The 144179-nt window shown below is 49.0% G+C and overlaps 1 protein-coding gene across 1 annotated transcript; it reads right to left on the bottom strand.

Annotated features, from left to right (window-relative positions):
• Positions 1–4627: 4627 nt before the first annotated feature.
• Positions 4628–80329, bottom strand: LOC146863123 (vimentin-like). Its single transcript, XM_085643345.1, has 3 exons — positions 79814–80329; positions 45482–46147; positions 4628–4908 (listed from the first exon to the last, which is right to left on the bottom strand). Exons 1-3 carry the CDS (start codon positions 80307–80309, stop codon positions 4823–4825), a joined length of 1248 nt encoding a protein of 415 aa, XP_085499471.1. The 5' UTR covers positions 80310–80329; the 3' UTR covers positions 4628–4822.
• Between the last annotated feature and the right edge of the window lie 63850 nt (positions 80330–144179).

Below are 144179 nucleotides of genomic sequence, written 5' to 3' on the forward strand. Positions count from 1 at the left end.
CTCTTGCTCCTCTTACTTCCTTCAGATCTCGCCCCTCTGCCCCTTGGTTTTCCCCTCTGCTGCGTGAGGAAAAGAGCAAGTGTAAGCAGCTGGAACGCAAATGGAGACTAAACTATGATCCTTTAGCCAAATCGGCTTACAAATCTGCCCTAAATCAATTCCACAAACTTAAACGCTCTTCAATGAGAGCTTACTTTTCCAATCTTATTCAACAGGCGCAGAATTCCTCTAAAACCCTTTTCTCCATTGTGAAAGACTTCGTAAACCCCCCTGCTTCAAAATCCCTCTGTACCCCCACTCAAGATCTCTGCAATGGATTGTCTGATTTCTTTCAAGAGAAGATAGTTAAACTTTCTTCCTCCTTTGCAGCGACGACTCCTGACCACCCTGAAGATCGCTCTTGCCCCCTCTCTTGTTCTTTCAATTCTTTTTGCGAGCTAACTCCAGACCCTGCGTTAGTCTTGCTACACAACGTCAAGTCTGGTTCCCCCTTGGATCCAGTCCCGGCCAAAGTTATGAGCATTCTCGCCCCCATTCTAGTGAACCCGTTTCTTTCCATCTGGAATGCCTCTTTGTCGCGTGGCCAATTCCCCTCAGTTTGGAAACAGGCCAGGCTTGTCCCCATACTGAAAAAACCCGGTGCCGACCCTTTACTCTTTAGCAACTATCGACCTATTTCGCTTCTGCCTAAACCTGCCAAGATTCTTGAGAAGGTGGTACAGAAACAGTTGGCACTGTACCTTGAGTCAAACCAGCTACTACACGATTCCCAGTCCGGCTTTAGAACCGGCTACAGCACTGAGACAGCGCTGCTTGAAGTCTCAGAAATCATCAGGGAATCAGTGGATAGGGGCGAGGAGGCCATGTTGGTCCTCCTCGACCTATCCGCTGCTTTTGATACTGTTTCCCATAAAATACTTACTACCCGCTTACAACAGCTAGGGGTTGGTGGGACAGTGCTGGCCTGGATCACTTCTTTCTTGTCTACTCGTTCTCAAAGAGTTACGATGCACCCTTTTGAATCCGAGGACAAACCCCTCTTGTGCGGAGTGCCCCAGGGCTCTGCTTTGAGCCCTCTACTGTTTAATGCTTATGTGGCTCCTCTGGCCAAGGTAGTTGAGTCCTGGGGTGTCAAGGTGGTCTCCTATGCTGACGATACTCAGCTTATTTTTTCCTTTCGAGACCATTCTGACTCCCTTTTTTCCAACTTTAGAAACTGCCTTGGCAACATTTGCACCTGGATGTCAGCCAATCATCTTGCCCTTAACACCGACAAAACGGAGGTTCTTTTTTTCAGCAAGAAATCCCCCCTCCCTGCAACCCTTTGGTGGCCTACCATCTTGAATCCTCCTCCCACCCCCGTTCAGGCAGCTCGTAACCTTGGCTTCACTTTTGACAATTCTTTGTCTGGAAGTGTACAAGTCAACAAAGTGGTAGGGGCCTGTTTCTCCAAATTACGTATGATCAGGAAAATCTTCCCCTTCCTCCCTCAATCTTCACGCAAAACTGTGGTCCAGGCTCTTATCACCACCCATCTAGACTATGCTAACAGTCTATATGCAGGTGCCCCTCTATACCTTATCGACCGCCTGCAAATAGTTCAAAACGTGGCAGCCCGGCTCATTGGTAATATCCCTGCCCGTACTTCAGTCAGAGCCTATCGAGAAGAGCTTCACTGGCTTCCCATTTCACGTCGCATCGATTTCAAAATCCTGACTCTGACATTTCGGGCTATTCATGGAATTGGCCCGCTTTATCTGAGAAAGCGTCTCAAAATCTCTGTTTCAGTTAGGCATCTAAGATCCAACAACCTTCGTCTTCTGATGGTATCAAGATTCAAACTTTCTCGGAGTGGCGGCAGATCTTTCACCGTCACTGCCGCCAAGCTCTGGAACAGCCTCCCCCTTGATCTCAGGTTTTGCGAATCTGAGCCAGCCTTTCGACGCAAACTCAAGACCTGGTTGTTCACTAAGCGTTAGGGCCTGGCATTGTCAGACTCTCGCATTCTCCTAGTCCCTCTGTGGGATATGACTCTGGTTACTCTTTATGGGGACAATTATGTAATCTTAGCGCCGGGACACCTCCGCCGGAGGTAGCTGTGCGCTTTACAAGCTTCAAAAATAAATAAATAAATAAATATATACAGAGCCAGCTTCCTACAGTAGTGAAATCCCCATTTGAAGTAATCTGTTTTTGTTCCTCAATAGAGATAAAATTACAGCTACTGCTCCTGGACTAAAATCATCTGTAATTACAGCCTTGAAGCTCTGGAGGAGGGGGCTCTAAGTGCTGAGTTATGTGTGAACACCCGTCACACAGAGCGAGTAAAAGGCACCGACAGACTCCTTTGTCTACAGAATGTTGATTTCCTGGGTGGAAAACGAAGAGTAGCTTTTTCAAGCCTTGCAGAGGATATTTGTTACAAAAACCTCCGACAGCCCCTAGTACCCCTGAAAATGGTCTTCAAAAAGGGGTCATCATTCCGTACCAGATCCCTCTGCAAGAGTCAGCCACCAAATCATAATCCTGGCTACGAAAGTGCTTGTGTTGAGGGATTCTACAAACTAAATGTAAAACAGTAGAAAGAGACATATGGACTTGCCCGGCGTACTTGCTCCCTGAGACATATGGGGCTGTAATGTGGTTTGCTAATTCATCTGAACTTAAGAACTGGCGTCATTGGTTACTATTCGTTGACTATTAGATTTTGGCCCACAATGAGCACACTGGGTATGTAAATAGTGTAAGATAGGCAAAAATAATCCTTTACGAAAAGTGTCAGAAAGTCCTCTCCGAAGTCCATGATGGAAAGTGAAGCTCTTGGCGTTGAAAACCGTGCTAGGAAGAGAGAGTTCAGGGACCATATATGAAAAGCACTTTACTTTAAATTGAATAGGCAATAATTCAATTCTTGTCAGTGGTATGGATTTACCATTCATCAGTCTGTACCACGCCGCTAGCACCTCCATAGCAGTGTCTGGACAATGAGTTTGCTATAAGTTGCCAAACATTTTGATTAATTTGTTGTACTCCAGGGATACACATTTAAAAGACAATGTGAGAGTTCAGACTACAAAGGTTTTGTTGTGAAGGGGGAGGGGCTTGCATTTAGCAAACTACCTTAATGAATCCTATTGTTTAAAAGACGGATCCCAAATCTTGCAGTCTGTCCAGAATGTGTTTAGGACTCAGCTTCTAGGGTGGAAAAATAGCCTGTGGTGGGTTCCACCCGCCATATTACGAGTACGGCGGTGGGACCGTTAAAGGACTGCTGCTACCGTCGGGATCCTTGATCCCGGGCTGGTCTTGCAGTGGTCTGAAGCCATAACATGTTGGCGGTGCACCTGCTGCATTGCCAAGCATATTATGAGTTTCCTCACTGCCCTCCTTTTCATAGCAGTAAACCTGCAATGAAAAGGGTGGCTGTGAGGTCACTAAGGGGGCCCTACAGAGCCCACTGGTGCTTCGGTGCACAGGAGGTACATGCAGTGGGGGCCCATGATGTGCCCCCCTGTCTTTCTGCACACCTAGTTTCTGCAGACCATGCCATGCTGGAACGAGCTGTGGCAGTCCCACGGTGCTGCCTTTTTAAGGTTCTCTTATGAGACTTTGAAAGGCAGCACTGTGGGCAAGCCGCTGCAGGACCGCATGCCCTGATTACAAATTGTAAACCCGTGGGCTGTTGGCGGTGGACTTTGGAGGTGTGGAGTGGGGCGGTGGCATACCTCCCCGCTCCCACACTGCCAAACTCCTAATCAGGCCCTAAGTCACTGAGATTGCGCAGCTCATCCTTGGTTCCACCTTGTTACAGTCTGTCTTTACTCAGCTTGATTCTAAACACCAGGCTGAGTCAGCAACACAGAGCATCACAGCTCTTGTACCCATCACCCCACAGTGCATCACCAATCAGTATCTTCACTGATAACGTTGTGAGCACTAATAGGATGACTTTCTATTTTGAGCAGCCTATCACGGGGAGGCAATGTATCCGCCCTCAAGCTGATCACTATTTAGTGTGTTTCAATGACCTTCTGACAAATTGGGTGCAGAGCAGCTGGTATTGGTAGTTTGTGAATCACATTTTACCCCAGGGCAGTGAGAGTGCAGGGGCCTGTATTCACATACACACGTGTATGCCTTCCATCTTCTTTGATGGGTGTTTTATCCAGTTTCTCCCTCCCTCCCGGAAGTTACTAAATGTCATAGATCTAATTCTCTGTTCCCGTACTGTTTGGAGCGAAGCGTCACGCGTGCCATTGAACTGGTTGAGTGGTGAAATGGTGCCCTCTTTGCTGGTACATATACCTTTAGCCTCCTTTCCACTACCCTGGCAGGCCATACCTGCAAGCTACATCACTGTCTCATCACGAAGGGGTATGCACAAGTCGGACTGTCCGCAGAAGGCTATGGTTCGGCTGTGCTGAAACACCCTCCAGAATGGACTCTTACTCCTAAGACAACAGGCCTGGCATTTCCCAGGTTGTCCCCAAAATATGCGGGTATAATGAAATAAGCAAAACATCAAATTAAAAGGTACACAAATATTAACAAAAACACTCAGGATGTGGTGCCAACATTTCAGAGTTTCCATTAACTATTTACTGTTTGATAAACAGCAGAATGATGGAATGTTTCTACTTCCATAACATGCTTTATTAAATATTAGAGTCAGCAGCATAACATGGTAAATGTGCAATGTTGTTGAAGCTAGGAAAAAGACAGTCTACTCAAACAAATACATGGCATAGCTATTTTGAATTGTTATTGTGATTTGGGTCAGGCTTCACTGGGCTGAGCAGTCAGTGGGCAGTGACTGGGAACTTCAGGCAATCACTGTCAGAGCTGTGTGCGTTTCCACATGATGGACGACAGAAGTAGTCACTTCTTCGGTCTGGACGTCACCACGAGCTTGCAAAACAAAATAAACCAAGTGAAACAAAATCCACAAAAGGGCACAGTTTTACATTATTTCCTTGCAGTACTCGGATATCGTGTTTCAAGACAGTAGAATTCCTGACCAATAGGACATTGATGTGATACTGTATGTTTGTAATATTGATCCTTTATAGCACTTTTATCTTCATGGTCAATTTATTAAAGGATATCAAAAGAATAAAGAAAAGTAACTTTGTTTTAGTTTAGCGCTACAGCAAATCAACACTCATAAGATCTTAATTTAGCCACATTCCCGATTAATTTACTCATGCACACAAGACTACTACAGGCATTACATTTAGCCAATCGGTTGTATCTGTGCATATGATTGATTTTTCTTCAACTTCTTACTTGAAATGTTTTATTAGCCACAGTTTGAGGTCCACCTGATATACACATATATCCGTCCAATGAAGCCAGCTGTGATGCCTATAGTATTTGCCGATACCATCACAACTCTTGACTTGCAGCTGAACGCTGATCTTGACTGGCAGCACCCACTCCACTCGCTCCAATCTTTGCTGAATGAAAGCTCCCTCTGATTCCTTCTTCAATCTGCTCCAATAGGAATAGCCCATTGATGTGTCAATAGCTCTGCCATATTTAATTAATATATTTAGCTGTAACTGCCATTGTTCTGGCTAGTGTTCTGGTTGAATGTCCGTAGTAAATTATTTGATACACCTTCCATTGCACAACTTTGGAAATACTTACGGTTAAATCTCTTAAATATTACTGTTCTGCCCCAATGAAGTATAGAGCCCATAAACTACGAAAGTTTCCCTGAGGTACTTTCAAAGAATGTCAGATCAGTGCTTGTATTCTGATTTTTAAGATGGATAATGCCGCTCTTTCCTTTCCACAGTTCTCTGTGAGTACCGTGCCTGTGGTCATGGTTGTTTTAATAGACTGTAGTCTTCTGATATGCAGTGGATCACGGGTTTCTGATTTTCTAGAAACACATGGTTTAATATTTACTATTGGTGATGACCGCTAGTGCACAAGATCTCTTAAGGCGCTATCAAATCTTCGTACCGGCTTCATAAATGCTACCTCTGATGGACTTCATGTGCACTTTCTATAATTAACTATCCTTGGCTAAAGCAAACCACCCTGTCACTGCCCGGGTGTATTCCATAAATACTAAGATATGAAAAGGTAGATGCAGTGCTGTTTGCACCATGTATATCAATCATCCCAGTTTCTTGTCTGCTGCAGTACCGTGTGCTTAAATTAGTTTCCGGCTCTACCTTTGCTCATACTTTGTGGTAACTACCCTGGGACAACCAGGCGAACGAATAAGGAATACCCCATCATTTACATAGTCTTTGCATCGAGCTGGACTCTTACATTTCCAGGAACATTGTACTTCATTATGTTGTCTGCTCTGCAGGCACTCTTACATGGAAAATAATGTTTTTGCCACTGAAGAAAAGTCATTAATATATTATAAAAGGATCTACCTGGTGGTTTTTTTTTTAAACCTAATAAGTCTATCCTGGCCCTGTCTGAATTGTAAGTCCATACATCTGACTTCAGGTAGCTGCCATGCCAAGGCATTGGAAACAAAATGTACCAAAGAGTGGGTACAGTTGTGATCCCTTTGTATTTTAGACTCCATTACCATTACATTGGGTATGCATTTAATAAAGGTATGTTATTCCAGCAGATAAGACATTTTTTGTGGAAAGCAGCTGGTGTGAACGTGTGCCATGCCTGAGTGGAGAAGGGAGTAGAGAAAATGTAGATGGCAGCTGTGAGATCGTGTTCAACAGCCACTCCTAGTAGCCATAATGTTTTATTGTAGTGTAAGCTGTAGATCTGTGTGTCATTTGCAAGGAGCTGCACTTACCTTCCAGCCCAGCGCACTACTTTTGTAAAACAAGTAGTAAATAATAGGGTAGTGTATGGATCCTGATTGCACACCATTGGCTCTCCCACTCCTCTATTTAATAGTTCCTTTCTCAAAACATTTATCTTTTCTAACGAGGCTCACCACACTAGAACCTACACAGTTACTAGTTGGATTGGCTGTGAGTCTTGTTTGTCAAGCTGTGCCTAAAAGCACTGCTGATGACATTCAAGTCAAAGTTAAAGAAGTTCATTGCATTCGGCAAAAACATCCGTCTGTGATCGTGTGTATACAAAGTTGTCGCGTAATTAACTAACCTTTTCTCATTATTAAGGTGATCACCTAACTCAATGTCATTACTAACACAATTTCCAGTTTTGTGTTAGTAGGTCTGTGAGCCTTATACATTCAGGGTGATGGTTTGGTTTGCTTCCATTCAACAAATTGATTTTTTTGTACTAGAAAGTCTGTCCATGATGACATGAGGTGAGGTGGCCACCCTACTCACTACCTAAGTCAGACTAGCGGACCTATGGTTGCTAGCCTGCCCCATGCTTCTACCTTTGTACGCTAGAACATCTGCTCATCTCCAGTGGGTGGTTACGCAAGTTAATAAGAAAAATTGTTAATGCTGCTACTAATAACTCTTGTTCTCGGAGTCTACACAAAGCCCATTGTCATAACCAGCTTTAGCTTTGTCATACAACAGTGGTTGTGAAGATATCAAAAGAACCTTTCTGGCTCCTTTCCATACGTTTCTTCTTTTACCTTTAGTGTTTCCCTTTAAACCATTAAAGCTCCCTTACCTGAGTTACCAACTGTTCCCTCCAGCCTGTGACTGGATCTACACCCAGGTCCCGCTGAGGAACACCGTTCAGCCACACTGGCTCTTCACCAACACCACTGTTAAGTGTTGTGGTCTGGTAACGTGGATCTACTCCTCCCAGTGCAATGTGCTGTAGCGCCCTGAGATGACTGCTCATTGTTTCGCTCACTGCCTGAGGTGTTGCTGTCCGGCTGCTTAATTGTATTAATGAGTTTAAAAAGGCCAAAGTGCATGTGATCAAGCACGTTGGTCTACACTAGTGTTAGTAATAAATAGTCCCCTTGCGCCCTCTCAGGTCACTGGGATGGTTGGGAACTCTGAGTCTATTCAACTGATCCACATCCTTCACACAATGGGAGAAGGACACAAACGTATAGCATGGCTTTCCAGGGCCCTGGTCCCCCATTGCCAAACTCCCCTGCTTACGCTGAGAGAGTCCTGGGAGGAAGAAATCAATAGGGTGCTTCACATCAGAGAGTGGGCAAGGGCTCTTAAATACCCCTAAAAGATTTCTCAAAATGCCCAGTTTAAATGTATCCAATTATATGTCCAACTTAGAGCTTATCTTTTCCCCCAAATGTCTACACGCAAATTTGCCTGTGGCCACTGATAGAAGCTCCAGATGCAACTCGCTGATAGTGGATGTCAAACATATGATTTGGGGCTGTTTCTGTTGATGTTCGTACTGGAGGGAAGTGTCGGAAGAAATGGCGTAAATAACTCAATTGCCATGTGTGGAGTCGTGGGATGTAGCAGCATTGAGTATTTAGAAACTCTCAAAAAAACTGTAGATGGGCACTCAATTTTATGATCTAGCTCTGATCAATGCAAAAAATGCACTATTATAACGGATTGGCCAAGTCCCCAACTTTACCCTGTGGCTTGGCATTGTCCCCTCACAATCCAGGCTAGATCCGAATCTGTGGCACTCTGCAGGGTGAAGGCTAAGGTCATGCGACAGTGTCCAATTGCTCCCGTTTGGGATGACCTTCTCACTGCATTTGTGGTGAACCAGCCCAAAGGTGCCTTGTACCCATAACCCTGCCCTTACACCAAGGGAGTATACTCCTCCCCTATGCGGAGGTACCCTCCTCCGCATCACCTTAGCCCTGTGTCTCCAGGGTGTCATCAGTTTCGGCAAGGTAAACTCCTCATTACCCGTACAATGTTACACAAAACGTTTGGGAATCTCCTCTAAATTCTTTTTGGGTTTCGCACCTCACATACCCCTTATTTTACCTTGCCAACAGGTTCACACTCCCAGTTCCCCAGGAACGTACACAATAATGTAGGTAACTGTGTATGCCAGGCGCTCCCTACCCTTCCCTGCCCTGAAGTACCCTTCCCAGTTCATCACAGTGTTTTCTCTTTTAGGTATCCAATTCTCCATTACCTGAGGGTTACTTTTCCTACCAATTCAATCTACCATGATCTATGGTTCTTGTCATTACAACCATGTTGTATATCTGTTTTATTGCATAACACCAATAAAAACATTTACAAAAAGAAAATACAAATGCCTGTATGTGCCTTGACAAGTACTGTTACATTTTTTTTTAATCAATTGCTGTTTTGTTTTTGTACCTGCTTGACGCCCACTAAAGCCTTAGCCTTGTTGCACATCTGGACACAATTAGCATGAGTTCTTGTCTTTTTTTTCCATGTTGTACAATACACATTTTAACTGAACCCTACTCATGAGAGTAGCCTTGTTCTGATGTTGGCACATTGAAGCTAGGATTTCAGAAAGGACTTATTGCACTGGTCCCTACTCATTAGTGTCTATCTCTTTTAATTGTATTACATGCTCTTGCTTCCATTCACTTGCATTGAGAAAAAGTGCATACATGTAGCACCAAAATTTATTGATTTAGTATTACCTGCTCCAGAAGATTGAGGGTGAATCTCTGCTCCATTGAATAAGCAATTGTGCTGTTTATTCTGAATGCTTCCTGGCTATTTTTGCATTAAAGACATGTTAGACTTTTATGTGTTGGCGCAAGAGGTCGTGTTCACTTGGACAATCTTTGTGGATCAGGGAAAGCCATTATACAGCTTTTTTCCAATCTGTTTGTAAATTCAAAGGCCTGGCTGCTTTTTTGATTCTCTTGTTGTTTCCTAATTACACATCCTCTTTATCCAGTAACTCCATCACAAACCATTCCTGTGGGCCTTCATACTGCCAAATATAAGATAGCCCTGTATGCCTTAGTAATCTGGGTTTCAAAACCTTACAAAAAACACTTTCCAAGTGTGTAACAGTCAAATTGTAACAAAAAATCTTGGCTGGAGTAAAAGATCCTAGCGCTGATAATATATTTAAATTACACCTCATGATTTAATACACTTAGTTGCATTTACATCATCACAACTATCACTGTTGATTACTGTGGTGTACATATGAAGTCCGGGTTAGGTACAGAAAACAAGTAAATGATGTCTTCAAATTTGAATTCTTTGTTGTAAAGAGAGCATTATCGCTTTGCCCTTCTTGGCTCTGGACAAGCCTACAATAGTGCAGAATTTACTCTGTCATGTGTGGTTGATGTAAGACATTGCACGTCTGACGTCCACTATATGTAGCCTCGCCTCTTCTTTGGTGGTTTGAGGAGTCGGGAAGTAAGACAGATAGATAAATACAAAAAAAAAGGCCAAGTGTGAAGAATGTTTATCCGGGTAGAAAACCATGAATGGTAGTCAGACTGAGAAGCCTGAAATTCACCGATTTTAAGGGCCAAAGTTATTGCCACTAATAAGACAGTTTTCATTAGCTTGAAAGTGGATGCCAAAATGAAAATTAACTCTACATTCTAATTCCACTGAGGAATAATAAATGGAGTGGATGGAAACAAGTAAAACAAAACGTTTAAGAAAATGTCACACCAGTGGTGACTTAAACATAAAAGGCTGGTTAGGGAGACACATTAAGGAGGACATGGCAGCTAAATACATTTTATACTATAGGCACTATTTGATCCTGCTAGACAAGGGACAGTTCTAAGTGTAGAACATCAGAAAAGCATGACTGAAATGGTTTCAGACCTCCTGACTTACCACTGAACAAACTGATTCCAGTGACCCCCCCCTCCCCCCCCCCCCATAAATGGATTTGGGGTGAGTTTCCTGGCACTCAAGATGGTGTCAATAACCTCCGGAGGCAACCAGGACTCTAGTTGACCCCACATAATCTCCACAAATTCAACTGCAGTGTTAGGGATTACGATGAAGGACCTGGCCACCCTGCTGCGATAGCAGTTCCACTCTATGCTGGAGAAGTAGAGTGCCTAGTTCCTCGCCAATCTAAGGCACTAAGATTCAGCTGTGCTTGATCCGCCTTCTGTAGGTCTAGACAGAAGGGGACTCAGAGAGCATGTATTCAGCAGGCCCTGTGACCAATCCCCAGAGAAATCTTTGAGATGGAAGTGTATGGCATAAAAATAAGGACATTCCCTGTACTGCATCAGGGCAAAATGACCTATTCCTGGACACTGCAAATTGGAAAAGATTTCTGTCTCTGAGATATTATTCGCATTAATGGACCGACAAGTAAAGATGACTCTAGCTTCTGCTCTCCTATAAAGGATGGCTGCAAGGTGTTCTACTACCAGGAAAATGTACTGTTGTTGGTCCCACCTCCACATAAAAATTGCCACCTAACAGATAGTCCTTTATCCTGTACTGCCCTGTCTGTTGATGTAAAGAACAACGGTGGTGTTGTCTGACAGAACTTAAATGGCACTCCTCGAGATGGTAGGGAGACAAGTATTCATGGCAAGACAGATTTATGTGATGGGGTTTCTCTGACATGGACCATAGGACCCGCACCATGCTGTCATCCTGAACACTCCAGCTTAGCGAGGAGGCATCTGTCCCTAGGTTGCAACTGCAAAGTACTGAGGAACAATCAACGGACAGAGATCGGAGGGACACACATATATTAGTGGAGATCTTGGAGGTCAGAATCAAACATCTACTCTCAAGTCAAGAGCCCCTCCGATGATGGATCTATTACCCCTTTGGGTACCCCTGAAGGAGTCTCATTCACCAATTGCCATGCAGCACCAGCTGAATCGATGAGGCCATCAAGCCTAATAGGCGGAGGACTTGCAGAGTCGAGATCCGAGTCTGAGCTAAATACATTGGAATCATATTCCGAATATTGTCAATTCTATGAGGAAAAAGAAAGGCTTTTATTTGGTCTTGTCTAATACCCCTCTTAAAAGACAGACGTAAGGGTGTGGATAGAGACTTGTTATGGTATGCTAACGATGTTCCATAACCACTGTTGGAGACGCTGCCTTCACCAGCCAGTCGTCCAAGTCAATACATTGACACGTGACCTCAACAGTAAAGTTGCCATCTTGGCCAACATCGTGGTGAAATCTTGCAGTGAAGCGGTCAGCCCAAATGGTAGATTTATGATCTGATAGGTGAAACCCCACGGTAAACCTCATATATCACCTGTGAGTGGATAGGATCGGCAGGTGAAAGTAAGCGTCCTTGAGGTATAAGGACAATAGGCAATTCCCCGTGTGGAGAGCCAAAAGAACTTGGTTCAGGGACAGTAAGTTGATCGTGCACTGCAGAATGAAATGGTTCAAGAAGTGAAGGTCCAGAATGGGTCTCTGGCCTCCATACTTCTTAGGGACCAAGAAGCAAAGGCATTAAAATAGAATGCCCCTTTGCTCCATGTTTCTTTTTTTTATAAATATCTTTATTACATTTTATCTTTTATTATACAGTTGTAACACAGTATCGCATATATTAAGCTTACAGTAAAAGAAATGCTGCCATGGGCCTATGCACATAAGGTCGGGTGTTCCCTCCAAATAATTGTAACAAAACTTACATATGCAGCGCACATAGCGGTATACATGTATTAGGTACCATTAAGTTCGAACTGCATACGCATACTGTTGTCTCTATTGACATATCAATGTGTGTTTCCCGTGTATGCACCATTTAATCGGAAGTTGTCAGTGCGCAGATATATCAGGTGTCGGAGAGATACTCACTGCATTCCTAGCACCTTCTGAGACACAGATCGCATTTCCTCATGTGCAATATGTGCGTATACTAGTAAGTAATGCTGGATATGAACTTTATTTTTTATTGGATTTTTGATTTGCAAAAATATGAACTTCAACTAAAAGAAGAGAGGGGGGAAGAAAGCACGGAGAAAAGAAAAAAATAATAAGAGAAGAGAGATATCAAATACCAGATGGAGTATGAGATTGCTAGGCGAGTGGCCATCCAAGTTAAGCTGCGGCTAAACTGGATTATTTGTAATGAGTGCGGACTGCATTTTCTGTTCTAATCACAGTCGTGTAGATGCCAAGACAGCTTATAACTAAATATGTACCTACGGAATGTCACCAAGGCCTGCGTGGTTGTGTTCCAGCTCGGCAGCTACGATAGAGATCAGCGCTGTACATGGCATAATGTACTCATCGACTGAAACTTCAAGTAACATCACCTGCCTGCTGTACTGGAGGTGTATGCGGTATAACATGAGGATGTGTAAGGGCTTTGAGAATATTCTCCCAGGTTTGTGCTATGGGGTAGTTCTGCAACCCCGCCATTTCTTCCCTGTGAAGGACGGTGCTCTCCGCCTGCGCCCACACCTCTAGGGATTTCTTCCTACTGAGTGCCTTGGGGGGATCCTTGTGCTTCCATCGTTTAGTAATTAGCCGTTTCGCAGTTATAAGGCCGAGGTCGCGAAATCTAGAGCTTACCTTGTTAGCTTTATTGTGAGTATAAAATCCCAGTATACAAACCTCCCGCATGTTGGGTATCCGAGTGTTTATTATAGCGCGCCAGTAGGGCAGTAGTAGGGGACAGGACCACAACATATGTAAGAAGTCGGCATCTGTATGCCGACATCTCGGACAATCAGAAGTGGTGATGTTGAAATATTTGTTTATTTTGTCCGGTTAGAGGTAAGCTCTGTGCAATATGTACGTTTGTATAAGTTTAAACCGTGAGTTGCGTGGTATGTGCGTGGCACTAGCTAAGACACGTTCCCACTCCTTATCTGTCCAGGGTCTACCTCTGTCCACAGTCCAGCATGTTTGGAGACTCTGCAGTGGTTTCAATACGTGTGTGAGTAAGGCCTGCACCAGCCAGTGGACTATATGTGACCCCTCGCCCATGACATGTAGGTATTGCAACAGCTGGTGTGTTGGCGGCTCAGCTGTCCGATCTCCCCATGGTAGCGTCAACATCCGTACAATAGCTGCATGTAGGAGGAACTGTCCCGCCGGAATACCACTATCTGCTGCCAAAGTCGCAAAGGGCACAAGAGTGCCATCTACATAGCCCCTTTGCTCCATGATGCCAACTCTATGGCTTCTTTGTTCAGCAGGGCAAGGACTTTTGCCAAAAAAATGAAGGCATGTGAAGAAAACACAGGCTGATGGTAGGAGGGTGGTCGGGAGAAGAGGACAGTAAGGAAATGGTGCAGACATTGCAGATTAAATGAATGATCAGTGAACCATTTTGATGATCTTCCAAGTTGGTGGAGAAATGGGAGAGACTTCCCCACCACCAGTAATTGGTGGCATGAAGAGGTGTCGGGGTATAGAGGTTTCGAAGCAGCAGAGCCAGTGGAAGATGGCAGAGACATGGGATTCTGCCGTTGGTGGTGATGTAATATCAATAAAATTTCACAGCGATAAACATTTGAACAATTCAATACAAATCATTTGAATGAGGTCTAATCAATGAGCTTCTAATGAATTTTATGCTCACTCATGAAACAGTAGCTTCATTATCAAATGATGAGTTACACTATTAATTAAATAAACAGTATTATGGGGTAACCGTGCTCAGTGCAGGATGTGATTATGCGGTACAAAAAAAATACAATACAAACTTTGGGGCATTTTTACAATGAAATGTTAGAGCACGGACCTGTGCCAAAATTGGCAGCACAGGGTGGAGCCAGGCCGGCGGCCAAGATGGCCGCCCGGGCTCCCGGCTCCGTCGACCCTCTCCCCTTGCTACTGGATCTAGCTGTCGGGGCAGCTCTGCTGACACTTTCCTGGATGTCGGAGAAGGACCTGTCCCACCGAGAGTTACTCCGGAGGCTCTCCGAGCTTCAGGGACGGAGATATGCTTCCCGGTCGGTGTGGCCTACGCGGGTCCCGGAGCCGGGACCTCACGTGATACTGTAGCCGGCTGTGAGTGGAACAACAACGGCTGGGAAAAAACGGTCACCTGCGGGGGCGCTCGAACCCACCCTGACCAACAACCTAGCGTCTGTTGCTGAGTGCCGTCCCCTCATGCCGGACGGGCCCCCCCCCCCCCCCACCCGAATGCTGCCTTGCTAAATGTGGACGTGTGACGCAGCTCTTTGTCTCTCTGCTGGAGATTGGTACGACCCGCTTGCTGCTGTCTGTATCCCGCGATTCGGCTGATCGGGGCCGATTGCTGCATGGCGATTTGGAGTCGTTCGGACGCACGGGGTGGCGCAGATGAGACCTTCCGGGGGGCAGTTTGAGATGGCTATCACAACGTGTGCAACCGGGGAGACGTCCGGATGGCACAAATGATGGCGGCTCTGGTGTGAACTCCGGTGGCATTTATGCTGTGCGCCCCATTTGGTAGTGATACCCTCATGGAACCCTGCCCACCCGAGGCGATGGCGATGCGCATTTCAAAAGGAGTGCGGAGTTCGGAAGCCCCTTCCCGTGTTTTGGCAGCACAGCGTGTGGGTTTGGTTCGCGTGGCGATTAGACCCCGGCATAAGTGGAAGTATGAGAGAGCCTGATGCGGTATTTTCACCGTGTGCCTTTGTCCAGTGACTCCCTCTACAATCTGTGGTATGGCCCGGATGGGTGTCTTTACGGGACCCTACACGTTGCTGATGAGTGGACGTTGGTGCGTGGGGTCTCCTCGATCGTTACAAAGGGCATCGTCGGAATGGAACTTGGTCCATGGACACATGGAGTGTTCGGGGATTCCATCGGATGTGAGGCTTGTGGGGACTCCTTTATTGCCCTCTCCCTTGTGGCTGACATCGTCGCGCAACCTAGATAAATTGAACTGCCTACTCTTCCTGAACCGGTCTATGTCTTGCTGCGTGGGAGGCGGTCGTGGGCTGTGAACGGCTGTGAAATGTGTCGTGTCCTGGTGTATTGCAAGAACTCCTACTCTTCTTTGGATATCCTTGTCTATTGTACTCTTGGTGTTTTGTTGGCTACGCTTTGTGCGGACTGGGACACGTTTCTGATAAAGGCCGGGTGGGGCTGGGTTACAAAATGGTGATTGTTTCCCTCAGATGCTGAAAGGGGGGTGACTGGGTGGGCTGGCGGGGCAACTACTGTTCTGATTCGATTGGTTCCTCGGATATTTTGCAACAGCGCTGATATACTTGTAAGCTACGCGGGTGGGCCGGGAGCCTGTACTGGGGGACCCCCCAATATGTCTTTTTCTTTTATATTTCCTCCTTTTATATTTCCCCTTTCTTCTATATTTCGGGTTCCGTACACCGGGCGACAGGCACGCTGTTAAGGGGGAGGCCGTAGCCATTGGCAGAGGTGCAGGGTGGGGGGTTAGGGGAGAGGTACTATTGCTCTTTCCTTTTATGTTCCTAGGGCCTCTTTCTTATTCTTTGTGTCTCTTGGCTTTTTTTTTTTCATTTCTCCTCTTTTTTACTTCTTTTGGGAATTGTTTAACAGGTTCCTCTCTATACGTCCTGGTGGTACAGATTACAGGGGTAGATGTTTCTATAACGTTTTTATGTTGCAGCGGGCATAAATCTGTATTGGTGGGCGAATTGTATAGCTCATTGTTTACCCTGCTTAAGGTGCGTCAACGCCAACGTCCTGCCTGCAGTAGTCCTGCCTGTGAATATCCTGAGCTATGGTAACCCCTTGCTTTTGTATTATTGGATTGTGTGGCATCAGATCCTGTTCCTTCCTAAAATTCTAAAAGAAACCTCTTTCATCCTGGTGCCGATATGGTACCGATAATATCCTGAGTTACGACGGGGCATTTGGGAGGCGGGTTGTTGCACTCTTATGGCTTGATTGATTTGCTTTGACCGACTCTGTACTACTGGCCGGCTGTGATGGTTTCAGGCCCGGGTTTGTAACTGCTTTATGTACCAATAAAGGTTTACCAAAAATAAAAAAAATAAAAAAATTGGCAGCACAGCGCTCTGACATTTCTAGAACGCGCCGTATTTACAACTATACAGTGCACCCCTTTGTTTTCGCTTGCGCAAAAATTAGCTGCCTAGGACGAACTCAGACACCCTTGCACCATAGTACATGGGTGCCTGCTTCCTCCACATTAACAATCCATAATGGTGATTTGTTACTTTTATGTGTGCTGCAGAATGGAGCACGCATAGAAGTAGCAAATGGTCATTACTTAATGATTGTTTATGTGCAGGATCTTCCTGCACATAAACAATCATTAAGATGTTTTGCTCTTTCTATGTGTGCCGCAGAATGCAGCACACACAAAAAAAAAAGCAAAAAGGAGGAGAAATAAAAGTATTTCTCCTTGTTTTGCCATTCTATCGCCTGCTCTTGCATGGCATTAGTTTTTGGTGCTGCCTCACATGCACAGATCCTTATAAATCTGGGGCAACTTCAAACAGCAATGGGTGTTGTGGTGGAACGCTCACATCATCACCCTTTCACACTAAGTGATACCTGTAATGGGCCGTATTTACAAGGTGGCGTTAAGCCACAAAAGTGGCCTAACAACGCTTTGTAAATATGGAGAAGTGCATAGCACCACCTGAACCTCACTAAAAGTGACGGTCTGGTGGCGCCATGCCCTTGTAAATATACCCCTTTGTGTGCCCACATGTATATCCAAAAAGGAATCTGTGTTAGCCTGCACTGAATATAGAGTATCAATTAAAAGTAAGCAGAGTAACACATTTCAGGTCTAAGTAGCTGGAGTGGTCGACAGGATTTCAACCTTTACTGGAAGGACATCATTAGGACTACTGGGATTTGAAACAAAAACACAGGGGCAGATTTATGAGCCCCTTGCGCCACTTTTGCATCACTTTTAACATGGGAAAAGTGACGCAAAAGTGGCGCAAGGGGCTCATAAATCTGCCCCACAGTGTTTAAGGAATTGAAGTATGACACAAACACAGTGGCAATGAATTATAAGGTAGAATATGGGTCGGCCAATCCTAAACAAAAAAATGAATTTTAATCACCACTCGTGCATTTTTGTTTTAGTTGTATTTCTGCTACGTAGTAGGGACAATGGTGGTAACTGAATCAAGCTAACAAAAATGAGAAAAGGAGTAGGTAAATTGCGCCAGGTGCGAACTAAAACAGTTTGTTGAAAATGAAAGGCGGCAAGCTGAAAATCTCTGTCCGCTATGGAAGGCAGGAAGTGAAAGACCACTGTTAGACTACTGTTTGTGGTGATGGTGTCCCATTGATCCACCTCTGCCTCAAAAGAACCAATACATTTGTTGGTATGTTTAGATCAGCTTTACAGGGTCCAAGGGTGTTTTGGTAAAAGGTAGCAGATGTTCTAAATCTGCAGAGGAAGGCTGAAAGATTTGTGTCTAAATTTCATATTTGGCCTCAATTTTGGGCAAGTTTAAATCTAACGCTTCCTCTGTTTTTCATACAACTGAAGTGAATGAAGATACTTTTTCTGAAGTAGGTTCAGAGGTGTAGTGGGTATCCTTCCAAGATGTATCCAGATCACATTCATCTTGTAAGTCTTGAAAAGACTTGTGTTGTAAGAGTGTAGAAAGTTGTCAACCTCTGAGTCGTCATCCTCTGTGAAGCATTAATCTTTATTGGGCATAAGAGCATCAGAGTTGGATCTATCAGCGCCTCGCAGAAACCCAAATATCCAGGCACCAGTCAGCCTACAAACACTTGCACTAATCTACTGGAGATGCAATATTCATGTACCTTGCAGACTTTTACTTGAGCTCTATGGTATAAGATAGGATGGATGTTCCACACTGCACTGATGTCGTCTGACTGCCTGTATACACCTGTCATCATGTATTAATTAAACTGTACAACAATGTACCATGAAAAGTAAAACTCCCAATAAAGAAATTTAAACAAAAAAAAAGAGCATCAGAGTTGGATCTGAAAAGTTCCTTCCTACGTTTTTTTAATAGACTTAGACCCTAGAGATGGGTTTTCCCAATTGTGCCCATCAAAAGTAGATCATAACTTTTTCTTTGTGCACTTGGATATTACCTTGTAACTTCAAGGTTTTGGAGGCTGTGCAAATTTGACTCCAATGGTGGTGCAGGTACATGCATCTTAGGCAGTACCAAACACATGGGGTTGATGCCTTGGAAGGTATTAGCTGTGTCAGAAGCATCATCAAGCCGGAGTCTGTTGACGCACAGAGTTGGGTGGCATCATGGTTGCAGGTCCTGGAATTGGCAAAGCCACTGGAATGGTCCTACCCTTGAGGAGTGACCCAGAGGATAATAGGGCCACCATAAAAAATAATAAAAGCATGGTCTGATGCAAGGACTTGATCGACCAATGGAGTCAGGAATTCCATATTTTATTCAATGTCCGATTTGGCTCGGACGATGAGTAAGGGAGCCCAAACAGTCCAGGGAAAGGGACTCTTTCTTCAAGGAAGAACAGGATATCTCCTCTTGTGGTGCTTTATTGTCCTTTTCATGTGAAGATTTCTTGTTAGATTGCTCCTTTCTGGGAGGCTAACCAGAAGGGCATCACTGTGATGAATTCCTGCGAGTTATGGCCAAAAATATATTGGTCTCCCACCCTCTGAAGGCTCATTAATGCAAGCAGGTACAGGCCGAAAGCCTGTTTTGTGATTATAGACGCCATATACAGATGCTGTGTGGATCTGCAAGGACATCTTTTTAAGGCATCTGCATCAGGGTTTAAACTCTGAAACTTGAATAGTTGCTGCTGAAAACTGAGGAAGTTTAGAGGTGAAGCATGGAGAAGCACTCGGACCCGTGTTTATGAGGTATGGAAAAACATGGAGTGACTCCTTTGTACCAGTCGATGTCTCCAAAGTTGTCATAGCCTGGATAGGTGGAGGCCCGCTTGGTACCCCCTGGCGGCACTGGAGATCTATTGCTGGGTACAAAGTTTTCAGATCTAGTCTGGCGCCTGGAAGGTAATCATATGGTGAGGAATATAAAGGAATGAGTATTCATCAGAATGCATATGCTATTGATCTGACAGGTCAATAATCAAAATCTACTTTAAGCCGGACATGACAAAGGGCTTTAGTTAGAGTTTGGTGGGTCATCCACCAAAAAGCAGCAGCTGTCTTGTCCACCCTATTTAGAACCTCGATGCACTTTAAATAGGGCAGATCGGTTATCTGCTACTGTTGGATGGCTATCCCAGATCCACCAAACTAAAAAGTAAGGTCCATTATCTCCACAAATGTTTGCACACTGTTAATACACAGAAGATGAGTTCCTATGTAATTTTCACTGTCCTGAAACACAGTGCACTTGGTGGATAGAGTGGTATGTTGTTTCTGTCATTTCTGATGGACAGACGCATATCCTAAAAAGAAATGCAGGTGGGACATTCTTACTCAGTAAAGTCTGATAACAAAATGTATTAGCAGTTTTTACTGAAAAACAGACACACGTTCCCTTTTTTCACATTTTACTTGCTTTCTCCACCCACTTTAGGAACATTGGTTTTACATACAGGTCCTCTTAATTAACCGTTGATAATCAATACTAGTAATTGCATAGAATTTATTTACTAGCTATTGAGTTCATTATTTTCTCTATTCACTGTGACTAATACTTATGTGGCCATGGAAGTCCAACCTTATTATCTTGAGAAGGTCACAAAAAAGAATTTTAAATTGGTTGGGCCTATTGCAAATAAATATAATAAAAGGAAGGTATGGCTTTGCTTTAGGACATGCTGGTCCTTTCAGTAGCCTTCGATACCGTCGCCAATTAGATGCTTCTGTGCATTTTATTGAAGAGTGAGACAAATACCATTAATTGGTTCAATTTCAAGAAACTTTAAATGGCGTCAATTTATTTTGCCTGCACTTTGGGCGACCAGTTAAATTGGGATTTATTTTCTGTCACCTTTTTTGAAGTTATAAAGTGCTTAGGTGACAATGTAGCTGCTTGCGATTTGAATGCTTGGTTAGGTATCACTGACAGAATATTGTGTCTACAAATATCAGGATCCAGAAATATTGTGTCAAAAATATAGTTGTCATAAATATTGTGATCCTATACTTATAATGTAACTTACAAAAATATTGTCCAAAACAGACACAAATATTGTTTTTTAAGTAAATATTGTCTTAAAAGTAGTGTATTTTAAACATTTCACTCGTTAAATGTAATAATTTAAAGTATATTGACTTAAATCATGTATGCTATAGTTTTAATTAAATTCATATATAATTATTTAAAAGTAAACTAACAATTTTTATAATATTCACGTTTGCTGCAGTAACAGTAATATATATATATATATATATATATATATATATATATATCGACCATCATATTTGAAGGATTCCACTGACTTCTTAAGGAAAATAGATGGTATATCCTGGAGAGCAGAATACATCATGGTCACATTCGATGAAGTATCACTATATACATTGATTAATCATGAAAATGTGATGTTTGCAGTCATTACCTTTTAAGGGACAGATCAATTGAACTTTTAGAAAAGACTCAGATGATCCTGGAAAGGTTACAGTACTGTCTTACACATAACGTATTCACATTTGATGGCAAAATCTGACTACAGCAACACGGAACAGGCATGGGTACCTCCTTCGTCCCCATCTATGAAAATTTATTCATGGCATGGTGGGAAAAGCAGGTAGCTTGGACAGAAGAAAACGAGCCATATATGAGGAATGTTGTACACTGGACTTGTTTGTTGACAACCTCTTCATTCTCTGAGAGGGTAAGGAGTGCGAGTTGGAGGGATTTATATCGAGATTGAACACCTATAATCTTAAAATCAGGTTTACAACAACACATAGTAGGCAACATAGTGAGTTCAATCAATCGGGTATTTATGAAGCGCGCTACTCAGGGTCTCAAGGCGCTGGGGGGGTGCAGCTCCGGTTCAGTCGAAGAGCCAGGCCTTGAGGTTCTTCCTGAAGGTGTGCAGGGTGGGGGAGCGTCTGATGTTGACAGGGAGCTTGTTCCAGGCTTTGACTGCAACGCAGGAGAAAGCTCTTCTGCCTGCTCTGGTCCTGCGGATGCGAGGGGTCTCTGCGAGGGCGAGGTCTGCAGAGCTGAGGTTCCTCTTGGGTACGTGGAAGGAGACTCTCTGGTTGAGTTATTTGGGTCCAATGTTGTGGAGGGATTTGTAGGTGTGGGTGAGCAGTTTGAAGGTTACTCTCCTCTCGACGGTGAGCCAGTGGAGGTCACGTAGGTGTTGGGTCATGTGTTCGTGCCGTGGTGTTCTGAGGGCGAGTCTGGCTGCGGTGTTCTGGATGGTTTGGAGCTTGTGAAGGAGAGTTCTGTTGATTCCGGCATAGAGGGCGTTCCAGTCTGCTGGTTATGAGAGTGTGGGTGATGTTTTTTCTGCATTCGGGGGTTATCCATTTGAAGGTCTTGCAGAGGATCCGAAGGCAGTTGTAGCTGGTGGAGGAGATGGAGTTGATCTGGCGGATCATGGTGAGGGAGGAGTCGAGGATGATGCCGAGGTTCCGTGCATGGTCTGTCGGGGTGGGCGGACTGCGGAGGGCCACCAGGTGTTGTCCCAGGTGGAGGTAGAGGGTGCGAGGATGAGGACCTCGTCTTCTCCAAGTTGAGCTTCCGGCAGCTGCTTTTCATCCAGGCAGCGACGTCCCTCATTCCTTCCTGGAAACAGAGTCTGGTGTCTTCAGGGTTCTTCGTGAGGGAGAGGATGAGCTGGAAGTCGTCTGTGTATGATACTATGCTGAGCCCGTGCTGTCTGATGATGGCGGCGAGGGGGGCCATGTAGATGTTGAAGAGCGTGGGGCTGAGCTATGATCCTTGGGGTACTCCGCAGTTGATCTCTGTGGGTTCGGAGAGGTATGGAGGGTGTCTGATCCTTTGGGCTCTGCCGGAGAGGAAGGATCAGATCCAGGAGAAGGCGGTTCCTCTTATCCCAGTGCCATGTAGTCTGGCTGCGAGAGAGTGCGATGTGAGACGGTGTCGAAGGCTGCGGAGAGGTCTAGTAGGATGAGGGCTGCGGTGTGTCCCTGGTCGAGTAGCATGCGGATGTCATCGGTGGCAGCGAGGAGGGTGGTCTCGGTGCTGTGGTTGCTGCGGAATCCAGACTGGGAGGCGTCTAGGATGGAGTTCTCTTCAATGAAGGCGGCCAGCTGAGTGTTTACGAGTCTTTCGGTGACTTTGGCGGCAAAGGGGAGGAGAGAGATGGGCTGGTAGTTTTACAGGTCTGTCAGGTCGGCCGCGGGCTTCTTGAGGAGGGGTTTGACCTCCGCCCGCTTCCAGCCATCTGGGAAGATGCCGGATTCAAAAGAGGTGTGGATGGTATGTACTGGTTTGGGTGCGATGGCGGCGGCAGCCCTGTGGTAGATGTGCGGTGGGCAGGGGTCAGTGGGGGCTCCTGAGTGGGCGTTCTTCATGGTCGTGGTGGTGTGTTCGACGGTGGCAGGATTTCAGGTTGTGATGGTCGGTTCTATGTCAGTGGTGATGGCGGGGGGTGGTGTCCAGCGCCTGTTCGCTGAAGTTGTCGTAGAGGGCTTTGATTTTCAGATGGAAGTAGGAGCTGATCTGGTTGCAGAGATTCTGGGATGGTGTGGCGTCCGTGGCTTCGCTGGGGGGTTGGGTGAATTGCTGTATGACTTTGAAGAGTTCTTTTGCGTTGGTTGCATTGGTGTGGATTTTGTTCTTGATGAAAGTCCGCTTGGAGTCTCTTATGCGCTGGTGGTATTCCTTCAGGGCGCTACGGTAGCTGTTCAGGTCTTCTGTGATTTTCCGGTTTTGCCAGGTTTTCTCGAGGCGTCTGCAGGAGCCTCTGGTTTCTTGGAGTTCGGTGGTGAACCAGGTGGTTTTCAGGGGGCGTTATTTGCCAGAGTGGCAGAGGGGTGCGTGCTTGTCGGCGCAGCTGGAGAATCAGCGGTGAAGTTACTTGGCTGCAGAGTTGGCGTCTGTCTTGGCGCAAAGTGGGCCTAGGAGGAGGGTGGTGTTAAGGGGCTCCTCTGTGATCTTGCTCCAGTTCCTTCGTGGTGGGCACGGGGGGGGGGGTTTGGTCCGGTGGTGGTGTTGGAGGTGAAGTGTACGCAGTGGTGGTCAGTCCAGAGGGGCTGTGAGGTGTGGCTGTAATGGATGTTTCTCCCTCCTGCGAAGATGGGGGTCGAGGGTGTGTCCTGCTCTGTGCATGGGGGTGGTGACGAGCTGCTTCAGTCCGAGGTTGGAGTGGTTGTCGAGGAGGGTGATGGAGTCGGGGTCGCTGCAGTTGTGGAGGTGGAAGTTAAGGTTTCCGAGAAGGATGTAGTTCGTAGAGGTGATGGCGTGGGGTGCGGCGAGGTCGGCAATGGTGGTTGCGGGCTGGGTGCAAGGTCCGGGGGGTCTGTAGGCGAGGGTGCCGTGTAGCGTCGTTCTGGGGTTGGTCTGGATCTGGAAGTGGAGGTGTTCTGTGTTGGAGTGGGGGGTCGTTCATGTTGGAGGTGGAGAGTCGAAGGCAGGTCTTGTGTGCGATTGCGAGTCCTCCTGGGTGTTGGGGGCGGTCCCTTCTCTGGATCTTGTATCCGTCGGGGATGGCGGCGGCAATGTCTGGGCCGGAGGTGGCGTTTGTCCAGGTTTCAGTGACGAAGGCGACACCGGGCAAGAGCGCGTCGAGCAGGTCCCAGATCTCTACAGCGTGTCTGTGTAGGGAGCGTACGTTGAGGAGGATGCATGTCAGGGCTTCGGTGGTGCGGGTATCCAGAGAGTCTTTGGCGGTCATGGGGACGCTGATGATGGTGAGGGATTGTCGGCAGTGTCTGCAGGAGAACTGTCCTTGGGTTGAGTTTGGTGTGGCTCTTTGGCTGTCGAATCGGATCGAGAATTGGATGCCTCTCATGATCCACACCACAGTGATGACAGCTCCCTGTCAGTTTGTCCCGTCAGTGAAGACACTGGAATACCTCCGGATGTCACGCCTCGAACAGCACATGAACTGTTCTAGGACAACGTCCCTGTCACAAATCACACACAGCACTGTAGTGCTCTGCACACCTCTTGTGCCCTAAAGTGAACTGCCCAGCCGATCCTAGCCGGCTATTCATTGTAGCATTCTATGGGCACCCATGCATCGCTCCCTTTGCTCTAACTGTGCATATGGTACATAATCTCGTGAGCACATCACAGCAACATATGGAGGCCGGTAGCGCAAGCACACACAGTACACTCCCAACACTCCCTGGCCGAACCAGACGTTTTGTTGTAGTGGGACGTTCTCCCCACGGTTTAGGCAGAAGCATGTTGTCCCTCTGCTCTAACACAGTTTGCCCATGTTATACTCCCCCCCCCCCCCTTTTCTCTTCACATTCCTCTCCCTCTCTCGTTTTCTCCTCGCAACCTCTGCATTAAGTATTTCCACAGATCGCTGTCCATGTCCACGCAGTACACATTCTAGCAGGCGTGAACTCACCTGCTCCCCCTGATCGCCACCTTGGCCCCTTTCAGACACGGGTCATGCATACACTCATGCTCATCTCCGTGAATAATGACGTCCATTAACATCCTCTCTTGGAATGTGAGAGTGATGCACACTCCCTCGAGTTGCTACGACACATACGCCTATCTGCAGGATGTGCGAAATCTGCCATTCGATCGCAGATGTCCTTCTGGCGGAGCCTGCCTCTGACAGTTATGGGTCATATTGCCCTGCTGAAGATGGTGGTGCTGCACAGGCTTTTATACTCCTTTGCGAACTTACCGATCTATATCCGCCCCCCGGTGTTCCGCTCCCTTGAGAGTTTGATGTGTGAATTCATTTGGAACAGTTCTCGCTGCTGAGTTGCGCTGTCCAAACTGTATCTAATGGTGGATCGGGGAGGCCTCACAGTATCCCACATAGAACACTACTATCTGGCAGCGCAACTCCAGTAGGTGGCTATATGGGTAAGCGGGCAATACACAGAAGACACGGCCACGCTCTATCAGGCCTGGTTGAGCTCGTCCATTCTCCGCCTATTCCACCCAGGGAGATGGTACAAAAATCCAGAGCAGCCGATGCTAGCGGTGGCCCATTAGTGCTTTAAGCTCGCTATATTCCTCACTAGGGTTTGCCTGCCCTGCCCCTTCTGGGCACACCGAGAGGCCGGAACTGCGTCATGAGTGCTGATCTTACCCTTGGGGAACAGGGGGACTGCAAACACTTGGTGACCTTTAGAGAGACGGACAGCTGTCACCATTTATGGCGCTGACAACAGATGACAGGCTCCCTCTGAAACAGTTTCTGCTTCATGCCTCACTGATCGCGGAGCTAAGGGCGCAATGGGGCGACATATTGCGGGAACCAGCAATGAACCACACTATCCAATACATTCACACCATGGGCATGGAGAGGTGCCTTATTAAGTGGTTTGCTGGCTCACTGAGCACACACACAGCACACCGACTGACTTCACTCAGGAGTCGCTGGGATGTTGCCTTTCCGCACCCCAGCATTGACAAGGAGTGGGAGAACGTCCTGCAGGGGCCGGTTCACATACCTAGAAATGTTATGTTCCACCTCATACAGCTCTACATAATTCACTGGGCATATCTTACACCGGAAAACATAAACAGATTTTTTCGCCACACGGACTCCCAATGTCCCCGCTGTCATCTGGTGAATGCTGATCTGATTCACATGCTGTGCGATTGTGCTGGTTTTGGCTGCCTACTGGCGAGCGGTCACCACCCATCTCTCAGACTGCACTGAACGCACAGTGGCAAACACTTGGGAGACTTGCAACCTAGGCATCTACCATAGACCCAAACAATGCAAGGCGTCATCGTGCTTCATAGATCTAGGCCTAATTCCTGCAAGCAGCTGGTCATCAGGTGGTGGAAAAACCCAGAGCCTCCATCCTGGGAGGCGTGGCACCGCTCCTTTACAAACTGGGCGCGGGCAGAGTGTAGTGCTGAGGCAAGAAGATGCTCTGGGCCTGCACAAAATCCCACTGGCATCTGCCTGGGATGTCATGCTTATGGACTCTCAAAAACCTCAATAACATCAAAGGGAGGGAGAGGGAAGGTATCACTCTTGCACCCCCTGGTAAACTATTCATAAACAACGAAAGAGTGACTAAGAAAAAGGAAAAAGGACAACAGCGTGGGCAAAACCAAACGGATGTGGTAGAAGAACCCTCACTCACCAACCTAGTTGGTGACCTGCTTCATCATCGGGTTCCCACCAAGGAGGCCAAGTGCCTCCTCGGTGTGCTGTTACGCCTGAGTTACAGCGGAGCTGGTTTTTGAGGGATAGGTGAATGTGAATTTAAAAGGTATATGGTTTTAACCGACCACAATTTTAATCAAGGCAAACCATTCACTATTAAAATCAATTGTGACGGACTAGAACTAGGTAGGTTATGATAACCAAAGAACGTCCGTTTTAAATTAGTGAAGAGGGGATGGTCGACATGTTTCTGCTTTAATTGCCAATTATGCTAAGCATTATTCAGGACCAAGGGAATTCCACGGCGGTATGCGCACGCTAAGGCGCACCCTAACCTGTGGAATAGGAACGGTAAAACTCACGGTTCTACCGAGAAGCCTCCTTGTTATTCCAGGGCTACTAAATCCTGTAAGGAAAAAAGACAAACAAGACACACATAAACATCTACATGTAATCTGCTCATTACTTTTTGTATTTAGTGTGAACACTCAATTTGGTAATCCCGTGCTGTGGAGCGGGAGTGGGTGTGTTTAGCAATTAGGCCACTGCTGCTCTGAAGGCGTCTAATTGGTGCCCTAGTGTAGTATAACAAGGGTACCCCTAATTTAGTTTCCTATCTCAGGGTTTAAAGCAAATATTCGTGAAACGATAAATAGGAAACTTATACAAAATCAGTAGACTCGTATACAAACACAATATAATAAATAAACACAAATATATCTGATGTTATCTTATTGACCAATTATGACCCCAAAGAAACTAAGTTGTTTCTATCCATTTATTATTTATTTATACCTCTATACATTTGTTTATAAGCATGTGTACCATCAATCATTTCATTTTTTCAATATTGTTTTTTGATATAAACAATTATTGTTGTGGGTACTATATCATTGCATATCTGGGCAACTAATTACATATTAATACATATACACACAAAAAGAAAAAATTATTGTTAAACATGGCTATTAAATCTACATGCGTTTCGGCGTTCAGCCTTCTTCAGGTAGCCATAGTTTCTTAACTCCTATGACATAATAAGAAAGAATAACAATAAGCTTAATATGTTTGTATACAATAGGTCACTCGAGTGCACAATATATCAAAAAAAGAAAAACTTAACTAATCCATATATACATTATATACACATTATTTACACATTAAAAACAATCTATCTCCAATAGTATAGCTCAATGCATGACACTTCTGCAATCATCAACAGTTAAGTCCAATACGCACTTCATCGGTCCTATGAGTGTTACAAAGGTCCAAGGGACATCTATTAGGTGTGTTCGACAGCCTAATGCCTCTCATGTCATGGGGTTCAATAAGGTTGAAACCCTTTGATCATAGTCACATTTTTAATAACTAGATTAATGTAACTTAAAAAACGTATATCTATTAGTGGGCATGTCCTAACAGTGACTTGAAAGGTGAAAGGATCTGAAACATGTCCTAAAGGATTAGTAGGTAACGTTTATATAGTGTGAAGGATAAAGAGTTTAAGGAATAAAACAATATCTCGACATCTCTGTTCTCAAATCAGTATTCTTTGTTAACTGGGTATGTTATATTGCAACGAGAGACCATTTGGCATCCTACCTTTTCATAATGGATCATATAGCGCCGGTACGGACTTTTATCGTTAGATTAAGGCTGTTAAACGTAGTTTATTCGCTTCATGTGGAAGGGCTACAGACTCTCGTAATGTATCTATAATAGATAGGTGACCTTTCAAGTCACCGTTAGGACATGCCCACTAATAGATATACGTTTTTTAAGTTACATTAATCTAGTTATTAAAAATGTGACTATGATCAAAGGGTTTCAACCTTATTGAACCCCATGACATGAGAGGCATTAGGCTGTCGAACACACCTAATAGATGTCCCTAGGACCTTTGTAACACTCATAGGACCGATGAAGTGCGTATTGGACTTAACTGTTGATGATTTCAGAAGTGTCATGCATTGAGCTATACTATTGGAGATAGATTGTTTTTAATGTGTAAATAATGTGTATATAATGTATATATGGATTAGTTAAGTTTTTCTTTTTTTGATATATTGTGCACTCGAGTGACCTATTGTATACAAACATATTAAGCTTATTGTTATTCTTTCTTATTATGTCATAGGAGTTAAGAAACTATGGCTACCTGAAGAAGGCTGAACGCCGAAACGCACGTAGATTTAATAGCCATGTTTAACAATAATTTTTTTTTTGTGTGTATATGTATTAATATGTAATTAGTTGACCAGATATGCAATGATATAGTACCCACAACAATAATTGTTTATATCAAAAAACAATATTGAAAAAATGAAATGATTGATGGTACACATGCTTATAAACAAATGTATAGAGGTATAAATAAATAATAAATGGATAGAAACAACTTAGTTTCTTTGGGGTCATAATTGGTCAATAAGATAACATCAGATATATTTGTGTTTATTTATTATATTGTGTTTGTATACGAGTCTACTGATTTTGTATAACTTTCCTATTTATCGTTTCACGTCTAATTGGTGCCCTACAGAACTGTTCCAAGCATGAAAGGTAATGCAGTGAACTTGGGCATAAGTGAGGAACCTTCATCAAGATTCCACATTCAGAAAACTGACATCATTGGCAGAATTTGTGCCTAGGTAGCGGCTGGTGGCCATTGTGTCTTATTGTAATAGCTGACTCGTGATAGTGTTATGCATGCTCACAAACGCCCGTAATGATTTTGCCAGGCGCCATTATTCAAGTGCATTCATAACTGAGGTGGGTAAATAAAACTATATATACAAGTGAGATATATAGGAAACAGTAGCATGGAAAATAATTAAAAATAATTAAAATGGTCCGCTTACTCGTATGCAATGAACGGCATACTTCATGGGTCCGCGAGGGGGGTAGTGAGCTATAGTATCTGTAAAATGGGTAATAAGCAAAGGGATTTGATTAATCTTCCTTAGTAAAGCGATTCACTCCCTAAAGAGAGGGAACCTGTCGCCCAAAGTTGTGGAACTGCACTTACTTCCATGCTCGCACACTCCCGCCGTCAGCCTATCTCAGTCCAACACGGCCCGAATGTTGATGTGAGCTACGCGAACCAGGAAGTAAGTAATCACTGAAGCTGATCACGTGATGGTGATGACGTGCGTATGACGTCTGTAGGCTTGGACGCGGGGGGCGTGTGCCGCCAGCGTGCCGCAAATACGGTGAACTTTATTGTGCCCCGTAGTGACTGACAAACGAAGCAACGGGAGGTTACTAAGGTTACCAGTGACGCGTAAAGACTATAGCCGTGACTCGTGCAGACGAAAAAATTTTAATCTCACCTACCTTGTTGATTAGATACCCAAAATGAGGCAAGTAGGGGAATAGTGCGGTGGCAAGACGTTAACCAAAGGGAACCAAACGTGAGGCCATCAGATGATTTTTTCTTCAGACGGTTTGGGGCAAGCGAGGCAATTACTACAGAACACAGGCAGAACCTCCATATTATCAATTGTGAGGATCTCTCAAGAGGTGGAGTGAGTAAACTGGGACCAGTTAATATGTAATAGGATCACTCCACACAATCTCGTGCTACTAGGACTTCAGAATTTATCAGAGACTAGAGAGACTAGAAAGGCAGTGAATTTAGAGGCTCACTAGAGACTAAAAAGGCAGGGAACTCGGAGACCCATTAGGTAAAAAATGTTGTTTGTCAAAGATTTCAATGGTCAATGGACACAGGAAATTATACGGTAGATTTCTCAGCGTTTAAGTACAGTGCTCCATGGGATATTGTCATTTAATCCTTGTTGGTGTGTAGACAAACGATAAATCCACCGTTGCTCCTTCTCAAAAAGTGACTGTTGTGTGTTTAGACCTGGGTTGAGTTTTTCTATCACTGTCCATCGCAAGTCATTGGCAGTGTGGTTGGAGAGTAGGAAGTGTTCGGTGAGTTTGGTACTCAGCTTGCGACACCGGATGGTGCTGCGATGTTCGCAGATACGTTGTTTAATTTTTCTCCCTGTCATGCCAACATATCTCAATCCACATGGACAGGTTATCAAGTAAACTACATCGGTGGAGTTACAGTTAGTGTGGATTTTTTGTGACCAAAGCCTTCCTGGCTCAAGAGATAGATGTTTGGTGGCAGTGGTTAGATGGCAAACACTGCCTGTTCCACAGGGGTACAGCTCCCTCATCTCAGAAACACATACAGCACCTGTCGCAACCGGGGCTGACCCTACATGGACATCAATAACTAACAACCCTAGCCAGGCCGACCGTCTGTACCCCGACACCCAACCTTCAGTCACTCAACACTACGTGCACTCCTCATGAGGGCGGGATGTTGGCCACCAGGGTTCTAGGAGGGGGCACAAACTGCTACCAAATCTCTAGGAATGCAGATTGATACTCTTGTACAATTCAACTTCCCCTGTTAACCTTCCCCCCTATCCATATGCACAACTGCGTTACTTTGAGGCCATTAATGGGCATAGTCCTACCCGGACATCACACGCGCGGTCCCTTTTAAATGGGCCCTCAATATCATTACCTTATTACTTCCCATCGCAGCACACTGGTAAATATGCACCCTTTATCTTCTGATCAGCTGTCGAGTTTGCATTGTAGCTCATGTTATGAACACAGATTGTATTTGCATGTGTTGTACCCTCGGTTTATCCCACAAAATATAAATAAAAAATAAATCTAGTTACGGAACTGGGTAAATGAACAGTGTATGACATAAATGGGAGGAACTAATTTGGAGGGTGTGAAAAACATCAACCCCCTCACTCCAAACACCTAGAGGAGAGGTTTCGATTCTTGTGGGATTTTATAAAAAATTCCCTTTTATCAAATGTATTTATCGAGCACATAGCACTTTATCCTTGGAGTAGTGCACTAAAACAGAAATGTTATATGTGCAATAGATAGACTCAGGAAAGGCACCTGGCACTTTATTTTGTGGATTAGCACAAATAGGTAAAATGTGCAATAACGCACCAAACGCTTTAACTGGGAATTAGTGCATTAAAATAATAAAATAGTTATAGTATGCAATAGATAAAATAGGGAAAAGCACCTAGCACATTATTTGTAGATTAGCAAAATAGAAGAGATAAGTTGAAAATGCACAATAGAAGAACTAAGGAAGAATACCCTAGCACTTTATCTGTTACCCAGTGCAATAGAACACAACAATTTAGGAACCCAACTAAAGTAAAAAACAAGTATGACTACAAAATATGATCGGAATGAATTAGCCTCTCCTTCTGCCCAAGTGATTAAATACATTGTTAAGGATCCCCCTTGTGAAACAAAGCACAACATTGTCTCTGACCCACTCCATCCCCAAACCTAGTACAACAGGAGTAACCTTCAGTTATTCTCTTAAACAACACAGAGGTGACACCCTTGTATGTTTGTGTTTTCATGAGGTGTTTAACAACCTTGCTTTTTTTGCTGCCGTAGCCGCTGGAGGAAGGGAGCTGCAGCGTGGAGTGATATATATCTATCAATTACCTACTGGCGGTCTCCAGTAGGTAGCTATAGTTAGGACCATGTTTCCATAGGAAAAGCGATTTTTGACTTGCCTATATCTCTGTCGCCATTTGACGAATATTCACAATCAGTGGCGTAGCAAGGGACGGGAGGTGGGAGGCAGTCCACAAATGCAGGAATTATCTGCAACATTCCCCCCACTCTTCATCACAGCCACGGGGCGTGAATGGAGAGACCACCATGGGCGGCAAAGTGCCTAGCTACGCCACTGTTCACAATATGTTTTTTTTTTTTTAAAGTGCCCCAGTGAATCTTGTTCTGTGTGGAACGTTTTGGGGTGATCGGTGAAGTGGGGGCCAAAGAAAAGGAGGGGGGGTTAAAAAAAGTGCATTTCCCATATTAATTCCCATAGGACCTTCAGTCAAGCCTGCAGCTTGAAGCACTGGACAGAATAACACCAAAATTGGCAGAAAGGTATATTTGGTTGGGCGTGGCCTGGCTTTCGGCAAGATGGCCGCACAGTAGTGTTGCTCTGCCGGCCGCCGAATTAATCCTTTCATAATCCTGCTCCTACCGGGCCGTCTATCGCTCTTGCCTGCGGAGAGGTGCTTGTTGACACTGAGGGCGATCTGGCGGTGTGTCTATCGGCGGCGGAGCTCCTTTCGGAAGTGGTGAATGACAGGCGGCGCACCCCGGCTGGAATCGTAATGGCGGCCGCGATGTTGAGGCCGTGAGGGATCCTGTGTACCCCTAGCCGCTGCCGCGGTGTCGGCGGCGGAGATTGAGTGGGCCTAGAGAGCTGCGAGGACTTCGGCGGCTGAATATTAAGGTGCGTTCTTGACTGCATGAGAGGGCGAGCGAAATTCAGTGAACGGCGAGCGTGGGCGGACGTCGGGACGGGGGTGGCGCCCTACACTACGCAAGTGGCCGGTGTTGGCCTTGGTCGCGGAGGCTGAGCTCCGCTTGCTGCGGGGCTCCCTGCGCCTGCTGGAGACTGCTGTGGCTCGAGTGTTATCTCAACGTGAGATCGGATAAAGAAGCTCCCCATTCAAGGAAGTGCCCCTCTGCTGTGTGATATATAGCCTCAATTCTGCATGTGAGAGGGGCCTGTTACACAAGGTGAAGATGCGTGCCTAGTGAGACTGGATACCGACGGAGCCTTGGTCTGTGAGGATAACGTGTTGGGAGCGATCATAATTGCATCTATTGACCCTTCCTGATTACTACCTGGGCCCTGTTGCCGTTGCGACTGGGGGACTGGCGGGGACGGCTTAGGACCAAGTGATCGCGGTGATACGGTCACTGTATTGAACTGTACTACAGCGAAGAGGAGCACAAGACGCCACATTCCTCCTGCTACAGGGCACTGGAAATAGGGGGCATAAGGACACAGTTGTTTGCCCTCGGATTGCGGGAGCATCCTTATTCTGTGAAGAGTGTCATCATTGTGCAGATTTAGCACACAAAATAATCCAGCATCTACCTTACAGATCGGGGCCCTTATCTTGTGTGGTACACGTACAACTCCTTCTACACCCGTCACGAAACTCTTGGCTGTCATCCAGGCAAAGAATGAGGACATTGAAGCACGCTCTCGGTGCAACAACGTGCACATTTTGGGCCTGCCGCAGTCGACCAATGTTGGGCGCCTGGAAGACTATGTGGAAACTCTTTTGCGGGATATCTGTGGTGCTGACAACCTTTCGGCAATGTTTGCCGTGGAACGCACACATAGATCCCTAGCGGCACGCCCACCACCTGGCGCCCCCCCCAAGACCAATCATCACTAGATTATTGAATTTTAAAGACCGAGACACCGTGTTGCGTATCACCCGCCAGAAGGGCACAATCCCCTACCAGGGAAATGTGTTATCATTTTATCCGAATTTCAGGGCTACAGTACAGGCGGCACGTAAGGAGTTTCAGGGAGTTAAGAAACTGCTCATGAAGGACCAAGTTCCATATGCCGTGCTTTATCCGGCGTGGCTGCGCATAGGCGAGACTGACAACGGAATGATTTTCACGAATCCGACGAAGGCAATTGAATACACAAGATCCCTCTGCCATCAGACATTGCCGACTGAGTAGTAAGGGGTCCTGGGCTCTGTTTGTTGTTTCCGAGTGCACATGTTTATATATTAGTGTACTATGTTGTATAACAGAGTTGAATTGCATGACTGCTTTAAGGCATGTGCGGAATGTAATGGTGCCACACTCTGCATTCAGGGGGGAGAACTCTAGGTTTGCTGTTTTATATTGAGTTTATGTCTTATCGTGCTTCACTGTTGGGTAAGAGTGGGTTATTCTCTTTGTCATTCACAGAGCTAGTTGTGCTCCATATCTCTGAAGGGCTACGCCTCATGTGCCTCCTGCTATAGACGCGGAATCCGTCATGCCCTCGCCCACAGATTCGGCAAGATGGCTAATGAGTAGGAGACCATTATGTCTCATCGGCGACCCCCTCCCTTCTTGATCTGCGAGTGGACTTTGCCGCTACGTCCCCCAATGGGTATACCCCACTCCATGCATTGCATCACTTTGTTTCTGTTGGGATTGTTTATAATGGAGGGAATAGTCTTTGGCAAATTGAGGTTGCTAAAGTGGGTGGGGGGGGGGAAGGGTTTTTTTCTTTCAAGTCGTAAATGTGGTCTCTATCGCTATTTGTGCATCCTATCTGTAATCCAACATTCGGGGAAGCGGTTAGCCTTCCTGTATAGATAATAGGGGAAATGTATAAATGCATATCTTGGAATATTCATGGTTTGAACACCCCAAAAAAGGTCCGACAAGTGTTAACACATAAAGATAGACACGCTGTGCAGATCGCTTTTTTTACAGGAGACACACCTGAGAAAACAAGCAGAAGTCAGGATAGCACATAGATGGGCATCTTTCCGATTGGCCTCCTCGTACTCTACCTATTCCAGAGGCTTACTTATCCTCATTAAAAGGGAATACCATTTCAGCCTATACATACCTGTACAGATACTGAGGGTCGGTGGGCCATGGTACAAGGCAAGCTGGGAATGGCATTAGTGACATTAGTAAACATGTATGGTCCTGTGGTGGATGATCCGACACCTTTTCTGCAAATGTTCAATGTTTTGCGTGCATGGCATGAATCTGCGGTCCTGTGGGGAGGCGACCTAAATACCCATCTTAATCCACAAGTGGACAAGTCCAACCCTTCAGGTGCACGCACAATTAAGGTTGCCCAGTGTATCAGGGATGCCATGGTGGAAATGGGTTTGATTGACGTTTGGCGTCTGCGAAATGAGGGGACACTGGAGGTTACACATATCACCCCTGCGTTTAATAGTTGGTCTCGACTAAACTATTGGCTGCTGAACGAAGAAGCTAATGGGTGGGTAGAAGGGGTGCATACGATCCCGCGTACATTATCTGATCACAACCCCGTTGTCCTTACCATCTGCATTCCCATAAATCCTCATCGCCCTTTCACGTGGCGGTTTCGGGCGGAGGCCTTACTTGATACGATATATAACGAAGCCATCAGAACAGCTATTGCACAATACTTTGACTTGAATGTGGGTTCAGTGGACAGTCAGGCCATATTATGGGAGGCATTTAAAGTGACAATACGGGGGGCGTGCATAGGTACCACAGCGGGGATCCTAAAGGACATTAGAGGTCAACTGTCCAAAACGGAACAGGCTCTGGAGGTGCTCGAGAGACAATATCTGCATTCGCCATCTTCAGACACACTGGCGCACATTCATGATTTACTAGCGGAATACAACGAACTAGCCGATACTGAGGCGAGGTATGTAATTAAAAGGCGTGTGGCCCGAGCTTATGGTGAAGGGGGGAGACCGGGTAGAAATCTAGCCGAAAAGTTGCATTCTAGGACTGACAATCCCTTAATTGACCACATTATTGACACTCACGGAACGGCGCACTACACTCCACACGCCATAGTGGGTCAATTTCAGCAGTTTTACTCCTCTATGTATACCACATGAGGCGGGATGGATGATGAAGCTATGGATGAATACCTAGCAGATACGGCCTGGGCGTGGCTTTCGGATGCCCACAGAGAATATTTGAGCCAGCACATAGATGAAACTGACATTAGGGAGGCTATTCTTTCTCTCCCTAATAATAAGACCACCGGGCCCGACGGTATAACGGCGGAGTTCTACAAGGCTTACGCAGACCTCCTTGTACCCCACTTATTGGAGATGTACGCGGAGGCCCATGAGGCTGGGATACTTCCTCCTTCCTTACACCAGGCCTTGATCATCACTCTCCTTACAAAAGACAAATCGCCTACACGTTGTGACTCTTATCGCCCCCTTTTGTTGATAAACCTGGACACCAAAATCCTGACGAGGATTCTGGCTACAAAAATTCCAGCTTCTAATGCCTCTTCTATTTCTCCCAGAACGGTCCACCTCCCATAATCTGCGCACTATTTTTGCTATGTTCCACGTTCTTAACCATGACTTATCGGCTACTGTGGTCATGTTGGATGCCGCTAAAGCATTTGACTCCATAGAGTGGAAGTATATGTTCCACATATTGCACAGAATGGGATTTCCTTTTATTTTGAAACACTGGATACAGGTTTTATATACTGATGCCTCAGCGAGGGTACGCGTGGGTGGACGCACATCAGAACCCTTTAGTATAGAACACTGTACCAGACAGGGTTGTCCTTGGTCCCCCCTCCTTTTTGCCCTTGTTTTGGAACCTTTGGCTTGTAAAATCCGGCAATGTCACAGAGCCGCTGCTCTTAATTTTAATCACCGTCCGGTCGGGATCTCCATGTACGCAGACGATATGGTCCTGTTTGTCCGCGATCCCCAGATTCATTTGTCTCTGATTATCCGGGAATATATTACATTTGGTCTATTCTCTGGGCTTCAGATTAACTGGGAAAAATCGGTTATTATTCCGCTAACGTTGATTACGTCTCCCCCAGTTAGAATACCCATTGATATGGTCTGCGGATCCAGTTAAATACCTGGGCGTATGGGTGCACCGCGAACCTGATATTGTGATCAAAGAGAACTATGGCCAAGCGTATAATACCTTGGTGCAACAAGTGGATAAGTGGTCCCATCTTCCATTGTCCCTGGCGGATCGCATTGTAGCTTATTATTGGTTTAGGTACCATGACTATATTCCACACGTGGCTGTGGAGGACAGGGATGCTAACCCTTTATCTTTGATGAGTGTCATCACATATACTCATAGGCAGACGCCCAGGGTGGAGATCAACACAATTGACACCACTATTGCGGCCTGCCAGGCGATTGGCAAGCACGCACACAAACTACCTTTATATGCTCCTGCGTTACCTCTCGCTGGGCACGCTGCTTTATCGGTCACTCAGGAAAGTGGGCCCATAACCGCAGTGAAGGAGGCTGGCATCACACACATGAGCGATCTTTACCCAGGGGGTAGTTATGTTGCGGATGAGGACCTCAATTACATCCAATATCCCACTCCGCTCTTTCAGTACACCTGCTATCGACTGAAGCGCGCGGTAAGAGATCATTATGTTGATTTCCCCCGCTGAGCCGGACACACTTAATTCGCTACAGTTATTACTAGTAGCCCCAACCAAGAAAAAACTAATTACTAAGCTATACAAGGCAGTGCAGGATGAAACGGTCCATGGGCTAGATAAAAGCTTGGAGCGATGGAATACTCTAGTGACTCCCCCGATTAATTCAAAAGAGTGGGAACAGATTTGCATGCTAACGGGTCGCCTTACTCCGAATGGTAATTTGCGAATTATTCTTTTTAAATTCATTCATCAAATGTACCATACTCCTGTTAAGCTACATAAAATGGGTCTTAGGGACTCTGATCATTGTCGACGATGTGGTCGCGTCAGTGCTGATTTCCTCCATCTAGCATGGCAATGTGCCCCTGTGTTCCACTACTTGGAGAATGTTACCACACGTATACATACTATGACAGGTCAAGTGTTGCAATGCACGCCTCTGGAATGCCTTCTTGGGTATGTCCCTCACCTGAGGGCTGTCATGGGTAGGTTTGTGCGAGTGGCCCTCTTGCTTGCCAAGAGGCGAGTTCTGTTCACATGGGAGAGTAAACTGGCTCCGAAAATTGATGACTGGGTTAAGGATTTGGTGTACTGCCGTGAGCAGTTGGACCTATATGCTGAGGAGCTGCCAACGACATCTAGACCCAAGGACATTTGGGCTCCGTTGAGAGAGTATTTGCTAACTCAGACAGATAATGATTCTGTGTGATATTGTATGATAAACTATGCTAGATGTGCTTCCGTATCACCTGAAATGTTCAACATCGCAGCAAGAACAGGACAATTCAGATGCACATGTGACATCTTCTGATCACTGAAATGTACCTCGTATTGCTTTTTGTTTTTTTTGTTTTTTTTCCTCTCTTATATTGATGTTTTCCCTTGCATTGCTTTTTGGTATGTCTATATGCTGTAAATGGATGCAAAAACTTTAATTAAAAAAAAAAAAAAGGTAGATTTGGTTCCGCAGATCACGCTTTCAGTTATTTGGTGTAAATCCGTTCAGTAGTTATTGAGAAATTTAAGAAAATCGAGATAGTGATATCTGTGGTCGCGGCTAATTCATGACGATTTGGTGGTTAATCATGAAAGCGCGTGCCAACAGAAATGCTGTGATTGGCTGGCCGCACCCTGAGCAGAAAGTGGCAGCCACCATTTTAGAAAATTGGGCCCAGTCCCAGGGCTGAAAGTTCACCACAAAAGTAGCATAAGGGCTTAGGGTAGGAGTATCGCTGACCCCATGTTTGACATATAGGGGTGTTAATGAAACAAGCTCTGTGTTGAAAGTGGGTTTTTATTTTGAACAGGCTATATTTGCGAATTTGTTATTGTCAGCACCCCCTCCCCGTGAAACATTGCTACGAATTCGCAAATATGCGTGGACAAGAAAAAATACATGCTCAGATACTCCCACACTCAGTCACAGACCCACTCATGTTCTCCTGCACTCACTTAGAAACCCATACTGACACTCATGCACTCACTCAGAGACCCACTCACAGACTCGCACACCGAGTTACATGCTCTCTTTGAAATGTATGCACTCAATCACAGACTGATTCACACACTTATGGAGGCAGTTTTAAACCCACTCAGAGACTCTGACACTCAAGCAGCCACTTATAGACTCACTCAGACACTCATGCTTCTACTGACAGACTCACACGGAGACTGATGTACCCAGTCACACACCCATTCAGATTCATGCACCCACTTACAGACCCACTCAGAGACACATGTATCCACTCACAAACCCACTCAGAGACTTATGCACCCACTCACAGACCCACTCAGAGATTCAGGCACCCTCTCACATGCCCACACAGATGTATGCACCTAGTCACAAGCCCACAAACAATAAAAAAAAATGTAAAGAAAAAAATATGGGAAAACAAAAAAATATCTCTACTTTAAAAAACACACCCCTATTTTGAAAACGTATTGTTAGGAATTAAAAAAAACATAGAAATTCACTGAGAAAAAAAGGTTACAGGGATGTTAGTTAGGCAATACCGTTAAAAAAACCTTAGAAATCCTCTGAAAAAACAAGGTTATAGGGATGTTATAGTTAGGTGATAGAATTTAAAAACCCTAATACATTCACTGGAAAAAACAAAGGTTACAGAGATTTTATAGTTATGCTCAGATTTCACTCGTAGAAAACAATTGAAATTCAGCAGTTATAGTTCCGGAGCTTACTATAACTTGCGCCCCTGCAATGTACTGCCATGATCTCACATATTACATCACTCATATGGGTGAGTGAGTGGCTGTATGGGTGAGTGAGTGGATGTGTGAGTGACTATATGGGTGAGTGAGTATTGGACACCAACTCTCTATAACTCTCTATAATAGCCAATCGGCACCAGATCAAATTAATATACTCTCCTCAATTGCCGCATAGGGAGGACAGAGCTATGATGAACACCTTAACTAAGCTGGACATAAAGCATATGGGCGACTTGTTCCTTGAAGGGACCGTTAAAACATGGGAACAGGTTTCAGCTCCGGTGGACGGGGTTACGGTGCTAGATGCTTTTCATTATTACAGATTTCGTAATGGCCTGCGCGTGCTGTTTGGATCAGACATGAATGAACCCGAAGGGATGCCGTCACTGACGTACCTATTACACACATAGTCTCCGCAGCATGATATAACAATTTTGTATTCACTCTTTAAAGGCCAGGGTGAGCACACCAAACTAAAATTTCAGTTAGACTGGGAGGAGGAACTGGGTACGGACATCATGGTGGCACAGTGGACTTGGTGTTTCAATCACATTAAATCAATCTAATTGAATGGCAGACATAGACTGTAACAGTTTAAATATATTCATAGAACATATTACACTCCGGCGAGGTTGCACAGATATGGACTGAAGGAGAATGACAGATGTATGAGATGCTTTGCTGCAAATGCACACTTTACACACTTAGCGTAGGAATGCCTGGGAACACGTACCTTCTGGAGTGAGGTGTTCCAGGTCTTATCTAAAATGTTGGATTGTGAGTTAACGGAAACACCATTAGTTGCTCTGCTGGGGTTTGACAAACAGATTCCAAAAGGTGTGCGCAAGCTGGCAGCCATTGGTTTACTATTGGCCAAGCGGAGGGTGGCCATGAGATGGATGAGGGGCCCCTTGCCAACCATAGTGGAGTGGAATAAGGATTTAGCATATTGCTCCACCCAATCTGAAAACTATAATGCACTGATGCCAGTACGATGTGCACCTAAAGAAAGATGGGGTCCGTATCGACAGTACCTGTTGGACATAGCTGTTGCTGATGATTCTCAGAAAGAGCATGATCGTACCGGGGTAGGGTGAGCGATACACTGTGGAAGGGCATCTATGGTAGTCCAGCTGTTACTGTCATGGGGTAATGCTTCACCACTGTGTGATTGTGCGTAGTATCCAGGGAGGAAGACAACCTTAATGGGCACGAACCTGATGTATTGCAGTATTCATGTGTTTATTGACGTGTAAATATTGGCAAATAACTTCAACACTCATTGTTCATATGACATCAACCCCATGGTATGTACTCAGTTCTAATTGCTGAAATGTCTGTTCTAAGGTTTGTTTGTCTGCTTATTGTGAAAAAATGAGAAATAAAGTTTTTTTTTAAACTATGGGGCCGATTATGATGCTGAAGGAAACGGCTAAGACCCTCGGTCGGAGCTGTTCCAACGGCATCGTAATCTCCTGTTTGGATTAATATCCGACTGGCCAATTTTGATGAAGTCAGTCCGAAATTAATCCAAACAGGATTTCCAAATGGCTTACAACGGGCTCAAGAGAGCCCGTCTGCCATTCAGAAAGGGGCCTGTAATCACATGGGCGGCTCTTTCCGCTTGAGGGATTACAATGGCAGATTCCCACAGCCTTTCTGTGCCGGCCTTTCCAACACAGAAAGGCTGTGGGAATCCGACTTTGGGGGCTCCCAGCAGGGCCCCCATGGGTGCAATGTCTCTGGATGGTGGCCTAGGGCCACCTGTGGTGCCTCGTGTACATACATATATATATATATCCATCCAAGTGCCCAGGTGACAACGTCTCACACAGAAAGGTTTTTTCCCTCTTTTATTGTAGGTTACAGTAACACGCGGCTCCTTCCAACATACAGCGCCAAACGTGTTTCGGACGTACACTCGTCCTTGTTCACTGGCAGTTCGTCAAAGATACAGCAGCCGTTTGGGAACTATAAAATGATTCTGCCCAGCCCCGCCTCAGTGGGCGTGTGCAATGTTGCCTGCTGGTCTCTGTAGTTCCCATAATCATACCACAGTGGGTGCTGGTGTGTGTTTGAACAAATAAAAAAAAGTCTCTACCCCAGTGGGTTGCGGCAGTGGGAAGCCCCATGAGCTGCCAATACCTGGACCTGTAATCGTGGCCTCTCTGTCCTCTCGGTACCATATTTACAGTGCCGCAGGGCCGCTTTGAGCAGCGGGGCGTCGTCGCAGTTAGGCGTCCCGCTACACATCCAACATGAAGTCTCCAGGTGACAACACCTCACACAGAAAGATTTGTTCCCTCTTTTATTGTAGGTTACAGCAACATGCGGCTCCTTCCTTCCATCACATACAGTTCCAAACGCGTTTCGGACATACACTCGTCCTTGTTCACTGGCAGTTCGACAAAGGACAATATCTAGCTATGTACTTTGGTGTGGGTGGAATTAAAGATTAATGGCAGAAACAATCATGTGATTGTATTCTGCTGTCGCATTCTCTACTGGATATTTGAGACTGCATGGAGTAATATTTAAGAACTCAGGGAGCTTGACAGGGTAGAAAAAAGCACAAGCTGCAGAATTTTTTGGGAAGAACCTTTTGACAAATTTGTCTCATATGTTTAATTGTTAATGGTGCACCCGGACCAATGCGGATTTGTCCCGGGCAGGAATACCTCGCAGAACATACGCCGTCTTTTTCACATCCAGGATCAGATCGGTGACCGCTTTCCCAGAGCGGCGTGCCTGGTCTTGGACCTTGAAAAGGCTTTCGACACCCTAACATGGCAGTACCTGTTCCCGGTTCTCCGACGGGCTGGCCTTGGTCCCAAGCTCATAGCTTACACCCACCTTCTATATACTAAACTCACTTCCCGAATCCGCATTGGACGCCGTGTCTCCCCGGAGTTCGCGATACATAGGGGTACGGGACAGGGCTGCCCCCTCTCACCCCTGTTATTCGCGCTGGCCGTTGAACCTTTACCTATCTGTCTCCGCCGGGAGGGACAGGACTGGGGCATCTCGCTTGCAGATACCACACACTGTGTATCACTATATGCCGATGACCTTCTCCTCTGTATACGGGACATCGCAGCGGATCTCACTCCACTTGGAACAGCCTTGACCGAATTCGCCGACGCCTCGGGCCTGAAGGTGAACTGGGATAAATCTGTGGTGTACCCCCTACATCCGAACGCTACCCCTCAGGAGGTCTGGATTGGTGACCAGAAAATCAGCTGGACCGCGGAGGCCCCTCGCTATCTGGGGATTCGCCTATCTCATTCACCCACCGACATCTTCGAGGGTAACCATCGTAGGGCACTCGCCAGTATACGATCCATCATCGGGTTTTGGCGGAATCTCCCGCTGGCCCCGATTGGTCGAGTGGCCCTTGCGAAAATGATTCTGGTTCCACGACTACTTTATTATTTTACCAACCTTCCAGTAATCCCGCCCCGTTCCTTCTTTAAAGATTTGGACACACTTCTTGGCTCCCTGATATGGGGCAAAGGACGACACAGAATCGCACTAGCAAAATTAGAACTACCCACAACACAGGGGGACCTTGGAGCCCCATCATTCGAGGCCTATTTCTTGGCGGCGCAGCTTCAATGGCTCTCCTATTGGACGGCTGATAGTTACACGTCCGAAACATACACAGTCGCAGGCCGGGTAGCGACGCCGGAACTGTGCCACTTGCTTATACCAGGATCCTGCCCCACGGGGACCTGCCCCCTCCAGGTGGAAGTAGCCCGGAAATGTATCCAGCGCATACACCGCATGACACCAGACCGACCCCCGTATTCACCGCTGCTTCCACTGGTGGGCTGGCCCAAAAACACCCAATTCTTTACTCCTGCCATGCTCCGGGAATGGACATCCAGGGATGTCACCGAAGCAGAAATACTATTCGAAGAGGGACAACTTAGGCCATTCCAACTACTTATTGACGACTATGATCTCCCCCCCAGGGCAGTTTCTGTGGCACCGTCAACTCCTCAGCCACTACCGACCGTACTATGATCTTACACTAGGGGAGCCCCCCACACACCCAGTCCTCCACACGATCTTACGAATGGGAATGGGCCGCCACCTCACCACATGGCTGTATAAATCAATCAGGGAGTTGACACCTCCATTACTAGAACCCCTTCGGACTCTCTGGGAGGGGGAGGTGGGACGGGCATTCCATGATAATGAGTGGGAAAGGGCACTCGAATTCCCCAAAAAAGTGTCTAGGAATGCCCGTTTCAAGAATATACAATTTTACATTCTGCATAGGGCCTACTTGACACCAGCACGCCTGCAGCGTTTTTACCCTGATACAACTTTCCTTTGCCCCCGCTGTCAGGTGCAAGGCGCAGATTTCCACCATATGTGTTGGGCCTGTCCGGATATCCAGACTTACTGGTCAGCTATCCACACGACCCTCCGCGACCTTACCGGACACCCCCATCTGGCCACATGGGAGTGTTGCGCGCTGGGAATAATTGGCCGGAGGAAACGTCACAAAGTGCCCATACGTTTCGTCTCCTTAGCGCACCTACTGGCTAAACGCTGCATAGCTATGCATTGGCACTCCCCTACAGGCCCCCCGATTGCAGCATGGGAGGGGGCGGTGCTCAAATGGGCTGCAGCTGAGGAGGATGCCCTGCGGGAGGAGGAAGCAAAAGGCATACGTAAAACCCCAATATTCCTGGAATGGGCGCTTATGCTACACCAATTCAAACAGTCTCAGTCCCAGGATGACTCGAGCACGAGTGCGACAACCCCTAACGTCACACAGCCGTCTGCGGTGCAAGCCCACACAGATGGCGCCCCCTCCTGACAATTCACACCTATCCGAGGACGGCTGGGCTCCCGCCCCCACCACCCCGATCCATTCACCTATACCACACGTCCGCCTGCACACCCATATTCTCGGCAGGGGGATGCAACTGTGCCGTTACTTAGTTACCTGAGGGGCCATATGTACCCTAGTCTGGCTGTACCATCTAATATTCCATGATGACCCCTAGTTTGATTTCCCCCCCGGTTTGTTCTTTACTTGGCAAACACCTGTTATAGTGCATACAGCATATACATGAAGTTGGAGTAATCGTAAATGTCTATAATGATACTAGCCGATTGGACATACATGTCTCATGTTAATGCGGTCAAATACCAATATGTAACAACTGTAATAATAAATGCCAATAAAAAGAATAAAAAATAAAAAAAATGTTTAATTGTTAATCCAGATTATGGTGCAGTATTGTCGTGTGAATATTAGTCTATTTGGGACTTACCAGCACTTTGTGAAGAAAGGCCAAGCCTTTGTTCCTCTCCCTCCAGAAGCTTCCTGTAGACTGCGATCTCAGCATCTAGTTTCAGCTTGATGTTTAACAGGTCTTGGTAGTCCTGCAAGTATCTAGACAGATCAGATTTGGTCTCCAGGAGCTGGCATTCTAGTTGGGCAATGATTTCTTGAAGACCAGATACTTTCTCTAGGTGGTTTGCCTCCATGTCTTGAAGCTGACTCTCCAATGCTTCGTTTCGAGCCCTCAAGGCACTGAGTTGGTTTTCAAGCTCTGTAATCTGGGATGAGTACTTACTTATCTCTTCCTTCATGCTGTTTAGCTGGACATCATGTTTGGACACCTGCCCTTTTAAAGTGTCAAATTTGGTTTTGTACCACACTTCTGCTTCTTGGATGTTCTTGGCAGCCACTTTTTCCATCTGAATTCTGACATCACGGAGCGCTGCAGCGAGATCAGGCCGGGTACTCTCCAGTTCTACTGTCACCTTTGAGTCCTCGATCTGCCTCATTAGGTCAGCTACCTCTTCGTCGTGGAGTTTCTTGAGGAATTCTATTTCATCTACCAATTGCTCCACCTTCCGCTCCAAATCTAGCTTCTGAATGGTAGCGTTGTCTACATCCTGCCGGAACTCCCTCAGGATCCTCTCTGCTTCCTCTGAAAATATTAAACAAAACATATTTATTATGTACAAAGACAATGGATTCATTTTTTAGATCTTTAATCTGCTCTACCAAGCACAATTTGTTTTACAGAGAGACCATTGTTGTACTTGTGAATGGAGAATACCTCATCCTGTCCTCTTACAGCTCGCACTGAGCAATAACTTGTCTAACAGTGAATCATAAGAGAAAGCTACATTATCAGCACTTTATTACCAGGTGTTTCCTAACATTTGTATTTAACAACGAGACGGTAAGATAGCGATAGAGTTCAGTACTTACAGATTGAAATCCTGGCCAAATTAATTTGAAATTAAAAGACACATTTACTAAACTTTCACGCAACGCAGGGCAGCAAGCAAAGTTGCTGCACTGCGTCTCTATGAAAAGGAGAGAGCTGAAATGCTCCATATTTACAACGATATGGAGCATTTCTGCTCTCTCTTTGCGCTGGTGCTCTTTGTGCAGGCTTGCACCAGCACAGGCTCTCTTGCACCACAGTGCAAAGGTGCCTGCGTTACAGGCAGGATTGTGTTGTGCGGGAAGGTATATCTTCCTGCACAAAAACAATCCTTAGAGGTATTTTCCTTTTCCTATGTTTGCTGCACAATGCAGCACATGTGGAAAGGGGAAATACAGCTGAGAAAAAATATATTTCTTGTTGTTACAACTTACTCGGGAAGGCGTAGCATTTTCACATATTCCCAGGTTTAGAAATCTTTGTAAATCTGGGAATGCACCACAATCCATGGGTGGATGCATGGGAACTCCCATGCTCCACCCATAGAATGCCTCCCAAGTTGAAATGTAATGTAACACAGTGTAAGCAAAAGCCTTGCGTTACATTTCTTTACAAAGCCAACACAAGGCCATGCAAATCAGGCCTTCCTTGGCTTTGTAAATATTACTGAAGCCTTTGCGTTGCCTTGCATGACGTAAGGACAACGCAAAGGCTTCATAAATATGGGCCTCCATCTTTAGGGAGGATGATAAAATGAGAACTGTTGGGTAATGTACGGGTTATCTACATCAGGAAACTATGATAATTTGTGGTACAATAATGTGCGGTATCAGGTAGGGTTGGGCAAAATTAGCACCTGCAGGTCACCTCCTAACTTAGACATTGTAGGCAGAAAGAGATTCCAGGATAATGGCTGATTCACACTGAGATTCGCTTCTATGTTCTGTGGTGAAAAAGTAAAATTTGGCTTAGTTGTAATCTCAGGCAATACATAAGAATACATTTATTATTTTACTTACTTTTCAGCAGAAAGAATGTCACTTTTTTAATGGATAACCCGTGATATTTAATTGTTTATATATGGTCAGCCATGACGGACATCGCTTAACCTTGTTTTTGACCATATATTTGACCACAGCAACACTCTAGGCTATCTAGATATAATTAGGTATTTGTTCTCACAATGGAATACAGTTACACTGGCCCAATGCTCTGTCACACAGACAAATCAATTCATTTAGGGGGAATAATTGAATTTAAAAAAACATTTTTTTACTTTGTGCGCACCCCACCTTTATGACCTTTCTCTCAAAACATATATGACTACAACATGGGCAACTGTGACAGACAGTGGAAAGGACCAGTACAACTTGTTTTATTAGCCTTTTATTTCAGTGAAGGGACATGCATTAGAAATAAATATGCTTTCATGTTTTTTTATTGAATTGTTTCAACACGGCTAACCCAATTTGCAAATACAATAGAAAATATGAATTGATAGAGCAAAGTTAAAACCACATAAGGATTATAGTAAAGGGCAATGAAAAAAAACATTGGCAAAGCCAATAGGTCTCGCCTCTGCACGACTTATTGACTTTGCCAATGTGTTTTAGCCATGGAGAGTGGCTGCTGTCCAGCATGGCTAAAAGTTAGTGGCACAGAGGAGAGTGGCATGGAGTGCCGTAGAGTGGAACGGCGAAGAGTGGAGTAAAGTGTCGTAGAGTGTAGAGGCATAGAGTGGAGTCACGTAGAGTGGTGTACAGTAGAGTGACTGAGTACAGTGGATTGGTGTAGAGTGCATTGGTGTAGAGTGTTGCAGAGTATAGTGGCATAGAGTGCAGCGGCCAAGAATTTAACAGCGTACAATCCAGCATCATAGAATGCAGTGGCATAGATTAGAGTGTTGCATAGCAGAGTGCAGTGGCGTAAACTGAAGTCCACAGATATAGGCGATGTGGCCCAGGTATTAGTTTGGGTGAGGTATTCGGACCAATCACTTCATCCCAAAGGAGAGCTCCTGTGCCTTCTACCACTGAAAGGGCACACAAGATGAAAAGATATACTGGACAGCATGTGCAACTACTCTGAAACACATCAAATACCATTAAACACTCTTGTCAGCATCTCAACAGATGGGGCTCTTGCCATTGTGGCCCATGACAGAGGCTTTGTATCTCTGCTTAAAAAGAAGCTCACCGGACAGACTGTGATAGACCACCACTGCATTATTCACCAAGAAGTATTGTGTGCAAAATTAAAGCACAGAGAACTGAATAATGTCCTAAAAGTTGCAGTGAAATTTGTTCATTTTATTCTTGCAAAAGCACTTAATCATAGACTTTTTAAAGCAATGCTGCAGGATTCCGAAGCTGAAAATACAGACCTCTTGATGCACACTGATGTGCGATGGCTAAGCAAAGGGAAAGCTCTGGAGTGGTTCATTGCATTGCTTCCTGAAATTGAACTCTTAGTAAACAAGAGGTCAATCATTTTCAGAACTAACTAATGCGAAATAGCTTATCATGCTCCATTTTCTTTCAGACACACACTTTTTTTTTAAAACTTTTTTTTTCCAGTTTGTAGCATATCCAAATAATACATGCATGGCAGTTCACTGTCAGTTACAGCATCGTTGAAGCAGGAATAAAGACAATGTATTTGAGCATCGCAATATTGACATGTCTACTGTAGCTGGTGTGAAAGCTTCAGCAGTTCAGTAAAATCACAGTCCCGTAGGCCCCCCTTCGCCTCCCATTGCATTCGCCCCCCGGCAACCGCAGGATCCCCATAATAGTAGAAGCAACAAACATAAAAGGCCAGACATTCGAGAGGTTTCATGCATGGCAAGGAACATGGGTGTATGTATCTAATATAAAGAGAATTAAATCCGTTACCCCACACCCTCTGGGACTATGCTCAAGTTGAGAGTTAGAGGCCTGCCGTAAAGCTTCCACATAGGATCGGTAGGGGCCCCATATATATTTTTAGGGCGGGAAGAGCTAGGCACTATGCAGGCGTAGACCTCGCTGTTAGTATTACAGTAGGTCATGCTGCGCAGCCAGCCCTGTAAAGTGGGTGCGGACATGCGTCCCCAATGAACTGCAATTTCTTTTTTGCCAGTAACAGACCTAGGGATGCAAAGCGTCTAACCCCTTTGGGGAAATTAACCGTGTAGCCCAGAAAAGCCACTTCCGGAGTTGGGATATGGGGCAATTTAATCATGTTTCCTAGGGTGCGGTGTATCTTTTACCAGTAGGCCTGTAGCTTAGGTCATGTCCATATGAGATGTGCAAAATCTGCATGTGGGCCACGCTTTTCTGGCAGTTATGTGGTCTGGACGGATCTAGTCTGTGTGCTTTGGCAGGAGTAAAGTAAATTCGGCGTGAGAACTTGAAATGAAGAAGTTTATGCCTGCTGTTGAGAGAGACTTCCTTCGTTACTGTACAAAACATTGCCCACTGCTCATCTGTAATGGGGCGGCTTAAGTTGATTTCCCAGTACTTACAGACCTTGTCGTCGTCTACCAGCCTCATATTAGCACATGCTTTATACAGTTTAGTAATTAGATGAGCACCATTCACACTCTCAATTATCAACGTAAGAGGAGTGAACGAAGGGGGGCCTGGCTAAGCGAGCCACGATGGCGGATCGGCTTTGCTGAGGCTCCGCGTCTGGGCGCCTCTCGGCAGTTACATGGAGTGTCCCACCGGGTGCTGATCGATGCGGGGGGCATCGGAGGGTGGCTGCATTACAGCGGGGAGACAGTGGACGCCTGGGCGCACCCCTAGCCCTCCGGACGGGAATTGGCCCGACTGCTGCCGCCAGCGCCGCATCTTAAGCCGTAAGATGGCGGCGGAGCTCTTCCGTACGATGCGAGGGATGCCGTGAGGGGAGACGGGGAAGCTGACAACGCGTCTCGCCCTGATCGCGCCGGCACTCGGGGAGTGTGAGCAGGGAGCGGACTCCCGGATAGCGACGTGGAGAGCATCGGAGAGCGGAGGGGCTTTGCTGGCCCGAGCGCACCCGCCATCTTGAGTCCACTGAGACCCGGAGTCGGACCCTTGGGCGGCCCCCGTGCACCTAAGGTACTCCATGTGACTGGCGCTGGAGGGAGCTAAGGGGGTGCTGGGCTTTGTTGCGGACGGCAGGACCTGGAGGCATTCAACCGACCCGACCAGCGATTGCCTGACCCTAAAATGGCCGCCCACGGGACATCGCATCCCTCTCCATGCAGCCGGTGAGGCCTAGCTCCTTGTGCCTACCGAAGTGACGGCCTTCTGGGTGCAACCCGTGGGAGCTGCTGTGCCCTTGCCAGACCTGCTGACCGCCTACCCGCTACGAGTTGCCGAGGGACATTGATGGCCTCGCCTCGACAGTAGACCCTGAGAAAGACTGGGGCTTGCACGGGGGCCACGAGGACGGTGCATACGCTCCCCCCCCTTGACCTTGAGGCGGCCGCGGAGGATACCCCGTGGCGTCCGTCGCCGGTGGAGACCCCGTGAGGGGTGGATTGGTGCTGGGAGCACCCTGAGTGTGGCGCCTGGTGGCTGGTGTGGACGATTCCGGTGCTTGGTCCACGGGGGGACCTTGGTGGGCCGGCTCGGACGGCGGCTTCCCTGGGCGGCTTCACCCGTGAGACAACGCGGCCGCGCCTTCCGACCTTCTGTGGATTCCTTGCGTCGCTGAGGCTCCTGCGACCCGGCGGACACTACCGACTCGTCCAGACCGCGTGGACTCACGATGGGGAAGTCAAAACCCGCGCAGCATCAAGTGATCCCGGAGACGGCCCCGGAGAACATGCGCCGGACCTCGACGTGGTCCCCCAACACGGTGGCCTCCACGGACTTATCGATCTCGGACGAGCTGGATAAGGTCCTCGCCGCCATTGAACTATCCCGTCTGTCTATGGAAGAACGCCTTGGTACCCTGGCGACGGATGTAAATCTCCTCCGCGATGACCACCGGAAATTGGCGGACCGGGTGCGTACAGAGGAGCAGACACTTGCGGAAATACAGCCCATACTAAAAGAGCAACAGCAGACGCTCCAGGGGGTCCTTACTCGTCTAGCTGCGGTGGAAGAACATGCGCAGGATTTGGAGGGCCGCTCGAGACGCTGCAACATCCGGGTACTGGGGCTGCCGGAGGGAGTCGAAGGTGCCGACCCCATTGCACATATGGACAAGTGGCTGAAGTCGTTTACCCCGCCTGCAGACCGCACACCATTCTTCTCCATAGAACGGGCTCACCGAGTGCCGGCCCGAAAGCCCCCGCCCGGCACGTCTCCTCGACCATTTCTCGCCAAGTTCCTGCACTTCCGGGATAGAGATGCGGTGCTTCGGGCGGCGCGACTGGCCGCACCGTTGCGAGTGGACAACAGCCACATCATGATCTTCCCGGACTATGCTCGAGCGGTGCAACAACAGAGATCTTCCTTCCTGGACGTAAAGCGGAGGCTGCGGGACAATAAGATCCAATACGCGTTGCTCTTCCCGCCTCAAGATTATCTATAAATAGGCTGTCCGGTTTTAGGTTTAAACCTATAATAACCGATAAAACCCCACTGAAAGAGAAATAGCCCTCACCAGTGAAAACATAGAAACACTGAAAAAACACCTGCACAATCACAAATTAATTGCCATTCAAAGAAAGGAAAAAGAGAGTAAAAGAGTTCTTTTTTTCCGTCCTGAAGGGGCCAATACAATGTAACTTTGTTGTACATGCTAGCAGTAAGAAAGTCTGGGCTAACATTATTCTGCTTGAGTTCTGTTGTTTAGGGATGCCCCTATAATATTGTTTCTTCTTCCTTTTGTTTTTTTCAGTTTTGTGGTCTTTGGTCTAAAGATGCAGGGTTTAGAAGCATGTTTTAGGTCGTATTTAATTATTTTATAAACTGTATAGAATCAGGAAATATCAAAATCATATTTGATATTTTGGCTGCGTTCGATTCTTTCACTGATAGGTAAAATGGCTGGTTTCATAAGAATCTTTCCTAATATGTGTCATCATATTTACCCAAAGAGAATGGGTAAAAACCCTTAATACATCAGCCCACAGTTTCTAGTGAGTCAGTATTGATAGTAGGCGAATTCCCAACACCTCAGGCTTTAAAAAATTCAATGCAAGGTATAGTGACAAGTATATGTGAAAAGAGTGCTATCACCAAGCATCTGGGATAGAGGTTAAAACATGACACCAGACTTTTGGAAATCATGGAACGCAGTATCACTTGGAATGTTCTGCAAAAAAGGTTCTTTCCAAGTTCAACAAAGATTAGAGTGATATTGTTTGTATTTGCAGTGATTCATCTACGTATATGAAAACGTTGTGTGATGACCTGTCAAAATTGATTCTTGAGCGGAAGTGCTTCCCTGTAAGAAATCCTTGCCACTTGCTAGATGGTATGCTGAAAGCATCTTTACAATCTTCGGAGTTAATGAGGAAGGCTATTGACTTTTTAGTCCATTCTGTTGCAATGTTTTCCCATGCACAGGAACTAAAACACAAATATTTATCATTTCGTGCTTTGTGTGGCATCAAAGAAAGAGTCATCCCAACTGTGTCCCTTAGCTGATGGTTCTCAGTCCAAAGGGTTATGAAAGCTATATTATCTATGTGGCAACCGTTTACAGAATATTTGCTGAGTGATGATGCCAAAGACAAGAAATGTGAGGATCTTTGGTCACATATTAATAGTGATTTAAAAAAAGTACACTCTACTGCATTCTTAGATTTTTAAAGGAAAACATAACTGCTGAAGTGGACATAATAAAAAAACAAGCGTCTCAAAACACCCTTGGCTGACAAGTGTTCAGTATATTTGGTGTAGATGTGAAACACCTTTAGTGACTTTGTCACTACAACATGTTCCATGTTAGAGTCCTTGCGGCTTGGTAAGCAAAGCAGGGGTGAAGAGCAATTCAGGAACTTTTATTTTACAATGTATGAGAAATGGCTTGCAATGATGTATAGAAATGTCCCTTCACCACCAATGGCATTTGAAGTCAATGAAACCTCACTGTGGTACTCTGTTCTAGATCCCTTCCGTAAAGGGGAATTTCCTCCGTAGTTTCAAAAGTGCTGCTTCATTTTTGACCGCTTCAATAACTCTGAGGGCATAAGCGCCCAGATTTGCGTAAATGTTGCAGAACCTGCCCTGGGAATCGCAATTTTCAAGTGAACCAGTATTGCATAGAAAGCTATGTCAGTATCCAGAGTTACCAAATTGAATACTGGCTGTTATGGCGTTGCCCAGCTTCAGTGCCAATGTTGAGGGTCTTTTCACAGAAGTTTACATGGGAAGGAAAGAGTAAGTGTATATAACCAAAGACTCACTGAAGAAGTATTGTATAGTGTACTACAATAAGTTTAATTTGCAAAAATCTATTTGGACCTCATATACACTATGCTAATACTGTCTATATACCATGCACTATCAGTGCTGAAAGCAAGCAATAATAAAAGCAAAACGTTCCATAAACACCGAAAAAACACTGTTTCAGTAGTTTTTTATGGCGCGAAAATGTGTAACCACTGATAACCACTGTTTTTTTAAGGTATTGAAAACACTGAAAAAAACCACCAGAATTTACCAAAAATAGAAACCGAAAACAGGAAAGCCTATCTATAAAGGATCCTCCCTCTTCTTCGCATCCGCGGAGGCCGCACAAGACTGGGCAGATCAACACTGCTCGCGGGCGTACGATCCTTGTTCCCTAGAGGAGCTCCCCTCTCAAAACTTTACACGCCCGGAAGCGGCCCAAGAAGCTCCGTAACATCGAGTCCCGACCAACTCGGGGTGCCCACGACTCGCCGGATCTCGAACAGATTATGCGAGAAAGACGGGAAGCTCTACAAGCGGTGATCGACCTGCGCACCACACAACCTTCAGACTCTATAGATCGACCTCCGCACCTGTTCTCCTCCAAAGGCGAAAACGACAGCGACAGCACCGTCTCGGGGGTGGACCAGGCGGCACCCCCCCAACCCACTCCGCAGACTGCAGATGGACTATTGGATGCGCCGCCCTCTCCTCCTCTCACCTGAGGCAACTCAGGCACACGGACTCTTGGTATCCTTAACTGTGATGCGCACCCAGCACCCATGATATGGCACCCGTAGGGACAGTCACTCTGCTCCAGATCCTACTACATGCCCACTCAGCGTGCGGCCTCGCACTAGCACATCGTCACCCCCTATCATATAAAGCAGTTCTCCCCCCTTTAGTGTTACTGAAGGTAGTTTGGACACATCGTTACCCGCACGATGAGTCCTGAGTATTGGGACAGTTTCCCGCATCCCCACACGTTGTTCACACCCCGGTTTGCATATGTCCCACTTCCCCATGGAGTTTCACACCACAGCACATCCGTTTTCCAGGCTTCCAGTCCGCCTGCCCCCTTCCAACGCAGCACGTCCCTGAGGGCCCACTATTCGATTTCTCTAAGGGGCACCACACCCCGTCCCCACACAGAACCGACCATCTATGGCACAACTGACAACTAGCGCAGACATTAATATACTCACACTTAACACACGTGGTCTACATACCCCACGTAAGCGCTACGCGATATACGCCTATGCGAAACGACAGAAGGCATCTATCCTCTGCTTACAAGAAACCCACCTTAATGCAACCGAAGTCGGCAAACTACGAGTAAAATGGTGCGGACTCATCTGCGCCACGACCTACTCCTCGTTTGCCAGAGGGGCACTGATATGGATTCGCCCGGGAACCCCTTTTCGGGAACTAAGACGGGTGGTGGACGACGAAGGCAGATACGTCCTACTAGAGGGTCTCTTAGACGGGAGGGCTGTCCTCTTAGGCAGTATATACGCCCCAAATGTCGACCAGGATAAATTCTGGGACCGACTCACAATCTCTTTGGCTCAATTCACACAGGTGCCCTGGCTATTAGGAGGGGACTACAACTGTATCCTGGACCCGGTGCTGGATCGCTCACACCCTCCACTCCCACACTCCCCCACCTATAGACAAATAGACCGCTTTAAAGCGTGGGCCGCACACTGGTCCCTCACGGACGCATGGAGGCTGCACCATCCCCAGACCCGCATTTACTCTTTCCACTCCATTCCTCATAATTTACGAGTTCGGCTTGACCGATTCTTATGCACTGCAGCGCTTCTCCCGCAAATATGTCACTCGGATTATCTGGGTAGAGTCGTTTCCGACCATGATGCGCACCTTCTCGGCCTCCAATGGCGACCCCCGCGCCCCCCTGTTCCTACGTGGCGGCTGTCACGGGAGTGTCTCACGGACCAGACCTTTACACATGACCACCAACGTAGCATCCAAGACTACTTTACGCATAATGCGGGGACCGCGTCGTCAACCCTGGTCGAGTGGGATGGTTTCAAGGTAGTGGCCAGGGGAGAATGCATTCGGTACAGAACCGGGGTGCGACACACCCTGGAGCAAGCCCTAGAGAAGGCGGAGCAGCAACTGGCTACGGCCACTAAGGCCGCAGATCAATCAGTGGCGACAGTAGCTCAGGTCGCCCACGCCAAATCGGAGTACCAGGTGGCGTGCGTGGACTTGCGTCGTCACAATTTTCGGGCATACGCAAACGGAATGCATCGGGACCGTGATAAGTCGGGCACACTCCTGGCATGGCTTGCTAAGCAAGATACCGAAATCCGGCCTATTACTGCAATCATAAATCCCCAGGGTACCCTGGTGCAATCTCAGGATGAGATCCTCCAGGCGTTCTATCACCATTACTCGGCAGTCTACACTGCTCCCACGTCTCTCGACCCCAGGGCCATCGACCACTTCCTCGACCCTCTTCCCCTTCCCCGAATTGCCGCTGTAGACCGGAAGGGGTTGGACGCAAAGATAAAAACAACTGAGATTACAAGTACGGTACGAGCACTGGCCCGCGGCAAGGCCCCTGGCCTTGACGGGCTCCCACTTGAATATTACGCCACTTTTGCCCCACAGTTGACCTCTCGTCTATCAGCAGTATTGGACTCGGCGCTTAGACTCGGCGAACTGCCCGGCTCTATGAGAGCGTCGGTGATCGTGACGTTTCCGAAACCCGACCGAGACCCTCAACTCCTCGCCTCCTACCGGCCCATCACGCTGCTCACAGCTGACTGTAAAATCCTGGGAAACATTTTGGCGGACAGATACTCTCAAATCATATGCCCGTTAGTACACCCGGACCAATGCGGTTTCGTTCCAGGGAGGAATACCTCTCATAATATTCGGCGCCTCTTTCACATTCAGGATCAGATTGGGGATCGTTTTCCGCACGCGGCGTGTCTGATCTTGGACATTGAAAAGGCGTTCGACACCCTAACGTGGCAATTCCTCTTTGCAGTCCTGGGGCGGGCGGGTCTCGGCCCCACGCTCATAGCCTATACTCGCCTACTCTACACCAATCTTACGTCTCGGATCTGCCTCGGTCGCTATATCTCCCCGGAATTTGCGATACACAGGGGCACGCGACAGGGGTGCCCCTCTCGCCCCTCTTATTCGCACTCGCGGTAGAACCCTTGGCCATCCGGCTCCGTGGGGATGGGCGGGCCTGGGGTATTCCACTGGCGGACGTCACACACTGTGTATCTATGTATGCGGACGATCTTCTCATATATATACACGGGATGTGACGGCGGATCTCACCACCGTTGAGACTGCCCTGGCGGAGTTTGCGGAGGGTGAACTGGGACAAATCAATGGTCTATCCCCTCCACCCGGACGCCCCCTCTCGGGAGGTCTGGATCGGTGACCGGAAACTGCACTGGGCGACAGAGGGTCCCCGATACCTCGGGATCAGATTATATCATTCCCCACTCGACATTTTTGAAGGGAACCATCGGAGAGCACTAGCAGGGATACGATCCTCCATTGGGTTCTGGCAGAGTTTACCGTTGGCCCCGATTGGCCGGGTAGCCCTGGCAAAGATGATACTGGTCCCGCAGCTTTTGTACTACTTCACCAATCTCCCAGTGATTCCCCCCCGCTCCTTCTTCAAAGATTTAGATACGCTCCTCAGCTCTCTAATATGGGGGCAGGGACGGCACAGAATCGCGCTGGCCAAGCTAAGACTGCCCACGACGCAAGGGGGGCTTGGGGCGCCCTCATTCGAAGCCTACTTCCTGGCGTCGCAGCTCCAATGTCTCTCATATTGGACGGCGGAGCGATGCCTGCTTGAGACATGCACTGTCACGGGACGTGTGCCCCTGCCCGAGTTGCGTCGCCTGCTTCTGCCGGGTTCTCGTCCCACGCGAACCTACCCCCTGCAGGTGGACATTGCCCGGAAATGTGTGCAACGTATCCACCGCATGGCACCGCGCTGCCCTCCATACACGCCATACACGCCATTACTACCGCTGGTCGGCTGGCCCAGAAATGACGGATTTTTCACACCCGCCATGCTTCGGGAGTGGACGGCGAGGGACATTGTCGAAGCGGAAATGCTATTTGACGAGGGACAGCTCAGGCCATACCGACAGCTCTTGGAGGAATACGATCTGCCCCCAGGCCAGTTCCTGCTTCACCGTCAACTCCTCAGCCACTTTCGACCATATTCTGACCTCACGCAAGGGGAGCCTCCCACACACCCAGTCCTTCACACACTCTTACAACTGGGACGGGGTCGACACCTTATTACATGGTTGAATAAATCAATTGGGGACCTAACACCCCCACTGCTGGTGCCTCTCCGAGCCCTATGGGAGGAGGAGACGGGACGACCATTTCACGACAGCGAATGGGACAGAGCGATAGAATTCCCCAAAAAAGTATCCAGGAATGCCCGCTTTAAAAATATACAGTTCCACATTCTCCATAGGGCCTATTTGACGCCAGCGCGCCTTCAACGTTTTTATCCCGACACTACATTTCTATGCCCTCGTTGTCAGGCGCAGGATGCTGCCTTCTTTCACATGTTCTGGACCTGTCCGGGCATTCAGCACTATTGGACTTCGATCCACTCAACACTCAGGGATCTCACTGGGCTGACCCATTTGACTACCTGGGAGGGATGCGCACTGGGTATCCTGGGGCGGAGAAAGCGACACAAGGTGTCGATGCGCTTCGTCTTCCTGGCCCACCTATTGGCCAAACGCTGTATAGCAATGCACTGGCGAACCCCTACTGGTCCTCCACTTGCAGCTTGGGTGGGGGCTGTTCTTAAATGGGCTGCTGCGGAGGAGGACGCAATACGAGAGGAGGAGGCCAAAGGTACCCGTAAAACCCCAATCTCTTTAGAATGGGCGCTCCTACTACACCAATTCAGACAATCTCAGACGCCAACTGCACTGGTAGCCGACAGGAATACCCCCGACGCCGCACCGCCTTACGCGGTCCGGGTCTCCACAGTATTTTCAACAAAAAAAAAGAGGAGTAAACGAATCGGGTTCAATTGGGAAATTAGGCAGTGTGGCACAAAGAGCCGAATGGATGCGGCCCAGAATGAAGCTGTGCATGAAGATGACGTCTTGGAAACGGACGTCGTCCGCCACCGAGAAAATATGTACCTCTGGATATAAATCTCCCAGTTTGGAAATATCGAATTTGGCCAAGGTGCGTTGTACCAGTTTTTCACCGGTTATCGGCAGCCAGCGAGCGTTGGGGATAGGTAAGACAGAGGAATACAATGTGGTGACGCCGGTAATCCGCCTCAACTTATCCCAGGCCCAACTGGTAGTGGAGACTGTTTGTATGTCCTTAGGGTCTCTGGGAACACCCTTGGGCAGCACGGTGCATAACTGCTCCGGCAGGACAAAATCCGCCTCTGGGCGAAGAAATTGGATCCTGGCATCTGGATGGAACCATGCATATACGTTGCAGCATTGAGCCACCAGATAATACAATTGTAGATCCGGAACCGTGTACCCTCTTCTATCATACGGTAGGGTGAGCACCTGCCACCTAACGGGTGCCTGCTTGCCACCCAGACCAGTTGTATAAGGTGTGTGTGCATTGTCAGGACGAAACCATTCGGGAGGGGTATGGGGATATTGTTAAAAAGATATAAAAATTTGGGGAGCACTACCATCTTCAAGATCGCCACTCTGCCGGCTATTGACAACGGTAAATGCAGCCATCTCTCCATTTGAGCATTGAGTGCGCTAATGGCCAGCCCATAGTTCAAGCGGAGGATCTGGGCAGTGTCCAGGTGAACATGGATGCCCAGATACTTGACCGAGTCAGTGCACCATTCAAGGGAGAATTCACACTCCCACAAGACCGTACTAGATGTTAAAGGAAAGATCACCGATTTGTGCCAATTAATGCCTAGGCCAGAGAAGAGGCCAAATCTAAGAATTTCTCTAATGAGCGGCTCTAAATTGACCTGGGGATCTCTGACATAGAGGCTAGTGTCATAAGCGTAGAGCGAGACTAGGAGGGGGGCAGTGTTGAATTGTAAACCTCTTTGTAAATGCCGTTCCTGAAAGTGGCGGATTAAAGGATCCATGGCCAGGATGAACAATAGGGGGGATAGGGGACAGCCCTGACGTCTGCTATGGGAGAGTGCGAGGGGTCGGGATAGAGTGCCGTTCTGGCGAAGTCTCGCCGTGGGCCGGCTGCATAGTAATGCGATGGTGTCTATGAATCCCATGGGCATGCCCATACGGCGCATCACAGAAATATAAAAAAGGGCCACCCCAAGTAATCAGAGGCCTTTTCTGCGTCAAACAGAATTGCAGCAGCGGGGACCTCTGGGTTGATCCTGTGGAGGACTGCAAAGAGTGTCCTAAGATTTAGCGAGGTGGATCAGTGGGGGACGAAGCCTGATTGGGCCGGAGATATTATAAACTCCATCAATTGGGACAGGCGATTGGCGATGATCTTGACTAATATTTTATAGTCTAAATTTAGTAGGGACAGAGGTCTGTAGGATCCGCACAAGGATGGGTCCTTACCAGGTTTGGTGAGGAGGATGATAACCGCCTCCCGAAGCGTGGGGGGTAGTGTTTGTTTTTCGAGGGCCTCTGCATAAACCTCAATCAACTGCGGTGCGAGTAGGTCCTTGTATTCCTTGTAGAAGTCCCCCGTAAAGCCGTCTAACCCAGGGGCCGAGGAGCAGCGGAGGGTATCAATGGCTCCAATTACATCCGCCGAAGAAATTGGTTCTGCTAAGAAGTTCTGCATGTGTTTTTCAAGGAAGACCAGCGCAATCTCGGACAGATAGGCTTCCTGTGCCGAGGGGTCGTTCACACTTTAGTAGTGTATAGGGCCGAGAAGTAAACCAAGAATTTGTTACAAATCTCTGAGGTGGAGGTGAGTGTCTGATTAGTGGAGGAGCGCGGCTCAGTGATGTAGGCTTGGCTATATGGGGGCCTCGGGATCTGCCCATGTGTCAACTGAGCCAGTGTTAATGGCAAAGTAATCTTCAATGGCTTCGCAGACTTCTATCTTTAAAAGGTCATCATTGAGGGCACGACTCGGGAAACGCCATTGCTGTTCAAACCCCTTCGGCCGAGGTACCTTCAGGAGTAGCTGTACCGGGGAGTGGTCAGAGTACGTCCGCGCGTCACAAGCGACCGGAACCAGCCGGGAATGCCTAGAGAAACCAGCCACAAATCGATTCTAGTCCAGGTGTTGTGTTGGCCGGAATAATGTGTGTAGTCTGTGAGGGTGGGATTGCGCATGCGCCATATATCTAGAAGCAATAGCTGCTAACAGAGTTCTAAGAGAGCGCGGCGCGCCCGTGGTTTAGTGTCAGGAGATATGGCAGTGCTATCCAATCTGGGGTTAAGGAGCAAATTAAAATCCCCCCCCCCCCCCCCCCTATTAGCCTATCAAGAGCAAACTGGGCTCTAACCTTACTAGCTGGGCATGTAATGAGTGAAAAAAGTCTGGGGAATCAGTGTTCGGGGCATATACACATACGAGTGCAGTGCTGTGACCCATAAGGGACCCCGTGATGATGATGTACCTACCCTCACGGTCTCATATAACGGAGCAGAGGCTAAAAGGGACCCGTTTATGGATAAGGATGGCCATGCCCCTGGCGTAATTGCTGTAATTTGCAAAAATAACTGTGCGCTCCCCAGCTAGCAGCAAAGCAGGCTGAGTCCGATTTGGGCAAGTGCGTTTCCTGTAAATAAGCAATGTCCACATTGTGTCTAAGTAGATAATGAACCACCTGCCTTCTCTTGTGATTGTCATTAAGACCCCTTACATTCCAGGCCATCAAGGACAAGCCAGAAGGGCCATCAACATTACCCAGCTGAGCCATCCGGAGAACGTGTCAAGCATGTCATATAGAAGCAACGAAATAAAGGGAAAAACTGCGACAGTAAACATTTCTGCAAACAACCATAAACGTATAGGCAGTAATAATCGTCTCCCCCTCACCCCACCAAGCCTCACTACGACCCAAGCGAGGCAGATCTAGAACAAAAAGCAGAACGTGAAGTACCAATTGACTTTATACTTAAATGATGAACCCCTAGAACGGTACCCCCGTGAGAACAATACCAAATTCAAGATATACACCATGAGGGGTGGCAACGCCACGTCGGTCGACCAGCTTTTTGAAGCATTGTAGAAGGATGAATTACATTATCCCCGAAAAGTCTTACAATAATGAAGTAGGAACTACGCAGCAATGTTAACCAGTGCCTGAACCGGAAAAGAGTTCAATACTTGCGTCCGAGCCACTATGTGGGGAGGTGGGCCCCCCCCTCCTGTTGCAGTCTGATTGTTATTTTGTTTGTAGGCATGGCAAAATTCCTGCACCTCAGTAGGAGTATGAAAAATTTGAGCCCGGCCACCCACATCTACTCTCAGTCTGGCAGGGTATAGCATACCATATTTTAAGCCCAGATTCCTTAGGGTGGCTTTAACCCCATTATACTTACGATGGGCATCTTGCACCATGAGGGTGAAGTCCGGGTAAAAGGATAGTTTAGAGCCCTGTCACATAATGTCCGCACATTCCCTAGCGAGGCGCAGTGCCGAGTCGCAGTCTCGAAAGTTCATAAGACGTGCAATGATGGGTCTAGGTGGGAGTCCAGGATTGGGCCGCAGCCCAAGGGACCTGTGCGCCCTCTCTATTACAAAGCCAGAGGTGAAGGACTCCCTTCCAAATAGGTCAGATATCAGAGTCTCGACAAAACGGTCCATGCGGCCGGTGGTGGCAGTCTCCGGAACCCCTAGGATGCGGATGTTATTGCGCCTGCTTCGCACTTCAAGGTCTTCTCTTTTGATTGCCACATCCTTGAGGATGCACTCGACGCGCTCCAATCTTTTTAGGGACTGCGCAGTACCATCCTCAATTTCTGAAATGCGCGCCTCAGCCACATCCAGTCGTCTGTCATGAACTTGTATTTTGGCCCCCAAGCTTGCAAGATTTTTGTCAAGTGAGTCAAATCGACCGTCTACTGCCCTGAAGCCAGCCCTCATCTCTTGTAGCATTGACGTGGACAAAGTGGGAGGGTCGTCAGTATGTTCTGTACCCTGTGCGCTCTCCGTCATGCTGGAGCTTTCCACTGGGGCCTTATCTATGAGCTTTTCAAAGGGGGGGTCTTCTGTTTGGGATCTTTGCGGCCCATGCCGCGGAGCAACAGTACAAGTGAAAAAGTGGAATTGCAGATCTCCAGTGATCACTATGGGAGCGCTGAGCCAGGCCAAAATGCGTTGATCGAACAGTGAGAGGAGCGGTGCAGGGGTACAGGGCTCCAGTGACACGAGTGGCGTCCGCACCAGGTCTTTGGGAATGTGTGGTTGTGGGCTCCCAGGTAACTGATACAGTAATCCAAGTGCCCGGATCAGGCGTGGCAGGCAGGACCAAATTTCGCCCAGCAGGCCGCTGCAGCCCTGCAGTAGGTCCGGGGAGAGCAGGCTGTGGTTGGAGCCCTGGGCAAAGGTCCTTGCTTCCCACCAGATGGATGGACTGGCTTGGTATCCTCCCATCAGGTGTTATCCCGCCCTAGGCCACAGCACTCCAGGAAGATGGTTCCCCCACAGATAACGTGCAGGAGTTCAGCTGCAGATGGAGGGCCGATCTTAGCCGGATCAGTGGGGGACCAGCCGAAGGGCGGGATGTATGCCCATGCTGCAAGGGAGTGATAGTCAGCAGCAGGCTCGCATGGGCCTTCTGGGCTAGTAGAATCCCGATAAGGAGCCGATGCCTCGCAGGAAGCACAGCAGAGGGGGCGGATGGACAAGGCGCCGCATCATGGGGCAGCCAGGCACAGCAGACGGCGGGCCGACACCAGCCCACCCCCCATCTCACACCCGTCTGCGTCCAGGTGGGCGCTGCCCAGGCTCGCAAGCGGGCCCTGTCCCTGCTTGGCCTCAGAGTTCTGGCAGGCGCGAGCACCAAGAATCGGGAGAAGCCAGTCGCGGCGGCTCCCTGGCGAATCACAAATGAATTTTGGGGGGGAATGCACCGCCGCCGCTCCACACCCGGTTAACTCACCGCAACAACGGGCCCGGGCCCACCTCTGACACTCCCTCCTCGTGTCTCTGCCCTCCGGCAGACCCGTGTGTGTGTGTCGCAGTGCCTCTCCGCTACCGGCTCCGCCCCTCCACTCGCCAAGTGCCGTAGTTCGATGTCGGAGGTATCTTTCTGTCCCCGAATCAGCATGCCATGTTCAGGTCGTGTTCAGCGCTCCAGCGCTGATGGTCACGGGGCAATTGCAGCAGCAGGAACCGGGGATAATGTCGGGAAGCTGGGACTACCAACGGGGCTTCAACACCAAGCGGCCATCTTGGTCGCTGGCTTGGCCACGCTCCCTTCAGACACACACTTCAATGCTCTCAACTTGACACTGCAAGGCAAACAACAGCTTGTGTGCTCCATTATGAATGATATTTACTCATTTGAAGGTAAGCTTGTGCTATTAAAGAACAACTAGATACCCACTTCCCAAAACTGTTGGCTGTGACACAGAGGTTTCCAGATGCACAAAAAATTCTGTCAAAGCTAGACTTTGGTGCATGTCTTGAAAAACTTTCTGGGGAGATCAAATGGCATTTTTCTCAATTCAGAGGACTCAACCCTCTGTTCAGGCTGGTTAAAAACCCCTGGATCGTGAGAGCACGAAATGTTGATGTTGTTGCTCTTATTGGCATGAAAAGGGCACAGGTACAAATGGAGCAATTCAGCCCTCAAAGCATCTTTTTTAGGGCATGCACCAGAAGAATTATGGAAAATTGTGCCTTCTGATAAATTTCCTCTTTGTACAGTGGCCCAGAAAGTAATTTGTATGTTTGGGTCAACATATGTTTGTGAAAGTTAATTTTCTGCAATGGGACTGTTGAAGAGTAAAGTCAGAAATAAGCTTACTGACGTACATCTGGACCAGCTCTTAAGGCTAGCCTTTTCTGACATAGAACCAGATTACAGGACACTAATAGGAGACATGAAATGTAAAATACGTTCCCAGTAAATGCGTCTTTAACGTACCTATTTTTCGGACTCAGCGAAACATGTGCTGCATTGGGCCTGTGCTGAATATCTGGTTAATGAGAACTGCCATGCAATGCCTTTTAAGATTGCTACGTCTGATAATAAAAATGTGTTATTAAAATGTTCTCCTTGTAGTTACATATGCTTTTGAAATACAGCATTGTCTTTTAATGTTTTAAAATGTGTTTTTTTTACCTCTAGCCACACCCCCACTGGCCACCCCCCCCCCCCGCCCATTAACCACGCACCCACTGGTGCGGCCCTCGGTCACAAACCACACTGTAATTTTGGCTCTGAGAGAAGGTTTGTGAGTACCCATGGCCTAGAGTGTTGCAGAGTATAGTGGCCAAGAGTGCAGTGGCGTAGAGTGCAGCGGCATAGAATTCAGGATTGTAGAATGATGCAGCACAGATTAGAGTGCAATGGCGCAGAGTGGAGGGGTGCAGAGTAGAGTGACACAGAGTGCAGTGGTGCAAGGTAGAGTGCAGTAGCATAGAGTGTAATGGCGTACAGTAAAGTGGTGCAAAGTGCAGTGCCATAGATTACAGTGGTGCAGAGTAGATTGAATTGGCGTACAGTGGATTGGTATAGAGTGCAGGGTCATAGAGAGGAGTAGTACAGGGTAGAGTGCATTGGCGTAGAGTGTATTGGCACAGAGTGCAGTAGCATAGACTGCAGTGTGTGGAGTGGAGTTGTGCAGAGTAGAGTGGAGTGGCCTAGACTGGAGTGGTATAGAGTGCAACGGTGTACAGTAGAATGGTGTCAAATGCATTGGCAAAGAGTAGAGTGGTGCAGAGTAGAATAGAGAGGCATAGAGTGCAGTGGTGTAGAGTGGGGTGATGCAGAGTGGGGTGCTGCAGAGTGGAGTAGCATGAAGTGGCGAAGAGGGGAGAGGTGCAGAGTGGAGTAGAGTGCAGTAGTGCAGAGTAGAGTGCAGTGGCACGGAGTGGCGCAGACAAGAGTGGTGTGGCTCACAGTGGGGTATGCATGGTGGGTAGCACACTGCCATTACAGACAACACATTTTTTATTGAAATGACTATTAAATTTACATTGCACACAGTTTTACTAATATAACTAGACAGCGCACAAATGATAACATGTGGACATAGTATCACCTAGTGTACTGATTTGGTTTGACCATATTAAAGTATTTGTTTCCAACACACTTCAGAATTATCAAAAAATGTGCTTCATTTGTGCTTTCCTAATTCTGAAATACTTGCACAATTCGTTTAAATATTTATGTGTGACAGAAAAAAAACATTTCCTAGCCCCAGTATACAACAAGATCGTCACATAAATTCTCTCACTTTGAAATCCGAGAAAGAAAAGTAAACACCAAGCTCCCTTGGAAGACAGAGCCTGACATTTGACCTCTGTCTTTGAATGCACAGCAAATGTGACAAGATATGAACTAGATGTACAGCCCTGTTTACAGAAAGGAGCACTCGTGGAGGATTACAAGGAGAGGTGGTGTGAAAAGGCTAAGCTCCTTGGGAGGGACAAACTCAAATTGGACAGCCTAAAACAAATAAAGCCAGCAAATAGAAAGCCAGAAAATGTGTTACAAACCACAAAGGCAATGGTAAGCAATGGGTGGAATGCATTATCGAGGAAGCTTTCTGAATGTCCCCAAAATGTCTTTAGATAACCAGACAGCTGAGCTGTCTGGTAGGCTTCGACCTAAAAAGGATTTATGGAGAATTTAAAAAAGAAACAACGATGGAGAAATACACAGACACATATCCTGGAAGAAGACAGAAGGAGAAGAATATGTTGCTTAGTTGAAGGGAGAAGGAGGACAAGTCTAAACAGATACGTAAGGGGTGTGACTGAGCTGTGAATGCAAGCACACACATTTTTGGAGCTACTGCTGAATCACAGCCACTTTCCATTCTAGGCAGAGTTCATGAGCATGGACACCAGAGTAGAGAAAACAATGAGATCTGGCAGCCAAAGGCGGCTGATACTTTAACTGGTGGCCCACACCTGAGGATCACCGAGAGCAGACATGAGATTGACAATGACAACCATGCATGGCTCTCCCGTACTGAGATCTGGCTCATATTTGGCTGAAGCTCTGAGCATCACAACCTTTTCAGTAGTAGAAGAGTGCCATCTACAGTAAACAAGAGAACCATTCCATACTGGGGTAAGGAGTCACCAATCCCAGGATGAGCAGGTGGCGAAGATGAGGTAGGATCATTCAGTCGGTATGAGTGGGAAGCTCTTCAAAGTTATGAGAGGCATCTTGGTGGTTAGCATGAGGCAAGAGTGGAAATGCACCTTCTGCGCCTACAGAACACATTAAACACCAGTAGCAAAGCAGGTGTGTTCTTGATTTAACAACTATTTTTCACCCTCCTTCACACTTTGCTATAGTGAAGAGTGATGAACATAGCTGGAAGTTCCCTGCATACACAGGGCCAAACAAAACGTTCTGAAGATAGACTAATTTTTGTATGAAATTTTGGCCCGCCGAGACCAGAGCTTGAAGCAGACTTTGAAGATGAGGACATATCAAGGCTTTCGAAAGGTAAAAAGCACCGATGTCTTTGTTGGGCAGGATTCATACAAAACAATCAAGTACTATTAACAGACAGTTATAGAAGCAAATATGGTGCTGCTTGAGGCAAGAGAGTCCATGATTTAAATCAAAATAGCCACTTTGGAAACTCAATGGAAAGCAGCAGACTTGGAGCTAGCCAAATGGTCATGGTGTTAATAAAACAAGTTCATGACTGCACAATATATGCTGCTGTAAAACAAAAAAGCTAGATTGAAAGTTTCAGAAATGTTAAATATGGTACAGCTTGAGAATCCTGATTTCTGATTGAGGTTTTAGGCAAGAGTTGTTAAATAAAAATTAAGCTTTGCTGATGTAGCTGGGGAACCCAGAAATTAAGAGGTTTTCAATTTTTTTGAAAAGTCCATGGAGATTGCGGCCTTTGAATCATAAATCAAATATTGATGGTGTGGAGACAGTATTGGTCAGTTTGTCTACTTAAAGGCAACAAGGAAGTATCCTCTGACAGGAGGCAATCAAGAAGGAGACATGCTGTAAAAAGCAAAAGTATTCTGTTTATGGCTTGCCGCTTGGTACCATGAGGATGAAGAGTGTTCTTGAGAGTGGATGAGAACACTGGCTGACATGGGAGTTCAGGCCTCGGACTGTTTTCATGGTAGACAGAGGGTCCTTGGTTACAATTTACACAGAAGGAAGCACCCAGAGAATGTGTTTCCAAATTAAATGGTGTGTATAAATGATTTGCATGGCAAATATCCCAATAACCCTTACATTTTAATGCTCGCCCATAGGCGATTCATTATTTTAAAGCCACTGAGAGCATTCAGTATCATTGGATCTAATGCACCCTCCTCCCTGCTGTTAAACCTTAAATATAAAGGGGATACGCATTTAAACCACTATATAGCAGGTCCCACTAGTGTGACAAATTTACTAAGCCAATACTACCCCTACTCACAGATAGAGAATTGGTTGACTTTTGCTTTGGTAATAATAAATTTAAGGGCTCTTGATGGTTGGTCTTCCCAATATTGAAGGGGAAGTCGCTACCTTTTATATATGCTTTGCACTATACTTAAGACAAAAACGATTGAAACCATAACAGAATGAAGGTGAATGGGGAAAGCAATACAACTGAAAGGAAATAGCAAGGATGAGCATTAAGAACCATTGGAGGGGGAGGAGCCAAGATGGCGACCGGGACGGCAGCGTAGGCTCCCGGCTCCGTGAACCTCCGCACCCCGCACAGATATCCTGCACGAGATCCTTAGCCTGCGCTATCTACCCGTGTTGGTGAACGCGAGCGGCAACCGGCCGTGTGACCCCGAAGTTTCTGGCAGCGGTACCGCCGGAGAAATGTCCGTCTGAAGTTTGCGGCCTGTGCAGCCCTGGAGCCGGGACCTCGAGTGGACGCCGTGGCCGGGCGGCAGTGCAACAACAACGGCCTTTGGTGACTGGGTGGGGTCGGACTGTCGGAGTGGTGCGAATGTCGGACTGCGCTTCGCCGTGGTCGCTCCTACCATTAAGCGTAGCTGAACGAGTGCGTGCCCGCGGTGGCAACTCCAAGACTCTCCGGTGATTGCTTCAGCCTTCGCCGGTGAGCTGCCCGGACGCCGCCCGTAACTTGTCCCGATTCTTGCGGGCTGCTCCCGGATTTTCGCGGGCGCTGGTCCGTGGTGGGGACGACTGTGGCCCGTGACCACACACCGAACACATTGTTTGCCTGCCCTCGGAACCCAGTTACCAGTGCCATGGAACCCGAGGCGCTTGTGTCTGAGCCCCGGTCCCGATCTGGGATGGACCTACCCAGCGGCCATTTTGGTATGCCAGAGTCCACCATCCTGTACACCGGGTTGCAGCAGGATTGGGAGGGTGCGACTCTGAGGAGCGTAGCGGAGCGAGCGCCGGGAGCTGTACTGGGGTACGGTGACCTTCTCGAGGCTCTCGGTGCCCTTCACTCCACCCTGATTCACGGCGCCTGGGTGTTGGGGAGCAAGCTCGATGGAGTGATATCAGCGTCGGAACAGTTGCCGCCTGCCTATCCCCAGGTACACTGGGACTTCTCACACCGCGCACGGGGGGACAGTGTCGTGGCCGCCCCTGTGAATAGTGCACGCCTGGACTCTCCGGACAGTATATTAACGTGCGATCAGCTGGCTGTGGATCTGGTCTGTTCCGGAGGTTTCGGACCTGAGTGGGGGGTGGTGGCCTTGTCCCGTGCGCGGCCTCCGACGGCCCAGGCAACGTCCAAGCAACGGTCGCCCGCCCTGGCTGATTCCGCCTTCCTGGGCCTGGTGTGCAGTGTAAATCCTGGCTCGGCACTGGGAAAGACGATCCTCCCTAGAGCTGACTGTGTCGATCTTCAGAGCCCTCTACCCTACCTGTGTGTGTCGCTTCCTGAGTTTTATTGGACACTTCTTTTCCTGGTAACATTAGACATGGCACTGGGACGAGGGGTATGCATGGGTGGGTTTGCAAAGAGTGGCCAAGGATGATGCTGACCCTTCCGAGGTGGTCACCTACTCGGCGGGCGGGCTCGGGAGTTGGGTGCTCTCACGGCATAACTGTTAGTGTACCAAGTGCGTAATGCTCCTTACTCCTCTTTGACAGGGTCGATTTTGTGTTCTTTATTGTATGCTTTATGGGAAAACGTATGGTGCGGGAGGGAGAAACCGGGGGCGTGTTTTGCAGGCCCTCCTCCAGTTTATTAATACTCTCTCTAACCCCCCCCCCCCGTCTGGTGGGGGCTCCTTTCCCACTTCTTTTCTCTGTTTCTTCTATATTTCGGGTCTGGTTCCGGGGCGACAGGCACACTGCTGGGGGGGGGGGGGCCGTACTCATCTGCAGAGGTGCAGGGTGGGGGGTTGGGGGGGGGATCCTTTAGTCTTTCACCTCCTTTTTCTATGGCCTCGTTTTCTTCTCTTATTCTTCTTTGTCTTTTTCTGGGATCAGCATGGTAGTACTCCTTTGTTGTTAATCACTGCTGTTTCCGGAGTGCCATAATTTCCGTGGAGTTTCCTGGGTCTTGGGGCAGGGGGTTGCAGGCGCAAATGGCCGTGTCATTCCTCCACATCCTGAACTTCCTGTTTCAGCGCCATTGCTTAGATAGACTGCTGTGTATTGTTTACGTTCATCGTTCTGCCTGCCATTTTTCGCTGCTGGGAAACTGTTTGGCACCTGATCCTCCCGTCCTTTTCTATTATAAAATGTAAACCTTTATTATCCTGGTCTCCTACTTGGGCTGTTCAGAGACTGAGAGTATGCTAGCGTCGAGATTTTGCTCCCCGAGATACTGACTGTGATAGACCTGCTTTCTGTTATTCTGACTGTTTAGCGGCCGGCCCTGGGGGTTGTAGGCCCATATGTGTAATTGATTGAAATGTCAATAAAGGTTTTCAAAAAAAAAAAAAAAAAAGAACCATTGGAGGACCCTGACCTTGGTAGCCCCGGAACAGGCTGGCTTCGTACCAATCCGGAACCTGACTTATAACCTTCGTACGGTCTTTGCGGCCTTGCAACATACTAAACCGGAAGTCCCTGCCATTGCAGTATTCCTCGACATGGAGAAGGTGTTTGACTCCGTCAAATGGCCATTTATGCGGCACGTGCTCACTCGCATGGGGGTGGGTGAGGTGTTCTTACAGCTTATAGTGGTATATCATGCTCCCTCAGCGCGCATAAAAATAGGCAACCTGGTTACCGAGCCTATACAAATACACAGAGGCACGCAGCAGGGATGCCCCTTGTCTCCCATTCTTTATGCTCTGGTTGCGGAACCACTGGCGTGCGCCCTTCGGGAGTACCACAGCCATAGAGGCATACGCTTCCCGAACTACCGCCTGATAGTCTCCACGTATGCAGACGATACAATGCTATACGTCCGTGATCCAGATGCCAACCTCGCACCTGTGCTGCGGTTTCTAAATTGGAAGAGGACGTTAAGCGCTGGATATGTCTACCCTTGTCACTGATGGGCAGGGTGGCTCTCATGAAAATGGTGGTCCTGCCACGCTTCCTTTTTCTCTTTACGAATATCCCCATGATACACCCTCGAGTGGGCTTTCAATGCCTACAAACTCTAATGATTCATTTGGCCTGGGCGGGCAAACAACCGCCTGGCATATACTGATGCTGCCATACTCACTAGGTGGCCTAGGAGCGCCTGACCTGGAACTATACTACCGGGCTGCTCAAAGTTCCCATGTATATCATTGGATACACGGCCCAGCCGATATCCCCCATGTGTGGATTGAGTCGATAGTCGCGGACCCTGTACCCCTTCCAGCCTTACTTTTGACGCCGCCCAATCGACGTACGGGCATCTTACAGTCCCTTGACTCGGTCGCACACGCTTGGCAGAGTTTGCTGTCCATGCAGACGGGCAATTTGCTGTACTCGCCGTGAGTGGTGCTGCTGGCTGGCGCCGTGTAGGGATAGGCGTGTTATAGATGCGTTGCACACACTTGGTGCACAGGTTATAGGTGACCTCTTTACTGATGGGACAGCCCGCACATGGACTGACATGCTGGATGCTGAATCCACCCCCACGACCCTGGATCAATTTCAATTTCATAGGCTTAGACATGCGCTTAAGGAATTGTTAGGCGACAATATGGCGGAGCCTCCTGAGGTGCTAGCGCTCACGACCGTCATCAAAGCGCAATCTCCCGCTAATATGATTTCCAGAATATACCACATGTCCATTTCAGCCAGGGGCAGCACGTACACGAAACCAAGGTTAGCCTGGCAACAAGATTTGCAGGTTGACCTCACGGATGTCATGTGGTCTTACTGCTGTATGAACACTAAACGGATCTCACTGAATGGCCGGCATATGCTGGTCCATTTTAAATTCCTAAACAGGGTATACTATACCCCGGAACGATTACATCGGTATGGCTTAAGGGATGACCTCTCGTGTGAACAGATTGCAGACTTCATCCATCTGGCATGGGAATGCCCGGGGAAAGCTCACTTCTGGAGTATGATTTTTAATGAACTCAAAATTATCACGAAACTGGCGCTTGTCCCTGACCTGTTGCTGGCACTAATTGGATATTCTAAGCACCTTCCCAAAGCTACACGACGTTTAATTGATATGCCACTACTGTTAGCTAAAAGATGTGTGGCGATGTGTTGGCTGTGGGGCCACATGCCTACCATAGCACAGTGGACCAGAGATATGACATACTGCTCCACCCAGACAGAAAATTATAGCGAGTTGCTACCACCTCGCAATCGTCCGAAGAACTTTTGGACTATATATCAAACTAGACTGACGCACTCGACTGAACCGGACTTGGATACAGACGCCGAGGTGCAACGTCCCCCTCCCCCCGACCAACAGAGCACACCGGAGTAGTGGGACATTACAGTTAGATCTTCATAATACACAGTGAGGGGTTTTCTGGGAGGGAAGGGAATAGCACACAGAAGAGTAACAGGGCTTGCATGATTGGTACTGTACACATCTGTGGCTTCATTTTGATATGATGGCAAGGAAAGGGGCTGCTTATTTTTGATCTTCACGGGAATGTCATCACTATGCTGAACATGTCATTGTCTTTGGTTGGTTTTGCAGAATTAATAAAAATAAACTTAAAAAAAAAAAAAAAAGAACCATTGGAGGACCCACTGTCGGACTGAGGATGGGGACCTCTGCCACATGCTGTGGTCCTGCCCTACCATTGCCACTTACTGGAGAGGTGTTCACGCCACGCTGCGAGAAGTCACTGAACTTGCTTACATAACCACTTGGGAGGCCCAAGCCCAAGGCATATTCAAATGAAGGAAAAAATACTCCGTGCGCACTCGCTTTGCTGAGTTGGCCTTACTGCTCGCCAAAAGGACACTTACACTACAATGAAAGGCCAAAAATGCATCCCGCAGGCAGCTTGGCAGGGTGCAGTGCGCAAATGGGGGATGGCTGAGGGGACAGCCCTCTGCTATGAAGAAGCACAGCAACTTCACATACGCCCAATTTCCCAGGAGTGGGACACCCTTCTCAATCAATGCATTCACCTTATATCTCCAAATGATACTCCCACACAGGTGCATCCATCCCGTGGTACTTTACATCATCATCCGTACACACACCGTGGCATTCTTCCTACCCCTTCTTCCCCAGTGATTACACGGAAAAGTTGCATGGCAATCCCACCGCCCCCCTGCCTTGACTACACCGGTACATGGAAATCATATCCACTCCTATTTCTGCCGAGTCATTGAGGCTAATCGCCACACCTATGCTTGCCCCCTCAACCCCGCCCCCCCCCCATCTTCTAGTTATTACTGTTTTATCTTGAGGTCATATGTTTGCATACATGTTGAACACATGACGAAGTACCCACTGAGGGTACAAGAAAGGGCCTAGCTGAGCTCAGGAGAAGTAGTAGATGACCTTCACGAGTAACAAAAAGGTTAACCGTTTCCAATGAGCAAACGAGTTTCCAAACTCGGCTGCAAGGATGCAGTGCAGCTAAAGCTGGCGCATGGACACACCCGTAGGGATAGGTTAGCATGAGCAAGGAATCATGGCTGCAGCAGGTCATCGGCACACTCAAACGGGGCATTGTGGGTAAATTGAATCCAGTAAGTTGAACATAAGGAAATGTTCGACATCTTTCATTTTATGAATATTAAATGACTGAAAATGCTGTATCCAGGCAACAGAATTATTTTTTCACTTAAAATATTTTCTATGCATAGATGGACAATGGATGGTGAACTCTCCAACCCTAGGGAAGTAATTTCCTGCCCCTAATTAAATCAAGCAAGCCTGATCTAGCCCGGTGCCACCCTATAAATAAATAGTTGGAGAATACTGGAATCAATTGTGAATAATACAGCAGTGTCAAGCGAGCCCACATCTTCCCATAGTGTGATGGGGATGTTCAGTGAGTGGAGTTCTTTCCTTTTTCAATGAACCTTTTACACAAATGGGAGTAAATGACATAAGTGTTCGCCAAAGATGTAAACCTATCTAATAAAGTATTTGCTTACATATCACTCCTAATAAAACAATGGCCAGGAGCAGCCAAGGAACACAACACCATGTCTCCTATTTGCATGTATGAAGGAGAAGCCCTGCCCTCTCTCCTCTACTTACTGGAGTCTGAAGCAAACCTATAAGGCGGTCACCGCCCAGGCTTCCACCTCAACTGTTAGGCATATGGGAGCTGAGGCGTGGCCCGTGCTGGCAGTTCCAATGAGCGGTACAAAAGGGGGTGGTGATGGACGGAGCATCAGAACCAATCAAACACTCACACCCAGTCAACAGATCTGGGTTTGATCCATCACCGTTCTTTAGCCCACTCTGCCACCCCAGTTCAGACATGGCCATATGCAAATCAGTCTGACCCTGTGCCTCATGGGAACAGTCCAGCCCGAACTGCCAAGCCATGCCTTCCCTGGACCGGAAACAAGCTTCCTAGGACCGGTTTCTGGCATTTCAGCCGTCTTCAGCCAGGCTTGCGTGGATCCAGTGGCAAAGTGAGCAAGGGACTCACGTCTGACCACCCTGCCAACTTATGGTGAACAAAGCGGTACAAAAGGGGGTGGTGATGGACGGAGCATCAGAACCAATCAAACTCACACCCAGTCAACAGATCTGGGTTTGATCCATCACCGTTCTTTAACCCACTATGCCACCCCAGTTCAGACATGGCCATATGCAAATCAGTCTGACCCTGTGCCTCAAGGGAACAGTCCAGCCCGAACTGCCAAGCCATGCCTTCCCTGGACTGGAAACAAGCTTCCTAGGACCGGTTTCTGGCATTTCAGCCGTCTTCAGCCAGGCTTGCTTGAATCCAGTGGCAAAGTGAGCAAGGGACTCACGTCTGAGCATACCAATGTGTTCCAATCAGCACCATGCCTTAAAATGCTGATCCCTGCACTCTTCGCAGCACGGAACAAGGACTTGTTTTTAACCCGTTTAAAGGCACCCCTGGTTTTTAACGTTAGATTCTAGCGATGTCACGTCTGCCTGCGATTTTTTTTTTTTTTAATGAATGGGGGATATTGCTTACATTATACTGGTACTTAAACATTTTCCTGTATGGTCTTGATACATGTTAATTGTGTCTGGGGTCTTGTTTCTGTGGTCTTCACTGGTCTTTAGCAATATATTGTGAATGCTCCATACAAAATACTGAAAAATGTCAAAACGTCGCCTTACTTCATTTTATCACACTTATTGTTTATGTTCCAATGTGATACATATTTGGCAGTCTCTTTGAACAAAAAGTGTGTAAGGCATTGGTATAGATACTTGACTGCCCGCTCCATCGTGGCCGTCTGTTGACTACGATGCTGTAGGACCATGCAGATAGTCTGCAGATCTGCCTTTATCTTTCCACTATGTTTACTTCCACGTGACAGCCCCAAGCCTCACAGTTTTTGTCGCCACCTCTCCTGCTGTAAGAAGGTAATGCATTTTTCACTCTTTTTTTATACACCCAGAGGCCACAAGCAGTTCTCCTTCACATGTGAGATGTCTCACCATGAGCTTTGCATTCTCCTCTTCTGGTGTTCCTTTCCACATGATACTGGCAGGGCAACATGCTAGAATGCAGTGATGTGAACTAAAATCCAAAAAACCTTAACACAGCAGAAGACCTTGTCCACCTCAGAATCTCTGAAAAATTCCAGTAGCCATCTTGTTGTCTACTGTATCCAGTACCAAGCAGGGATGGCATGTCTAGGGTGGTTTGTGTGGTGTGAGATGAGGGATACATGCATTTTGGGCCATATCGGAGCTCTGTATGCGAGTCCTGGAATTGGAGCGCTGCAGCCACTGCAACAAAGCACAGATGTACCTTTCATAGTCGGCGTTCGGCATTGGACTTTAACTTGATTTCTAATGCAGCCTTAAAATGATGGTAAGATGTTTCATCAGCTTGTGGTATTTTCTTTATTGCTTCTTTCACACCGTCACCTGCAAGGTACTTTAAGTATTTGATGATTTTTTTTGCCATTTGTTTCTTCGAGCGCATCAATGAAATTGTAAATTTATTTTGTAGAGGCAGTCCATCTGGCACCAATATACTGTTTTTTGGTGGTATCGAATGGAAGCAGTGGTTTCAAAAACATGGCGGCATCATAACCACCAGTGGAACTTCCTGCTATCAAGAGCAGGGCTTGCTCTGGCTCCGTCGGCTGCCCACTCGGACCTGCTCCATTTATACCATCTCTAAGCCTCAGCCGCATGCTTGCATCAGCGTCGTTGAGGCCGATCTGATGTTATATGGTCTTTTTTTCATTTTTTTCGGTAACTGTTTTACCTCCTGTATACATGGTCATCACCATTCTCAACCTTCTGCATCATGCCTGGTTTTCACTGCCTTTAGCATTTCGTGTTGCCTGCATGTTTCTGCTTTTGGCGTGCTTTTCTGCACCTGCCTATCAGAGTCTTCTGTGCTTCTCTGTACCTAGTTGTTGCTGCCTTTAGCACTATCGTACTGTGTGCAGGTTGGCTCCTTGTTATGTTGCAGCGCAGTACCTCTTCTTTCGGCCTTACCAGCAGGTTGTGGGGCAACTGCAACTGAAGTTTCCGTAGGGTCTTTACCTTCTTCGAAAGCATTGCACTGGCTGAAGTGGTTCTTTGACTCAACTGTTGACTGCTTCACCGCGACTGAGGCGCATGTGGCATGAGCTAGCAGTTTGCTGGACATCCACAAACTCACAGGGAGAGCACTCATTTCTTCGGGTTGCAGATCCCGTAATTCGTTGCCAGTTGTAATGTCCTCACCAGCCCGCTAGCATGCAAATGATCACATCACACACAGAGGTTTGTAGTTCACATATTTATTCTTCAAAGTGCAACCATTAACTAACTGTACACATTGCGTCATGAACTTTATTAACCACACACAAATAATAACATCATTCTCCTATGAAGTGCATCAGAGACCAGAAGGGTCCCGCTATCCATATTTACAACACACTACACTGTGGAGTATTCAAGAAGATCTGGGCCTGTAGCAGATGTTGTAGAGTACACCAAAGTGTAAATAGTACAAAAAAGAGACACAGAATTCCACCCCTAGCCCAGAAGCTGAGGATGAAAGAATTGTACCATACTGATGGATTTTCTACATTTAAAAGTGCACTTTACAAACGTATATTTACACTGATTCTGTTTTTGTGCACCAAGATTTACATTTTATATTCACACTGAGCCTATTTTTCACACCTAATTTAAACGTAGGTGCTCCACATGTTTCTATATTTTCTATATTTTCCAAGCCATGACATTTTACAAATAAACGTTATCGGGTGGAGCTGAAGTAAAGAATAAATGCAGCTTCCAAACTATAAAGATGTGGTAAATGTAAACTCAGGAACATGGTGTCCTGACAATATGCCACAATTTGGCAACCCAAGATGTGTCACTGTCATTAATAGCCACAGCATTATCCCATGTCGACCGTGAAAATAAATCATTTGCTTTTTGTACGTAATCTTCTTATGATTTGAAGAACATGTAGTATGTCCCTGTTGGGACATTAGCACGGCACATACATGTTTCTTGACCCACAGGTTTAGCCACTAACATGCAATCGGTGGGACGAGATGTTGTGAATGAGTACATGGATTTTTAACCAGATGTTACTAGAGAGTGGTGTAATGCTCCCTAATTGGCCATCCCACTTTGCAAGATGTACAATTAGGCCTTTCTTTTTCTACTCTTTTCTGACATTTCAAAGATCATTCCATCAATGGTGAGAGCAGTCATACTAACAAAAGTACATGGAAACTGATGATGCCTCTCATGCCATAGGCCTCCCTGTTCACCATGGTGACCATCAATGAAAATTATTTCCATAGGCTCAAATGTTGGCCTGCAGATGGACAGGGCCTGAAGAATAAGAGGTCTGCTGTAGTGAATAGTAAATGTTGATGGTTTATCACAGTGAAACGGAGGACTCCTTTAAGGACCTTAACACTGCATTGTTTAAGTCTAAAGACAACTGCAAGGATTAAAGTTAACTGAGTGACCCAATTACAGTGCTGCCGAAGGAGCACATCATTTATATAGCGCTACAGCATGGCGTCTACAGTTTCTGGGTGTGGCAGAGGAAGCAGGTGGGAGTAACTGTAAGACTTGACCTGCTTCCCCTGCCACCTACACCTGGCAGACTACCTCTGGGACAACAAACTCAAAGGGCAGCCACTTGTACTGTTGCCTAGCCTACCTGCACAACAAGAATACCAGCAGCGAGCTACAGGTGTCTGCACAGGAACATCAAGTCCTTGGTAGTGATACGCTGCGGCTGCCATGGGTTATGCCAGAGAAAGTGTGGCGGAGCAGGCCTCACAGCACTGTAACCCATACTCTCTATTCACTGTACTGAATATGCAGTGCTATACTGACCGGACAATGGCTGTACTACAGAGGAGGTAAACTCATATATATATATATATATATATATATATATATATATATATATATATATATATATATATATATATATATCCGTGGGCTCGCAAATGTACTTAATTAATGAATCGATACTGGTCCTTTTATAGAACTATTAACTATAGAATGGGACTTTTTCAAGAAATACACAGTCAAAATATAAGCTTAAGTCAAGGCAAGACGGAAGAATTTGGAATTGGTGACCACTTGATAGCTGCAAACTTTGTACACCAATAGTACAGTTTGTAATATTAATGAAGGTGACGTATCTCTTCTAGAAGTTGTTACTGAAGAGTAACAAAGATCTCGAATTATAATGTATACTGTGACAGAGATGGGATTGTGTTTGTATGTGAAATAGGTTTATGGAAATAACTGGTTCTGAGGCCGCTCCTTCACTTTTTATTTACACCTTGTTAGGTAAATGGTGCATGCATTGTGGCTTACTAAAATGGACACATATTGACAATTGTCTCTGCCCTAGAAAAGAAACAGGATATCTTGTGCTTAAAATGGTCCTTGTGTTTCTCTCTTGGACTGGGGCAGCGCCTCTTCCCGATCCTTCAAAGCTTCCAAACCATATGTTGTTTATTATCTGAGGAACAACAAGTAGGCACCCTATTCTTCTCTTGCCTCCAAAGTATTTCGACCTGGTGATGTCATGCACAACTGATACAGCCGCACCGTGGATTGGCCAATGACTTTAGAGCCACCTCCATTGCCCAAAGTAAAATAGCGGCATACATGAAGGCCATAAACTGTGGCTCATTAACATTGGATAGGCCTACAGCGAAGAAGGTTTTGGTAATGGACATTTAGTAATTCTCTTCAGAAACAAAGTTGATCTAATCAAAACACAGATTGCAAGATCGCAATGGTCTTAATTATTAACTTTTCAATGAAAAATGTATTTATTAGGTGATGCTGTTCTGACCAGTTAGGCGAACGAAATATAGTATATTCTTTGTGTAGATTATCATAAGTACCTAGGTGACGCTTTTATGAGTACTCAGATATAAAGTATGTTCCAATTGACAATGCAACTGGTGGATATGTAAATAGCCCTGTGATTGGTCGCTCACCTTTCAACGTCAGCTCCTCTTCACATTTCGCCCTCCAAATGTTGATCTCTTCCACCAGGTTCCCTCTTTCGATGTCTGCCGCCCCCTTCTCCTGCGTCAGCCTCTCGATCAGCTCCTTCAGCTCTCTGAATTCCCTCTCGTACTCGTCGGCCACGCCGGCGCCCTTGGCCTTGAAGCGGCTGCCCAGGGCCTCCAGCTCGGCGCGCAGAGCGCGGTTCTTCTGTTCCAGGGAGCGCACCTTCTCGATGTAACCGGCAAAGCGGGTGTTCAGCACCTGCAGCTCCTCCTTCTCGTTTTGGCGGTGGACATGGACGTCCGGTACCACCTCCGGCCGCAGGCCCTGGTGCCCCGTACGACCCCGGCAGGGGCTCGGCGCCCTCTGGGCCACGGAGGAGGCTGAGAGGAAGCCGACGCGAGAGGGAGAGGGGCTCTGGACCCTCATCCTGCTCGAGCCGCTGACCGTCAGCGTCTGCTGAGAGAACGACGTGCTCCTCATGGCTCCAAGACAAGCCTACGAGACCCAGAACTGGAAGGACACCCCTTCCTACCGGTATTTATAGGAGGCAGAGGAATCTGGCAATTACCATGTAACTGTGGTCCGAGCGTGGAAGGGTTTAAATTAAGGACATGGCCGCTCCAAGTTTGACATGGCCTGTATCACGAGCTATCCCAACCCTCCATTGTAATGCAGGTCACAGCGCTCGAGCGCGTGCCTGGAGTTCTGCACCCCCGTGCCACATATCTACAGAGGGCTGTGTTGGGCAGATCACAGTCTCCTGTTCAGGAGGAGCCACCAGGACCCTGCTTCACACTTCTAGTAGGACTAGTGCATGGAAATATCACAAATAACAAAAAAAGACCCCAACAAAAGTCTTGCAGTCGCAGTGTCATAGTTTGAGAAGAGACGGTAAAGCGTGTTTTTGTCCCTTGACATAAATCCATGAACCAGTGAGGTTTCAAAAAATGGGTTTTAAGTTTGGAAAAATGTATTATTTTTTATTCCCAGACGAATTTGTAATTTCATCTGAGTGGCCTGTGGACTCAATAATATGCTACTTCACAGAGACTTATTACCACTGTTTGTCTATTAGGCCTCCACATGGATGCTAAAGTTCTGTTCCTAATCAGTGTCACAGATTCTGAAAATGCTACGAGGCTATACAAACGGCACATGGGTGCTACAGAAATGCTGATAACATACCATGCTATAACCAGGGACACTGGAATTATGCAATTGTGCGGCCTCCGCAAATTTCGCTTAATTATACATTTGCCACACAATCCATCATCTGCATATAAACCTCAGATTTTTCTCTAGTCTCCAATCTGGGACTCTCCAGGGACTCCAGAATGTCTATTAGACAGTCTATCTCTGCCCCTGAGGACGGCTGGAATTGAGAGGTGGGGAGATCTCTTTGTGGACGGTACATTAGTCCCCTGGGAGGTCCTCAGGGAGAAAGTAGGTACATCTCTTTCCAGATTTAAATATCTGCAACTAACTAGTTGGGCTACCTCAGTTGAAGCTTCTCGAAATAAACATCTAACGGGTAGTGGCAATCAATTTGAGCATTTGATTATACAGAAATCTCCAGTAAAGAAAGAAGTTGCTTTTTGGTATTGGTGTATTATAGAAGAGGTGGACGGTATATTTCAATTACCAACTTCACTCTGGGAGAGCTGCATCCCACAGCAAGATCTCCAGTCAATATGGTTAAATTCTTGCAAAATGCTGTGGGACATTGTAAAACCAGCTTGGCTCTGCAGGAACCACCTCTTTACAATTCATAGAGCCTACTTTTCACCTCAGAGGCTAACAAAATTCTCAAATGGTCCACCAGTTTGCTGTGCGAGATGTGGGGAAGTCGCAGCATCGGATATTCATATGTTCTTGAAGTGCCCTGTCCTTGCAGATTTTTGGGAAGGAGTGGGCAATATGCTTTCAAGGTCATTAGGGACACTCATTGTTGTTAATTTACCAATGCGTATTTTTGGCCTAGCAACAAATCTGGAAGGCCCATCTAAGAAACTCCTATTCTACGCCATTCTGTTCGCTAGGGAAGAGATCTGCATGAAATGGAAAGACCCTTTACCACCTACATATCAAGACTGGCAGTCATCTCTATTGAGGGTTTCCAGGTTGGATCTCTCAAGGGCAGGAAACAAGAAGAAGCGAGACTTCTGGAAGCTTTTGAAATGGTACTAGGGTTCCCCCCCCCCAGTCCAAGGATTACACAGCCCTCTTTCTCTGGTATACCCCTTACCTTGCTTAAGGGTATGATTGAGATGTTCTGGCATTTTAAGCTGAGTTAAGGGCCTCCCAAGTGGGTATTGTTTCCAGATTTGTTTGATTGAGAAAACACCGGCAGGCTGTGTCTTTTCTAGGTACAAGCCCGCAGATCCAGTGTACTGAGACGGTGGAATTTTCCCTTCTTCATCAGTTTGGGCATACCTAAATGGGTTGAGAATGAGGACAAAAAAAATAGAGAAAGAAAAAAAAAAAAACTCAGATTTTAACCCCCAAAAATTTGTTTCTAGCTCAGTTGGTTCAAAAGTTACTAAAACTGCAGCGATGTGCGTCGCCGCATGTTGGAAGGGCCTTTGCAAACTTGGAATGGTCAACTTTCTGTTGCTTATTGGTAAATTTGGACGTTAAATAGGAACTATTGAGGTGCAACCAATTCCAAGACAGTGTAACAAGCGTAAAAATGACAAAAAAATTAAGTTATATTATTACAAAATGTGCAGCAAATTTACCTTTTCTTGCCACACAATTTACTCAACCCTACTGCATAATTTGGCTCTCTGCTGCCACATAATTCCAGTCACCCTGGCTATAAAACTGCGTTAATGTCAACATGCAGTGAAAGGTCATCAGCTGCTGGAGGCAGGCACAGGCCCTGAAACACATTGGTCAGGTACTGGAGAGATGAGCCCAGGAAGTAAGGCAAGCAGCCTCACCTGCTACTTGATAGAGTCCTCACCAGCAGCAGGGCAATAAAAGGCGCAGTCAGCTCCTGCTACTGGTGAACATAGAGAATTGTAGCAGAGTGGCTCAAACAAAGGGATTGTTCCCAGTGGATAAAACAATTTGCTAGCATTTGCACCAAGAATTTTGAACTCTACTAAGGACACGGAGGCGAGGATTTGTGCTTCTCTTTTACTTGAAACTTTTAGCAGCCAATGAAAAACGTTTCCACTCAAAATAAACTACATTTCCCATGATGCTTATGCACTTTAACCACTAATCACAGTGTGTCATTTAGTATGGGAGCACTCCTTAACATATCATGAGCCTCTTCCTTTGCCTCAAGATGATCCACGACACCTATAATAATAACACCTCAGCGTCTACAGCCCGTCAGTGGTCCTCCTTGACGCCCGTAACAGTTAAAACTTGAACCAGAACTTGAGTTGCCAAACTTGGCCATCAACCTAGAACAGGATCATTCTTCCTTTTGTTCCGAATCTGAAATGAAAAGAACCGGTAATATCCATGAAACACACCCATTATATACGGGCCGGTAACACTTAACAGTCATAAAAATGGCATAATGGGCTAGATAATCCTCGTCTCCGTGTCCTTAATAGAAATGAAAATTCTTGGTGCGAATGCTAGCAAATTTTTATCTATTACAAGACTGGAGTCTCGGATTATTGCTAGTTTAACGCTTATCAAAAACCACAGAAGTAGTATCGCCCACAGTTTTATAATAAAACTGCTTAAAAGTAGATTCAGAAGATCAATCAGCTGATTTAATGATATCCCGAATATCGGAACCCAACATATATGACTTAGTCACCATTGCGCCTCTAACAGAATGAGCTCCAAACACTTGCGTATCACTACCAGATTCTGCCATGACATATCTCAGCCATCTAGCAATTGTAGCTGATGTGACAGGTTTTAAAGGCTTTTGCAAATCAATCAATACTCTTGAATAACCTTCTGGTCCTGCTGAACCGGTGCATTCTTCATACACCTTTAGACATTGAACAACACATAATTTCCCATTAGAATGAAACGCATTATATTCAATACAACGTTAAAAAGTCTTAGTTCTTGCAGAAATAGTAAACAAAACTTCTTCCAGAGTAAATACTCTACCTGCCAAGTAAAGAACTCTCATGTCGGAGGTGCGACGACAGGCAGATAAATACAAATGCATAGCCAATATGGCTGATAACTGTTTCTGAGACAACTGGGAATTATTTGGCCAATGTTCAAACAAGGTTAGTACCTTAGATACGTCCCACAACAAGGAATTCTTAGACTTAGGAGGGTTCGCCACTCGAATACCCTTGACCAGTTTGCAAACTATTAGGTGCATACCTACCGGTCTACCGTCAACTCCGGCATGTCCAGCTGAAGTAGCTGATCTTAAGGTATTTACTGAGCTGTAAGTGAGACCCTCAGAGGCCTTATGCGAAAGAAATGTTATCTCCTGAAATAACTCCGCCTCCACGTGATCCATGTGCTGTTCCAGGCACTAACCCATCCAGCATCGCCATGCTGCCGAGTATCGTTTCCTGGTGGTTGTTGCTCAGGCTTGCTGAATGAAACCTGAAGCTGTTTCCGAAAGTCATGGTAATGTCCACTGTTGCCGGAAAGCCTCCATGCCATCAGGGGTAGCTGCACCGATATTACCAACGGGTGTAACTCCCCCTGAGGGCCCAGGAGCATTGTCTGGGGCCAAGGCAGAAGGAGAGGGCAATCACACACCAGTTCCAAGAGCTTCGGAAACCACCCGCTGTGTTTTCTACAGGGGGTGACCAAGACTACATCCGCCAACTGGCGAGAGATCTAAGTCGCCACCCTGGGAATACGTTTAAATGGGGGAACGCGTAATTCAGAGTCGCAGACCAATCCTGCGAAAAAGCATCCGTGACCCTCGCCAGATGATACGGCCTCCAGCTGAAGAAGATCTCCAACTGGCGATTCAATCTGGTGGCACAAAGGTCTATCGCACATGGACTCCAAATTGAGTGAATCATCTGGAACAGTGATGGCTGGAGCTGCCAATCGCTGTAATCTTTCAGGTGACTGGAGTTCCAGTCCACTACAATGTTGGACTGACCTGGAACATAGTCCACTCTCACTGAAATCTGGTGAGTGAGACAATAGTGCCAGGAATACTTGGCAATCTCCACCAACATCGGGGAATTCGTGCCCCCCAGCTTGTTGATGTATCGTACTGCTAATGTTGTCCATCCGAAGAAGGTTGCAACAAGATACTGACTGGGGAGAAAGGGTCCGGATCGCAAATGACCCCGCTAAAAGTTCTAGGCAATTGATGTGAAGAGATAATTCCTGGAAAGACCACCTGCTTCTGTGGAAACTTCCCCATAATGAGCCCCCCCAGCCCCAGCGACTTACATTGGACTCTATCATATTTCTGGGTGAGATCCAAAGATAGCTCTGCCGTTCCAGACATCCACGTGGCTCAGCCACCAGCAAAGTTCCTCTCTGACCTCCTCTGTCAGGGGAATCTGATCCAGGTATGACAAACCCTTCGGAAGGTGGCGTATTTTCAAAAGTTGTAAGGACCGATAATGAAGGGGACTAGGAAAAATGGCTTGTATCGAGGATGTCAGGAGACCGACCAAGCGAGCAATAGTCCACAAGGATACCACCCGCTCTCTGACCACTTTGATTGAAGCGGCGGAGGGAGAACCGCTGCCTGGTGGGGTAGAAGGTACCGCCCCTGGTAGTTTCCTCCCAGTCTCCTCTGCCAATACCATAGCCACCTCTTCGGGGACCTTGAGAGTAGTGTCAGCCTGGCGAGCGGCCCCTGCCGAATAGGCCAGCTTGGAACTCCTTTTATGTTGGTTTGGGCCTTATCAAGAGACGTAAAGGTGCCAACGTATTTGGACATGTCCTTAATGAACCTGTCCCCAAAGAGGAAGCCCTCTGCTAAGGGGCCCACTTCAGCGGAGGTGAATTTTGTGAGGTTGGAGTCCAATCTTACGCCTCTCAATAGATACCGCGCAATTGGCGTTTCTCCAGGAAGCATATGGCAAGTTGAGTCCAGCTCGCCAAAATATCAGGATCTACGGGCGAACCTGTGTCCCTAGCAAGAGGCCCAGCCAGAGCCAAAAGTTTATCTTGGCACCACACCATGCACTGTCGATACCCTTCTTCAGTTCTTTGGGAAATTTCTTTAGAAAATCCTGCATATTAGGGTCAATGTCCGGGGTTCAGCCACCTTGTCGGGAATGCCAGGTCAGGGGCATTCCGCCTACAAGTGGCTGAGAACCTCCTTGTCAAAACCTTTTATGCAGATTCTCATGAAGAGAGTCTGCGACCTCAGGGGCCGGAGCCCAGTCCGAGGACCGAGGGTGGACGATGTCCTGGGCGTTGAAATCAAATGGGGAAGATATTTGCGAAATGTTGCTAGAGGGTCTGGCAGCTGGTGACTTTTTAGATTTCTTCTTAGGGGGAGAGTTATGATCTGAAGAATCGGTGTTTGTATCAGTGTCTCTGGGCACTTTGTGCTTTAATGGGGCCCTAGTCGAAGCTGAAGGGGCAGAATATTCGTGGTCCCCTGCAGGAGCTTGTAGCTAGGGCCTGTGCGTGAGGCCTTGTCGATGACTTGCCCTTTGTTTTAGCCGCTCCCCCTGAGAAGCCTGGTGAGGTCCCTGGAGCTTCAGGGGGTGGGAAACCATGGTGCTTGGCGAAGCTCTCCAGCTGTGTAGTACATGCTTTGAGAGTGGCCGCCAATGCTTCGTTCACAGTATTGGGGACGGCCGCCTCAATGGCCCTGTTAACAGATTGTTGGATCGAGGGCATCCACTAACTCGTCCTCCAAAAAAGGTCCCTGTTCCTTCTCGTAGTAGTCACACTCATCCCCATCAAAAGTGGCCCATTCCTCTATTGTGAGGTAATTTATAATAGCAGTATACTCCAGTAAGCCAAGTCTATTCCAAAGGAATCAGTCTGAGGGAAGCCAACCCACTGTGCACACAGAATAGGTTAAAATAGGTAAAATACAGCTCTTCAGCAAAGCTGTAGAAATAGTATTACACCAAATGAGGGCGATAAGAGCCAATAATATTAAAGGGCCTGCACTCAGCCCAGGACCAACTCTATTCTTGCAGTCAGAGTTTTGCGTAACACCAGGCTGCTGACTAAATGCAGAGTGGAGTTTGGCGTTGGAAGACTGCTGAACGAGGAGGTAGCAATGGAAATAGGACTTGGGAGGGAGGGGTGGGGGGGAAGCAGGCCACTGACAAAAGTTTGTGTGTAAAAGGCCGCTTTATTGGAACAGGTGCACATTACAATTTTAAAACCTTGGCCAAACGCCTTCCAAAACTAGACCTCACTAAATATACCATACCTAACCCCGCACCCCGCCCCCTCCCCTAAATTCCTTCGAACCCGCCCCATTACAACATTACAACAATATCACATTACATTCCTGTATAACCCCACCAACAATCTCTAAATACAAACCTTCCGTTAACCAAACTCCCCTGCCTGCCCCTTTACAGCTATCGACCACCCAAACTGTAGAACCGAACTAAACTTACCAACCTATCCTTTCCCTGTCAATAACCCAACTCAACAACATAACTCCACCAACCTCCGGTAAAACTGTCCAAAATTCACCATAACCCCCGCCACCCAGAAAGAAAAGGGGTGGTGTAACCACTACCCACCCCTCTTTCTGCCCCCCAACAAGAAAGCTTTAAATTCCTCGAGCATGATTCTGGACGTTCAAACACCGGGACAAAACCTCCCTAATTTCCAACAAATAAAGGTCCATGCCTAACCTTGACAAATGCACCCCATCACCCCGAAAAAATTCTACAGCCTCAAAACGAATATCCTTGTGGGTCACTCTCCCGAAACCCAAATCGCGGCAAAATCTGGAAATCTCCGCATTCACCTTCTTGCGTGCCCTGTCAATAGCTCTGGGGTTCAAAGCCCCTCTCCACACCCTCCGCGGGACCAATTCCGTCCAGAGCACATGACAACCCGACCAGCGCTCCTTCAGCAAAACCAAATCCCTCTTTATTGCCCGCAATAAGACCACCCCTTTTACACCGCAAAGATCGTTCTCTCCCAAATGTATCAAAAGAATATCAGAGCATTGTCCCCTCACCATGGCATTATTTAAACATGGAATAAGTTCCCTCCAAAGCATACCCCCTTTTCCTTTCCAAATGATCCGAAAAAGACTGTCATTGAACCCCAACCTTCCCCCAAAATAACTTTTGCACGCTTGTACATGTGCCCACTTGACGAAGGAATGCCCCACTATCCACACCGTCAATTCCTTTGCGTGGGGCCCAGCCACCGAACCTGAAAAGAAAAATAAGAATGAGACTCACACCAAAGAGGTTGACGCATGCGCCTCCGCTGCATTCGCTCTTACATATTTATGAAAACAGTCTGATGACCAACGCCCTAAGTGCATGATGTCGCCCTGAGACCAACCCCGGTTATGCGCTTCAGTCGCTGCCCCGATCCTAAAAGAGTGAGTCCCAAACTGGGCCCCATCCAAACCAATCCGCTGTAACCCCTTGCGCAAAACCATACGCAGCTGATAATCTGTGACGCGTGACCCATTCATATGCTTAAAAACCAAGTCTCCCCCCTCTCCTCCTGATAATATCTTCCATTGCTTAGCCAAACGCAGCGGACAAGTACAACTGGGGGTTCCTGCCTCTAACCACACCCCCTTTCCAACACCCCTCTGATCCGTTTTTGAACTGGACAGCCAAATGTTCACACCTGTGTCCGTGAAGAACACGTCCTGCCAACAAATGCCCCGCTGTACCTTAGTCCCGAGGAGCTCAGAAACCCGAAAAGCCCCAAAAAACACAAACACCATAAGGGTAGCAAACAATGAAGCCTCGAAATCATTCCTGCAAACAGCAGGCAAAACTTCCAACAAACGTGCTAACGTCTGCCATGAAATAGGTAAACGGGACATAACGGTCCCACCCCGCTCCCTAGCCCAGCCCTCAAGCATCCTGCGTCCTATTTCCCCAGCAGAAGGGGAATAACCCCAAAAAAGCTTACCCATAAAGGAAATCCCCGCCAGCTTACCAGCAATAGTGACTCTAGACAAACCTTTCTCAATGAGGTCCAGGATAAAATGAACTACATCCTCCGAACTGCGCCTCGACTCCTCCCTCCTACAAGCTCCCGATGACAAAAACTCATTCCACGCCAAAGCATACGCTGCACGAGTGGAAGCAGACAAAGAACCTACCACCAGTTGAAATACCCTACGTTGCCTAGAGACCAGAGGTGCTCCGGCATCGGGGTCGGTGTCCTGTCCGCCTCCTTGGCCAGCCCATGGAATCTCCCCCACTGCGAACGAGACAAAGCATCCGCAATGTCATTGTCCACACCTGGCACGTGCAAAGCCCTGAATGAAATGTCGTAGTGCAAACAGCCCAGCACAAAAACCCTCATCAATTTCAAAATCTGCTCATCCCTTGCTGACTGCCTGTTGACTATTTGCACAACCGCCATGTTGTCCACACGGAACAGGACCCTCTTATGCTCCAGCTCCTTGCCCCAAATGGTCAAAGCGACCAGGAGTGGGAAAAGCTCCAAAAAGGTAATGCTCCGCCCTCCATTCCTCCAATCCTGCGGCCATTTCTCTGCACACCATCGTCCTTGCCAGTAAATACCAAAACCATCACTGCCTGCTGCATCCGAAAACATTTGCACATCCCACTGCACATCCTCATCCCTGGCCAGTGGTACTCCGTTAAAGGAGTGCAAGAAAAAGGACCACATACGCAGGTCCTCCTTTACACCTGCCGACAAACGCACATGATGGTGAGGTAAATGCTGACCCGCCAAAGCCCGGCCCAGGCGCCTGCAGAAAGTCCGTCCCGCCCTTACAACCCTGCAGGCAAAATTCAAATGGCCTAACAAAACCTGGATGTCCTTCACTGTCACTTTCCGCCCAGACAACATCGTGTCCAGCAAAGCCAACATTTTGCATTTCTTATCCTCAGACAGACGAGCCTGCATTGCAACTGAGTCAAGCTCAATACCCAGAAAGGAGATGACAGTATCAGGCCCCATTGTCTTTTCCGGTGCTAACGGCACCCCCAGCTCTTCCATAAGAGTTGACGAGAGGGTGCCGCTTCCCGCACTTGGAACACTCATGTCGGTATTTGCAAAATTCCCGTGTACATAAGCCTTTGTTGAAATCCCAACATGCCCCAACTCCAGTTTGTGATGCGGCTGAGCCTCCCACCCCACCCCGGGTGGGCTTTCCCTGAAAGGGCCGGTAAACTAGAGGCAGACCACTAGCCGTAAAAATAGTCTTACCCCCTGGCGCTGCCCCCATGGTATGTTGCCACAAATCATTATCTAGCTCACCCCATTTTGCCTCTGAATCCCAAGCCATACGAGCCCTAAACTCTTCGTCATACTGTGCCCAAGCGTAACCACTACCTGTAATCTGGGCCTTCCTTATTACATCCATATACTTGAATATGGCCACGCAGCGCTCCGGGAACTTCTCACAGTACACACTGGCGTAATTTAGAAATGCCGCCGTCCAATTCTCAATTGTCAGCGGCACCTTAGGGCGCTTAGCCAATTCGTACTCCTCCTACTTAGAGCCCTCCTTAGACCTCACCTCCCTGTGTAATAGCTTCAAAATCTCCACATATTCGCCCTTCCATATACGCTCCTTTGTTGCCAACATTAAGTGGGCACCTAAAGGCTTAGTCACCCCCATATAAGGAAGCTTTTTAATTTTCAACTCTTTGCTCTGTGGTGTCTCCTTAGTAACCTCTGTATTAGTCCCACTCTCCAACCCCTGTATCTCTTACATACTTTCAATCTGCCCTCCGACACACCCCCTCCCCCGTCCTCCCCGGACCCCACAGACATCATAATAGGTTTGGCCTGTGATGTAACGCTCTCACCTGGCTCTAAAGAGGGTGCGCTGACCGACTCCGACCGCCGCTCCAACCTCTCAGAAGAATCCCTTGGAGGATGAGCCCTTACCGATGGGCCGTGCTCTCTCTTGGATTTCACCACTACAGCCTGCTTAATGGGTGCCACACCTGAAACCTGCAAAAAACTATGAGAAACATGAGAGTGTCCCCCCTCCTCATATCCCCGTATTTCCCCTTCTTCAGGGCTGTCCTCCTCATAATCGAGCAGAATTGGCTCCTCCACCTGCAAAACGTCCTCAACAAAAGCCACCACACGGGCCTTACCAGACCCTACATCACCACAGCCGGCCTTAACGGCCTTAGAACCACCATGTGGGGGAGCCGACTGTACACGCCGGTCCTCCCCCTTTCGTTGACTCATATAACCATCCATTTTATCCGAAAACTCTGTCCACCTTGACCGTCGTGACGTTGGGGCCAGCGAGGTCGCGCCTGACCTTCGTATGCTGGCCGCGACGGGATCCCCCGCCGGTACGGAATGTGCCTCGGGATCCCTCCCTTCTCCTCGGCGATAATGGGCCGCACCTCGCCCTACCGAGTCTGCTGCGCTGCTACGCTTCTTGTCCTGAAAAGAAAAAGGTTGGACTGGTGTGCTGGGTCCCTGAAAGCTAACCGCGCCTCCTGCCCTATGACCACTCGAAAAAACTTCCCTATTCTGCCGACCCCCGGAAAAACCTGCCTGCACCCTACTGCCCGAAAACGACGAAACCACACCTTCCTCGTCTCCACTCCAATCTAGCATCGCCTGCACCACCGCAAACGCAGCTCCCATATCCTGCGCAACCCCACCAACCCGCGAACTGCCTACCCCCACGCAAACCGAGCCGCAAACATCCACGCCTGCCCGCACCCCTGAATCCAAACCCACGCCGCGCCCCTGCACCTGAAACGGGCGCGACGCAACTTCCCCCCCAATCCCCCGAACCCCCTCAGACCAAGAGGGAAAAATATCCAAACCTTCCCAGGCTAAATCCCCCCCAGCTGGCTCCAGATCCCCGAAAAACAAAACCTCCTCCCCACTCCTACCCCCACCCGCCTCTGCCCTACACTGACCTTCTTCAAAACCCATAGAACGCAAACCCCCCCCACGCGAAGAAACTGAAGCCCTAGAAACCCCATCATCTCTGGAAGGAAGTAGGTCCTGCTGAGAACCCCAACCCCCCACCTGAACCCACTCTCCTTCTCCCAAAGAACTCGCCCCTACAGACCCCGGCCCTCCCATTAAAGATAAAGGGGGGAAAACAATAAAGGACTCTCACCTCCTGAGACCCCCTACAACCCCTTGCTCCCCAGCCTCCTCTGACATGGCGAACGCCCCAAAATCCTGCTCCTCGCTTGCATGCCCCACAAAACAATCCTCAAATGTGCCAGCACCAGACAGCTGGCCCCTCAAGCCCCCCACGCTGCCTGCCCTGCCACCTGCCTCCCTGAAAACACACGCGCGAGGAGAAAATGCAGCACGCGCCATATGCGCGACCTCCTGACCCGCCCGACCAGCTCCACGCACATTGACGCCTCCCGCCTCCTTCTGTGACAGAGCCGGAGCCTCCGGCATGGAAGAGGAACGCCTCTTGTACACGCGCCCTCCCCCGCACTTGCCACTCACCGCTGGGGAGGAATAGGAGCGCACCGCTGCAGCCGGCACCCCCGAAGCGAGCTCCCCAGTGCGCCGGCCCTCCCCACTCACACCTCCCGCGTCACCCCCCGGTACGGGAGCCCTCCGCTGTATACTGTCAGCTGGGGCCGCCTTCTTAAAGCGCTGGCGGCCCCGTTCACTCATCGCCATATGCTTCATTCGCTTCGGCGAAGTGCATGCCGCCACCGCTGCCGCTACGCTTGTCGAGGCCTGTCGCATGGGACGCGACGCCCCCGCAACTTCTCCGACTACGAGGTCCATCCGGCCCACCTCGCTCAGGAGCCGGAGGGCTTCCAAAACGCGGTAATCACCTTCCGCCATCGTAAAACGCTAAATACCAACCTATTGACAGCTAAAATATCGCCTGACAAAAAACACCACTAGCCTAGCTCCCAGCCACCAGGTCACCAAACCTAAAATGGTGGCCGGGAGCAGGCGCCCAAAGTATTTATACTTGGGCTACATTTGGGCTGCAAAAAGGAGCCCAAATTCGAAAATAGGCGCGCGGGGCCAGACACATGCCCCCTCCCAAACCGCCCGGGGGTGGGGACTCCCTGCGGTCGCCTGCCCCCCCCAAGCCCCACTTGGCGTAGCCCAAAAGGACCCCAAATATAGCCCAATTGGGCTACGCGCATCCGGCTCTTTAGACAAATAACTGAGCCCGATGAGGAAAGGCTCTGTGGCGGTCTCAGGAGAGCGGTAACAGCCGCTGGACTCAGCCTGTCAGTATATTTGTTGGGCAGACAAATAAATAAATGCTCTGTGCTCGGCACACCCGACCGCTGAACCGTGCCGCGCACGGCACTGTGAGCGCTTGCTGAAAAGCGCGGTGGAGCGCAGCATCAAAGACAGCCAAACAGGTGAAAATGCTCAGAAAGCGCATACAACATAAATAAAATGATTAGCTGGATCGGTGCACAACGGCGGGATCAGCGATTACTGTGCAGCAGTAAATACATAAACATAAATGAAACCTGTAAAAAAACGGTATTAGAGCACTTAAATCTGCTGCGAGCAGCAAAGAAAAAGGCTTGTGATATGTTAAGGAGTGAGCTTATACCAAAGGACAGAGTGTGATTGGTGGTTGAAGTGCATATGCATCATGGGAAATGTAGTTTATTTTGTGTCTAAACGTTTTTCATTGGCTGCTGAAAATTTACAGTAAAAGAAAGAGAAGCAATAATCCGAGCCTCCTTTCCTGTGATAGAATTCAACCGACACCACAGACTCCACCACAGACTCTAGTTGTTGATGAGATGGCGCGTGCAACTCAGAGGTGAAAAACATCCTACTCGTTGAGTGCTACCAACCAACAATTTCAAGTTAAGTATGAACACACTTTGGTTTTCATTAGTTGCTGGGTGATCACTGTATTGTGAATCTTTTATAAATACATTTATTTGGTTTGTAGTTTAAAGTCACTTTTTCAACTTTAAATGGCTTGGTAATGCTTTCCTTACCAAAGCAGAGTAACTTTGTTATTCTTTATTTAAAGTCTTATGTGGCTATATGTGTGCTTTTGAAGGATCCTTGGCTTTTGTAAAGCAGAGCCCAGCCAGAGTTTTTTTTTCCTTTGGTACTATTGTGACATTGAATTTGTGAAAAACGGCTTGTTTTTTGCCATTGACTGACTTCAGTCTTCAACCCAAGCTACCAATCATTGGTCTACAGTGTACAGAATTAAAAGGACACCTCTTCCTACCAGTATTTATAAGAGGCAGAGAAATGTGGTGATTACGATGTAACGGTGGTCCCTGCAGGGAGGGGTTTAAATTGAGATTAATGCTGTTGTGTACAAGTTTGAGAAGACCCATATTACGAGCTATCATAACACTCCATAGTAACTAAGGACACAGGCCCCTACAGTGGACACAATAGTAAACAAAGCCACCAGACCCTGCTGGTTTTAAATGGTTTGGTAAACACAGATGACCATTCCATACCTGCAAACTACAATTGGTCTGCAGAATCCCCAGCTTCACTCTCTTTCTCACTACTGTCAACCTGTGTGATATCCTTTAGTCTGACTTCCGGGCTTTGTACTCTGCAGAAAACACACTAACATGATTATAACGTCTGCCACATCAACTCAAATCCATTCTCATCCTTCCCTACCTGTAGACAGTGTTTTATACTGTGAACCACTTCAAACTGCTGAAACATGAAATTATAAGAACTTGTTCTCATTTTACCTCTGATAATTCTTTCTCTTTGCCCTTGTTGTAGCTTAACGTATTGAGCCTCATATACAATTTTACTACTGACTTATTTTTTCCCAGAATAACCTAAGCTACCAATTAGTGTCTTCCCTTTGTCTTTCGATGGATCTTGTTCTGTGCTTAAATGGACTAGAATACTTAGGGGATGAACTATTAGCATATGAGGACCTGGAATAAGATAATAGTCAACTTTAGTCCTTACCAAATGGTCTTTAGTTCAGGCAGCAGCTGTACAGATCAAATGAATTTTGGAAACAAGACAAAATGACCTCAACAAATGAATGAAACATAATCAGCAGAATGGTTATCTTAGTTGATACCTTTATCGCATCTAAAGGAAAATTACCTGTCATTTAATAACGATTTAATAGAATTTTTAAGAAGCATTAAATGAGCTTTAGCAATCAAGTTTAAAAGGAAATTTTTCCTCCACTGAGGGAGATTTGAATGATAAGAAATGATTGTTTTAAAGCATAAAACCTCATACAAACACTCGGGGGCCTATAGGATGGTGGGCGGATCGCCCCCGCCGGGCCGGCGGTAGCCACCGCTGGCACGGCGGGGGCGATCCGCCCGCCATCCTTGCCTGATTGACCCCCGCCATATTAGTCTTTCGGTCCGCCGCTTTTCTGCCATCCATATCATGATGTTTGCGGAGATGTACCTTTCCATGGCGGCAACGCCACCATGGAAAGGCATACGGTTTCTGCTTTTGGAGACCCGTTGCGGGCCCCCAGAGTGTTGGGGGAGTGGTGGACATGGGGGTATCTATAATATCCCCCTACATTGGCGTGGACAAGGTGGCAGGCACCGCGCGGTTTCTGTCACCTTGTGCATGCCAATGCACAACGTGCATCGACAGCATTGTGGCGGGCGGTGCTGTGAGCACCGCCCGCCACAATGCTGTGGATGGGGGATGCCACGGTGGCGGTGGAATCCTAATGGGCTCAGCGGGACCGCTGCACCTCTGGTGGACGGTCCCGTTCACCGACTTTGTCTGCCTGCCATCGTAATAGGCCCCTAGGTTGTAAGTTCAGTAATCGCCAAATGACCAGTTCCAGTTCATGAATAGATTCTCCTGTCTCTGTCCGTGTTTCAACAAACAATTGATGGACAGAATGCTGACAATGCAGACATTCTCCCCCAGTCAAGAGATCTGGGTTAAATCCATCGTTCTTTTGCCCACTACACCACCCCAGTTTAGACATGGCCATATGCAAATCAGTCTTGACCCTGTGCCTCATGGGAACAGTCCAGCCCGAACTGCCAAGCCATGTCTTCCCTGGACCGGAATCAAGCATCCTAGGACCGGTTTCTGGCTATCAGCCGTCATCAGCCAGGATAGCTTGACTCCAGTGGCGTAGTGAGCACGGGTCCCACGTCTGGGAATACCCATCCCACTTAGGGCGAAAAGCATTACAACAAACAATTGATGGACGGAATGCTGACAATGCAGACATTCTCCCCCAGTCAAGAGATCTGGGTTAAATCCATCGTTCTTTTGCCCACTACACCACCCCAGTTTAGACATGGCCATATGCAAATCAGTCTTGACCCTGTGCCTCATGGGAACAGTCCAGCCCGAACTGCCAAGCCATGTCTTCCCTGGACCGGAATCAAGCATCCTAGGACCGGTTTCTGGCTATCAGCCGTCATCAGCCAGGATAGCTTGACTCCAGTGGCGTAGTGAGCACGGGTCCCACGTCTGGGAATACCCATCCCACTTAGGGCGAAAAGCATTACAACAAACAATTGATGGACGGAATGCTGACAATGCAGACATTCTCCCCCAGTCAAGAGATCTGGGTTAAATCCATCGTTCTTTTGCCCACTACACCACCCCAGTTTAGACATGGCCATATGCAAATCAGTCTTGACCCTGTGCCTCATGGGAACAGTCCAGCCCGAACTGCCAAGCCATGTCTTCCCTGGACCGGAATCTGTCCGTGTTTCAGCATCAAATGCGACAACTATTGTTGGAAACCTTCCAGCTGGAGAGGTTCCCCTTACGCAGGCCTACCAACCGGCAGCAAACGCAGTGGTGCACAGACATAATTTCGAATTTTTTATTTCGACCTACATTAATATCGAGTTTTAAATATCGTAGGGACAGAATATCGACATCAAGAATATCGGTGACCAAATATCGACCTGACGGTAAGAAATATCGTTTTTGTTAATATTGAAGTTAGTAATATCAATAGCAAAAATATCGATGTTAATAGTATCGATGTTTATGTATTTTAGTATGTATTTTATATGTATGTGTTCCACGTTTTGTTATGTTTTGTATTTTTTTTAAATATATGTATTAATTGTTTAGAAGTTAGTATTTTTTTAAAGTACATTTTGCGTTTTAGTATCGTAGCAGGTTGTGGGTTTATAGGGGAATAGGGTGGGAAGTAATTTAATTATAGTAAATTAAATCATAATTTTTAGAAATTATTATTTTTAATTAAATCTAGCATTTCAGTTCTGTTGCGGGTTGTGGGTTTATATGGGAATAGGTTGGGTAGTAATTTAATTGTAATTAAGTAATTATTAATTTTAATTTATTGGCATTGATAATTAATTTACTGTTAATTAATTAATAATTGGTAATACATTTTTATTAATTGATTAATTGATCATTATATTAATTGTGTTAATTTTTTATTGGTGTGGGTTTATAGGGGAATAGGGTGGGAAGTAAATTAATTATAATAAATTAATTAATAACTTTTTTTGTTTTCGTATTGATAATATATTGTTGATTAATTATTAATTGGTAATTAATTTGTATTAATTAATTAATTGATAAATATATTTATTATGTTAATTTAGTTTAGGAGTGGGTTGTGTGTTTATAGGGGATAGGGTGGGAAGTAATGTATTATAATTAAGTAATTATTTATTACTATTTATTGGTATTGATAATTAATTTATTCTTAATTATTGATTGGTAATTAACTGTTATTAATTATTATTTATTGGTATGGATAATATATTCTTAATTAATTATTAATTGGTAATTCATTTTTATTAATTGATAATTATATTAATTGTGTTACATTTTATGCAGAGTGGGTTGTGTGTTTATTGGGGAATAGGGTGGGAAGTAATTTACTGTTATTATAGTCATTATTAAGATTGGTATTTATAATTAATTTATTGTAAATTTATTAATAAATCATTATTTAAATAAAAAATGTATTTAATTGATAAGTATGTTCATTTTAACCCCTACGCTACCCAACACTTTCCCTACTGTTGCACTCTCTGGATTGGGAATAGTAATTTTTACCCCTACGCTATCCAACACTTTCCCTACTGTTGCACTCTCTGGAGTTGGAATAGTAATTTTTACCTCTACTCTATCCAACACTCTCCCTACTGTGGTCCTTTCTGGATTTGGAATAACAATTATAACCCCTACGCTATCCATCATTTTCCCCACTGTTGCACTCTCTGGAGTGGGAATAGTAAGTTTTACCTCTACGCTATCCATCACTTTCCCCACTGTTGCACTCACTGGAGTGGGAATAGTAATTTTCACCCCTACGCTATCCAACACTTTCCCTACTGTTGCACTCACTGGAGTGGGAATAGTAATTTTAACCCTTCCGCTATCCAACACTTTCCCTACTGTTGCACTCTGTGGAGTGGGAATAGTAATTTTTACCCCTACGCTATCCAACACTTTCCCTACTGTTGCACTCTCTGGAGTGGGAATAGTAATTTTTACCCCTAAGCTATCCAACACTTTCGCTACTGTTGCACTCTTTGGAGTGGGAATAGTAATTTTATGTTTCTGTATTGTTTTAGTTAATGTTGTGTATAATTTATTTTAAAAATATAATTTTTTTTAATTTGGTATATATATTTTTTAATTATTGTATTTATATTAATTTTGTATGTGTGTATATGTATTCATATTTATCAAATGTTTTTAACAATTTATAAGTTATTAAAATAATTATTTATGAATATTACGTATATATATTATATTTTATATGTATATGTTTAATTTATTTTAGCATATTGGGGCCGATTCCAATCCTGGAAAAAGGCTGTACGAATAGTTGTACGGAGCGTTTTCTCCGTACGACTCGTACCCGGTAAACTGTCCGTACAACCTAGGAAGTTCGATTCGTACAGAAAGCCTATTTCTGTACGTTTCGTAAAAAAGCCCGTACAGGTCAAAAAAACCAGACGTATTAGGCAGCTGTTTCCGGCCCAGCAAGTACGATTCGTCCCTACGTCACTCCGTACGGGTCTTTTTTTACAGGAGTCAAACACAGCCGGAAAAGCAGAGTCCGACGCGAACCGCTGTGCAACGGAGCCCCGGTACGCGACGTACACGCCATGAACCCCGTCGTACGTGTCATGCCGGTCCTCTTGGTCCATGACCTGGTGCACCGCACCCGACGCACACGCCGCAGAAGGTGAGAACAACACCCAGGGACCAGGGTGGGGGTGAGGGTCAGGAAACGAACCCCATACTCAAAGCCAAACCTATAATATGGAGGCCATACATTACCACCAGGGTCTGGTCACTTGGGGGGGCCTGGCCAGCAACCCCTGCGTACCGCAACAACGGAAGTGGACGTGTACGGTGCGTTGCACACGTACCCCTACGGCACCATTAGAACAGTGATGCGGACCGCACACACGCAATGAATGCGTGGGTACGGTGCGTACCACACGTACCCCTACGGCACAGTAGAACAGTGATACGGACCGTACACACGCAATGAATGCGTGGGTACGGTGCGTGTCACACGTACCCCTGTGGGTGCATATGACTACCAGCAGTGGCCTGCAATATGAGGGGTGAGTGCATATGACTCCCAGCAGTGGCCTGCAATATGAGGGGTGGGTGCATATGACTACCAGGAGTGGCCTGCAATATTAGGGGTGGGTGCATATGACTCCTAGCAGTGGACAGAGATATGAGGGGTGGGTGCATATGACTCCCAGCAGTGTCCAGACATATGAGGGGTGGGTGCATATGACTCTTAGCAGGGGCGTGCAATATGAGGGGTGGGTGCATATGACTACCAGCAGTGGCCTGCAATATGAGGGGTGGGTGCATATGACTCCCAGCAGTGGCCTGCAATATGAGGGGTGGGTGCATATGACTCCTAGCAGTGGACAGAGATATGAGGGGTGGGTGCATATGACTGCCAGCAGTGGCCTGCAATATGAGGGGTGGGTGCATATGACTACCAGCAGTGGCCTGCAATATGAGGGGTGGGTGCATATGACTCTTAGCAGTGGCGTGCAATATGAGGGGTGGGTGCATATGACTACCAGCAGTGGCCTGCAATATGAGGGGTGGGTGCATATGACCCCTAGCAGTGGACAGAGACATGAGGGGTGGGTGCGTGTGACTGCCAGCAGTGGACAGAGATATGAGGGGTGGGTGCATATGACTACCAGCAGTGGCCTGCAATATGAGGGGTGGGTGCATATGACTCCCAGCAGTGGCCTGCAATATGAGGGGTGGGTGCATATGACTCCTAGCAGTGGACAGAGATATGAGGGGTGGGTGCATATGACTCCCAGCAGTGGCCTGCAATATGAGGGGTGGGTGCATATGACTCCCAGCAGTGGCCTGCAATATGAGGGGTGGGTGCATATGACTACTAGCAGTGGACTGCAATATGAGGGGTGGGTGCATATGACTACCAGCAGTGGCCTGCAATATGAGGGGTGGGTGCATATGACTCCTAGCAGTGGACAGAGATATGAGGGGTGGGTGCATATGACTACCAGCAGTGGCATGCAATATGAGGGGTGGGTGCATATGACTACCAGCAGTGGCCTGCAATATGAGGGGTGGGTGCATATGACTCCTAGCAGTGGACAGAGATATGAGGGGTGGGTGCATATGACTACCAGCAGTGGACAGAGATATGAGGGGTGGGTGCATATGACTCCCAGCAGTGGCCTGCAATATGAGTGGTGGGTGCATATGACTCCTAGCAGTGGACAGAGATATGAGGGATGGGTGCATATGACTACCAGCAGTGGACAGAGATATGAGGGGTGGGTGCATATGACTCCCAGCAGTGGTCTGCAATATGAGGGGTGGGTGCATATGACTCCTAGCAGTGGACAGAGATATGAGGGGTGGGTGCATATGACTCCCAGTAGTGGACAGAGATATGAGGGGTGGGTGCATATGACTACCAGCAGTGGCCTGCAATATGAGGGGTGGGTGCATATGACTACCAGCATTGGACAGAGATATGAGGGGTGGGTGCATATGACTCCCAGCAGTGGTCTGCAATATGAGGGGTGGGTGCATATGACTCCTAGCAGTGGACAGAGATATGAGGGGTGGGTGCATATGACTCCCAGTAGTGGACAGAGATATGAGGGGTGGGTGCATATGACTACCAGCAGTGGCCTGCAATATGAGGGGTGGGTGCATATGACTACCAGCAGTGGCCTGCAATATGAGGGGTGGGTGCATATGACTCCCAGCAGTGGCCTGCAATATGAGGGGTGGGTGCATATGACTCCTAGCAGTGGACAGAGATATGAGGGGTGGGTGCATATGACTACCAGCAGTGGCCTGCAATATGAGGGGTGGGTGCACATGACTCCTAGCAGTGGACAGAGATATGAGGGGTGGGTGCATATGACTCCCAGCAGTGTCCAGACATATATGGGGTGGGTGCATATGACTCCCAGCAGTGTCCAGACCTATGAGGGGTGGGTGCAGAGGACTCCCAGCAGTGGACAGAGATATGGGGGGGTGTACATCATCATCAGATGACCACACCTACATGGTGGTATGGACGCATCCCTTTGGACTATGATTTTAGTGCTATTACAACACATCACTGACAGCAGGGTCCCACTCCCAGGACGATGGATGTCTGTCACACACTGCATGACACACCACATGTGGGTGTGAGGATATATAACATGCATACCCACCCATGGCGGATGCAGCACAATACACACCCTGATTTCATGTCAACAGACTGTATTGTCATGTAACTGCATACAAAACTAAGATAGCCAAAGTGAACACACACTGTCACGCACATCCCAGGAGTGTTAGGAATGTACAGGTGCTGGTCCAGCCACCAAGATGTTGTCTCTCCTGGAACGAATAGGGTTCAATTCCACCAGATACAATGCCCACAATTGTGAGTCAGGTGCCCAAATACCCTGCATAACAAGTACCATTTGTGTGGTAGGCCGTGATTACACACATGCATAGTGCTGAAAAGGGCCAATTTGTCCCTGAGGGCATTCCTACATACCCAAAACACAAGTACAGTGACTAGCAAGGATGGCACAGACGATTCAGCAGGAGACATCGGTGAGCAGGCATGGCCATTGTTGAAGGGCTCCGTCACCAACAAATGAAATGTGGACACAGGTCAGCACAACAATTGTGCAACTGTTTGCAGGGAAGATGTCAGGTGCCACAGAGGAAGGAACACTCCTTGGGACAATGTCTCCAAACTAAATGAACACACACTACCAATGATTCTTTGCAGAGGCATTGTGATGGCACACATATACCATGGTCCACCTCATGACCATCATACAAAAACATTTCTCAGAACCCTAACACATTACCAGAACACCAACTCCCAGAGCCTCATCACCAACATCAAGTACCTGAAATGCAATAGTAAAAGAAAAGGCTTTATTCAGCACCAAAAATAAATACATTTAAAAGATACTATGTACAAAGGCCAATGGCCAGTCCATTTCTCAAGTCCAAGGGTGGACGTAGGGGACCGCGTCCACCCCTACCTTGCCTGCACTAAGGAACCTCAAGGTTCGTCGACCGGGGGGGGGGGCATCATCTGTGGCAGGACCAGGCACCGCAGGGACATGAGGGGGAGGGGTAGGTGTGGTGGGTGCAGGGGTGGACGTCTCCACCACAGGGGGTGGGGCAGTGCCAAAGGTGGAGGTGAGCTCGGCGCTGCACACTGCTGCTATGGCCTCCATCCTAACCCCTGCACCTGAAGATACCCCAGGGCCAACGGAGGGTGTGGTGGGCGAGGGATGGGGTGCAGTGCTCTTGGGGGAGGGGGTGGACATGGTGGGGGACACAACTCCCGTGCCCGGGGACTTCCTCGCCCGCTTGTGGGGTGGTGGCTCAGTGGGGGCGCGGCCCAGCTCAACCATATAGGTCTCCTTACGTGAGCGTTTGGCAGGGGAGCTAAGGGGAGTGGTTTTGGAGGAACAGGGTTGTGAGGACTGCGACTGTGGCTGCGTGTACGTCGTCTGCCCCCAGCCCCTTGGGGTGTGCCTACATCCCCCTGAGTGTGCGTGCCAGGAGGTGTGCGCTGTGCCTTACTTGGGGGTGTGCTGGATGTGTCTTGTGGGGTGCGTGCCCGTGACTGTCTGGGTGTGCGTTGGGCAGGCATGGGAGACGGCAGTGTGGATGGGTCCGGGGTAGGGGGGGGAACAGAGCGCTGCAGTAGAGAAACTGCTGCCGTCAGGGAAGAGTCCATGGACCGCAGAAACCTGCATTGGTCAAACTTCGTTGCTGACATGCCCTGCATGAACGACACCATCTGTGTGAGCAGTTTAGTGTGTCCATGGAGGACAGTCAGCACCGATGCCTGCCCAACCTGCAACTGCCGCAGTATGTCCACAGACTCTTCACTGAGGGCAGCAGGGGTGACAGCGGCAGGGGGTGTGGTGGCTGGGCCGAAGGAGACATGGTGGGACTCTGCACGAACAGAAGGGACGGGAGCAACTGGGAGGGTGGAGATGGTAATGGAGGAGGCGGGGACAGATGTGGGGATGCTGCTAGTTGGTGTTGCAGCCTCCGCCTCCTCAGGGAGGTCAGCCTCGGACCCGTCGGCGTCGTAGCTGCTCTCGCCTCCAGACAGGTCCTCTGACTGACTCCCCTCGCCCTCCGTGCCACTGGCTCCTTCTGACTCCACAGCACTGGTGGCACTGTTGCTGGGTCCCTCCTCCAGGTCCATGCAGGTGTCTCCCTCGGTGGCGGATGATGATGCTGTGGGCAAGGAGAAGAAACCGAAATGCATCAGTCACCTGTATACATCTGACACATGAGCACAAGAACAATTGGTCACAGTGCATATCAGGCAATGCATCATGAGTAACAGCTAGATAACTCCGCACATATGTAAGCCCTGTACTGGCCAGTTGGTAGACCCACTATGGTGTAATCACTAGAAGGCACTGTTCCAGGGTCGGTATGGTTGAAAGTCAACCAAGACCAGACCTCAACAAGAAGCAAAAAAAGAAAAAGAGATAGATCTATGGGTTTTTGGTCTAGGGTGATGTACTCTGGATGGGGGGAGACAACAAAAGTGTCTCTTGTTGCCCTCACACATCCCGAGGGATGTCATGCTTCATCATCGGGCGGTGCTCCTCGTCGGGCCGGCGGTGCAATGCCCTACGGGTCCCCCGAAGGGTCTCTTTAGCGGAGATCTTTAAGAGAGCTGCCGATGGGTGCATGCGGGTATGTGGAGGGGGAGTAGTGATGAGGGTAGTGTGTGCAAGGATAAAAATACCTAAGGGTTACCTGGGAGGCTATTTTAATAAGACGGTACCCTTGGTACAATAAAAATCGTGAAAAAAATTGTTACTTGTCAAGACGTTATGTGTCTGTGGTAACTGGAAATAAAGGTCAAATGGTCGACATGTTTCGCGCCTTTTAGTGGTCAGAATGATCCATGGCGTTTCATCAGGACCAGTAGAGGTGAAAAGTGTGGGAAGAGGTGCCCAGACTATGTGTGGTGAGGGGGGTAAAAAATCACCCTCTCACTAGGCAAACAGGGGGGGGGGAGCGAAGTGTCTCCTAAACAGGTAATGTGTGAAAAAGGAGTCTGTTGTGCCCCCTTTGCACTTGACCTAGACCAAACAAGGATAAAACATAACAAAGTGAAGAAGTTTAAAATACATATGCGGAGGTGCCATGTCAATCTGCATATGTAGGCAGCAATGAGAGAAAAACACACATTGCATAGAGACATTCACAATATCATACATCTGGGGGCCCAGGCTACTCTCGAGTTTTAGGAGGAGCGGGCAGCTGTGGGTGTGGTCCCATGCCAGTCATAGATGGTAGGTTACGGGTCCCGGTGGCGGTCACAGAACCCAGCTAGAGGGTCGCTAGGTAAACTGCTGTACCCCGCGGGGCCACAAAAACCTCCACTAGGCTGCGCAGTGGGCTCACCAGGCGTGTTATCCAACGGGCAAGTCAACGAGACATGTGCATTGCTAAGGTGAGTTCACAAGTAAATCCGCAGGTTCAACACGAGAAAGGTGCACATAGAGTGGTCTTACCTATGGAAAGAGTTGGGATTACTCCTTGAGTTAAAAAGCGGCGTAGGAGGCCCACACCATCTAGGGCTGATAGTCGGTAATGATAGGTATCAGCAGGGAATGCCCGATGGGTAAAGGAGACAAAGTGGAGCGTTAGGTTTACTTATATAGTTGCCAAATGTAGAGCAGGGTGAAGACTTACGTTGTGATCTGAGTAGATAGGTCCGCTCGAGGAATACTCACGGGTTGCTCAGGTGACGGCACTGGAAACCTGCCCGGTCCAGACGCCTGCTCGAAGGTAACTGAGTCTGCCTGGCCCGTGTTATTTAAGGAGTGAGACCCGTGATTAGAAGGAGGTGCCTGCTTCCGGTATTGAGGAGACGCTGAGTCATGTGGGCCCGGAGCTGCGCATGCGTATTAAAACCTAAAGTCTCAGTATTCTATCGCGCATGCGTGTTAGAGTTTATGCGCATGCGTGGTGTGTGTAGAAAGTGATACTGCGCGCATGCGGGCCGTGAAGCAATCTCGATATGTTGTTGCCGGAAGAGAGAACTAGACAACTAAGATATGACTAGTATGTAATGTAGGGATGCCTTGGCTAAAGATGTGTGTCACTGTTAGTCTATGACTGGTATGCCCGGCCTGATACCAAGGTTGAGGGTGTGTCAGAGTTTGTGGGGGGGGGGGGGGAAGGGGGGAAGAGATGTTTCCGCACTACCTGGCTTTTGAGGTGTATAGATGTGACAGTCCCAACAGTCCACCGGTTGATGTGAAAAGTTGCAGTATCACAAGTTTACTAGGTGCGACTTAGAAAAGGACCGACAGTTGGTTGTCTGAGTAGTGTTGAGTGAGGCATAACTCAGAGCTGTAGCGGCTGTGGTCGGTATATCATCCGTTGTCTGCTGCTACAGGCACGTTCCTAGAGGAAAAACCGGATTATAGGATGGACTGCACCTTACAAGAGTATTCAGATATGGCCGTATTATAGCTCGGTCCATGGGATATCGTCGTTGAGCCCCTGGGTGTCTGTGTGTAGGCGGTGCACCCAGCGTTGTTCACGTCTAAAGAGTGACTCACTGGTCCAGTTGGTATTAGATTCCAGGATGGTCCATAGGATCGCTTCACAAGGGTGCCCTTTTTCCAAAAAGTGGTTCGTCAGCTTAGTGGCTGTGCGGGCTCGCCTAATGGTACTCTTGTGTTCACTAATTCTCGTTTTGATGGATCTGGTGGTCATACCGACATAGTAAAGTTCGCATGGGCACGAAATCAAGTATATACAGTTAGTGGTATTACAATTCGTATGCTTCCGTTGTTCCCATTTCAGATCACCAATTTGTAAAAATTTCGTATGTCGTGTGGAGGTGCAGGCGCTACACGAACCACACGGGTAATGCCCCTTCACTGCTGGGAGGTCCCAGAGGGTGTTTTCTTTCCTCATTTGTTTTGGACGTGGCCGTGTGTTAATCAGCTGGTCTCTTAAATTTGTGGTTCTTTTAAAGGCAAAGCGAGGTGCGGGGATGTTAAGTGCATCGCTGTTTATGATTTTCCAATTACGGTTGATAATTCTTTTGATTTTGTTAGAGAGAGGGGTGAAGGTCGTGACGCAGGTGATCAAGTTATTTTTTTTTTTTTTTTTTTTTTTTCAAAAATTTTATTAAAACAATAAATCAGTTACAAGCATGGGCCTACAACCACCAGGGCCGGCCGCTAGACTCAGAAAGGATCGTACATTAGTTAAAGCAGTAGGCGACACCTGGGGCCCAGCCCCGTAAATGGCTCAGGATAGCTCGAGAGAAGCAGGAGACATACATTTAACATAAATAACGACAAAAAACAAAAGGCGAGGCATACGAGCAAAAAGCGTGGGTCAGGCTACATCCGGGGGACTTTACTCCAAACCTTCAATTAGCTATCAACAGGAGGGAGTACTGAAAGATCGGGGGGGGGTAACGGGCAAGGAACAGCTATATTCGATTATTACAATCAGTTGCAAGGAACCATCAAGGGTCAGGGGGACAAGGCAATATCGGTGTCCACTAGGGGGGGCGTACAGATACTCCCACGATACACGTTCCATTGCCCCCAAATTCTACCCCATGCCCCGGGTTTACCGCGGGCCACATATACAGTCTTCTCCCTGAACATACACCAGTCCATGTTTTCCTTCCATACTGACACGGTGGGCGGCCGCTGGGAGCCCCAAAGCTGCGCTATATCCCTCTTAGCAATCATGTAGCCCAGGGCCGCCCACCGAGTCTGTGCCGCGTTATAATCATTGGGCTCCCACACATTCAAGACACAGCGACGCACCTCCGGCAGCAGCGCCACCCCGGTGACCTGTCCCATGACCCCATGAACCCGACGCCAATATTCCGCCACCTCCCGGCACTCCCAAAGGATATGGAGAAAGGTGGCACTGAGCCCACACCCCCGCTTGCAGAGCCCATCTTCCGAGAATCCCATCGAGACCAGACGGGGGCCCGTCACATACACCCGGTGGAGAATCTTTAACTGGACCAGGCGGAGACGGGCTGGAATGGCGACTTCCTTGGGGGACGATAGCGCGGACTGCCAGTCCTCGTCGTCTAATTCCACCCCGTCCCCCGTCCACGTCTCCCGAAGGCGCACCAATAGGTCAGCCCGATTATTAATGAGTTTTTTATAGATTAAGGAGATAGTACTGTCGGGAACATGACCATCAAGTATGCGGTCCTCGAGGGGCGAAGAGGCCGGGATCTTGGTCCCCTCCCCAAAGACAGAGAGCAGGGCATGCCGAACCTGGGCGTATCGGAAGAACTCCTTTTCCGTGAGTTCGTATTCGCTCTGGAGCGCCGCGAAGGTCTTAACCGCGCCCTTCACCCATAAGTCTCCCACTCTACTGATGCCAATCGTGTCCCAACGGTCAAACCCCTTCGTTGTGCAGAGGCTTCCCAGTCGGTCGGAGGCAAATAAAGGAGTAGCGCATGTTAGTCGCTCACTCCAGCCCATGGCTACATTGGCCGCCTTCCAAATCCGTACCGCGATCTTAGTGGGGCCCGTCAGGGTCCGTCCAGCCGAGCGGGAGTAAAGCGCCCTGTTATAGTTACCGCCGGGAAGCAGGAATTTATCCATCTCATACGCCGGGTTCAAGCCAGGCGCATACGTGGCATGGTTAATGGCTGATAGCTGTGAGGCCCAATAATACCTGCGAATGTCGGGAAGCGCGATGCCCCCGTCGTACCAGGGGAGAGTGAGTTTGGCCAGGGCAATACGCGCCCGTCCGTCCCACACCAGTCTCCCCTGCAGGCTCTCTACTTCCCGAAAGTAGGCCACTGGAATGATGTCGAAGGAGTTCTGAAGTGCATAGAGGAACCTGGGAAGGGACATCATTTTAAACAATGCGGCCCGACCCAGTGGGGACAGGGGCAGCCTACACCACCGAGCCGTGTCTTCCCTCAAACGCCGAAGTGGAAGCAGGAGATTGTGCTCATAGCGAGCTACCGGGTCCAACGAGATGTGTATCCCCAGGTATTTAAAGCCGGACAGAGATATTTGGATCGGAAGCCGAGGCGGCAGGAGAGGGGGGCCACCGGAGATAGGATAGACACAGGATTTAGACCAGTTAATCGTGAGACCCGAATTTCTCCCGTAGGAAGTCAGAACATCGAAGAGAACGTTAAGCGACTGCCGCGGCGAGGTAAGATACAGGAGGATATCGGCAGCATATAACGAGACCCGATCCTCAAAGCCCGGGGCCCACCGGATCCCCCTGATCGAGGGCTCCCAGCGGAGCCAAGCGGCGAGTGGCTCCAGGGCGAGAGCAAAGAGCAGAGGGGACAACGGGCACCCCTGCCTCGTACCCCTACCGAGAGCGAAGGGCCGAGAGACCCGCCCATTAACCACCACCTGAGCCATGGGTCCCGTGTAGAGAAGCTTCACCCAGCCAAGAAATCCCTCCCCAAAGCCGAATTTGGTCAAGACAGCCCAGAGGAATGGCCACTCGATGGTGTCAAAGGCCATCGTGGCATCTAAAGAAACCAGCACGGCCGGTTCGGAGAGGTACTCTGCCCTGGCGAGGGCGCCATGGAGACGCCGCAAGTTGAGGGCGGTGTTGCGATGTGGGATGAAGCCGCATTGATCAGGATGAATCAGATCGCAGATGACGCTCAACAAACGATTGGCAAGGACTTTAGCCAGGAATTTAGGCTCTGCATTTAGCAGTGAGATAGGCCTGTAAGAGGCACAGCGGTCCCGTGGCTTACCGTCCTTGGGGATCACGACTATCGTGGCCAGTCGCTGGTCGACCGGAAGGGAACCGGCCTCAAGGGACTCCTGAAACATACGACGGAGGAAGGGCGCTAGTTTATCCGGGCGCAACTTATATAATTCGATAGGTAGACCGTTGGGACCCATGGCCTTGCCCGAGCGAAGGGACCGAATCGCAGTCGCGATTTCATCTACCGACAAGGGAGCGTCCAGCTGCTCACGGTCCTCGGCAGAAAGGCCAGGCAAAGCAATGTCCCTCAGGAGAAGGCGAGAATCTTCCTCATCCCTATCAGTCACCGGGGAGTACACAATCCGGAGGTGGTCGGCAAAACATTCCACAATCTCACCAGGCTCAGTCACACACACTCCATCCGAGACACGCAACTCCGGGACCACACGATTCACTCTCTCCTTCTTGTCCAGCCACGCAATCAGCTTTCCCGCCTTGTCCCCGGCATCATACAACCGACCCTGCTGCTCCCTATACATAGTTTTGGCAGCGTCGGTGACAAGAGATCTGTATTCAAACTGTTTCAGGCTGAGGGCATGGAGCCCGTCCGGAGTGACACCCGCCTCCAAGGCCGACTCCAGCCCCGAGATGTCAGTCTCCAGCTTCACCACCGCCTCACTCCTGAGCTTCTTAGCCACCACTATCTGGGAGAGGGCGTGTCCGCGGATTACGGTTTTAAAGGCTTCCCACAGGGACATTGCAGACAACACAGACCCCTCGTTTTCAAGAAAGTATTGGTCCATAGCCTTAACCAGACTCTCGCGGGTCGTAGGGTCTCGCAGGTACCACGGGTTAATGGGAGCGATCCGCCCTGCAGACCGCGACTCGGTGTCAAAGAGAAGCCACAGCGGGGAATGATCGGAGATACCCCTCGCCAGGTGCCTGACCTCTCGAATTCGACCCGTCTGCGCCGCGGGCATAAGGAAATAGTCTAACCTAGAAAGACTCCCATGTGCCCCAGAGTGAAAGGTGTATTGACATTGGGTCGGATGCATTAATCGCCAACTATCCACCAGGCCGAAGGTCTCCAACAGACCACCTAGCCAAGCCTGGGCAGCGGGGAGGGCCCTGGGTGGGTGACGATCCAGGTCACCCGAAACCACCGAGTTAAAGTCCCCGCCCATAAGCAAAAGGCCATCTGGAAGTTCAAGCAGCATTCGACCCAAGTCCGCGAAGGTGGAGTTCTGGAGGCCCGGTGGGACGTAAATTGAGACCAGGGCAAGGGGATGCCCCTCCCACCTCCCAGTCAGACAAACATAACGCCCTCTGTCATCTGAGACCACCCTCGTGATCTCCAACGGAAGTGAGGATCGCAGGAGAATGCCCACCCCCCTGGAGCCAGTTGTGAAACCAGAGTGAGCCACGAGGCGGTATCCCCCCCTATTCATTGCATGGCAGACATTGCCAACCAAATGCGTCTCCTGGATAAACACCACATCAGGAGTCAGACGACGCAAATACTGCAGAACTACACCCCGTTTGATACGGTCCCCCAACCCATTGACGTTCCGGTGATCAAGTTATTGATATCGGGCTCTCTTGTTTCCAGGAGGCCCTCACGAGTGTTGTTTCTGGCCCGTTTTTTAGCTTGGTTGATCACTTTTACCGGATAGTGCCTCTCTGTCAGGTTCTCAGTTAAGGTGTTGGCTTGTCTTTCAAAATCCTGTAGCTTGCTGCAATTGCGTCTGATCCTGAGAAACTGGCCATAGGGTAAATTTTCCCTTAGAGCTTTTGGGTGGTGGCTCTTGAAACTCAGGAGACTGTTGCAGTCAGTCTCTTTTTTGTACGTACTGGTGTGAAGTATCCCATTTTCCAGTTGGATAGATAAATCCAAGAACGGGATTGTCTCTTCACTGGAGGTCATAGTGAAGCGTAAATGGGGGTCCTGATTGTTTATCCACTCAAAGAATTCCAGTGTTTCAGATGCCTGTCCTCTCCATAGGATCAGCACATCATCGATGTACCGTTTCCAGGTGACAAGGTGTCGGTGAAACGGATTGGAGTCAGTGAAGATAGACCATATCTTCACTGACTCCAATCCGTTTCACCGACACCTTGTCACCTGGAAACGGTACATCGATGATGTGCTGATCCTATGGAGAGGACAGGCATCTGAAACACTGGAATTCTTTGAGTGGATAAACAATCAGGACCCCCATTTACGCTTCACTATGACCTCCAGTGAAGAGACAATCCCGTTCTTGGATTTATCTATCCAACTGGAAAATGGGATACTTCACACCAGTACGTACAAAAAAGAGACTGACTGCAACAGTCTCCTGAGTTTCAAGAGCCACCACCCAAAAGCTCTAAGGGAAAATTTACCCTATGGCCAGTTTCTCAGGATCAGACGCAATTGCAGCAAGCTACAGGATTTTGAAAGACAAGCCAACACCTTAACTGAGAACCTGACAGAGAGGCACTATCCGGTAAAAGTGATCAACCAAGCTAAAAAACGGGCCAGAAACAACACTCGTGAGGGCCTCCTGGAAACAAGAGAGCCCGATATCAATAACTTGATCACCTGCGTCATGACCTTCACCCCTCTCTCTAACAAAATCAAAAGAATTATCAACCGTAATTGGAAAATCATAAACAGCGATGCACTTAACATCCCCGCACCTCGCTTTGCCTTTAAAAGAACCACAAATTTAAGAGACCAGCTGATTAACACACGGCCACGTCCAAAACAAATGAGGAAAGAAAACACCCTCTGGGACCTCCCAGCAGTGAAGGGGCATTACCCGTGTGGTTCGTGTAGCGCCTGCACCTCCACACGACATACGAAATTTTTACAAATTGGTGATCTGAAATGGGAACAACGGAAGCATACGAATTGTAATACCACTAACTGTATATACTTGATTTCGTGCCCATGCGAACTTTACTATGTCGGTATGACCACCAGATCCATCAAAACGAGAATTAGTGAACACAAGAGTACCATTAGGCGAGCCCGCACAGCCACTAAGCTGACGAACCACTTTTTGGAAAAAGGGCACCCTTGTGAAGCGATCCTATGGACCATCCTGGAATCTAATACCAACTGGACCAGTGAGTCACTCTTTAGACGTGAACAACGCTGGGTGCACCGCCTACACACAGACACCCAGGGGCTCAACGACGATATCCCATGGACCGAGCTATAATACGGCCATATCTGAATACTCTTGTAAGGTGCAGTCCATCCTATAATCCGGTTTTTCCTCTAGGAACGTGCCTGTAGCAGCAGACAACGGATGATATACCGACCACAGCCGCTACAGCTCTGAGTTATGCCTCACTCAACACTACTCAGACAACCAACTGTCGGTCCTTTTCTAAGTCGCACCTAGTAAACTTGTGATACTGCAACTTTTCACATCAACCGGTGGACTGTTGGGACTGTCACATCTATACACCTCAAAAGCCAGGTAGTGCGGAAACATCTCTTCCCCCCTTCCCCCCCCCCCCACAAACTCTGACACACCCTCAACCTTGGTATCAGGCCGGGCATACCAGTCATAGGCTAACAGTGACACACATCTTTAGCCAAGGCATCCCTACATTACATACTAGTCATATCTTAGTTGTCTAGTTCTCTCTTCCGGCAACAACATATCGAGATTGCTTCACGGCCCGCATGCGCGCAGTATCACTTTCTACACACACCACGCATGCGCATAAACTCTAACACGCATGCGCGATAGAATACTGAGACTTTAGGTTTTAATACGCATGCGCAGCTCCGGGCCCACATGACTCAGCGTCTCCTCAATACCGGAAGCAGGCACCTCCTTCTAATCACGGGTCTCACTCCTTAAATAACACGGGCCAGGCAGACTCAGTTACCTTCGAGCAGGCGTCTGGACCGGGCAGGTTTCCAGTGCCGTCACCTGAGCAACCCGTGAGTATTCCTCGAGCGGACCTATCTACTCAGATCACAACGTAAGTCTTCACCCTGCTCTACATTTGGCAACTATGTAAGTAAACCTAACGCTCCACTTTGTCTCCTTTACCCATCGGGCATTCCCTGCTGATACCTATCATTACCGACTATCAGCCCTAGATGGTGTGGGCCTCCTACGCCGCTTTTTAACTCAAGGAGTAATCCCAACTCTTTCCATAGGTAAGACCACTCTATGTGCACCTTTCTCGTGTTGAACCTGCGGATTTACTTGTGAACTCACCTTAGCAATGCACATGTCTCGTTGACTTGCCCGTTGGATAACACGCCTGGTGAGCCCACTGCGCAGCCTAGTGGAGGTTTTTGTGGCCCCGCGGGGTACAGCAGTTTACCTAGCGACCCTCTAGCTGGGTTCTGTGACCGCCACCGGGACCCGTAACCTACCATCTATGACTGGCATGGGACCACACCCACAGCTGCCCGCTCCTCCTAAAACTCGAGAGTAGCCTGGGCCCCCAGATGTATGATATTGTGAATGTCTCTATGCAATGTGTGTTTTTCTCTCATTGCTGCCTACATATGCAGATTGACATGGCACCTCCGCATATGTATTTTAAACTTCTTCACTTTGTTATGTTTTATCCTTGTTTGGTCTAGGTCAAGTGCAAAGGGGGCACAACAGACTCCTTTTTCACACATTACCTGTTTAGGAGACACTTCGCTCCCCCCCCCTGTTTGCCTAGTGAGAGGGTGATTTTTTACCCCCCTCACCACACATAGTCTGGGCACCTCTTCCCACACTTTTCACCTCTACTGGTCCTGATGAAACGCCATGGATCATTCTGACCACTAAAAGGCGCGAAACATGTCGACCATTTGACCTTTATTTCCAGTTACCACAGACACATAACGTCTTGACAAGTAACAATTTTTTTCACGATTTTTATTGTACCAAGGGTACCGTCTTATTAAAATAGCCTCCCAGGTAACCCTTAGGTATTTTTATCCTTGCACACACTACCCTCATCACTACTCCCCCTCCACATACCCGCATGCACCCATCGGCAGCTCTCTTAAAGATCTCCGCTAAAGAGACCCTTCGGGGGACCCGTAGGGCATTGCACCGCCGGCCCGACGAGGAGCACCGCCCGATGATGAAGCATGACATCCCTCGGGATGTGTGAGGGCAACAAGAGACACTTTTGTTGTCTCCCCCCATCCAGAGTACATCACCCTAGACCAAAAACCCATAGATCTATCTCTTTTTCTTTTTTTGCTTCTTGTTGAGGTCTGGTCTTGGTTGACTTTCAACCATACCGACCCTGGAACAGTGCCTTCTAGTGATTACCCAATTGACTTCTCGGAGCATAGGCACTGGACCATTAACCAGCTCCTGGTCCCCCCTCTCTTTTTTTGATACGGTAGACCCACTATGCCACTTGGACACCAGGAAAAAAAGAACACAAAAGGCCACAACTTGAATGAGAAATACACTGAGAAGCTAGTGTCTGTGAACCGGTGAGCACAACAATACAATGAAGTCATGCCACCTCTTGTTTAACCTGTAAGAAACAGTAGTGGTGCACCCAGTGTAAACTGACACACCTCAATACTCAAGGTGTCACCACACTCAGAGACCTGTAAGTAATTTGGAACACAAAACGAAAACATTTTGCTACCTTGGGACTCACAATACTTTACACAATCTACATGTTTTGAATGTGCCAATTCGCCATTTCGTGAAAAGAACACTCATGTGCCTGCATGAAATATGTCGCACAAGACAGTGCACACAAAAGTACATTTACACTGTCATTGAAGAAGCTGGCACCTTTTCTAAGAAGCCAATGTTAGAAATTAATGGTGTTGCAGAAAGTACATATACATGGGCCCACGTAGGTCTTGATGTCTTGAGACTCGTCAGTTTGTTTCACCAACAACAAAGGAGTCTCACAAAATCAAGAGCACTGTGGGAACATGTATATGGAGAATCTGCAACACCATTTATTTCTAACAGTGGGTTCTTAGAAAATGTGCCAGTGTGTTCCATGAAAGTGGAAATGTCGTTTGGTGTGCACTTCCTTGGGAGACTTTTTTCATGTAGGCACATCAGTGTTCTTAACACAAATCATCAAATTTCCACATTTAAAACATGAAGAACTGTTTACAAGTGCTGTGAGTGCCAAGGTACAATTATTTAAGAGTAACAACTTGAATTATGTCAGTTGTCACATGGCCATCCGTCACCTGATTACACAGTTGGCTACACATATGACCTACTGCCTGTCATCTTGAGTGGCACACATGTCCACACCTGGGACAATGCATAAGCTAATGGGCCTGCAATTGGGCAGAAAAAAAGCCTAGCTGTACTGTGGGGACACCCTCATGGCAAGCCAGAATGTACACACAGATGTCAGCACACAAAGTCAAAACAGCGTTGCATCCGAACCACACACAGGTGCTAAAAATGTATCAGCAGGAATCATGTTTTTAAAAAACGGACACAGGCTGCAAAGCAGGTAAATTAAGCACTGGCCAGCATCACAGGGGCACTGCACGGTGATTCTTTGTACATCCAAGTCTCACACACAAGTCAGACCTGGCAATGAAAAATCAGGGTTGCACATGTATGCCTCTCCCGCACACCCCACCCCATGCCTGAGTCAATGATACAGATCAAGAAGTGACACCTCTTATTCAGGGTTACAATAACTGTGCTGGAAAAATAGCTTCATTTACACAACATCACCTCGTGGGGCTGGCAACACATATTTGTGACAAACAACCATCAACAGATTGTTGTGAATAGCCACACAGGCACTGCCAAGTGTGAGTATGCACACGCAAAATGGGTTATCCCTGTCCAGAGGACACATGTAGCACACATTTGCAAAATACTAACTAGGCCAGGAAACAATGCCACAGAGGCAGACCTATGCTGAACACACAGAGAATGTGCACAGTGTTGGATGATTACCACCCCCTTTTGTACCGCTTTGTTCGCCATAAGTTGGCAGGGTATGCTCAGACGTGAGTCCCTTGCTCACTTTGCAACTGGATTCAAGCAAGCCTGGCTGAAGACGGCTGAAATGCCAGAAACCGGTCCTAGGAAGCTTGTTTCCGGTCCAGGGAAGGCATGGCTTGGCAGTTCGGGCTGGACTGTTCCCATGAGGCACAGGGTCAGACTGATTTGCATATGGCCATGTCTGAACTGGGGTGGTAGAGTGGGCTAAAGAACGGTGATGGATGAAACCCGGATCTGTTGACTGGGTGTGAGTGTTTGATTGGTTCTGATGCTCCGTCCATCACCACCCCCTTTTGTACCGCTTTGTTCGCCATAAGTTGGCAGGGTATGCTCAGACGTGAGTCCCTTGCTCACTTTGCCACTGGATTCAAGCAAGCCTGGCTTAAGACGGCTGAAATGCCAGAAACCGGTCCTAGGAAGCTTGTTTCCGGTCCAGGGAAGGCATGGCTTGGCAGTTCGGGCCGGACTGTTCCCATGAGGCACAGGGTCAGACTGATTTGCATATGGCCATGTCTGAACTGGGGTGGCAGAGTGGGCTAAAGAACGGTGATGGATCAAACCCGGATCTGTTGACTGGGTGTGAGTGTTTGATTGGTTCTGATGCTCCGTCCATCACCACCCCCTTTTGTACCGCTTTGTTCGCCATAAGTTGGCAGGGTATGCTCAGACGTGAGTCCCTTGCTCACTTTGCCACTGGATTCAAGCAAGCCTGGCTGAAGACGGCTGAAATGCCAGAAACCGGTCCTAGGAAGCTTGTTTCCGGTCCAGGGAAGGCATGGCTTGGCAGTTCGGGCTGGACTGTTCCCATGAGGCACAGGGTCAGACTGATTTGCATATGGCCATGTCTGAACTGGGGTGGCAGAGAGTACTAAACAACGGTGATGGATCAAACCCGGATCTGTTGGGGGAGGAGCCTAGCGCTTGACCAAGATGGCCGCGTGAGCTTAGAGCTCCCGAGACCCTCGCGCCCTCCGTCGACTATCCTGACTCTAATCCTGATGGTATGCATGGCACCGTGTTGCTGAGTTGTCAGGGAGGCGATTGATGCTACCCGCGGTCGGATCGCCCATCGGGAACCGGACTTATGACTGGCGAAAGATTGCGGCCTAACTCCCGGAGATGCCAGGGGCTAGAGTTGGCAGGATGCCCGACTCCTAGTTGATCAACATCGGCCTGGTGAGGTGTGCACTGCCGGACGGAGGCCCTCGCTCTTTCACTTTCGGTTTCGTTCCCTTTGTCTGCCCGGACACTGTAGTGCTCTGGGTGGCTCTATAACCCCAGGGACGCTCGGTGGGCTACTTTGACAGAACAAGGCGGACCTGCTCACTCTTTATACCTCTCTCTGAGAGGGGACGGTCCTCACTGCATTGGACTGCCTGGAGTCCATTATGTCGGGCAAGGCAGAAGGAGATCGGCTGAAGACTAAGTCCACCAGGCGGGGAACGTATTCCCAAGTCAACAGTATGGACCGCTACGCCCTCCTGAAGACATCGCCGAGTGGGTCGAGCCAGGCGCCGGATGCCCAGAAGGAGGACTCGCCTGGGACCCCGGAGCTCTCCCTGCAGGATGTCATGGGTGCGCTCGATGGGATGCAGACCTCGATGGGGAGGCAATTCGAGGCCCTGGCGCAAAAGGTGGACGCCATCCTGGTGGATGTCAACTTGATCCGCTCGGACCTGGGCAAGACTAACGAGCGCGTTAAGGACCTGGACCACAAGACCACGGGCCTCACTGATGAGGTTGCGGACCTGCAGAACGAGGTCCGGAAGCTGAGGGCCGAGAGTGACCTCGCCGCCCGCCGGCTGGAGGACTTCGAGAGCCGGTCCAGGCGCAACAACGTGCGCGTAATCGGGGTCCCGGAGTCCTCGGATGAGGCTTCGGCGGACCTGCTTGTGGAAGATTTGGTCCTCAATCATCTGAAGCCTAAGGGCCTTGGAAAGTTTTTTGCGGTGGAAAGGGCCCATAGGGTGCCGGGCGGACGGCCCAAGGCGGGTGCCCCGCCGCGGCCGATTGTCGCCCGGCTCTTTCATTTTCGAGATCGGGACGCTATCCTGCAAGCTTCGAGGGTGACGGGCCCAGTCCCCTTCCAGAATGCGTCGGTGAATTTTTACCCGGACTTTACCCAGCAGGTGCAGAGACAGCGACAGAGCTTCCTGGGGGTGAAGCGAAGGCTTCGGGAGCGGGACCTAAAGTATGCCATGCTTTTCCCCGCCAGACTACGGGTGGTGCATGAAGATCGGACATTCTTTTTTGACTCTCCTGTTATGGCCGACGAATGGCTGGACGCTTTGCCCCGGCGACGGACCGGGGACGACACAGCTGAGCATGGAGACAGTGGCCGGGATGGACAGGGCTGATAACTCAAAGCCGGCCTGACTTGATTTGATCATATTTGAAGATTTGAACAGAGTGCAGTAACTGTGGAGGGTTGCGGGAGGACGAGGGGGGCTCTTTTCCTCCCTCAGGGGACTTTTTGTAGATTTTTGTTTTTGTAGGGCGACAGGCACACTGCAAGTTGGGGGGGCTTTTTAAGCTGCAGCAGGGGTGCAGGGTGGGGGGAGTTATGGGGAGTTTGAGTTTGTTGTTGGGGGGTTTATTTCTGCAAGGCATGATGATTATCCTCAGGGCTGTTCCATGGTGGCGCCTCGGGTGTGGGGTGGGCCTCTTTCCGTTTGAGGATGGGGGGTAGAGGCCTAAGTATTATAAGCTGGAATGTTAATGGTCTGGGGGATCGCATTAAGAGGGGGATTGTTTTGCAATTTCTGAAACGCTCAATGCCAGACGTTGTACTGCTGCAGGAGACGCACCTCATAGGCAATACGTGCTATGCCCTGAATAGGAAGGGGTATAAATTCATTGCACACTCGGGATTCTCTTCTGGGTCCAGGGGTGTGGGCATCCTTGTTAGAGCATCGCTGCCTTTTGAGGTGGACTCCACCATTGTTGACGATAGGGGGAGGTTTGTGGCGGTGGCGGGGCGGTGGGAAGGAAGGACTTTGGCTTTGGTTTCGGTTTATGTCCCGCCGGCCCTGCAGGCCGCCACATTTGCTGAATTGGGCAGGGCTTTGCTGACTCTCCCGGGGGGCATGCTGGTAGTGGGAGGGGATTTCAACGCTGTGGGTTCCGGACTGCTGGATAGATACCCGCCCAGGGACACAGGGGGGGCTCAGAAATGGCTTCCAGACCTCCTAGACACGTTTGGCCTGATAGACTGCTGGAGGCTCCGGCACCCCACACAGAGTCAATACACGTTTCACTCCGGGGCGCATGGTAGCCTCTCCAGGATTGACTACCTGCTCACTCTGGCCGCACATGCCTCGTTGATATCCGAGGCGAGGCACATGGCACGTGGTATCTCTGATCACTCGCCAGTGTGGATCCGGCTGGATCTCGGTCGGGAGGGAGGAGGGAGGGTGGCCCCCATTAACCCTTGGTATTTCCGAGACCCCAAGATGCGCAGCGCCCTGGTAAAGAAGGTAGATAATTACTTTAAGGACAATCTGGGATCCGTGGACTCGGCGATCTCGCTGTGGGAAGCTTTTAAGACCGTGCTTCGGGGGGAGGCCCTCTCCCTGGTGGTGACTGCCAAGAATCGGAGGGATTGCGAAGTGCGGCAAGTGGAGGAGGAGATTGCGGCCCTTGAAGGGGATATGGAGGAGGAGGTCACAGAGTCCTCATTGCATGAGCTTTGCTTGAAGCAGGCGGAGTATAGGGACCTGGTGACGGACGCCGCCAAGACCCTCAGCAGGGAACAACAGGGCCGTCTGTATGATGTTGGAGATAAGGCAGGGAAACTCCTGGCGTGGCTGGACAGGAAGGAACGGGTCAATAGAGTGGTGCCAGAGTTGATTGGAGAGGGGGGAGAGGCGATTGTGGAACCTGAAGGGATTGTGGAGTGTTTCGCGGAGTATTTTCATAGGGTTTATTCCTCGGTGTCGGACAGGCCGCCCGAGGACTCGTCTGATCTCCTCCGTGATATCGAGTTGCCCTGCCTCTCTGACAGAGATAGGGACGATTTGGATGGCGACATCACGGTTGACGAGGTGGCGGGGGCGATTCGCGTGTTGAATTCGGGTAAGGCCTCTGGACCGAACGGACTGCCGATCGATCTGTACAAACTGTTCCCGGATAGGGTCGCCCCTCACCTGCGCGCCATGTTTTTGGAGGCGCGGGGAGATGGGATCCTTCCGTTGGATCAGCGGCTGGCGTCGATCGTGGTCATACACAAAGAGGGTAAACCCCGAGATAGATGCGTCTCCTATCGGCCCATTTCACTCCTCAACGCTGAGCCGAAAATTCTGGCCAAACTCCTGGCTACCCGTCTGATTAGGGTACTTGCCGATCTGGTCCACCCGGATCAATCTGGCTTTATCCCGCACCGAAACACAGCATTGAACCTTAGGCGTCTTCATGGCGTCATCGCCAGGGCGGGCACGCTGCGTGAACCGGCTGTTGTGGCATCTCTCGATGCCACGATGGCCTTTGACACGGTGGAGTGGGCATATTTATGGGCCGTGCTGGCCAAGTTTGGTTTCGGTCGCGGGTTTGTGAGTTGGGTCCGGTTGCTGTATGAGGGGCCACTAGCGAATGTTGTGGTGAATGGTCGGGCATCTGCTCCGTTTCAGCTTGGAAGGGGTACTCGGCAGGGCTGCCCCCTGTCGCCTCTGCTGTTCGCCCTCGCCCTTGAACCGTTGGCTGCGTGGATACGTTGGCACCCGGATATACAGGGCCTTCGGTGGTCGCCTGATCACGAGGACCGTATTTCGCTTTATGCTGACGATATCCTGCTGTATCTTGCCTCACCAAAGAAGTCACTTATAGTGGTCTGTGACGTACTCGCATCGTTCGGTAGGAACTCGGGGCTTGTGATTAATTGGGGCAAATCGTACTTGTACGTTCTTAGTGGCGAGGTCCCACCGATCCCTAGAACTTGTTCGATACAGGTTGCCCAGCAAGGTTTTGTGTATTTGGGGATTTTTATATCCATGGATCCTGTTGTGCGCTATGAGAGGAACCTGCTCCCCCCCTTGGCACGCTTGAGGCGAGATGTTGAAGGTTGGCGGAGGCTGCCGCTCTCCCTTGTTGGGCGTGCGGCCCTGTTCAAAATGATGTCTCTTCCCCGCTTCCTCTACGCCCTCCAGAACACCTTGGACTGGGTACCGGCTAAATACTTTCGGGAGGTCGAAGGCCTCCAAAGGACGTTGCTGTGGGATGGGCGGCCGCGAATAGCTATTTCAAAGTTGACGCTCCCATGGTACGATGGGGGCATTGCGCTCCCAGACATCCGACGGTACTACTGGGCCACGCAGTTGAGCGCGATCAACCATGGGTTTTACGGCCCTGCCCTCAGCCCTGGCTATGCCATGGATAGGTGGCTGCTGCGCGGCGGCAACTGCTACAGGGCGTTGTATTCGCGGTCCCTAGACACGTCCCTCACGGGGCCCACAGGTGTGGCGGTGCGCGTATGGAAGATGGCGACCGACTCGCTGGGCTGGAAGGACAGGCTAACCCTCGCTACCCCATTGTTTGAATCGGAAAGGTTGGGAAGACTCTGGCATACGAAGGGCTTTGATAAGTGGGATCTGATAGGTATATCCAGGGTGGGGGATGTGCTGCATAAGGGGAGGGTGAAGTCTTTCGAGGAGTTGCAGACTGAGTTTGAGCTAGGGCCTTCAGAGTATTTTAGGTATATCCAGCTGCGTCACGCCCTCCGATCAGTCCTAGTGGAGGGTGAGAAGGTGCCGGAGTCCTCTCCCCTTGAGGACCGAGTCCTTGATGGTCATATGCCCGAGAGCACGATTTCGCTCATATATAAGAAGTTGATAAACGTCCGGGCAGACTTGCTATTGGGGCTGAGAGAACAGTGGACCAGGGATGGCCTCGAGTTGGATAATGAGGACTGGCAGTCAGCGGTTTCTTCGCCTAAGGAGGTTGCGATCCCGTCGCGTCTGAGGCTGGTGCAGCTTAAAATACTGCACCGGGTGTATGTTACGGGGCCAAGGCTGGTCCACATGGGATTCTCGGAGGATGGCCTGTGCAGAAGGGGATGTGGTATGGTGGGTACTTTCCTGCACATCATTTGGGAATGTGGTGTCATTGTGGAGTTCTGGAGGAGAGTCCATGCAGTTATGGGGGAGGTGACGGGCATTGGGATACAGCCGGAGGCGCGGTGCTGCCTCCTGAACGTTTGGGGGCCCACTGATCTCGATGAGGCACAGACCCAATGGGTGACTCTGGGTAACATGGTAGCTAAAAGGGATATCGCGCGATTATGGGGCTCCCCGGGTCCCCCTACACTGACCGCGTGGAAGGAGAACATGGATTGGAGCATGTTTAGGGAGAAGACGGTCTACTGCTCTAGAGGTCGCCCCCGGAAGTGGCATGCCATCTGGGGGCGGTGGAACTTATACAGGGGGGGAATATGTCTTGCCCCGGATCTGGAACCTCCCGAGGAACAGCTTTCCCCCTGACCTACCTTCCAGCACAGTTTGGTTTTGGTACCCGTTCTGGGCCTCTGCTGTTCCCCTTCTTCCTCCGCACACAGTCTGATACTTAGTAGATGAGTGGGGTCCTGCCTCCCCTGGGGGCTTTCGCCATGGTATTTCAATGTTCTGCCTTGCTGGGGTTTGTTGTGTGTTTTTTCTGTGTTTATTTAAAATTGGACCTTTGCATTACTCTTCGTACTGTATCCGGGACGCATTACTGTACCTAACTTGCAATGCTGCCGAACCTTCGGGCTGTCGGCTGAATAGCTGTGTCCTGAATTTCGAAATAAAGGTTTTCCAAAAAAAAAAAACCCGGATCTGTTGACTGGGTGTGAGTGTTTGATTGGTTCTGATGCTCCGTCCATCACCACCCCCTTTTGTACCGCTTTGTTCGCCATAAGTTGGCAGGGTATGCTCAGACGTGAGTCCCTTGCTCACTTTGCCACTGGATTCAAGCAAGCCTGGCTAAAGACGGCTGAAATGCCAGAAACCGGTCCTAGGAAGCTTGTTTCCGGTCCGGGGAAGGCATGGCTTGGCAGTTCGGGCCGGACTGTTCCCATGAGGCACAGGGTCAGAATGATTTGCATATGGCCATGTCTGAACTGGGGTGGCAGAGTGGGCTAAAGAACGGTGATGGATCAAACCCGGATCTGTTGACTGGGTGTGAGTGTTTGATTGGTTCTGATTCTCCGTCCATCACCACCCCCTTTTGTACCGCTTTGTTCGCCATAAGTTGGCAGGGTATGCTCAGACGTGAGTCCCTTGCTCACTTTGCCACTGGATTCAAGCAAGCCTGGCTTAAGACGGCTGAAATGCAAGAAACCGGTCCTAGGAAGCTTGTTTCCGGTCCAGGGAAGGCATGGCTTGGCAGTTCGGGCCGGACTGTTCCCATGAGGAACAGGGTCAGACTGATTTGCATATGGCCATGTCTGAACTGGGGTGGCAGAGTGGGCTAAAGAACGGTGATGGATCAAACCCGGATCTGTTGACTGGGTGTGAGTGTTTGATTGGTTCTGATGCTCAGTCCATCACCACCCCCTTTTGTACCGCTTTGTTCGCCATAAGTTGGCAGGGTATGCTCAGACGTGAGTCCCTTGCTCACTTTGCCACTGGATTCAAGCAAGCCTGGCTGAAGACGGCTGAAATGCCAGAAACCGGTCCTAGGAAGCTTGTTTCCGGTCCAGGGAAGGCATGGCTTGGCAGGTCGGGCTGGACTGTTCTCATGAGGCACAGGGTCAGACTGATTTGCATATGGCCATGTGTGAACTGGGGTGGCAGAGTGGGCTAAAGAACGGTGATGGATCAAACCCGGATCTGTTGACTGGGTGTGAGTGTTTGATTGGTTCTGATGCTTCGTCCATCACCACCCCCTTTTGTACCGCTTTGTTCGCCATTAGTTGGCAGGGTATGCTCAGACGTGAGTCCCTTGCTCACTTTGGCACTGGATTCAAGCAAGCCTGGCTGAAGACGGCTGAAATGCCAGAAACCGGTCCCAGGAAGCTTGTTTCCAGTCCAGGGAAGGCATGGCTTGGCAGTTCGGGCTGGACTGTTCCCATGAGGCACAGGGTCAGACTGATTTGCATGTGGCCATGTCTGAACTGGGGTGGCAGAGTGGGCTAAAGAACGGTGATGGATCAAACCTGGATCTGTTGACTGGGTGTGAGTGTTTGATTGGTTCTGATGCTCCGTCCATCACCACCCCCTTTTGTACCGCTTTGTTCGCCATAAATTGGCAGGGTATGCTCAGACGTGAGCCCCTTGCTCACTTTGCCACTTGATTCAAGCAAGCCTGGCTGAAGACGGCTGAAATGCCAGAAACCGGTCCTAGGAAGCTTGTTTCCGGTCCAGGGAAGGCATGGCTTGGCAGTTCGGGCCGGACTGTTCCCATGAGGCACAGGGTCAGACTGATTTGCATATGGCCTTGTCTGAACTGGCGTGGCAGAGTGGGCTAAAGAACGGTGATGGATGAAACCCGGATCTGTTGACTGGGTGTGAGTGTTTGATTGGTTCTGATGCTCCGTCCATCACCACCCCCTTTTGAACCGCTTTGTTCGCCATAAGTTCGCAGGGTATGCTCAGACGTGAGTCCCTTGCTCACTTTGCCACTGGATTCAAGCAAGCCTGGCTTAAGACGGCTGAAATGCCAGAAACTTGTCCTAGGAAGTTTGTTTCCGGTCCAGGGAAGGCATGGCTTGGCAGTTCGGGCTGGACTGTTCCCATGAGGCACAGGGTCAGACTGATTTGCATATGGCCATGTCTGAACTGGGGTGGCAGAGTGGGCTAAACAACGGTGATGGATCAAACCCGGATCTGTTGACTGGGTGTGAGTGTTTGATTGGTTCTGATGGTCCGTCCATCACCACCCCCTTTTGTACCGCTTTGTTCGCCATAAGTTGGCAGGGTATGCTCAGACGTGAGTCCCTTGCTCACTTTGACACTGGATTCAAGCAAGCCTGGCTGAAGACGGCTGAAATGCCAGAAACCGGTCCTAGGAAGCTTGTTTTCGGTCCAGGGAAGGCATGGCTTGGCAGTTCGGGCTGGACTGTTCCCATGAGGCACAGGGTCAGACTGATTTGCATATGGCCATGTCTGAACTGGGGTGGCCGAGTTGGCTAAAGAACGGTGATGGATCAAACCCGGATCTGTTGACTGGGTGTGAGTGTTTGATTGGTTCTGATGCTCCGTCCATCACCACCCCCTTTTGTACCGCTTTGTTCGCCATAAGTTGGCAGGGTATGCTCAGACGTGAGTCCCTTGCTCACTTTGCCACTGGATTAAAGCAAGCCTGGCTGAAGACGGCTGGAATGCCAGAAACCGGTCCTAGGAAGCTTGTTTCCGGTCAAGGGAAGGCATGGCTTGGCAGTTCGGGCCAGACTGTTCCCATGAGGCACAGGGTCAGACTGATTTGCATATGGCCATGTCTGAAATGGGGTGGCAGAGTGGGCTAAAGAACGGTGATGGATCAAACCCGGATCTGTTGACTGGGTGTGAGTGTTTGATTGGTTCTGATGCTCCGTCCATCACCACCCCCTTTTGTACCGCTTTGTTCACCATAAGTTGTCAGGGTATGCTCAGACGTGAGTCCCTTGCTCACTTTGCCACTGGATTCAAGCAAGCCTGGCTGAAGACGGCTGAAATGCCAGAAACCGGTCCTAGGAAGCTTGTTTCCGGTCCAGGGAAGGCATGGCTTGGCAGTTCGGGCTGGACTGTTCTCATGAGGCACAGGGTCAGACTGATTTGCATATGGCCATGTCTGAACTGGGGTGGCAGAGTGGGCTAAAGAACGGTGATGGATCAAACCCAGATCTGTTGACTGGGTCTGAGTGTTTGATTGGTTCTGATGCTTCGTCCATCACCACCCCCTTTTGTACCGCTTTGTTCGCCATAAGTTGGCAGGGTATGCTCAGACGTGAGTCCCTTGCTCACTTTGCCACTGGATTCAAGCAAGCCTGGCTGAAGACGGCTGAAATGCCAGAAACCGGTCCTAGGAAGCTTGTTTCCGGTCCAGGGAAGGCATGGCTTGGCAGTTCGGGCTGGACTGTTCTCATGAGGCACAGGGTCAGACTGATTTGCATATGGCCATGTCTGAACTGGGGTGGCAGAGTGGGCTAAAGAACGGTGATGGATCAAACCCGGATCTGTTGACTGGGTCTGAGTGTTTGATTGGTTCTGATGCTTCGTCCATCACCACCCCCTTTTGTACCGCTTTGTTCGCCATAAGTTGGCAGGGTATGCTCAGACGTGAGTCCCTTGCTCACTTTGCCACTGGATTCAAGCAAGCCTGGCTGAAGACGGCTGAAATGCCAGGAACCGGTCCTAGGAAGCTTGTTTCCGGTCCAGGGAAGGCATGGCTTGGCAGTTCGGGCTGGACTGTTCCCATGAGGCACAGGGTCAGACTGATTTGCATATGGCCATGTCTGAACTGGAGTGGCAGAGTGGGCTAAAGAACGGTGATGGATCAAACCCGGATCTGTTGACTGGGTGTGAGCGTTTGATTGGCTCTGATGCTCCGTCCATCACCACCCCCTTTTGTACCGCTTTGTTCGCCATAAGTTGGCATGGTATGCTCAGACGTGAGTCCCTTGCTCACTTTGCCACTGGATTCAAGCAAGCCTGGCTGAAGACGGCTGAAATGCCAGAAACCGGTCCTAGGAAGCTTGTTTCCGGTCCAGGGAAGGCATGGCTTTGCAGTTCGGGCTGGACTGTTCCCATGAGGCACAGGGTCAGACTGATTTGCATATGGCCATGCCTGAACTGGGGTGGCAGAGTGGGCTAAAGAACGGTGATGGATCAAACCCGGATCTGTTGACTGGGTGTGAGTGTTTGATTGGTTCTGATGCTCCGTCCATCACCACCCCCTTTTGTACCGCTTTGTTTGCCATAAGTTGGCAGGGTATGCTCAGACGTGAGTCCCTTGCTCACTTTGCCACTGGATTCAAGCAAGCCTGGCTGAAGACGGCTGAAATGCCAGAAACCGGTCCTAGGAAGCTTGCTTACGGTCCAGGGAAGGCATGGCTTGGCAGTTCGGGCTGGACTGTTCCCATGAGGCACAGGGTCAGACTGATTTGCATATGGCCATGTCTGAACTGGGGTGGCAGAGTGGGCTAAAGAACGGTGATGGATCAAACCCGGATCTGTTGACTGGGTGTGAGCGTTTGATTGGTTCTGATGCTCCGTCCATCACCACCCCCTTTTGTACCGCTTTGTTCGCCATAAGTTGGCATGGTATGCTCAGACTTGAGTCCCTTGCTCACTTTGCCACTGGATTCAAGCAAGCCTGGCTGAAGACGGCTGAAATGCAGGAAACCGGTCCTAGGAAGCTTGTTTCCGGTCCAGGGAAGGCATGGCTTGGCAGTTCGGGCTGGACTGTTCCCATGAGGCACAGGGTCAGACTGATTTGCATATGGCCATGTCTGAACTGGGGTGGCAGAGTGGGCTAAAGAACGGTGATGGATCAAACCCGGATCTGTTGACTGGGTGTGAGTGTTTGATTGGTTCTGATGCTCCGTCCATCACCACCCCCTTTTATACCGCTTTGTTCGCCATAAGTTGGCAGGGTATGCTCAGACGTGAGTCCCTTGCTCACTTTGCCACTGGATTCAGGCAAGCCTGGCTGAAGACGGCTGAAATGCCAGAAACCGGTCCTAGGAAGCTTGTTTCCGGTCCAGGGAAGGCATGGCTTGGCAGTTCGGGCTGGACTGTTCTCATGAGGCACAGGGTCAGACTGATTTGCATATGGCCATGTCTGAACTGGGGTGGAAGAGTGGGCTAAAAAACGGTGATGGATCAAACCCGGATCTGTTGACTGAGTGTGAGTGTTTGATTGGTTCTGATGCTTCGTCCATCACCACCCCCTTTTGTACCGCTTTGTTCGCCATAAGTTGGCAGGGTATGCTGAGACGTGAGTCCCTTGCTCACTTTGCCACTGGATTCAAGCAAGCCTGGCTGAAGACGGCTGAAATGCCAGAAACCGGTCCTAGGAAGCTTGTTTCCGGTCCAGGGAAGGCATGGCTTGGCAGTTTGGGCTGGACTGTTCCCATGAGGCACAGGGTCAGACTGATTTGCATATGGCCATGTCTGAACTGGGGTGGCAGAGTGGGCTAAAGAACGGTGATGGATCAAACCCGGATCTGTTGACTGGGTGTGAGTGTTTGATTGGTTCTGATGCTCCGTCCATCACCACCCCCTTTTGTACCGCTTTGTTTGCCATAAGTTGGCAGGGTATGCTGAGACGTGAGTCCCTTGCTCACTTTGCCACTGGATTCAAGCAAGCCTGGCTGAAGACGGCTGAAATGCCAGAAACCGGTCCTAGGAAGCTTGTTTACGGTCCAGGGAAGGCATGGCTTGGCAATTCGGGCTGGACTGTTCCCATGAGGCACAGGGTCAGACTGATTTGCATATGGCCATGTCTGAACTGGGGTGGCAGAGTGGGCTAAAGAACGGTGATGGATCAAACCCGGATCTGTTGACTGGGTGTGAGTGTTTGATTGGTTCTGATGCTCCGTCCATCACCACCCCCTTTTGTACCGCTTTGTTCGCCATAAGTTGGCAGGGTATGCTCAGACGTGTGTCCCTTGCTCACTTTGCCACTGGATTCAAGCAAGCCTGGCTGAAGACGGCTGAAATGCCAGAAACCGGTCCTAGGAAGCTTGTTTCCGGTCCAGGGAAGGCATAGCTTGGCAGTTCGGGCTGGACTGTTCCCATGAGGCACAGGGTCAGACTGATTTGCATATGGCCATGTCTGAACTGGGGTGGCAGAGTGGGCTAAAGAACGGTGATGGATCAAACCCGGATCTGTTGACTGGGTGTGAGTGTTTGATTGGTTCTGATGCTCAGTCCATCACCACCCCCTTTTGTACCGCTTTGTTCGCCATAAGTTGGCAGGGTATGCTCAGACGTGAGTCCCTTGCTCACTTTGCCACTGGATTCAAGCAAGCCTGGCTGAAGACGGCTGAAATGCCAGAAACCGGTCCTAGGAAGCTTGTTTCCGGTCCAGGGAAGGCATGGCTTGGCAGTTCGGGCTGGACTGTTCTCATGAGGCACAGGGTCAGACTGATTTGCATATGGCCATGTGTGAACTGGGGTGGCAGAGTGGGCTAAAGAACGGTGATGGATCAAACCCGGATCTGTTGACTGGGTGTGAGTGTTTGATTGGTTCTGATGCTTCGTCCATCACCACCCCCTTTTGTACCGCTTTGTTCGCCATTAGTTGGCAGGGTATGCTCAGACGTGAGTCCCTTGCTCACTATGCCACTGGATTCAAGCAAGCCTGGCTGAAGACGGCTGAAATGCCAGGAACCGGTCCTAGGAAGCTTGTTTCCGGTCCAGGGAAGGCATGGCTTGGCAGTTCGGGCTGGACTGTTCCCATGAGGCACAGGGTCAGACTGATTTGCATATTGCCATGTCTGAACTGGGGTGGCAGAGTGGGCTAAAGAACGGTGATGGATCAAACCCGGATCTGTTGACTGGGTGTGAGTGTTTGATTGGTTCTGATGCTCCGTCCATCACCACCCCCTTTTGTACCGCTTTGTTCGCCATAAATTGGCAGGGTATGCTCAGACGTGAGCCCCTTGCTCACTTTGCCACTTGATTCAAGCAAGCCTGGCTGAAGACGGCTGAAATGCCAGAAACCGGTCCTAGGAAGCTTGTTTCCGGTCCAGGGAAGGCATGGCTTGGCAATTCGGGCCGGACTGTTCCCATGAGGCACAGGGTCAGACTGATTTGCATATGGCCTTGTCTGAACTGGGGTGGCAGAGTGGGCTAAAGAACGGTGATGGATGAAACCCGGATCTGTTGACTGGGTGTGAGTGTTTGATTGGTTCTGATGCTCCGTCCATCACCACCCCCTTTTGTACCGCTTTGTTCGCCATAAGTTGGCAGGGTATGCTCAGACGTGAGTCCCTTGCTCACTTTGCCACTGGATTCAAGCAAGCCTGGCTGAAGACGGCTGAAATGCCAGAAACCGGTCCTAGGAAGCTTGTTTCCGGTCCAGGGAAGGCATGGCTTGGCAGTTCGGGCTGGACTGTTCCCATGAGGCACAGGGTCAGACTGATTTGCATATGGCCATGTCTGAACTGGGGTGGCAGAGAGTACTAAACAACGGTGATGGATCAAACCCGGATCTGTTGACTGGGTGTGAGTGTTTGATTGGTTCTGATGCTCCGTCCATCACCACCTCCTTTTGGACCGCTTTGTTCTCCATAATTTGGCAGGGTATGCTCAGACGTGAGTCCCTTGCTCACTTTGCCACTGGATTCAAGCAAGCCTGGCTGAAGACGGCTGAAATGCCAGAAACCGGTCCTAGGAAGCTTGTTTCCGGTCCAGGGAAGGCATGGCTTGGCAGTTCGGGCTGGACTGTTCCCATGAGGCACAGGGTCAGACCGATTTGCATATGGCCATGTCTGAACTGGGGTGGCAGAGTGGGCTAAAGAACGGTGATGGATCAAACCCGGATCTGTTGACTGGGTGTGAGTGTTTGATTGGTTCTGATGCTCCGTCCATCACCACCCCCTTTTGTACCGCTTTGTTCGCCATAAGTTGGCAGGGTATGCTCAGACGTGAGTCCCTTGCTCACTTTGCCACTGGATTCAAGCAAGCCTGGCTTAAGACGGCTGAAATGCCAGAAACCGGTCCTAGGAAGCTTGTTTCCGGTCCGGGGAAGGCATGGCTTGGCAGTTCGGGCCGGACTGTTCCCATGAGGCACAGGGTCAGAATGATTTGCATATGGCCATGTCTGAACTGGGGTGGCAGAGTGGGCTAAAGAACGGTGATGGATCAAACCCGGATCTGTTGACTGGGTGTGAGTGTTTGATTGGTTCTGATTCTCCGTCCATCACCACCCCCTTTTGTACCGCTTTGTTCGCCATAAGTTGGCAGGGTATGCTCAGACGTGAGTCCCTTGCTCACTTTGCCACTGGATTCAAGCAAGCCTGGCTTAAGACGGCTGAAATGCCAGAAACCGGTCCTAGGAAGCTTGTTTCCGGTCCAGGGAAGGCATGGCTTGGCAGTTCGGGCCGGACTGTTCCCATGAGGCACAGGGTCAGACTGATTTGCATATGGCCATGTCTGAACTGGGGTGGCAGAGTGGGCTAAAGAACGGTGATGGATCAAACCCGGATCTGTTGACTGGGTGTGAGTGTTTGATTGGTTCTGATGCTCCGTCCATCACCACCCCCTTTTGTACCGCTTTGTTCGCCATAAGTTGGCAGGGTATGCTCAGACGTGAGTCCCTTGCTCACTTTGCCACTGGATTCAAGCAAGCCTGGCTGAAGACGGCTGAAATGCCAGAAACCGGTCCTAGGAAGCTTGTTTCCGGTCCAGGGAAGGCATGGCTTGGCAGTTCGGGCTGGACTGTTCCCATGAGGCACAGGGTCAGACTGATTTGCATATGGCCATGTCTGAACTGGGGTGGCAGAGAGTACTAAACAACGGTGATGGATCAAACCCGGATCTGTTGACTGGGTGTGAGTGTTTGATTGGTTCTGATGCTCCGTCCATCACCACCCCCTTTTGGACCGCTTTGTTCTCCATAATTTGGCAGGGTATGCTCAGACATGAGTCCCTTGCTCACTTTGCCACTGGATTCAAGCAAGCCTGGCTGAAGACGGCTGAAATGCCAGAAACCGGTCCTAGGAAGCTTGTTTCCGGTCCAGGGAAGGCATGGCTTGGCAGTTCGGGCTGGACTGTTCCCATGAGGCACAGGGTCAGACTGATTTGCATATGGCCATGTCTGAACTGGGGTGGCAGAGTGGGCTAAAGAACGGTGATGGATCAAACCCGGATCTGTTGACTGGGTGTGAGTGTTTGATTGGTTCTGATGCTCCGTCCATCACCACCCCCTTTTGTACCGCTTTGTTCGCCATAAGTTGGCAGGGTATGCTCAGACGTGAGTCCCTTGCTCACTTTGCCACTGGATTCAAGCAAGCCTGGCTTAAGACGGCTGAAATGCCAGAAACCGGTCCTAGGAAGCTTGTTTCCGGTCCGGGGAAGGCATGGCTTGGCAGTTCGGGCCGGACTGTTCCCATGAGGCACAGGGTCAGAATGATTTGCATATGGCCATGTCTGAACTGGGGTGGCAGAGTGGGCTAAAGAACGGTGATGGATCAAACCCGGATCTGTTGACTGGGTGTGAGTGTTTGATTGGTTCTGATTCTCCTTCCATCACCACCCCCTTTTGTACCGCTTTGTTCGCCATAAGTTGGCAGGGTATGCTCAGACGTGAATCCCTTGCTCACTTTGCCACTGGATTCAAGCAAGCCTGGCTTAAGACGGCTGAAATGCCAGAAACCGGTCCTAGGAAGCTTGTTTCCGGTCCAGGGAAGGCATGGCTTGGCAGTTCGGGCCGGACTGTTCCCATGAGGCACAGGGTCAGACTGATTTGCATATGGCCATGTCTGAACTGGGGTGGCAGAGTGGGCTAAAGAACGGTGATGGATCAAACCCGGATCTGTTGACTGGGTGTGAGTGTTTGATTGGTTCTGATTCTCCGTCCATCACCACCCCCTTTTGTACCGCTTTGTTCGCCATAAGTTGGCAGGGTATGCTCAGACGTGAGTCCCTTGCTCACTTTGCCACTGGATTCAAGCAAGCCTGGCTTAAGACGGCTGAAATGCCAGAAACCGGTCCTAGGAAGCTTGTTTCCGGTCCAGGGAAGGCATGGCTTGGCAGTTCGGGCCGGACTGTTCCCATGAGGCACAGGGTCAGACTGATTTGCATATGGCCATGTCTGAACTGGGGTGGCAGAGTGGGCTAAAGAACGGTGATGGATAAAACCCGGATCTGTTGACTGGGTGTGAGTGTTTGATTGGTTCTGATGCTCCGTCCATCACCACCCCCTTTTGTACCGCTTTGTTCGCCATAAGTTGGCAGGGTATGCTCAGACGTGAGTCCCTTGCTCACTTTGCCACTGGATTCAAGCAAGCCTGGCTGAAGACGGCTGAAATGCCAGAAACCGGTCCTAGGAAGCTTGTTTCCGGTCCAGGGAAGGCATGGCTTGGCAGTTCGGGCTGGACTGTTCCCATGAGGCACAGGGTCAGACTGATTTGCATATGGCCATGTCTGAACTGGGGTGGCAGAGTGGGCTAAAGAACGGTGATGGATCAAACCCGGATCTGTTGACTGGGTGTGAGTGTTTGATTGGTTCTGATGCTCCGTCCATCACCACCCCCTTTTGTACCGCTTTGTTTGCCATAAGTTGGCAGGGTATGCTCAGACGTGAGTCCCTTGCTCACTTTGCCACTGGATTCAAGCAAGCCTGGCTGAAGACGGCTGAAATGCCAGAAACCGGTCCTAGGAAGCTTGTTTACGGTCCAGGGAAGGCATGGCTTGGCAATTCGGGCTGGACTGTTCCCATGAGGCACAGGGTCAGACTGATTTGCATATGGCCATGTCTGAACTGGGGTGGCAGAGTGGGCTAAAGAACGGTGATGGATCAAACCCGGATCTGTTGACTGGGTGTGAGTGTTTGATTGGTTCTGATGCTCCGTCCATCACCACCCCCTTTTGTACCGCTTTGTTCGCCATAAGTTGGCAGGGTATGCTCAGACGTGAGTCCCTTGCTCACTTTGCCACTGGATTCAAGCAAGCCTGGCTGAAGACGGCTGAAATGCCAGAAACCGGTCCTAGGAAGCTTGTTTCCGGTCCAGGGAAGGCATGGCTTGGCAGTTCGGGCTGGACTGTTCCCATGAGGCACAGGGTCAGACTGATTTGCATATGGCCATGTCTGAACTAGGGTGGCAGAGTGGGCTAAAGAACGGTGATGGATCAAACCCGGATCTGTTGACTGGGTGTGAGTGTTTGATTGGTTCCGATGCTCAGTCCATCACCACCCCCTTTTGTACCGCTTTGTTCGCCATAAGTTGGCAGGGTATGCTCAGACGTGAGTCCCTTGCTCACTTTGCCACTGGATTCAAGCAAGCCTGGCTGAAGACCGCTGAAATGCCAGAAACCGGTCCTAGGAAGCTTGTTTCCGGTCCAGGGAAGGCATGGCTTGGCAGTTCGGGCTGGACTGTTCTCATGAGGCACAGGGTCAGACTGATTTGCATATGGCCATGTGTGAACTGGGGTGGCAGAGTGGGCTAAAGAACGGTGATGGATGAAACCCGGATCTGTTGACTGGGTATGAGTGTTTGATTGGTTCTGATGCTCCGTCCATCACCACCCCCTTTTGTACCGCTTTGTTTGCCATAAGTTGGCAGGGTATGCTCAGACGTGAGTCCCTTGCTCACTTTGCCACTGGATTCAAGCAAGCCTGGCTGAAGACGGCTGAAATGCCAGAAACCGGTCCTAGGAAGCTTGTTTCCGGTCCAGGGAAGGCATGGCTTGGCAGTTCGGGCTGGACTGTTCCCATGAGGCACAGGGTCAGACTGATTTGCATATGGCCATGTCTGAACTGGGGTGGCCGAGTGGGCTAAAGAACGGTGATGGATCAAACCCGGATCTGTTGACTGGGTGTGAGTGTTTGATTGGTTCTGATGCTCCGTCCATCACCACCCCCTTTTGTACCGCTTTGTTCGCCATAAGTTGGCAGGGTATGCTCAGACGTGAGTCCCTTGCTCACTTTGCCACTGGATTAAAGCAAGCCTGGCTGAAGACGGCTGAAATGCCAGAAACCGGTCCTAGGAAGCTTGTTTCCGGTCCAGGGAAGGCATGGCTTGGCAGTTCGGGCTGGACTGTTCTCATGAGGCACAGGGTCAGACTGATTTGCATATGGCCATGTCTGAACTGGGGTGGCAGAGTGGGCTAAAGAACGGTGATGGATCAAACCCGGATCTGTTGACTGGGTCTGAGTGTTTGATTGGTTCTGATGCTTCGTCCATCACCACCCCCTTTTGTACCGCTTTGTTCGCCATAAGTTGGCAGGGTATGCTCAGACGTGAGTCCCTTGCTCACTTTGCCACTGGATTCAAGCAAGCCTGGCTTAAGACGGCTGAAATGCCAGAAACCGGTCCTAGGAAGCTTGTTTCCGGTCCAGGGAAGGCATGGCTTGGCAGTTCGGGCCGGACTGTTCCCATGAGGCACAGGGTCAGACTGATTTGCATATGGCCATGTATGAACTGGGGTGGCAGAGTGGGCTAAAGAACGGTGATGGATCAAACCCGGATCTGTTGACTGGGTATGAGTGTTTGATTGGTTCTGATGCTCCGTCCATCACCACCCCCTTTTGTACCGCTTTGTTCGCCATAAGTTGGCAGGGTATGCTCAGACGTGAGTCCCTTGCTCACTTTGCCACTGGATTCAAGCAAGCCTGGCTGAAGACGGCTGAAATGCCAGAAACCGGTCCTAGGAAGCTTGTTTACGGTCCAGGGAAGGCATGGCTTGGCAGTTCGGGCTGGACTGTTCCCATGAGGCACAGGGTCAGACTGATTTGCATATGGCCATGTCTGAACTGGGGTGGCAGAGTGGGCTAAAGAACGGTGATGGATCAAACCCGGATCTGTTGACTGGGTGTGAGTGTTTGATTGGTTCTGATGCTCCGTCCATCACCACCCCCTTTTGTACCGCTTTGTTCGCCATAAGTTGGCAGGGTATGCTCAGACGTGAGTCCCTTGCTCACTTTGCCACTGGATTCAAGCAAGCCTGGCTGAAGACGGCTGAAATGCCAGAAACCGGTCCTAGGAAGCTTGTTTCCGGTCCAGGGAAGGCATGGCTTGGCAGTTCGGGCTGGACTGTTCCCATGAGGCACAGGGTCAGACTGATTTGCATATGGCCATGTCTGAACTGGGGTGGCAGAGAGTACTAAACAACGGTGATGGATCAAACCCGGATCTGTTGACTGGGTGTGAGTGTTTGATTGGTTCTGATGCTCCGTCCATCACCACCCCCTTTTGGACCGCTTTGTTCTCCATAATTTGGCAGGGTATGCTCAGACGTGAGTCCCTTGCTCACTTTGCCACTGGATTCAAGCAAGCCTGGCTGAAGACGGCTGAAATGCCAGAAACCGGTCCTAGGAAGCTTGTTTCCGGTCCAGGGAAGGCATGGCTTGGCAGTTCGGGCTGGACTGTTCCCATGAGGCACAGGGTCAGACTGATTTGCATATGGCCATGTCTGAACTGGGGTGGCAGAGTGGGCTAAAGAACGGTGATGGATCAAACCCGGATCTGTTGACTGGGTGTGAGTGTTTGATTGGTTCTGATGCTCCGTCCATCACCACCCCCTTTTGTACCGCTTTGTTCGCCATAAGTTGGCAGGGTATGCTCAGACGTGAGTCCCTTGCTCACTTTGCCACTGGATTCAAGCAAGCCTGGCTTAAGACGGCTGAAATGCCAGAAACCGGTCCTAGGAAGCTTGTTTCCGGTCCGGGGAAGGCATGGCTTGGCAGTTCGGGCCGGACTGTTCCCATGAGGCACAGGGTCAGAATGATTTGCATATGGCCATGTCTGAACTGGGGTGGCAGAGTGGGCTAAAGAACGGTGATGGATCAAACCCGGATCTGTTGACTGGGTGTGAGTGTTTGATTGGTTCTGATTCTCCGTCCATCACCACCCCCTTTTGTACCGCTTTGTTCGCCATAAGTTGGCAGGGTATGCTCAGACGTGAGTCCCTTGCTCACTTTGCCACTGGATTCAAGCAAGCCTGGCTTAAGACGGCTGAAATGCCAGAAACCGGTCCTAGGAAGCTTGTTTCCGGTCCAGGGAAGGCATGGCTTGGCAGTTCGGGCCGGACTGTTCTCATGAGGCACAGGGTCAGACTGATTTGCATATGGCCATGTCTGAACTGGGGTGGCAGAGTGGGCTAAAGAACGGTGATGGATCAAACCCGGATCTGTTGACTGGGTGTGAGTGTTTGATTGGTTCTGATGCTCCGTCCATCACCACCCCCTTTTGTACCGCTTTGTTCGCCATAAGTTGGCAGGGTATGCTCAGACGTGAGTCCCTTGCTCACTTTGCCACTGGATTCAAGCAAGCCTGGCTGAAGACGGCTGAAATGCCAGAAACCGGTCCTAGGAAGCTTGTTTCCGGTCCAGGGAAGGCATGGCTTGGCAGTTCGGGCTGGACTGTTCCCATGAGGCACAGGGTCAGACTGATTTGCATATCGCCATGTCTGAACTGGGGTGGCAGAGTGGGCTAAAGAACGGTGATGGATCAAACCCGGATCTGTTGACTGGGTGTGAGTGTTTGATTGGTTCCGATGCTCAGTCCATCACCACCCCCTTTTGTACCGCTTTGTTCGCCATAAGTTGGCAGGGTATGCTCAGACGTGAGTCCCTTGCTCACTTTGCCACTGGATTCAAGCAAGCCTGGCTGAAGACGGCTGAAATGCCAGAAACCGGTCCTAGGAAGCTTGTTTCCGGTCCAGGGAAGGCATGGCTTGGCAGTTCGGGCTGGACTGTTCTCATGAGGCACAGGGTCAGACTGATTTGCATATGGCCATGTGTGAACTGGGGTGGCAGAGTGGGCTAAAGAACGGTGATGGATGAAACCCGGATCTGTTGACTGGGTGTGAGTGTTTGATTGGTTCTGATGCTCCGTCCATCACCACCCCCTTTTGTACCGCTTTGTTCGCCATAAGTTGGCAGGGTATGCTCAGACGTGAGTCCCTTGCTCACTTTGCCACTGGATTCAAGCAAGCCTGGCTGAAGACGGCTGAAATGCCAGAAACCGGTCCTAGGAAGCTTGTTTCCGGTCCAGGGAAGGCATGGCTTGGCAGTTCGGGCTGGACTGTTCCCATGAGGCACAGGGTCAGACTGATTTGCATATGGCCATGTCTGAACTGGGGTGGCCGAGTGGGCTAAAGAACGGTGATGGATCAAACCCGGATCTGTTGACTGGGTGTGAGTGTTTGATTGGTTCTGATGCTCCGTCCATCACCACCCCCTTTTGTACCGCTTTGTTCGCCATAAGTTGGCAGGGTATGCTCAGACGTGAGTCCCTTGCTCACTTTGCCACTGGATTAAAGCAAGCCTGGCTGAAGACGGCTGAAATGCCAGAAACCGGTCCTAGGAAGCTTGTTTCCGGTCCAGGGAAGGCATGGCTTGGCAGTTCGGGCTGGACTGTTCTCATGAGGCACAGGGTCAGACTGATTTGCATATGGCCATGTGTGAACTGGGGTGGCAGAGTGGGCTAAAGAACGGTGATGGATGAAACCCGGATCTGTTGACTGGGTGTGAGTGTTTGATTGGTTCTGATGCTCCGTCCATCACCACCCCCTTTTGTACCGCTTTGTTCGCCATAAGTTGGCAGGGTATGCTCAGACGTGAGTCCCTTGCTCACTTTGCCACTGGATTCAAGCAAGCCTGGCTGAAGACGGCTGAAATGCCAGAAACCGGTCCTAGGAAGCTTGTTTCCGGTCCAGGGAAGGCATGGCTTGGCAGTTCGGGCTGGACTGTTCCCATGAGGCACAGGGTCAGACTGATTTGCATATGGCCATGTCTGAACTGGGGTGGCCGAGTGGGCTAAAGAACGGTGATGGATCAAACCCGGATCTGTTGACTGGGTGTGAGTGTTTGATTGGTTCTGATGCTCCGTCCATCACCACCCCCTTTTGTACCGCTTTGTTCGCCATAAGTTGGCAGGGTATGCTCAGACGTGAGTCCCTTGCTCACTTTGCCACTGGATTCAAGCAAGCCTGGCTGAAGACGGCTGAAATGCCAGGAACCGGTCCTAGGAAGCTTGTTTCCGGTCCAGGGAAGGCATGGCTTGGCAGTTCGGGCTGGACTGTTCCCATGAGGCACAGGGTCAGACTGATTTGCATATGGCCATGTCTGAACTGGAGTGGCAGAGTGGGCTAAAGAACGGTGATGGATCAAACCCGGATCTGTTGACTGGGTGTGAGCGTTTGATTGGCTCTGATGCTCCGTCCATCACCACCCCCTTTTGTACCGCTTTGTTCGCCATAAGTTGGCATGGTATGCTCAGACGTGAGTCCCTTGCTCACTTTGCCACTGGATTCAAGCAAGCCTGGCTGAAGACGGCTGAAATGCCAGAAACCGGTCCTAGGAAGCTTGTTTCCGGTCCAGGGAAGGCATGGCTTTGCAGTTCGGGCTGGACTGTTCCCATGAGGCACAGGGTCAGACTGATTTGCATATGGCCATGCCTGAACTGGGGTGGCAGAGTGGGCTAAAGAACGGTGATGGATCAAACCCGGATCTGTTGACTGGGTGTGAGTGTTTGATTGGTTCTGATGCTCCGTCCATCACCACCCCCTTTTGTACCGCTTTGTTTGCCATAAGTTGGCAGGGTATGCTCAGACGTGAGTCCCTTGCTCACTTTGCCACTGGATTCAAGCAAGCCTGGCTGAAGACGGCTGAAATGCCAGAAACCGGTCCTAGGAAGCTTGCTTACGGTCCAGGGAAGGCATGGCTTGGCAGTTCGGGCTGGACTGTTCCCATGAGGCACAGGGTCAGACTGATTTGCATATGGCCATGTCTGAACTGGGGTGGCAGAGTGGGCTAAAGAACGGTGATGGATCAAACCCGGATCTGTTGACTGGGTGTGAGCGTTTGATTGGTTCTGATGCTCCGTCCATCACCACCCCCTTTTGTACCGCTTTGTTCGCCATAAGTTGGCATGGTATGCTCAGACTTGAGTCCCTTGCTCACTTTGCCACTGGATTCAAGCAAGCCTGGCTGAAGACGGCTGAAATGCAGGAAACCGGTCCTAGGAAGCTTGTTTCCGGTCCAGGGAAGGCATGGCTTGGCAGTTCGGGCTGGACTGTTCCCATGAGGCACAGGGTCAGACTGATTTGCATATGGCCATGTCTGAACTGGGGTGGCAGAGTGGGCTAAAGAACGGTGATGGATCAAACCCGGATCTGTTGACTGGGTGTGAGTGTTTGATTGGTTCTGATGCTCCGTCCATCACCACCCCCTTTTATACCGCTTTGTTCGCCATAAGTTGGCAGGGTATGCTCAGACGTGAGTCCCTTGCTCACTTTGCCACTGGATTCAGGCAAGCCTGGCTGAAGACGGCTGAAATGCCAGAAACCGGTCCTAGGAAGCTTGTTTCCGGTCCAGGGAAGGCATGGCTTGGCAGTTCGGGCTGGACTGTTCTCATGAGGCACAGGGTCAGACTGATTTGCATATGGCCATGTCTGAACTGGGGTGGAAGAGTGGGCTAAAAAACGGTGATGGATCAAACCCGGATCTGTTGACTGAGTGTGAGTGTTTGATTGGTTCTGATGCTTCGTCCATCACCACCCACTTTTGTACCGCTTTGTTCGCCATAAGTTGGCAGGGTATGCTGAGACGTGAGTCCCTTGCTCACTTTGCCACTGGATTCAAGCAAGCCTGGCTGAAGACGGCTGAAATGCCAGAAACCGGTCCTAGGAAGCTTGTTTCCGGTCCAGGGAAGGCATGGCTTGGCAGTTTGGGCTGGACTGTTCCCATGAGGCACAGGGTCAGACTGATTTGCATATGGCCATGTCTGAACTGGGGTGGCAGAGTGGGCTAAAGAACGGTGATGGATCAAACCCGGATCTGTTGACTGGGTGTGAGTGTTTGATTGGTTCTGATGCTCCGTCCATCACCACCCCCTTTTGTACCGCTTTGTTTGCCATAAGTTGGCAGGGTATGCTGAGACGTGAGTCCCTTGCTCACTTTGCCACTGGATTCAAGCAAGCCTGGCTGAAGACGGCTGAAATGCCAGAAACCGGTCCTAGGAAGCTTGTTTACGGTCCAGGGAAGGCATGGCTTGGCAATTCGGGCTGGACTGTTCCCATGAGGCACAGGGTCAGACTGATTTGCATATGGCCATGTCTGAACTGGGGTGGCAGAGTGGGCTAAAGAACGGTGATGGATCAAACCCGGATCTGTTGACTGGGTGTGAGTGTTTGATTGGTTCTGATGCTCCGTCCATCACCACCCCCTTTTGTACCGCTTTGTTCGCCATAAGTTGGCAGGGTATGCTCAGACGTGTGTCCCTTGCTCACTTTGCCACTGGATTCAAGCAAGCCTGGCTGAAGACGGCTGAAATGCCAGAAACCGGTCCTAGGAAGCTTGTTTCCGGTCCAGGGAAGGCATAGCTTGGCAGTTCGGGCTGGACTGTTCCCATGAGGCACAGGGTCAGACTGATTTGCATATGGCCATGTCTGAACTGGGGTGGCAGAGTGGGCTAAAGAACGGTGATGGATCAAACCCGGATCTGTTGACTGGGTGTGAGTGTTTGATTGGTTCTGATGCTCAGTCCATCACCACCCCCTTTTGTACCGCTTTGTTCGCCATAAGTTGGCAGGGTATGCTCAGACGTGAGTCCCTTGCTCACTTTGCCACTGGATTCAAGCAAGCCTGGCTGAAGACGGCTGAAATGCCAGAAACCGGTCCTAGGAAGCTTGTTTCCGGTCCAGGGAAGGCATGGCTTGGCAGTTCGGGCTGGACTGTTCTCATGAGGCACAGGGTCAGACTGATTTGCATATGGCCATGTGTGAACTGGGGTGGCAGAGTGGGCTAAAGAACGGTGATGGATCAAACCCGGATCTGTTGACTGGGTGTGAGTGTTTGATTGGTTCTGATGCTTCGTCCATCACCACCCCCTTTTGTACCGCTTTGTTCGCCATTAGTTGGCAGGGTATGCTCAGACGTGAGTCCCTTGCTCACTATGCCACTGGATTCAAGCAAGCCTGGCTGAAGACGGCTGAAATGCCAGGAACCGGTCCTAGGAAGCTTGTTTCCGGTCCAGGGAAGGCATGGCTTGGCAGTTCGGGCTGGACTGTTCCCATGAGGCACAGGGTCAGACTGATTTGCATATTGCCATGTCTGAACTGGGGTGGCAGAGTGGGCTAAAGAACGGTGATGGATCAAACCCGGATCTGTTGACTGGGTGTGAGTGTTTGATTGGTTCTGATGCTCCGTCCATCACCACCCCCTTTTGTACCGCTTTGTTCGCCATAAATTGGCAGGGTATGCTCAGACGTGAGCCCCTTGCTCACTTTGCCACTTGATTCAAGCAAGCCTGGCTGAAGACGGCTGAAATGCCAGAAACCGGTCCTAGGAAGCTTGTTTCCGGTCCAGGGAAGGCATGGCTTGGCAATTCGGGCCGGACTGTTCCCATGAGGCACAGGGTCAGACTGATTTGCATATGGCCTTGTCTGAACTGGGGTGGCAGAGTGGGCTAAAGAACGGTGATGGATGAAACCCGGATCTGTTGACTGGGTGTGAGTGTTTGATTGGTTCTGATGCTCCGTCCATCACCACCCCCTTTTGTACCGCTTTGTTCGCCATAAATTGGCAGGGTATGCTCAGACGTGAGCCCCTTGCTCACTTTGCCACTTGATTCAAGCAAGCCTGGCTAAAGACGGCTGAAATGCCAGAAACCGGTCCTAGGAAGCTTGTTTCCGGTCCAGGGAAGGCATGGCTTGGCAATTCGGGCCGGACTGTTCCCATGAGGCACAGGGTCAGACTGATTTGCATATGGCCTTGTCTGAACTGGGGTGGCAGAGTGGGCTAAAGAACGGTGATGGATGAAACCCGGATCTGTTGACTGGGTGTGAGTGTTTGATTGGTTCTGATGCTCCGTCCATCACCACCCCCTTTTGTACCGCTTTGTTCGCCATAAGTTGGCAGGGTATGCTCAGACGTGAGTCCCTTGCTCACTTTGCCACTGGATTCAAGCAAGCCTGGCTGAAGACGGCTGAAATGCCAGAAACCGGTCCTAGGAAGCTTGTTTCCGGTCCAGGGAAGGCATGGCTTGGCAGTTCGGGCTGGACTGTTCCCATGAGGCACAGGGTCAGACTGATTTGCATATGGCCATGTCTGAACTGGGGTGGCAGAGAGTACTAAACAACGGTGATGGATCAAACCCGGATCTGTTGACTGGGTGTGAGTGTTTGATTGGTTCTGATGCTCCGTCCATCACCACCCCCTTTTGGACCGCTTTGTTCTCCATAATTTGGCAGGGTATGCTCAGACGTGAGTCCCTTGCTCACTTTGCCACTGGATTCAAGCAAGCCTGGCTGAAGACGGCTGAAATGCCAGAAACCGGTCCTAGGAAGCTTGTTTCCGGTCCAGGGAAGGCATGGCTTGGCAGTTCGGGCTGGACTGTTCCCATGAGGCACAGGGTCAGACTGATTTGCATATGGCCATGTCTGAACTGGGGTGGCAGAGTGGGCTAAAGAACGGTGATGGATCAAACCCGGATCTGTTGACTGGGTGTGAGTGTTTGATTGGTTCTGATGCTCCGTCCATCACCACCCCCTTTTGTACCGCTTTGTTCGCCATAAGTTGGCAGGGTATGCTCAGACGTGAGTCCCTTGCTCACTTTGCCACTGGATTCAAGCAAGCCTGGCTTAAGACGGCTGAAATGCCAGAAACCGGTCCTAGGAAGCTTGTTTCCGGTCCGGGGAAGGCATGGCTTGGCAGTTCGGGCCGGACTGTTCCCATGAGGCACAGGGTCAGAATGATTTGCATATGGCCATGTCTGAACTGGGGTGGCAGAGTGGGCTAAAGAACGGTGATGGATCAAACCCGGATCTGTTGACTGGGTGTGAGTGTTTGATTGGTTCTGATTCTCCGTCCATCACCACCCCCTTTTGTACCGCTTTGTTCGCCATAAGTTGGCAGGGTATGCTCAGACGTGAGTCCCTTGCTCACTTTGCCACTGGATTCAAGCAAGCCTGGCTTAAGACGGCTGAAATGCCAGAAACCGGTCCTAGGAAGCTTGTTTCCGGTCCAGGGAAGGCATGGCTTGGCAGTTCGGGCTGGACTGTTCCCATGAGGCACAGGGTCAGACTGATTTGCATATGGCCATGTCTGAACTGGGGTGGCAGAGTGGGCTAAAGAACGGTGATGGATCAAACCCGGATCTGTTGACTGGGTGTGAGTGTTTGATTGGTTCTGATGCTCCGTCCATCACCACCCCCTTTTGTACCGCTTTGTTCGCCATAAGTTGGCAGGGTATGCTCAGACGTGAGTCCCTTGCTCACTTTGCCACTGGATTCAAGCAAGCCTGGCTGAAGACCGCTGAAATGCCAGAAACCGGTCCTAGGAAGCTTGTTTCCGGTCCAGGGAAGGCATGGCTTGGCAGTTCGGGCTGGACTGTTCCCATGAGGCACAGGGTCAGACTGATTTGCATATGGCCATGTCTGAACTGGGGTGGCAGAGAGTACTAAACAACGGTGATGGATCAAACCCGGATCTGTTGACTGGGTGTGAGTGTTTGATTGGTTCTGATGCTCCGTCCATCACCACCCCCTTTTGGACCGCTTTGTTCTCCATAATTTGGCAGGGTATG

This window comes from Triturus cristatus, chromosome 2_2, assembly GCF_964204655.1.
Source record: "Triturus cristatus chromosome 2_2, aTriCri1.1, whole genome shotgun sequence".
NCBI lineage: Eukaryota > Metazoa > Chordata > Amphibia > Caudata > Salamandridae > Triturus > Triturus cristatus.

Excerpts from the sequence above, each read along its gene's own strand:
- LOC146863123 (XM_085643345.1), bottom strand. The coding sequence starts at position 80,309 with ATGAGGAGCACGTCGTTCTCTCAGCAGACGCTGACGGTCAGCGGCTCG. Across the intron at positions 46,148-79,813 it reads AGAGGAGCTGACGTTGAAAG|AGGAAGCAGAGAGGATCCTG; the intron begins GTGAGCGACCAA and ends TAATATTTTCAG. Across the intron at positions 4,909-45,481 it reads CCTTTCTTCACAAAGTGCTG|CTCGTGGTGACGTCCAGACC; the intron begins GTAAGTCCCAAA and ends TTGTTTTGCAAG.